Here is a 110,746-nt window from a genome sequence, read left to right as displayed (position 1 = left end):
AACGATGCCATGAAGTAAATATGTTAGAGCACTTTGACAATGCTGGACTTAATCTAAGGAGTTAGAAGGAGCCCTTCCTCCCAAAGTTCACAGCAATACTAAGCCTAAGCAAGAGTATTGATGTGCATGTAGTTCAGGCAATACAAGCTCTTTCCTGTGATGAGGCAATGATAAAAAAACTATACACAATTGAAAAGGAATAGCAAGTTCTAAAGATAGAGTATTCAATCTGGAACTATAAATGCAAACAAGATTGCTACTGTGTCCTACAAAAACTCATATACACACACAGTAATTGCAATAAGGCACCTCCCAATTAGACTCTCATAATCACTTTGCCCGTTCTGCATCTGTAGGGAAAAGACATTTCTGTTCATAGGCCTCTCTAACAAAACAACAGTCCAAAGTATTCCCCAACATCTTTCCTGCAAAATATTCAAATTCCGAAAAGAGTTTAAGAAGTATATAAGGATTTCTTTTACAAATAACAGAATTTTTACTAATTTTTTTGTATTGCTTGCAAGATGGAAAGATCATGGTTTCATAGTGCAAGTGATTAAATTAGGGCTTAATTTTTGCTTTTTTTTAAAAAAAAAAAAAAAGAAAAGGAAAAAAAAAAAAAGAAGGAAAACACCAATTTCAAGCTTAAGAAAAATGGAAATCTCTCTAAGTCCAGAATACAAAAAGAACAGAATGATACAAAATTACACATTTCTTTCTTTCTACCTGGGCCAGCAATCATGGGAGAAATCATAGTCTTCTTAGGGAAGCATAAAACTACAGTAATCCAAGAATCATGTTAATGGCCTCCTAAAGAAATTCAGGTCAGCCTTTACAGCAGATATTGCTGCAATGCAGAGAATAAGGAGCAGGAAGAGAACATGAGCTCTCACTGCGGAGTTCTAAAAGGCAGATGTGATAAATCCTCCAAAGAGACAACTGTTATGAGTCTACTGCTTTAATATTAAAACAAAGCAAGATGAAATGTTTTTACAATGCTGTGATGGTGCAGCTACTGACAAGGTGCCTTACTGGGACAGAAGATCTAAAATCACCTGGTTCAATAAAATGAGAACACGTTTAGTCTTGTGCCTGGCAAAAGAGACACTAACCTCCTTCAGGAAGCACTTCATTCTTCCTTCCTTTTAACAACAAAACCCTACTGAAAAGTGAATTAAGAATGTCAGATTTGAATCTGTCTAAAGTTCATTATCCACTACATTAACTTTTATCAAGTTATTAAAACAAACTTTTCATAAATATGTTGCATTTCTACTAACACTGTGAAGAGAGACAAAGTGAAATCCACAATCCACCTTTCAGTACAAAAACATTCATCATCAAATTAAGTATCAACAAAGCAATATTTTATTGGGCACAGGTATGCCTGTGCTTCTTGTAGCAGTCATCTCCCTCTTGTCCATAATCATCTTTGTCAAGGGAGGTGGTTGAGCCATCATCCCTGGAGCTATTCAAGAAATTTTCAGATGTTGTACTAAGGAACGTGGTTTAGTGGGAAATACTGACAGTAGGTGAACAGTTGGATTTGGTGATCTTGGAGGCCTTTTCCAACCTTGGTGACTCTATGATCTTCCTTAAACTAAAATAATAATGTTCCAGCTACAGAGAGTAAAAAGTTTCTCCTATTTTTAAGCTGCAATCTTTGCTGTCTGCTTTGCATTTCATTGTAGGTTATTATGGCATGGGAGTGAAACTTGTCAGTTGTCAACATCGCAGTGTTAGCAGCCTGGAAATGCTTGTGCTGCTAACTAGCAATTAGTCACACAACAGCATGAGATCTGAGCAAGCACAGGCAATTCTGCAAAGACTTCAGAACTGTTGCAGCTCCTGGTTTATGCCATTAGTGACAAACTACAAATCATGAAAAATGCATTTTCAAATGCATGCATTCAGCCCAGGAGATTACCATTCACCTTACTATAGTTCCAATCAAGGAACTTGAGGATGTGCTGATTTACATGGGACTTTACTGGCACTGCCGAGGCACCAGGTGGTAGGTGGCCAATCAATAAATCAAAACGTGATTTTCAGAGAAGAAATGTGGCACTGTACCAGTGCTCATATGTGATATCTGTATGCAAATGTATCAGAAATTTCTGCCACCAATGACTATGTGCCAGCTGTATCTCAAAACTCATATTTTCTCCCAAGGTGATAGTGGCATTCTTCACATGTGGGATGTTATTTCTGTGAGGAAATTTAGTTTGTTTCAAACTTACTAATAATGACATACTAGCTGAAGCTGATCTTCTGTTAATCACAAACTTGCAAAAGATTTGCTCTTGTGTATAATATTTTTACTTTTCTCACTCACCGATTATTTCATCTGTAACAAATCTTGTTATATTGTCTTGATTTTACATTTTTTTTCCTTTTTTTCATTTTGGCAATAGAAATGCTGAGTAACAATAATAACTTTAACACTGAAAATTTGACTGAAAGCACTGACATCAGCAAAATAGAAATTCACTTTCGTATGTTTTTAGTTTTCATTGTTTTGGTTTAGATTACAATAAATCATTTAAGTTCATACAATTTTAAAAGAATAATATCTGTTCTTAATCTAAACCATAGAACTCCTCTGAAAATTTGAGAAAGTTTTCCTCAAAAACCTTACTTGTTAGCTCTTACTCAGTTGTCATCTCTATAATGTTTTACATAGAACAGTTACCTATCATCCAGCAGAACCATTTTAAAAAAAATTTATAAAAAACCTCAGAGATCATGTAATTTGTAAAGATTTTCTTCTACTTCTTGTACCTTTCATTACTGATTATACATCCAAGCATGGTAAAACTTGTCCTCCATAAACAGACTACAGTAATTAAGAATATTAATTGCCTCCATGTACTCAAACATCTATTTTGAGTGGATGAACCATACAAAGTCCTTAGACTGCTTATTATAATCTGTGTTTTGTCATGAGCATCTAAGGATCACACAACAGAAAATAAGATTTGAGATTTTTCCTGACCTAAATTCTACAGGCATGTATTTTATTCTTTGGAAAAAAAAAATACCCAACATATATATATTTTTTTATTATTATTATTATTATTTTAAATGTATGTTTTCACATTCCTGGCTTCTCAAGTACAGGCTAGACTTGAAAGTAATGTGCAAAATTCACAATGATCTCAAAGCAAGATTCAAGTCTGAGGATGGCTAATGGCTATCCCGGGAAAAAGGCAGCCCAGTTCCAACCAGAAACTCACTCCATGATACCACACATGCACCATTACAAATTTTTAATTCCAAAGGGCGATCTCCTCCTGGCAATTCTGCCTCTTTTTAATGACACCCACATAAGACTTAGACAGTCATCTGCACATTCTTGGCCAAGAATCCCCTCCTCAACATTCACAATTTAGGAACATATGGGCTTCCTTGTCAGCTTATACTCAAGCCCATCTGTTCAGATGGCAAGGAGTCTGCCTACAAGTCAGTCAGATGGCTGCTGTAGGGTACACGTGGCATGCAATAACAGGCTTAGATGAGCAGCCTTCTTAATACTGAAAATGCCTTTCCTGCTGCAGGATGCCTCTCTCTGCACCAGCAGTCAAGCACTGGCATCTCATGTCTTTTTACACTTGATCAAAGCTATTTGAATGCATTTGTAGAAAAGAAAAAAAAGAGCTATCAGCTGACCACTCTCACTGATTGTGGGAAACAGGGCTGTATGAGTAATAGAAACAGAAAAAGCATATTCACTGAATAAGCACAGCAGTCTCGGCTAATCATGCAAACTCAGTACACAATGTATCTGAGAGGAATAGATAGGACCTCAACTGAGTAATTCATTGAAGATAATGGCAGACCTAACATATAGCTAGAAACATTATTTAATATTTGCTTTTGTCTTTCACCCTTGCTGGGAATATGTGGAGAACAGGCTTAACTGTCAGCAAAAAAAAAAAAAAAAAAAAAAAAAAAAATTTTAGAGGAACAATCAGTCCCTCAACAAAAGTATGTCAGCCTCACAGCATGGTAACACTTATGATGTAGGAACTTGTATTTCTTGCTACATGTTGTGATTTGTTTTCAAATTTTGCAGTAGTTCCTCCCTAGAAATACACTTCAGGGACTTTAATAATTGACAGGGTCATGCACTGAGTTCTACTTGGGCGGTGCATGGCATCAAAGGAAGAGTTTTACATCTTCTGGGCTATTGAGCACAAAGTTAGATTTCAAAAACTGTGCAGTTGCAACCCACTGAAGAAAATCTTATTACCTTCAATTAGAAGATCTTGAAATAGAGATGAAGAGACTACCTTCCTGTATGCCCAGCATCCCATCAGATTATACCAGAAAAGATGTATAAAAATGGGCTATTATATACATATATCAGGACTTCAATTTTGGAAAAGGAACCATATATTTTCATCTTAACAGAGACTCCTGACAGGAGTGCGAGAAATCTGCCAGCATTTGCTGTAGCTATTGCTCTATTGCTCTTTCATTTAATTCAAATAGATAGCTTTCTATGAACATTTTTTTTTTTAACCAGATTAAAAACAATAACAATATTAGCTAAAATTTTCAACTAGTATTTTCACAAATTAAAAATGCTTTTTCAGGTTTTTCTTTTCTGAATCACATTAAAATTCTTCTTCAATATCATGACAAACGTTTGCTAATCCCACTGACTGGCATGTTATAGAAAGGGCCAGCATGCAGACTGAACTGCAGATGACAAAGGTTTCCAAACTCAAAATTAAAAAACTACAACATGTTGAGCTTGCACAATTCAGTCACCAAGAATTGATTGAACTGGTAGTGAAATTGTTAGAAATGTCTAATCAGAAATCCTCTAAAATGCTTCTTTCAGTTATTTTTCTGTAAAGAATAAATTAGGAGACACCTGAACCACTTAATGAAAATAAAATACAAATAAGAGCAAATACAAAGAAAATATTACTTCAGTGAGCAGCGATGATCTATCCAAGCTTAATAGAGTTCGCGCTACTTGAATAGTATAAAGCATTTCAATTACATATTTGTTTAAATACTTTAGATATTTTTGAATGTCCAAAAGAGTAATTCACCTAATGGAATCTTTTTACAATCTGAAAGTACCTCCTTATGGCTATTTTTTTTTTCTCCAAAACTTGGTAATGCCGAAAAGTTCACTAAGAATTTACTAATGGTGAGCATTCTGCATGTAACACATCACCACAATTTCATCTGTTGTTGAAACAACACCTGTGCATCCCTGCTACATATTCCTGAGTAGGAATTTATCTACAAGTTTAATAGGAAGCAAATTGCAAAATTTGTTCTGTGATCATAAATATAAGCCAATTTAAAAATCTGTTCATAAATTAGTATAAATAAAGAATATATTCAGAAATTATAAAAATGTGGCAGAAGAGTACCCTTAACCAATCTACCTATGCTATTCTGAGCTAATATTTTGTGGTCAATGTTTTTCCTAGAAGATAATGCAAAAAGTTATTGCTCTAATACTTGTGATCAAAAATAGGGGCCAACACAAGGTTTTCTAAGTAGCAAGTTGGAAATAAATCCTACAGATTTATGTTGGTTTGCTCCTGAAGTGAAAAACTGTTCACTTGCACCTTGTTTCTACTACTTGAAGTACTCTTCTCCAAGAGCAAAGGAAATAAGAGAACTATGACCACTCGTAGTAAATTCTTAGGGAACTTTTCTGCATTGCTATGTTTTGGAGAAAAAAAAAAAAAGTAGCCATAAGAAGGTACTTTCAGATTCTAGCAAGATTCCATTAGGTGAATTATTCTTCTGTCTTGAAATCTGAAGAAAAGAAGCCAGAATTTCCAGAAAAAAAATATAAACTGCATATTCTCAACTTAAAAGAAGATGAGTAACTAATGAGAAACTCCTCAAAACAATGCAGAAACCACCAGCACTATCTGGCTGATTAAGGCTGTCCCACCCCTAATAGGAAAATGGAGCAAAGCAGCATGGCTAGGGATGTCCATCTAAATGGTGTTTGTGCAGGACACAGAAAAGCTAAAGCACTGTAATGAAGGGATAACCTGGAACTGCCATATTCTGAGTATTCATGGAACAAAAAAATCATTCAATTTCCATACAATTAAGATTCCTGCAGACTGGAATTGATTATGCAGACCTGATCACCAAAGTTACTCAGCCCGGAAACTGCACAACCCGCAGAAAAATGTCTTCTGAAAAAGGTCTTGTGGCAAGATTTCTGATTAGTATTCTGTTAGGGATTGATTTGATTATTCCAATTATAAGAATTAACTTACACGTGAACTTTCAAAAAAACGAAACCATGGGGGAAATCTCTTGCACTGCAACAGTAACACTGTCTTAACACATTTGATACATGACATTAATTTATTTAAAATTAAACTATTTATTTCATGTACTCCATAAAAAGAAAAATTTCTGCAAAATCAGATCTAATAGACAAGGAAAATTCTTTCTATTGCAAAGTTTAAAAGCATTTGTCCTTGAATGCAACAGGGGATGGTGATGCTCTAAGTTGAATGAGATGTGTGCAAATGCCCACATCAATAAAAAAGGTTTGTACACCATTAAGCACAGTCCTTGGAGGTAAGCTAATTAGTAAACTAGAGAGTTTTAAAACTCTCAAGTGCAATCTTTGAACTGAAAAAAAGCTATCTACTAATGAAGTCCCCTGTGGGTTAACAGACTAAATTTGGCAGCACACACGTTGCAATAGCTGAATTTCAACTATGGTGATAAACTGATAGAAATAAGAAAAGTTATATTTAAGGACAGAGAAAAGGAAGAGTACATTTATAATATACCCAGCAACCACTCTCTCTCTGCACAATTATTAGTATTTAAACTGTAAGGTGAGGAAGAGCAGTACAAAAGTCCTGCTGCTGAAAGAGAAGTGGCAAGCAAATACACATTTATGGATGATTGTTTTTAAGTAACACCTGAGAAGTCTCTCATTCACAGGAAATGTAATAAAATTTATCTTTGTGACAGTGGTGTAAGTATATACTTTCAGTGTGTTCCATAGAAACATACAGCCTATCCTTTTCAGACTTACTTTCTTTTAAAATATTATTTTTTGCTAGCTACTTCACATAAATATTCAAATTAAACCTGAATTAGAATTTGGATTGTCATTTTAAAAAAAAGTAATAAAGAAAAGAAAACCACAATCACCAAAGAAACTCCACCATAGTAATATTCAGTTTGGAGCTTTCTGTAAATGACAAAATTACCTTAATCCTTACAAGAATAGTAGGACTATACCTGAAACAGCGCTACTCATTTCTTATTAGGAATTTATCACATTGCAATCAAAAAGTTGGTTACATGAGCTGCATTATTTAATAAACATGATACCTTTATGTGGTGTTACGATTTCTTCTTTCTCTTCCTCTGCAAAGCCTGGAAAGTACACCAAAGTCACTTTGTGGAACAACTGAAACAAATCAAGCTTTGAAGTTATTAGCTTCTTAAAACTTGCCACAGGTTTGAAATACAGAGGAAAAAAAGAGAGAGAGAGAAAGTAACGGGGATCTGGAATGAAAGCAGAACTTGTTTTTCACTCTCTGGAAGTAACTCTCTGGAAGTAAAGGCCATTATAAAGATGCCATCAAAAAAGCCAGGGATGTCAGGAAAAAGCAATGCAGAGCACTACACTCCAAAAGTGTCTGTTTCATAATCAGCAGGATTAGGATCACTGGAAGTGTGCACAAAGAAAGAAATAGGAGGACTTCTCCAAAAGTAACACCTCCTATTTTGTTATGTTGGCCCACAACATCACAGGCCAATGTAGGTGGTATGGCAGCAGATGTTGAACCTTCCCATCTATATTCCATTACACGTTGTTGCCATGTGACCCATGGCAGCAGAGAGGCAGTCTGACAAAATGGCATCTGACATGGAAGTGCATGTGAAGCAAAGATGTGGAATTCTATTCTTTCATTCAGAAAAAAAAAATAAAAAATGTCATGCACTGACATTCATTGACACTTGCTGAACATTTTTGGAGACCAGAGGATGGAGAGGATGGGAACGCAGTGAGTGGCAACAGGGATGTGAAAAATATGACAGGTTCTATGTGGTCATGCACAGATGTTACACCACTAAATGAAGAGCATCTCTATCAGCTCATCTGTGTGAATAGGCTAATGGTGGTGAGTATTGAAAAATAGTGTTTCATAGCTGAGAATCCGCTTTATTGAGTAGTGTTATTTTGTTCTTTGTATCTCTTAAAGTTTCCACAGAAATAAATATGAAGCATTGCTTTTGGAGCAACCTACATATATTCCTCCAGTCTTTCCTACAAATAATGTTCAAAACACACATATGCCATGCTAGTCTTGTTTCCTGACTTTAAGTTTGACAACCTTTTGACCTGTAACTGTGTAGAAGAAGGAAGAAAGCTCACCTAGCATACGTTAGAGAACACTTTATAGCTATAGCATAAAAACTATAATGGAAAATCTGGCCTCCAATTTCTGTGGGCAATTTTATTTTTCATGTCATTATACCTCATCTAAATTGAGCTTGAAGTTTCTAGTACTGTAAGTTTTTGATTGCAACACGCTTTTTCTTTTTGAAGTAAGTTAAACTTGCCTTGCTGACACGTCTGTTCTTTTATTTGCCAGATGGGACTAGCTTCAAAGGAGCGTTTATGTTTATTCAATCTCAATCTTTCGGCAGTTTTACTGGTATTTAGTGAATACTTTAATCTAGGGATGCAGAAAACACATTTTGAGATGTGTTAAAGTCATCTGGGAAGAGAGGAAAGTGGCTGACACTAAATTTCTTGTAGAACTGAATGATTTCATAGCAAAATATTCAAAAATGTATATTGCTGTTAAAAAAAAAAAAAAAAGAAAGAAAGAAATGTTACAGGGTCACTATAAATGTTCTCATTCACAGAGAAAAGGCTGTGTTGCTGTTTAGTAGGCATGGGCTCAGAACAGGCTTTTTTTTCTAGGAGGCTTCTGAGTTATTTGCTGCCTGTAGAGGTTGCAAATATTTTTCCTCCCAGAACATTTGCAAAAAAAGAAAAAATTATTTCAGAGCTGCAAAATGCAGCTGCAAAAATGTTAACTTGGATGTAGAAAAAGCACATTTGCATTAAAGATTTACTTTAGGAACACCTGCGCACTAATGCAATCAAGACAAAACTGAAGAAAAAAATCAAGGCTTCCGTATACAAAAGAAGTTGCAAAATTTATCTGCTGTGTTAAAAAAAAAAATTGTCCCCAAGGTACATCAACTGAAAGGACCTCCTTATTAATACCCTCTTCTCATAGGCTTTAAGTTGCCTTAGCATTGTTTGAGATACAGAGAAGAGTAAAGAGACAACTGTCAGGTCACCAATGCCTAGAGGTCAGGAAAGGAGAGGCCAGGAAGATACTTTTCTATATTCTTCTTTTTCTACATTCAAAAAAGAGTAAGAATGACAGTATTGCTCAGGAGAAAGTCAACTTTATCCAGCAGCCTGGCTAACAGCAGATAGCAACTGATGTGTCGGAAACAAGAGGGCAGTAAACATGATACACTCAGCTACCAGAAATCTATGCCTTGAGGTTTTAGTAAGTGGCTGCTTACATCACTGAGTTTAACAACTTGTGATGGATGTTCTTATTCTTATTCTATGAATTCAATCAGTAATTTTAACCTGTTTCAGTAAGGGTGGTTTTTTGTTTGTTTGTTTGCTGTAGACAGTTGGCACTTGATCCCCTCTGGTTCTTCTACAGTGAAAAAAAAAGACTGAATTACCTCTCAATTATAAATGTGTCCTGGATTTATTTACTAACATATCAGTAATTTTAATGTGATCTCCATTCCTTTCACACAAACTCCCTGCTACTGCACAGCTGAGCACAAGTCAATGGCTAATGGACCCACATACGGTGATCCCAAGAACTATTTCCTGAGGAGCAGGTAGCTAATTTTGAAACAGTATTATTTTTTCTAATTGAGGCTGTTCTTCTTCCAAGCTTACTAACAGTGATCTGCATATGAACAGTATCCCAAGCAAAGAAATATTACAAATCCAATAAAGGTCTGCCATTCCATAGAAAAGGTTAAAAAGTTGCTGCTAATTGGCTGAAAAAATATGCACTTACTATATCTTCTTGCATGTAATCTGTGTTTCAAATCGCTGGCATTCATGCAGAAGAGGAGTTGTTTGAAATGCAATGTCATGCTAATGTAGACTGCATGAAATCTGAGAAGAGTGGGGGAATCAAAACTGGTAAAAATCCTGATTTAGGAGTGAGGGGAGAGGAATTGAACTAAGACAGGGAAAGTAGAACAAAGGCCACAAATATACAGGAAGATGACTGCAGGACAAATTCACAGGTCTCCCTCTTATATTATTAGCTCTTAGCACAAAATTTCATTGCTGCTCAGCATGAGGCCTGCAGGATTCTAGTTATTTGTTTCATCAGTGAAGATATTTTAGAATGAAGAGAGGTCGTTCTGGTAATTAAAAAGATACCTCATAAGTATTTAGGCCTATTTAGGTATAGTTGTTTCTCTATAGATGCTGCACAGATATAAACAACTCTGTGTTAGAGAGAAGGAAACACATAGCAATAGTGGGACAGTAATACAAAGTCTTCTCTGGATCACCTATGTATTCAAGGTCTGGGGACCAAACAAACTGAAGAAATTATCTAGAGAGCTCAGGCACAATGCATTTGTACTGATTAGAAAACAAGGAATACATTTGTTCCCATCTATTTCTTATAAACCTAATATCCCTCTCCAAAAGGATGCTTTTACATCCTTTACAAAATTGAATGTCTGTTTTAAAAAACGCAAGGTTTCTTATTGTTTTTTGGTCTTTTCTTTTTGTTGGTTGGTTGGTTTTTAAGAAGACATTTCCAAAAATAGAAATGTCATAGGTAGGTATCTACATAATTTCCAGGTCTTATTTTATTTTGCAAAAGCATAGCCCTCACAAGATTACATTCAGACTAAAAGGAATTTTGAACTTTGCTCACACGCCTTTCATCTTCTGTCAGAGACTTCCTCAAAATGCACAGCTCATTAGAACATTCTGACTACTTAATTAACAAATCTTCATATCACAACTATCGTCTAATTAAAATATATCTCATTTCAGAGCTTTATTGTGTATCATAAAGCTTCTGCCGCAAGGTTATATGAAAATCACTATTCAGCCTTCAGCTAATTGAACTGCTAAGTCACAGTTCTGCTATAAAGTAGCAGAAGCCAAAATGCATGTAATATCACAAATTCTTCATCCAAAAAAAACCAGAAAGATCTTACAAATTTTAAGTCCAACTTCACAGAAAACACACTGCATTGTATACTTCTACATCTACAACAAAACAATAATTCTGCTTTTAATAGTTCACAACACCTCTCAAGCAACTAGAGGTGATTTTTATAATGTGAGATTGAATTACCATTATTTCTTTCAGGAAGAATATGACGTGTCACAATTTGAAACCAAACCCAGTGTAAACTTCTCTTAATTGCATCACCTCAAAATCCATCAGCATAATGCAAGCAATGTCCCCTGTACACATATTTACCCACAATCCACCTACACACAGGAGACAGAAGAATAATTTTTGTGGTATGTCAAGCCTGCTTTTAAATTGCAGGGGTGTGCCAAAAAAGACAACATAGCTAAGATGAATTATACCTAGCTCTGTTCCTCAATGTCACACACTCAGCATATAGATGTTCGCCACTCTGACAGAGTCTCTCACAGGAGAAAGAGGGAAGGAAGCCAGCAGGTCATCAGCTGAAGTGTTAGATAGAAGATGATTATCTGTTAATTGCATGGCAAAAAAAAATGCCTTTACAGAAGAAGCAAGCTCTTCTTTGTCAAAGGGAAAGCCCAAACTAGCTTAGGAAATGTGGACTTGGACAGAGGTGTGACCAGGTAACCTACATTCACAGTGTATTAATCAGAAATTTTCATTGCTACTAAAGCTTGAACTGCTTCCAGGAATATCACAAGAACAGCAAAACTGTCTCATATACAGTGCAATGTCAGAACAGTCCTGTGCTGAACTGCAATCATTACAAGACAAAGAGAAGGGGCTAGAGCTACAAACAGATACAGTCATCATAGTTTTCAGCCATCAATGTGTACATTCCAGGTAACCCTGCTGTTAGGAAGACCCTCTCATGAAAATGGAACATGATCTTTTAATGTTAAAAAAAAGTGGCAGGATACCAACACATCTGAAGGTAAAGGCAAGACACTTTCTTCTTCAGTTAGTTTAACAACAACAACAAAAAAAGATCAAAATATAATTTTTAATTTAAATATAAATTAGCACAATTAACTTTAAAAAGAAAAAGAAATAAAAACAGCAATGGTTGGCAAAACAGATATGAGAGTAGTGTATACTTTGGCGAGATCTCACCTGGAGTACTGCATCCTGATGTGGAATCCTCAGTACAGGAGAGACATAGACATGTTGGAGCACATCCAGAGGAGAGCCACAAAAGTAATCCAAGGGTTGGAACACCTCTCCTATGAGGGCAGGCTGAGATTCCTGGGGCTGTTCAGCCTGGGGAAGGCAAGGCTTTGGGGAAACCTGACAGTGACCTTTCTGTACCTAAAAGGGAGCTGTAAGAAAGAAGACAGGTTTTTTAGCAAGGCTCTGTGAAGCCAGTGCAGCTAGCCCTATGTTACTATGAAAAAAAAGGAACTTTTATTTAGCTAATTGATACTTTTTGGAATGTCAGATATGAAAACCCAGAACTGCTAGACATTTCCTAACTCATGTCTCTGCTCAGACATCACCATCACATGGGATTCTCTTGAAGATAAGCATTGACTATAGCAGTAGGTTTTGCTATGTTGTTGTTTTTTTGTGGGTTTTTTGTGTGTTTTGTGTGTGTGTTTTTGTTTGTTCTTAAGTAAGAGAGGGAGAGACAGATCTATTTTTCCTTACAGGTAATTGCTGTGCTTTGGAATGAGCCTAAAAACTTTGGGATTTGCATAACCATGGAAGAATTTTAAAATCTTGCTTCCAGCAAAAGAGTAGGACAAGACGGAATCAAGTTTAATAAATATTTAATTAAAACACAAAAGAGGAGAGAAAGAAGCCAAACAAATAAGCAAAACAGTATGACTCGTTGATGACATCTGAGAAACTTAAGCTCAAGACCCCACACCAGGACAATAAGTGCACAGGAACACTAAGGGAATAAGAAGAGGGTGGTAGAGGAAACAAGGATACATTGGTCTTGGGAGAGCGCTCTTCTCTCTGCTGGAGAAATTAGAACTGCATTTAGTTATCTGTTTTATTTTCCTTGTAATGCGACATAGAAAGTTGCAGAAATCCATACATCAGAGAAGCAAAGACAACAATACCTGCACATAGCAGCATCTACAGTACAAAGATAACAAATAATTTATTCAAACACAGTGGAACTTGACCTCAAGAGTAATTCTCATTTTCATAGTAGGTCTAGATTTTTTTTTCTTCTGCATTTACATCCATCTTTGGTAAATTTGGCCTCTGAAATAAGGTCATTATTGTACTTAACTGTTCCCTTACTCTTTTCCCTTGGGCTTACATTACTTTCTTCCTAAATCTCTCTCTGGTTATACAGTAAAATCTGGTTATTCAGTAAAAAGGACCATTCTACATTCCTTCAATCCTTTGAGGAATTTAATTCGTAAATTGTAGCCTGGTCCATTTACTTTACAGGCCCAAAAGGCCATAATCACTTCTTATAAGAAAATGCATAGCAGCTGACAGTCTTGGGTTCTGACTGAGCAATCTGAAGATCAAGACTTAGCACCTGAAATACTGGAGTACTTGAGTAAAATCTCCTGAAAGTTCACAAGTAAGATTAATTTTATTCCCAGATCTCATATACCAGCACTCTTGGGAACCTGTTAAAAGTGTTATTTAGCATTATATCAGTTCCAAATTCTGAACTGATGTTTTTTGCCAGTTTTGCCTTGGGGAAGTCTTTCTTTTCAAGTATATGCTTCGACAATTTCTGATGTCAAATCGTAGACTGTTTTTCAATCCTTTATTCTTTGAGCCTTTTCCTGGCCATCATTTTAATATACTTACCATTTATTCTATTCATTCACTTCCTTTACTTTGGCTTAATTTCTGCAGCTTTTATCATTAGTATTTAGAAAAGCTTACTGCTGAAAAACATGCATGATTACTGGATTATGTAAAGAGAAAAGCAAGTAGTGAATACAATCTTTCGTTACTATGAAAAAACTAGATGAAGTTTTCAAGTGCTGCTCACCACTTCCGTACTTTGACAAATGCTGTGATAGCCTAATTTGAAGAGGGACAAATCAAAACGCAGGAAGTAATGGCAGCACTTCAAAAAGGCAAGTTTAACTGGCATTGTAATTCCCAGGGGTGGCAGTCGTGCGATACCACATCATCCCGCAACAGCAGTACCTTTCCTTGGCCTACAAGAAATTGCAGACTAAAGGTACTTTGGATGTCACACTATAGAGAACAGTAAATAATGGTAATTAAAGGAAATCTCATGCTCTCATTACCCAGCCTTTTAGGACTGGCAAGCCTTAGAATTGCCCCTCTCTAATGAGTCACAGGTTCTGAAACTCTTAAAACTTTTAAAACTGTGTATGGAGTTTTTGTCAAAATATGTTCTACTAAAACTGAACTATTACTTTTTAGCTCAGGAGAAAACATGATATTTAACTCATAGGAAGAAAGCAACTGAGAAATTTAGACTTCTCCTAGCAGTAAATAACATTAAAATAAGTGGCATAGAACACATTTCAACAGTTGGTCACAGGCTAAATGAATGGGAAACAAAGCTCAATGAAGACACATGGTAGATTGATTCATTACGTTTGCATACCATCAGAGCGTGGTTTACACCCTACCTTAAGTTAGAAGTAAAAGATAAAGGCAGACACTTCAACTTTAGCCTTCCTACAATATTGAAAATATCAGTTATGTTCTCATATAGAGGCTGTAGCAAAGATCACAGGCTACTATATTAAGACAACAGCAGGAAACTGAAGTAGTAAGGTTTTCCTGTGCCAGTTCAACAATGGAAAATTAAAGCAGAAATTTATAAAAAAACAAAGATGCACACAGTTGGAAAAAAGTGGAAAAGATAATCCCCACCCCTATGATATGGAGAATACACTTAAACAATTTTGTAGCACCTTCCCAACAAGGCATATTTTCCAGTAATTACTACTCTGAACAGTACTCACTCTTTGATTATTATTTTATCTTTTTTCCCCCAAGTCTTCTAACCATATCATAAGGTTTTTTTTATATGGCAATTCAATACTTGATTGCCCATAATAAATAATTCCCTGAATGACAAGCAAAATAATGAAGTAATTTCAACCTCCTGTCATATGCTGAACTTATTGAACAAGTTTGGGTGGAAAAAACCCACAATCCATTAACCCTATTAAATTCAGAGAGAAGTAGCTTCTATTCAGAATTATCTGTTCAGGTTGTTTTTTCTTGACAGAGAGAGAGTTAATTACAGCAGCAAAAAACCATCTTTCTATTACTAACACTAAGCATCCTCACCTTAAGATCAGTAAAAAAAAAGCAGATAAATTTGAGAACTTCAATCAGAACAAATTACAATCCTTTCACATGATGGGCTTGAATGACGAACATTTATCACTGAGTAGAAACCTAACAGACGTAGGAAAAAAAATAGATGGGGGAATCTACCTCCTTTTCACAGCTTCCTTCACATGGGGAAGGAAATGTTTGTAAGAGATAGTGTTGGAAACAGAAACAAACATCCTTAGTTGAAAAGACTTGCAGTGTTGGAGAATAATACCAGGTCCAAATCCCTGCTGCCTGCAGCAAGAATCAAGTAAAAAGCCTACTTGTTCCTCCAATTAAGATTTGTGGTTCTCTTTTGTAGTTGTAACAGAGTTGCTTCCATAGCTGTTTTATGATGTTTTCCTGCCCGTGGGTCTCTAAGGAAAATGAAGCTAAACACCTCATCTTCATTAGGTATGACATTTATCACAATTAGTCTGCATATTTAAAATATGTCTGAGTCCTTTAAGAGCATTTTAAAAGAGGAGAGAAAAACAAAAATGATAAGAGCGGACAAAATCCCATGACAACAATTCAAAAGATATAATAAATGAAGCAATTTCTTGGATGCACTGTATAAGAAGTAGGCATTAATTCCTGAACAATCCTCCAGGAGTTTCCCAAGACATTGTATGAGAAGGAATACGCATTCTGGTTTCTTTTCTCCCTAATTTCCTAGTGTTTCCCTACATGTGCAAAGACAAATAAGGCTCTCCAACTTTTTTTTCTGGGATTCTTTTGCTATTGTGTTTGTATGACTACACTCCCCAGCTAAAAACAAAAAGAAAACAGAAAAAGTTTACAATGAAAATAAGCTTAAGCAGTTTTAAAACATTTTCAAGCACCTCAAAAGTAGAACTCAAATAAATAAATAAATAAATAAATAAATAAATAAATAAAGAGAAACAATCACAACAAACAAAAAAACACTCTGCTGGAAGAAACAAAAAAACATTTAGATAAAACAGCAAAGCAAGAATAGATAGTTGAACCATAAATTCACAGTATTTTTTGTAAAATGAATTAGGAAACAGCAATATATTATTTCATGTCTGCTGTTAGCACATGTAATATTTCTGGTTAGTGCTGCAAATTACACTTACAACTACCAACCTCATATGTATTAGGAAACTGAATATTAAGAACAGTACACCACCTCCACTGAGCTCTAAATTGATATCAGCAGGACCCTGGGATATGCATAAGAATTAATGCATTATTTATGTTGATATATGTTTCTAGAAAGATTCTGAAATTATGCTGCACATGTCTAATTACATCACAAGCATAACTTTCAGTTTTATTGCATCTATCTTAGAATGCACTGGAACACTTCTTGTAGAAATATTTACAATGTAAAAGGACTGCTCTGGAAGTAATGCGTCCTGTTTATTATGTTGGCCCACGATGTCATTGGCAGATGGTGGTGGTAGAATAGAGGTTGAATCTTCCCACCAATATTTTGTTACATCTTGTTGCCATGTGACAGGTGGCAGCAGCAGCCCAATCAAATGGCATCTGACATGGCAGTGCATATGAAGCATATGGGTATTGTTGATTTCCTCCATGAGGAAAAAACTGTACCCACTGAGATTTATCAGTTCTCCTTGAATGTTTATGGAAAACAAATGGTGGATGTGAGCACAGTGATGTGGTGGGTGGTGAATTTCAGCAGTAGCAACAGTGATATGAAAGACCAGTTGTGTTCCAGATAGCCATGCACAGCTGTCACACCACAAAAAGAAGAGCGTCTCAGTCAGTTCATCTGTGCAAATCAACTTATGGTGGTGACCGTGTTGAAAAATAGTGTTTTGCAGTTCAGATTTTGCTCCATCAAATAGTGTTATTGTACTCATTGTAACGGCTGACGTTTCCATGGAAATAAATAGGAGACTTTACTTTCAGAGCAACCTACATACAATCCCAGAAAACATTTGCTCAGTTATAGCACACATTGCAGCCTGTCCAAGCCTCTTTCCCTCTCTTCTACATTTGCTGGAGCCTGTAGCTAGACTTGCAGAATGATAAGAAATGTGTTCATTTTTTCACTTATGGATGATTAAAAAATTTTGAAAGTCTAAAATGCAATATAACAATCAAAGGAATCATCAGGGAAATTCAACATTTTAACTCACAAGCTTTGCCATCCACACAATGCATGAAAAAGATTGTGTCTCCTTGAAATCAGTGCCCTCTGGATTTTTGCTAGAATGCAATCAAAATTCTCATCTAATTCTAACACTTTATTTTAAAATGAAGGTATGAATTCTATCATTTAATAATTCTCCTGATTACTCAAAAAATCTTTATATTATTCCCTATTAATCAGTTTCATAAGTTAGAACATTTTATCCACAATTGTCTTTATTACTTCAATAAAGAAGAATAAAAGTCGGTCAATTCACTTTCTCCTATTCCCTGCTCCAGATACTCAGCCCCATCATCTGCTTTTATTAAGCATCATTTTATTTTCTGAGATAGAATTCACAAGCCTAGGAATGATTAAGCTGTCTCTCATTTTCATTTCTTAATTTTTCTCCTTAATTAGCTGCTGAGGTGGTGGTGCAGGTGGTGCAGGTGCTGGTGTGAATAACTGTCTCTTTTTAAGCTGTTCATTCTTCTATTTCTTTGAATTAAACAGTAACAGTTTATTCAGTAGTCATGTTCTTTTCATGTAAATGTTTCAACATTTCCTTGATAACTGCTATCTTTAAATAGAAAAGTAGGGGCAGATTTCTGAACACAGTTTAGACACTTCTATGCCTTTGGCCCTAGAAGTTTTGCCAGGTAACTTTGATGCTATATCAAGTCATATAAATCTGGGGCTCTCTGCAGACAGAAAAAGGATTCTCCCTTCAAGTTTATATCACAGCAATTGAAGGTCACATTTTCTGGGGTGTGAACATCCAAAGACATTTTAATTCCAGATAATAATATGGCCTTTGTTCAGCTCCTACTGTTCAAAGGGACTACAGTTTAGTGTAATGCTACAACAACATGATATTGTGGCTTGGAGAATGTGTAGGACATATCACATATTAAAATACAAATCTAAGTCACAGATCTCATTCTCTGTCCTACAGACCAGCAGGAGTCTGGAGACTTCAGGGTATCACTGTCATGGCAGCCGGAATGCTTGTATGCCTAACAGCTTCTCATTTCTGATCATGTCTTCTGAGAGAGGAAGGCAGAAGATCACAAAAAAAATTATCAGCAGGCTCATTCACCCAAGCAGGAAAGTGCCTGAAAAGTTGGATTAGCAGACATTTGTGTCTATTGTCTGCCCAAGTTATGATCATGGTGGACAAAGAGTCTTTAAAAGTTTTCCAGAAACAAGCATATAGAATAGATGAGAATGGAAAGAGAAACAAAAGTGAGATTCACAAGTTTTTTTAGCCAAACTGTTTAACGAGAAAGAAAAAAAGTTGCCAGCTTTTATTTTTCAAAATCACACAAGCACTTATCAGCTTTATTTTTCAATTATCCTTGTGATTGCTTGCTACTGTTTTCTCTTTCCATCCCCTTCAGATCTAGGAAATTACTGGGCCAAATTTCTTTAGTCAAAAGCAGGTTGCAGTGTCCTTCTAAATCTGCCATTAATTTCCTTCATTTTTCTCTTTATTAGTTCAACTTCTCTCCCCTGAAGCAAGTCAAGAAATCTTGCTTTATACTTAATCTTTCATGGAGCTAAAATCACTCATTTTAAAGATCTTTCCCAATCCATACTCATTTTGGATGTAGAGATTTTCTCAATCTATGCTCATCATGCATGCAGAAGGCTTGCAAGGTTAGGCTTAAAGAAAAAAAGATACTTGGAAAAGTGTTCCAGAAGCAGCTGACTATCTGGTTTCCTAAGCTTATCAGATAAAGAGGCCATTCAAAATATATTGTTGGTCTAAAGCAGTGCAGGAAAACCAGCTTATTTCTTTTTTTTTTTTTTTTTTTTTAACTGTGGTACATAAAAAAAAAAAAAAAAAAAAAATTCTAAAGGAAAGGCAACAAGAAGATAGAAAGTTCCTTAGACAATAGTTCATATATACTCTTTGTTACAGAACAGGCAGACTTGTGACTCTGAATACAAGCAAAGTTTGCCTACGCACTGTTCACCACACATGCAATGTAATTAAAACCTTTGTGACGTTTTAAACATAGGCTGCTTTTTTTCACTTCTTCAAATTTCAAATTAATTCACGTTCTGCTTTTGAAGTGGTACAAAAAAAAAAATTGTGCCATCATTTTTCCTTACCCAAAATGGAATACTGGCTGTTCTGGCGTGTCAGGCTGAATTCTTCCATCTTACAAGCATGCAGGCTTCTCCTTTCTTCCAGCTCTTCCCACTAGAATCCCTCTTGACTGTCTCTTCAAATTCTCAGACAACTGCCACATCAGAAAAGAATTGATGATCCTTTAGCGTCCCCTCCAACTCAGGATATTCTATGATTCTGTGATTGTAGATTTCTAACTAATGGGTACAGTGACAGTGTAATTATCTCATGGCAGAAAACCTGATTCCTTTGTTATCAAATCAAATAAAGTGTTACAGACAAGTAAAATCCTACTAAGGGTAAAATCTGAGATGTTGCCTTGTGCAAAAAGATTTTGGAGAGCAGACAAAAGATCATTTATCCAATACTATTTAGATTCAGCTAGCTCAACAGAACTGGAAAACATTCTTGGTCTTTGATCATGAACATTTATAGTCATCCAGGAGAAATTTCTGATCTTTCCTAAACTACATTTGCCTGAAGACAGAAGGCCAGATAGCCAACTCTCTTGTATCTCCTGTTTTGGGGAGCATCCGTAATAAACCTAGGTCTGTATGCTAGTTAAATTTAGGCCTCAACCTGAAATAAGATTAGATCTGTTATTACTGTCCAGGATTTGGACAAAGAACCTGCTTTGGAAAGAGTATTTAGAGCATTCGTAAGACTTGTTGACTACTGGAGTTCATTCAGAGATAATGTCAAAAGAGAAGGCTTTTGTTTCTTTTGCATGATAGCTTAATGGTCAAAACACCAAACAAATGGGAGATCTACTCCCACAGCAATGCTTCTAGACTAGAAGCCTATGGATGAAGGAAGTTTTGAAACATGAGACTACAAGGTTCACAGATCTAGATAACTAACAAATGTAATGAGTATAAGCCCACCCTTAATAAAAAAGACAAACCAGGTCTCCTAGTTCTCTTCAAAAATATTTCTTGGTTTTATCCATTTTGTAAGTAATTTAAAAGACATAAATTTTTCTAAGAAAATGCACCCAAAAAAGAGCTAACCATAGAAATACTCTCATAGTATTAGATAATGAACAAAGAAATAAAGGTAACTGTCCTAAATATGCATCCACTGTGAATTCAAAATATTTCTTCTAAGAAGAAGCAAACAATAGTGTGCAAACAATATTTTGCTGAGAAAGATTTCTTGATGAAGTAAAACAAAATTTAAAAAAAAAACAGAAGATGGGTAATATTAAGACAAGTATTATTTCTCAGAAACTTTAACCAAATATAGCAAAAATATTTGAAAATGGCAGTAATAAAAATTTGCTTAAAATTTTTGAGAAATTCTATTCACAAATTCTATTCAGCTACTACAAATACTCACTGGAATACATCATTTCAAGTTGAAAGCTGAAGAATAAAGGAATGCAAATCTCTCTCAAACTCTCTGAATTTATTCCTGTATCTTTAACATGATAAATAAGTTAATAAACATTTTATGCATAAGTTATGCTTTATTGGGCAAAAAGAAAATATAACTGCCTGCAAATGTAAGACACATTACTAGCACAGCAGTGACAGAAGGCATTATCTCAAAGGGGTGCAAAGTGACCAACTTGAAACAGCTCTCTGGGGAGCAGAATAGGCTAGCACACATTCACAGATGAAAAGTAGGAAAACATCAGAGACAGGAAATTTCAACATCAAAACCATGCCTTCCAAGGTATACTGGAACTCTCTGCCTTGCTATATGCTCTTTACTGGGAGCCAAAGTTCCAGTCACATCACTGAAGTCTCTCACAAGTAAGACTAAAATAAATACATGTGGCATACAGATCTCATTAAAGAAAAGTTTTGAGAAACAAAAAAGTATATATGTACTACTTAAAAGATAGAAACAGTCCTTGTTATTTCTTCTTATTGAACTCTAAATGTGCGTTTTGAACTGCTAAGGAATATACTTCTAGATACTAATTATTGTGAACTGCTAATTAGAAGCCAGGATAATTAATTTGAAGGCTTAGAAGCATATTGCTAACTAATCAAGTAAACAAAAAATCATAAGACCTGAAGCAAAAATAGAAGTTAAATTTTCAAATTTAAGAATTGTACTAGAAAGGTATACATTTCTCATAATATTCATGTTATATTGTAGATAAATAAAATATAAAACAGGACATTTTTGGAAATAATTTACATAGTAGTCCCATGATAAGTGAAGATCAAGTAGAATACTTAATCATCCTCACTGAGCCAAAAGAGATAGGACCAGCCACAAAAACACATGGGAATAATAAAGAACTAACTGTAGCTGATTTTATCAAGAAATTCACAGACAACTTAGAGAAAATGTTGCCTTTAGTCAGAGAAATACATGAATAATAATGAGAACTAAAACACAATAAATAATCACTCTGATTGACATAAAAACTCAGTTATTATCAAGTGTTATAAGGGAAATTGCTCTGTATAGGTTTATTTAGTCTCATTTCTCCAGTGAGGTAGCTGGTATGGCTAAAGAAGACTGGGAAAGGACACAGCTCAGCAGTCTTCTGCAGCTTCCACCTCATATTAAGTATGTACAAGGTTTTCAAGGAACTTAGCAAAAAAAAGTTGTTCTGAAAGACGAGTTTTTCGTGATTTCTTAAACTGAACATCTGGGAGTACTTTAGAGGGCCTGAGGAGGTGTAGGAGTCATAAACCTGGAGACACTGAGCAGTGGGAGCTCTGCCTTTTCTGGTAATTGGCTGTAGTGGATCATTTTGGTTAAAATACTGATGAATCTCTGAACACACAATTCAGAGATTCTTTGCATGCCCAATTCTAATAGAGATCAATAACTCATATCTAAAATACTTGCTAGGATTTTAATGCCTATTCAACTCCCCCCAGACTGTATCTGGAACTAATAACCCTGCATGAGAAAGGGAAGAATTTCTCAAGAGCCAGCTGAGACACATCCTTTGTGTGCGAGAAACATCCTGAGGCCTATTGCCTGTATAAAACATAGGTTTTCTCAAAAGAAGAGATGCTAAGTAAATAGAAGATATATTCCAATAGAAAAGAAGTTACTTGCCACATGAGAACTGTTAGGTCATGTCCTGAACCAGTGATTGAGCACCTGTTGAAGCAATGTAGCCAGCCCTGGGAGCGCAGGTGAAAGCAATTCACCTTTGTGACTAGAAGGGGTGGACTTTGGCTCTAGCCCTTCCTAACTTCATTTGAGGACTGGCAGCCACAAAGGAAGCGTCTCTACTTGGAGGTTATCTTCTCTGAACAAGCTGTACTCCTCTGAAAGGGGTAGGCTGTTCCTTCTTTATTTCTGGATTGTGACATCTACCTTTCTTGGGTGATCTGAAACTAGTTTAAAGCAGCTGTATCTGCTATTCCCTGTTGTTACACTTTCAAACATACTTTTAAGAGGTCAATATTTAAGAAGTACCCATAGAATATCACAGACAAAAGCCAAACTATCCCCCAGTAAAGAAGATCTAAGCCAACTTTGCTGAAAATGCACAGAATGCAGATCAGAAGTATGGAAAAAGAGAAGATAATTATCTATAAAACCCAATACACAACAAATTCTCCCAGGTATAGCTAGAAAATCCAATTTTAAATGAATCAACATAGCATTCTTTACAAAAATAAGCATGGATCAACACTCTATACGTAGACATCAAAATAACAGCATCTGCCTTCAAAAAAAAATGTATTATTTTCCTCAACGACCCATATTGCTTATTCAGAAACCTTTGCTTAAAAGACTTTCCCCCACACCAAGGCACTTCTGACAGATCAATCTCTTAAAGAACGTTATTCTTATGATACTGGTGCTTACCTATCCCAGGTCTGAATTACTTTGCTTCTTAGACACACAAGGTAGGCTCTGATCAATGAAAATAAGGATGAAACATCTGTAAGGACTGTAAATCTCTCCAAAATCTTTCTGGTGCTCCTTTCTGTTAGAGTTTCAGTAGTACATAACTAATAACAGTGATTCATGATGAGTAGGGTAAAAAATGCTACTTTTTTGGCTTCCTCTTCCAGAAGAAGATTGTGATTGCAAGCTAGGTCTGGCTAGCTCTTGGGAATCTGTTCTTGACAGACAACCCAAAATCCCTGCCTGACCTACTGACTTAGCCCACACTTTTCAAAGTTCAGTCATCATCTTGGCCAAAGATCCAAGTGTTATCACGTTTGGACAGTGCTCCAGATCATCATTTGTGCTCTCCTGTTTTAGCAGTGAAAAGTAGATGTCCTAGTTTCAGCTGGGCCAGAGAGTTGATTTTATTCATAGGGTCTGTTATGATGCTATGTTTTGGCTTCAGAAGAAAAACAATGTTGATAACACACCCATGTTTTAGTTGTTGCTGAGCAGTGCTGTATGCCAAGGACATTTCCATTTCTCAGCTTCTCATACTGTCCTGCCAGTAAGGAAACTGGGGAGCACTAGTAGCTGGGAAGGAACAGAACCAGAATAGTTTACCCAAGCTGGCCAAAGTTATATTCCATACCATATAATAAATTATAACACTAATGGGAGTTGGCATGACAGGCAGCTGCCGCTTGGGGACTGGTATATAACTTGTTTTGTGTGTGTATATGTATACATATAATTATGTGTGTTTTATATATATATATATAATTTATATATATATACAGACTCTCTTCCTTTATATACATTTCTCTCTTCCTTTTCTAAATAAATAGTTTTTATCTCTATGAGTTCTACTTTCCCCCCCCCCCTCCCCCCCAGTTCTCTTCCCCATCACACTGGGAAGAAGGAAAGTGAAGAAAAGTCTATGTGGTGTTTAGGTGCTTGTTGAGATAAAACACAATGGTAGGTTATGATGAAAAGCCAAAAAAAAAAAAAGATTTTTTTGTTGTTGGTTTTTGTGTTTTGTGTTTGTGTTTTGTTTATTTGTTTGTTTTAAGAAATCATGCTTGGCAAATCTACTGGAGTTCTTCCTTTGCCTACATATGATGTTATATAAAAGATGGAAACATGTTCATATATAAACAGAAAGACTCCTATATACAGATTAACCTGCAAAAAGCAAAGCCTTTCACAATTTTTTTTATAAGCTATACCTTGTTATATATTCTCTTTAATTCTTTCTGACTTCTCTGTAAATGAAAGACCTGCTGTTTACTACTTATCAAAGTGCAGCCTTCTTTCAAATCTTCTGAAGCAAAAGATCCACCATGAAAACAAAAAACTGCACAACTGCCTTCTGTCCATTTTCTATGCAATGTGATAACAAAGATGTGAAGAGAGGGAATTACAAGATCCTGCTTCTGTTCTGTTCCAGCCCTGACTGAAGCACTCAGTCTTCAAATAATGGCACTTCTCTATATTTTGGATCCTGTTATCACATCTTTCTGTGAAAAAACCAACTGTCCTCTCATCTCCACTAAGAACTCCAGTTGTTTTGCAGAATCTGGAATCACTTGGGCAGTTTCATTACAGCCTTCATCCATTTAGCTTGAAACTTTCTCATACCCTATAGTGTCCCAGTATTTTGACATTTTTTCTTTTGTAGCTTTGACCACAGACATTGTACAAAAGAATATTCAGCTAAAAAATTGAACAAAGTGATGGTTGTCTAAAGAAAGACTTTTAAGTTCTATTTAGTCATGATTTTCAATCACTAGTTTTCTTTAATTTATTTCTACTCTGTGACGCTGATAGACTATCTTCTATGCTTGTCTCCAGTTGAAATTTGAAGGATAGGAAAAACACTTCAGATGATTTGTTGTAGTGAATTCTCACCAGCATAAATCTAGTGGAGAGGCAGAGGTTTTAACCCATGTAATCTCCTGAAATAGCGTATCTTCTCTAACCAATTTATGAGAGGCTATGTGGTAAATGATAGGGACAAAGAATCTCTATTCAAAATCCAAAATACATTAGTTTGTTAGATATCCATTGTGGTAGAGGAATGATATTTACGGTGGCTTTTTTGCAAGTAAATCTGTATAATAGCATAGATACTAAAAGAAAGAAAGAGAGTTAAATTGTAAAATAATCTAGGAAGGGGATAAGCAGAGGATAAGCATTAAAAAAGTTATATTTCTGGTACTTTAACTGATTTAACTTCGTTTCATTTATTGAACCATTTAATTAGCTTTAAGTGAAGGTGACAATTACATATACTCTTCAATGATAAATTTGGACACCCAGATATATTTCAAATGAATCTTCTCCTATATTATCAATTTCATTTCACATTTTTCAGTGCTCATTTAGGATAACAATACCTTTTATATTAGTTATACTATGTGTATCTGAGCTTATTTTAAACATAGCACAAGAACAAAACCATTTCTACAACTCTGAATTTTAATCACTGAGAATACAAGTTCCTGCCAACAGCAAGTATATTTGTAGAAACAAAAATTATTATTTGCCCACAAATTATTATTAATTTGATTATTTCATTCCTCAGTTAATACAGGAGAAAATCAAAGGTGATATAAAATAAAACCTGAACTTATGGAAAACTCTGTATAAAAGTACTGTAAAAGAGAATAATTGTCACTATCAACTCCACTTTGGTTTCTGAATGAGAATAATTCTAATATAGATCTTGAAATTTTTCTGCAAGAATGGACCCTAATTCAATATTTTTATCAGCATACATAATGGGATCAGGCCTTACTAAATCAAAGCCTTGGCGAGGCCTATAGCTACTAAGGCCAATTTATCATTAGCTCTTTATTATTAATAATGGAAAGTTATTGCCTCTCTTGAAACTGTTACAAAATATTTGAAATATATGCACGTATAGCAGCCAAAATCTGAAACTACAATCAGAAGAACAGATATTAAAAATATTCGCAATTGTAAGACCTGAAATCTTTAGACTTAGGCATAAGAATAGCCTGATTTTCTTGAAGATAGCAGAGAAATCATTAAACACTTCAATCAAAATTTTCTCAGCTTTATTTGCAGGCATCATTTGAAAGTGGTCCAGGAATCTTTAACTCTCATTACTTCACATACTACTTTTTGAACAAAATTAGCTCTCTTTCATTATCAAGAGTTGCCTAAGAAAGTGATACATTTTTCCATTGCTCTGTATGTATGCGGTCATTACCAAAATGACTTGTTAGAGACCAAGATCTTCCATAGGTAGAGGACATGTATTGAACTTTCATATGCATTTCATCTTTTCCAGATCTTCATTGTAAAAAAAAAAAAAAAAAAAGTCTATTTAGTCTCATCTAAATTATGAATTTTTAGTGTTATCTGGCTTCCTAGCAATGGATGTTCTTTTGTATGATTAAAATTATTCTAAAGCACAGTTTGTAAAAAGAAGCGGTGTAAGTTAAAGGTAAGGATACTAATGCTTCCCATCATATTTCTAGCACTCTCTGGTGTGGAACGCTGTTCTAAATCCACATATCACTCATATTTATTTGTGGTGAATTTGCAATAAACTGAAGAAAAGAAATTTTATTTATAGCCACTACATATGTCTTTAACTATCTTCCTTGGTAATGCTTTCAGTTAGATAAAGAACAGGAAAACCTGGAGATCTTTGGAACAGTTTAGAGTAATATAGCGAGCATGACCTGCAATAGAAGAATGCACTAAGTGAGAGGGAAAAAAAGGGCTTTACTGAGTTGATTTCACATGTGAAAAGAGAAGGAAAAATGGAAATATAAAACATTTTTATCTCTGAAACAAGTTACACTGTTGTAGATGAGGGCACTTTACACAAGTATGTTCCTTACAAAAGGAATAGTATTTATATAATACTCCAATTACAAAGTCTCCTTCAAAGAAATTGTACTCAGGAACCTAAGACAGAAAAAACTGCTTTCCTTTTGCTCCTTCTCTAAAACCCTGTAGCAGTGCAGGTATTTATCACAATTTTGACAACGCTGTTTTGCCAGACCTTACGGCTGCAGCACAAAGACCCTTTCAGTATCACATCAGTGCTGAACCTCTCATAGCTAAAAGAAACCCACAGAGTTGTTGAGACAACAGTCAGTCTCAAAAGGTGTAAGTGGGAGCTTGTATGGCTGCAAGCTGAAGCAACCAAGCTGCAAAGGAGAAGAAAAAAAAAAAAAAAATCGAACCTCTCTAGTTGAAGAATGCCAGAGGAAAATGTTACATCATATTTGCACTTTGCTACCTCACTGGTCTTCTGTTCTTCCCTGTAGCATTTTCTCCAAAGATTCAAGTTGTATCAGTTAAGTTCAGATCAAGACCAGGAATGTGCCAGAAGCCTGGAGCCCCTGCTGAGCCCTTTCTGCGTGGCACGGAGCTCACTGTTGAAGAAGGAGCTCCAGCAGCAGCGCTCTGGGCAGCTGACAGACATCAGCCCACACGGTGGGCGGGCGGCAAGAGAAACACTGACATCGGTGCCAGCCAAGTCATCAGGGTGCCTGAGCATAACAGAGGATGCATGTTGGAAACTGTCCTGGCTAGGCAAGCGTAAAAGACTTTCTTCAAGACACGACAGGAAACCAACCTCCTTTGGAGCTGGTGTAGAAAAAAAGAACATGCCTCTAAGCTTATTCTCTTCCTGTGAGAAAGAAGAAAAATACCATAATTACCCCCACATACTTCTCAACATATCTGTAAATAAAAGGCTACCATTAGTGCTTTTCACCAGACCTTATCTCTGTGTCAAAACTGTTTAGGGTGTGATCTAACATCCTCTCCTTTAGAGAGCATGCAAGCAAGAAAAACCTGCCTTTGATTTATTAAAGATGAACTATTAGTACTGTAAAAGGCAGAATGGGTATATACATGCATATCTTAAAAGCAGAGCAGGATGAATACCAGCTTCACTTTTATATATAAAGCTTGGTCCATAGCCTTTCCTGTTTATTAGGCCTGTCAACATTCATGCAGCCACCATACATCTGCACTGATATGTTTTGAGAAGTTTACCTGTGCATTATTCACCCATGATTGCACCAATTTAGTAAAAGAATGCTTCCCTGCACATTAAATATTGACTTGGAAATTAGGTTTTCAGGGGGAAATAAAACATGGGAGAGAGCACATGAAAATTAAAGGATTGTTTTTTGTTTTTTCTTTTCTTCTTTTTTTCTTTTTCTTTCTGTTGTTGTCACTCTTAAATGAAAGGGTGACATTAATTGACATTCAAGTACTGGAAGGAAGAGAAGAATAAAACCACTGACAAGTACAGAGGTACAAGCCCAGTGCCAGCCATTTCAGCATACATTTCCAGACAGAAAGCAGTTCAGCATTCAGCTCGAATCTCTGAGAGTACTCAGAGGCTGAGCAGCCAAAGCTTTGCCTGAGCTGCACTGGAACTGATGCCTTCAAATTGTTGAATTTAGTCCTCAGTTAACAGGACAATGCACTGTCACTTCCAACACACATAATGAAGTCATTCTTTCATTAAATCTATTAAGTAGAGTGCCTCTGATGTCAGGGGAGTGTTGCACACTGCAGCTATTGAGCAGATAAGGCCTACAAGCACCACTTCATCCCCTCATAGGTGAAAACGTCTTCATTACCCCTTGGCAGAGGGTGTAGGGTGGCTGCTATATGGTGATATTGTGATAATAGTGCCACAGGTATCTCAGAAAACAGAAGTCCTGAGTGGGCAGAGTGATATCAGAGCTTTGTGATGCCCTGTCAACTCCAGCTTCTCACCACAATCTAAACATCCAGAATTATTCTGCAGAACAGAGCAGTTAACAGAGCAGCAGGAGGTAACTATGAATCAAAACATATAAAGAGAATGAACAATGGAAGCAGTCATACAGCTCTTTGCATACTTAAAACTCTATTATTGCACTCTGTGCAAATGAAATGGGAAAAAAAGAAAAAAGTAAACTTGGTGTAAGGTGTTTCTTTATGCTGCTTACATCCCTAAAGCAAGGCTGCTCTTGTCTTTCACAACTATCAGTGGCCTCTAGTCACTAACTCAACCAACATGAAATAATCTTCAAAAGCCAAGTGAGGAATAGCTCAGCATGGAAAGTGATTGTTGGAGGGCTTTGTTGTCAGCGCTAGTTTGGTTTCGTTTCCATACAGCACAATACAAAGTGTATGATGTTAGTGCTCTGCATCCCCTGTGCCCCTTTCTGCACTGCTGCTGCTAAAGCCATGCACTCCCACTGGCAATAGCTGTGAAGAAGCAAGCATTTGCTCTGCCTCCAGGCATTTCCCCCTGGGGATAAGTGCTTGTCAGAGGTGGCAACACCTGCCAAGCTAAAAAGCAATTTACAGCAAGAAATGAGGGGAAAATTATTGAGCATAAGGCAGGCAGATAGGTTCTGGGAAATGTCCCTCAGCAGAGAAAGTCACAGCCACATCCTGCCCTCCTGTATCAATACTTAATGAAGGCCAGGCTTCAGCTTAATCCTCATGAACATCATGGCTCATTCTGGCAGAGCCGAACTCTGCTGCAATAGAACAGACCATGGCCCTGCCAAAAGCACAGCAGCCATAGCAAGCACTAGCCTTCACGTCCAGGGGTTTGTGTCTGCCATTCCCTCAGGCAGGCAGAAGGAAAATGTGTTCTGAAATCTGGCACTTAACTGTGTGGTTCCATATATTTTTAATATAGTTTTGAAGGTCTGGCAGTGCTTTTAGCATTGCCTGAGGTAGCTAGGTTCACCTCCCATGTTACTGACAAAATACTTAATTTTCCACCTATCTCTGTTGTTGAGCAGGTAGGAAAATAAGGAAGCAAAGCATACAACACAGCAGAAAAGGGCAATGGGAGAGTTTACACATGTTCCTACTCAGTGGGCCTGTGCAGAGTTTAATATGAGAAATGTCCTGGTGACAGGAAGGGCTCAGCTGTAAAAGCTGGTCTATGATATGTGGCAGAGTCATCCTTGGCTCAAACCAGACAGCTAGTTCTAGCAATACAAAGTCTGCTGAAACAGGAGGGCAGTTTACAAGCCAGCTTCAATCCATTTGCTTCATGGAGGTGTCAGGCTGGTATACAAAAGCCCTGGAGCAAGAGAAACCAAGACAAAAACATTTCCAAGTAATTTTGGCTAGGTGGTCTCCTGTGAAATCCTTGCTACCAGCCAGTTACAAATCAGCTCTCATTGCATGCACCAAAAGTATTCTGTCAGATGGTTCCAGTCCAATTAGCTGTGTCAGCACATCTGGGTATGTATTTTGGCAACAAAGCATAGATTCTGGAAGAAATTAGCAGTAACAATGCTCAGCTTTAGACCATCTGAATGGAACACCGACATTCAGCCTAAATTAACAGCATGATTCAAGCTCAGAATTGATAAAACAACCTTTTCCCAAACCATCCCTACTGTCTCATCTCTTCTATGCATAGTATAGTGTACCATGTCTACTATAAAAGCTTTCATCTCAAGACACCTTTCCAGTGTAGTATCATGATAGGTCTTCACCTCTGACAATGTTTGAATGTGTCTCTCTTCAGATTCCAGCTATGTGTAACTGTCATCATTTTATGCATAATGTGTCTAATTTGGGAGGGTTGATCCTTCCTGCTTTTCAGGTACACTGAGTATCATCATCCAATCACTTTATTTTCCAAAGCCTTGTTCTCTGCCACCACAGTTCATACATTATGTCTCAATCAGAACTGAAATACAGTCTCCTCTTTCACTCATAGTCTGAACAGGAATCATAAAATACCACTAGATCTGCCAGCTATGGACAGCTCTGTGACTTTTTTGTATGCTGACCCCCCGTTTGGAAGCCGCAACATTTGCTGAAGCTTCACACCATCAAGTGAGGACAGGCCAACCTGAGACAACACCTCAGTAAAAAGCTAGCTGTGCAGAGCCTGAGCAGCTGGAACTTAATTAAAAGAATCATGCAGCCCTGGCCATTTGCCTCCTCCTGAGCCCCCTGCAGTGCAACAACAGAACTGCTACCCACCCCAGAGCACAAAGCTGATCCTGCATCATGACCACATTAGTGTCCAACCTTCTCCAACATATATATTTTGGGATGGCTACTGCTTTGTTTTTTTTTCAGGCAGACTGTCTGCTACCAGTTCTACATGACATCTTGAGCATATAACAGTGGAAATAAAAGTTCTGCAACTATTATGAAGAAACAATGCTTACAGAAATAAAAATAGACAAGTACAACCTGGTATTGAACATCTAACCCAAATAATGACACAAAAGAAAAAAATACTATTAAAGAAAGTTAAATTTCTTAGAATAAAATCTAATTACTTCTCCCCTGCTTTATTTTCCTTTCCTTGCATATTTCCATGCATTAGGTTGTCTTGGGTTTCTTTAACACATCCAAGGAGGGTTTGGGCACAACCTGCAGAGCCTAAGATTTCTAGGAGGAAAAGCTTCATTCAGTTTTACCATGTCTGGTAGCATCTGTCCAGATGACATCAAAAGCAGAATGTGCACAGAAAGCATGAATTTTTAACACTCACCACTCTTGTTTTTTGTTGATACTCTATATTATCTTATTATAAGTTTTTCTGACAGGACAGATAGCATGATCATGCTGAACATTTCTATGAAATCACTGTTTGTCTTGTTGTTTCTCAGTACTTTTATTTAAGCCTTTTCATCATGACAGAAGGTAGCTAATGAGCGGTATTACAGCTTCTAGCTAACAGACACAATTGAGAGCCATTTTCCTTAGTCATTTCAAATAACTCACAATTCTTCAACACTGAAGCAAAGTTTTCTGAAGATTAGCAAGAACTGACCTGTTCATACCTACTTCTCAGATTGTGTTCATGTTTTCAGGAACCATCTCTCACTTTCTGTTTGCATTTCTCCACATGTAAGTAGCATGAACCTTGCAACATTGTGAGACACCTAAGAATATGAGTTTTGAATGATGAAAGACAAAGATGATGTACGAAGATGATACGAAATAGCAGATTACATTTAGGGACGCTTTGCTCTTCTGTTGGTCTGCAAGTACTAAAACATAACATAGCCATGCCAATGGCAAAAAAACAGCCTCCTATATTTTGTGATTTTTTTTTTTTTTTCTGAGTTTAAGAAAGGCTATGCTTTTTCATTTACTGGCTCAGACTTCCCAAAATTCACAACATTCATTATAATTATTGTGTAAAGTGGAAGATAACTACTTCTATTAAGCATCGGCAAATACTGGATATCATATTTATAATTAACACACCTCTCGATGCAGCATCACTCTGTGTTGAGAATCATAGATTTATAGCCATTTTGTAGCTTAGGAGATATTAACACCATGTAAGTATCCAGCAAAACTACTTTCTCTGTCTTTTGTTTTATGAAGCTAATCACTGATAAGTCCAAAAGTCTTCAAAGAAGAGAAGACAAATAGGTATTTTCAATAAATATTGAAAAACATATTGACATTTTGGTTTTGTTTATTCTATTGAATTTAGAATCAGAATCATAGAATGGCCAGGGTTGAAAAGGACCACAATAATCATTTAGTTTCAACCCCCCTGCTATGTGCAGGGTCACCAAGCACCAGACCAGGCTGCCCAGAGCCACATCCAGCCTGGCCTTGAATGCCTCCAGGGATGGGGCATCCACAACCTCCTTCAGCAACCTGTTCCAGTGCGTCACCACTGAGTGAAAAACTTCCTCCTAATATCTAACCTAAACTTCCCATCTCAGTTTAAAACCATCTTCCCTTGTCCTAGCATTTTCCATCTTTGTAAGCAGTCATTTCTCCTCCTGTTTATATGCTTCTTTCAAATATTGGAAGGCCACAATGAGGTCTCCCTGGAGCCTTCTCTTCTCCACACTAAACAAGCCCAGTTCCCTTAACCTTTCCTCATAGGAGAGGTGCTCCAGCCCTCTGATCATCTTAGTGGCCCTCCTCTGGCCCACTCCACGAGCTATACATCCTACAGGAACAATCAAAGGTATTCCTTAGGGTGGAGAGACATTGAAATAATTTACTCAGAAATACAATGGATGCCCCAACCCTTATAGGTGTTCAAGGCCAGGTTGGATAGGGCAACTCGATCTTGTTAAAAGATGCCTCTGCCTGCTGCAGGGGTGTTGGAACTCAAGGATCTTTAAAGCCTCTTCTAACCCAAGCCAATTTATGATTTTATGATTGACTCCAGAAGTACTGACTGAGGTCTCTATCAAGGCTAATTGGAAGTATTCCAGGAAACTGTTTTTCAACTGTAAATTAAGTTACATCTAAACATTAATTTGTTAAGGGTGTCCCTGTTCCTCAAAATTGTTAAGTAAACCTCACATTCAGAAATGAAAATGTAGCTTTCCTCAGTGTTTCTTTGATGCTCAGTTCAACATTAAAAAGACCCCAGTGAACAACTGTGGAGCTGTACATACCTGCAGATAGATCCACCTCCTAGCAGATACTCATCCATCAGTTAGTTCCAGCAACTATGCAAGCCCTCCAGTGTATGGTGAAAGCAGTAAAGACAAACAGACAGTATAGACATAGTCACTTGAGTAAACATGCCACAGAGAAGCAGAGAAAAGCTTGAAGCTATTGAAATACAACTTTCATAGCATCGAAGTTAACATAGGTCAATGATGATCTTGTCTTAACTGATAAGCTCTGAGACAGATCTGATGAATGAACTGTCCAAATGTAATCTGTTATATAGTTGAAATAATTAAATACAGTTTGTCAAAACAGAAATGGTTACAAAATAAAAGTTGTTTTCAACATCTTGTAATAAATTTTATGCTGTCATTAGTCATTACGTCTGTGCTAACCATAAATGAAGTATTACATTCAAGTCTTTCACTAGCTTACAGAACATATTACTGCTAGTGATGCAACCCCTCCAAGAGCAGATTTTATTACTGTTGTGTCTTTATTCCAGTTAGACCGGGCTATAAAATATCTTACTGGCCATATTTGACACAGCTTCCACAATGTGGGCTTTCCAGAACATCTAATTTTGAACTTTTAAAACCATACATGCTTATAGGACTTAGATTTTGCAGGAAACACCTTTACAATTAAATTTTCTTAAAAATAATTATCTACCAGTCCAGACATGTTCTGAAGACAGACACATGAGCTAGATCACACTGAGAACAAAGGAATAGCTGTCACTGCTTCAATTTGACTAGGCCGAGTCATGCATTTCTGAGATTATGGATACAATTGTAAGTCTTTCTACTGTACTTTTTTACTAAGATATAAAAAGATAAAATGACTTTCCTACAGATTCTGTGGCCAAAATAACACTAATAGATCATTTTTAATGTTTTTATATGAATCTGCGGTTGAAAATAAATTTGGTTAGAGTACATAGAGTCTTTTAGTAACAGGTGTTTAACTTTACAGGCAAGTCTTCAGATATGTCAGGAACAACAAAATGTTATCAAAAATTTATTCAAAGATCTTATTACAAAAACTACTACTCATTCACTGAATCCAAATTGAAAAAAAAAAATCTAAGTTACAGCTGCTGTGTAATTGCTGGATTGTGTTTCCTGCTGGCTTCAGTAGGCTTTCATCATTTAGAGTATTTGTTAATAGTTTAAGAAATGCAGTGGTTCTTTTCCATGGTACGACAAGTGAAAACTACATGAGATCTTTGGAGAGAAAAATGTATGTTGTAAGTGTTCAATGTGTTCAAAAGTGTTCAAAAACCAGAATAATTAGAAGCAGCAAATATGTTGCATTACTGTTCTTTCACTGGGAATGTGAAAAGAATAAAAAATTAAAACAATAGATGAATGAGAATGTACTAAGCTATAAATACCAGGCACCAACCCACATTTCAGCTGGGGAACTGAACAGTTCAATTTGTTTACAGTTCTGCCTTCTCATTTACCTGAAATAATGTTATTACCAAACCAACAATCCCAGTTGTTAACAGCTGACAGAAAGCTGTTTATGACCAACACCCTTTCTTCTCTTTTCTTCTCTCTTTTGACTTCGGTATTAAAGTACAAAAAAGCAGTTTAATGCTATGCTTTCTTCTGCTAAGATTTCTCTTCCTCAAGTAAGAGGCAAAAATTGTTTGTAGTTACTCTGCTGTAGCTTTATTTTTTAATGCATCATATAACACTGGATTATAGTGAATATCACTCAAATTAAATCTACTCCTAAGAGGTGCAGTAACTTTAAATCAAACTGCAGGCTACCAGACTTCTTCAGGAACAGGCCTATAATGCAGAATGAATGAATGTGGATGAACACAAGAAATGTAAGACCATAGAGTCAAATAACTGGGGAAGAAACATAGCTGAATACAGACTGTTACAGCGTTAGAGACAGTGTTTCAATTAGCTGAATAACTTGAAAATTATGTGTAACCTCACAAAAAACATTTCTGAGAACGCAGGTCCTCATAAGTTTTCCTGGAGTGAAACTGATGTACAAATTCCAGATCTAGATTCAAATGGCACACATTCAGAAATACATGAATTCTGGTTTAATTTTACTGCAGGAAGGATCAAGAATAATAAATAATTAGGAAAAAGTACATTGTTTTTCTATTAGGCAGTTTCCAACCTTCTTCTTTCTAGCTGCCTCTTACCTATTCCACGGTAAGTAGGAAAAGTGGAGAGGTGAAGAAGGCCAGAGCACTGAACCCATACTAGGAGAGCAAGTTCCCTCTGTACTTGAGCTAAAGCTCTTCCCACCAAATGCTGAAGTCACCTATGTCTTGGGTGCTTCCAGGAGCAGGATGCAGTTCTGAGCCATTCTGATCACTTACCCAAAGTGCGCATACGGAAAGAAATCCCTTGATAATAAAACTTCTGACACTCTCTTAGAGTCTACTCCATTAGAAAAGCCTACTTAACTCTTAAACCAAAGGGTCTCTTACTTTTTAACACCATTTTGGTGCTAACTATCCATTAGTTACTCTGCTGGTCAGTTATATATAAGACAAATTAAAGTAACTGAAAAGGTTACAGCTACAAGAGTTATGGAGAAACAGCATACTTTGAAGTTGATGTTTTCTAAAGTTGAGACAAGATAATTGCAAGGATTCTTTCTGCTTTGATAAAGTGAAGGTGTTTTAAGAAAACTTTTCATTCCAACCTAATGCTCAATTGCTCATAAAAAAAACACATGCTCAGTGATCCTGTATTAGACATAGTTATTACAGACTGTGGTTTTGATTTAACTGTTTGTGAAAACTGTCATTTTTATGGAGACTGGACCACTACAAGTCTTCCTACCTGTTCTACGAAAAGGAGAAAAGATCCTTACATCTTGCAGCTAAAATGTAATTGCTTAAGTAAACAATTATATCCTGAAATAATTCCAGAAAACAGAATTTTAAAGCAACACAAAAGGTTTCCACAATCTACTTACGTCCTTCAAGTGCTTTGTAACACAAGTGGATATTTTTCTTTAGGTGATCCCACTGTTGGATTTTTTTTTTTTTTTTTTTTTTTTTTTTTTTTTGATGAATCTCTTGTCTGGAGAAATACTCAAACATTTCACAGAATCATTAAGTTTGGAAAAGACTTTCAAGATCATCTAGTCTAACTGTCCATCAGTTAAGGGCAGCCTTAAGAATACCATTATAATATTTAATGAGGCCTGCCCATACTGGATTATATGGCAGGTGGAATCGCCATTCAATGTTATTTTCTTCTGCCCAGTACTGTATTGTTGCATCAGTAAAATGAGTCCCTTGGTCTCTCTCGACTTGAGGTGTCCCGTAGGCAGACATCAGTTTAGTGAGTGCCTTGATGGTATATGCCTGGTTTGCTTTCAGTACTGGATAGGCCTGCAGTAGCCCACTTGCAGTGTCGACACAGGTCAGGGCATATCTCGCCCCCTCAGACTGAGGAAGGGGCCTGATGTAATCGACCTGCCATCTCTGGAGAGGATTGTGTCCTCTAGCAAGATGGGCTGTTGTTTTGGGCAACGATCTCAGTCTTATCATAGAGCAAGCATTGCAATCCTGGCATGCCTGGACAGTGTCAGGTAGCTGTATGGGCAGTCCCCATGCTTTAGCAGCTGCCGATATTGTCTTCTGTCTCGCATACCGTAGCTTCTGATATAACCAATGGGTGATGTTCTCAGATGGTGAATTCTCAATCCATCTGATCATCCCTCTTGTCAAACCAGATTGTCTCGGTGGAAGTATGGTATGCTATTGCTCTCCACTCGCTCAGGTTGCCCTTGATGGACCCATCTGTGTACCAGGCATCTTCAGGGATAGGATATTTTCCCTCCTGAACAGGACTCTTTTCTGGTGGAGTGACCAATGTTTCTTTTGGTGCATCACTGTGATATGTCACTGGGCCTAGGATCTTCTGAAGTTCTTCTTTCAATGGTGATGAAGACAGACTACTCCTTTGGCTGAGGTAGGTGACCCATTGTGCCACTGTTTGTGCTTGCGCCACCCCTGTCTTAGGAAGGTGGGTCAGATATTTCACCCACCCCTGAATTGGCAGAGTGGTATTCACTATAAATTCATATATTTGAGTTATCGGCTCTACTGCCTGTAGATGCAGCATAGGCAGCCAATAACTGTTTTTCATTCATACTGTATTTTTCTTCTGCTCCATGCAAGACCTGACACCAGAAACTAATGGGAGTCCAAACAGAGCTCTGGCATTGTCAGAGGCCCCAGCCAAAGCCATCTTGAATAACATGAACATCCAACTTGGCTGGGAGGGTAGGATCAAATATACCCAATGCCTGGGTTGTTTAACTGCCAGTTTTGCTTGTTGGAAAGCATCCTGTTTGGTTTCCTCCAGTCCCATAGCTGCCCCTTTTTTTGAGTCTGTATATTGGCCTTAGCAGCTGCGCTAGGTGAGGTATAAAGGAACGCCAGTAACCCAGTATACCTAGAAACTCTTGCAGCTGCTTTGACGTTGTAGGGACTGGGAACCCCTGAACCTCATCTATGACAGCACTGGGTAGCACTTTGGTCTTTCTTGACCAAACCACCCCCAGGAATTTTACGGACAAACCTGGACCTTGCACCTTTTAGGGATTTATAACCCATCCCCTCTGTTGTAAATAGGCAGTTAATGAATCTGCTGCCTGTTCTATTGCCTTCAGTGAGTTGGATGTCAGCAGGAGATCATCAACATAATGATATAGGTTAACATCATCAGGTTTTTTCCAACTAGCCAGGTCACGCGCCACTAGATTGTGACAATACGTTGGTGAATGAACGTACACCTGTGGCAGGACCTGAAAGGTCCGCTGCCTGCCTCCCCAGGTAAACGCAAACTGATCTTGTGATTATTCAGCAATTGGGATACTGAAGAATGCATTTGCTAAATCTAGGACACAATGATAGGTTTTTATCTCCCTACTTAATGTGTCCATTAGGGAGGCAATTTTGGGTACAGCCGCACAAATAGGCGGCGTGACCTTATTTAATTCTCTGTAATCCACTGTCATTCTCCACGTGCTATCCAACTTTTGCACTGGCCATATGGGGGAGTTATATGGGCTGTGTGCAGTTCATATAATGCCCACTTTTTCTAATTCCTGCACCATTCTTGATATTTCATCTTGCCCACCCAGGAGTCTATACTGCCCTACATTAGTAATCCAGTGCGGTTTCGGCAGGCAAACAGGCCCATGTTTTGCATGGCCTCAATATTGCTTGCACCAACCAGATACTGATACAGCTCTGTCGAAGTCTGAACTCTCCCACAGTTGTCTGGAGAGCCAGGCCCCATAGAATATCTATGCCCAAGATGTATTCCTGGGCTGGGCCAATAGATGCCTTGTACACCCGGGGTGGGAGACACCCAACCCCCAATTTCAACAATGTTTGGGTGACAGGAATAGTCTGTCCCCTAAAACCACCAATCCTCACTCTGTCTCCATCAAATTTGGTCAGATCTCCGCAGATAATTGATGTTTCTGCTCTAGTATCCATTAATGCCATAACTTTCTGAATATTTTTTCGGGACCAATAAATCATTAATTCTACATAGGGCCTCCGGTCCCATCTGGAGGCCCCAGGGGGACTAAAATCCCTCATCACGCCATGAATTGTGCTATGACCAATTCTTTTGCTTCTGATGGCTCAGGCATCATGGCCCAAGACACTTGAGGCAGCTTTCTTTTTTCTGTTAGGAACAATGAAATCTTCTAGGTTCCATGTAATTGTTGGTATTCTCTCTATAACCCTTACCCTTGGTTTCTTAGGGTAGTTTTGAAATTTTTGATTGTCCTTTAGTTGTCTCCAAAACTGGAGAAGGAAATGGTTGGGCTGGTGGTCCAATCGGCAAATTGGACCCCAGCCCAAATTAAATCATTAAACATTTGTTCTCAGAAGACCCTTATGAGTCCCAGTTGAGGAGCTCGAGTAGCCAGCATTTTGGTTTTAGTTACTGGCAGGACCTCGGCTTCTTCTAATGTCCGAAAATTACACCTGGTCCACAGGCATTCTGTTTCTCCTAGATCAGCCACTAACTGGGCAACCTGCTGGACTACCACTTCTGAGGTCACCAGGGGATTTTATATAGAGACCAAAGTACCGTACAAATGAGAGGGAGTTTCTGTAGAGTTTCTGTAGAATTATGTCTCTCATTCTTGCTGAGAATTTGACCGTATCAGGGCCATCAAATGTGTCTTCATAATTTGCTTCCCTTTTACGCCTAGTTCATGGATATAGTTTTGAAGGTCCTCCATGGAGGACCACAACCCTGTATACAGAGGTATATCAGATTTATTCGGCCATATCATACGGCAGGCTGACATTAACCATTCTATTATAAAATGGTTTTCATTAAGATATTGATTACCCACATATAACCTCTGCCTGAGAGCAGGGTGGACAGTCATGGTGGCCAACAGCTATTTCTGGGCCACTCACCAAAATACTTTCTGCCCCAAAATCCCACAGTCTTTATAACCAAGCTGGCACACTTTCTCTAGGCTTCTGCCGAAATCGCTGTACTAAATCCATCAATTCCATTGCTGTGTATGGCCGGGCTGTTACATGCAAGTGAGTCTGGGCAGGGGGCCACTGATCAGACGGCACCCCTGCCAGTCTGTCCTGTACTTTTTTTGTTTTCTGAGTTATAACAGGATGAACTTCTAGTGGATTTATCAAAATCGGAGATTCGAGATCTAATTTAGATTTTTTATTTTCCTGATCAACAAAGTCACAAAGTCTGTTGATTCAGGAGTTTGGTCATTGTCTATTGAAATGTTACAAACTTGGCCTATTGGAAGATGCAGAATAGGTTTCTTCCCTGTGAATAAGCCACATTCTTGCTCTAACTTTTCGATACGGTCTTTCAAAAGTTGGTTTTCATTCTCTACAGTATTATTCCTCATTTCAGCATGATTTAAAACATTTAACAGTGGCCATGCCACTGTGGAGGCAGCTAATTGTCTTTCTTTCGTGATTAGTATATCTTTGCTAAGTCCCTGAAAGTAATCTGCCATGTGATATGGGGAGATATTTCCCATAACATGTAGGGGACCCCATTTTTCAATGATAACTGCTAGTTCATAATAGGGAGATCCCACAGATCTTGGGATCTGCTCTGGAATCATTTTATCTAGGCGGGTAGCATTCTTCCCCTGACCCATTTATAGAAATTCCATAGAAAGGACATAACATAAATTTTAATATATTTGTCCTGGCTGGCTCGCCAAGTGTATAGTCAATGAATATAAATATGTTATAATTATGAAATAAACAAGAGAGTTTGGAAAAGCAGATTATAATAACAAAAAGAGAATATATAGAAAGCTTAGCCACATCCTGGGCTCACCGCAAAACTCCAGAGGAGTTTTGCCTTCACCTGTGCTCCCGTGGCTGACTCATTGCTCCACTCAGGTTATCAATCAGAGGTTCAGGCTGTGATTCAGCAGTTCCCATACACCATCCAAGCCGCAATCTGCCAGTTTCCCCAGATGAATACTGTGGGAGACAGTATCTCCCACTTTGCTGAAGTCTGCTAGACTACATCAACATCCTTTCCCTCAACCACTAGGGGAGTTATTCTGCTACTGTCTGAGGCCCACTTATTCTAATGAGAAGAGAAACTGATACCCATACCAGACCTCCAGGGTCAGGAGGTAGAATATGCCAAAACTTGTTATTCTCAGCTTGAAAAATTGCTTCTTAAATCCTTTTTCTTTTTTTTTTTTTTTTTAAACATCTGTTGATACTCACTTTGTACCATCAGTGCTGGACAGGAAAAAACAGTTCTAATTGGTGTTCTGTGTCAATTATTTTTTTATTGGCTTGTAGTACATATTTGGGTACTGGTTTTCTAAGCTCTATTAGTTTTTTCTTAGATTTCTTCAGACCTCAAATCAATTTCTTTATTAAAAAAAAAAAAAAAAAAAAAAAAAAAAAAAAAAAAAAAAAAAAAGCCTGCACATCATGTAGCAACAAGTTTATAGGTCTAAACACAAAAAGACAAATCATGAAAAGAAGTAATTAAGAATTGTTATTTAATATTTAGATCTGATGCAGCATCAAAAAAAAAGTCTACTAAGAATTTATTTCCTTGCTCTTTAGAAGAGCTGTGATCCATATCCCTGGTGGTACAAACATGAGGAGCCTGGCAGGAAATTGCAGATATGAATAATTTTGTGTGCAAGAGTAGTGCTATAGAATTTGCTGAAAATACACATTCCTATGTAAAGTTAATAGAGCTATTCTGGAATGTAAATTTACTTTTACATGTCATTGGTTGCAGGCTAGGAAGGTAGTGTTACATATTCCAGTCTATATAGTAATAACTTGCTCATCTTGCACAAACTGTATAGCTCAGTTCTGTGTATTTGGGTTACTTTTCACAAGACAAAAAGATTTTAATCACAGTCAGCAAAAATTAGCAAATGTTACAAAAAAACACTAGTTTCTGAATTTGTTGCTTGATTGTATCATAAAACTATTGTTGCCTCAAGAGAGACTTAGATTTTTATCAAACGAGTTTCTCATAAACAAAACACACCTCACTTCCCCACAAAAAAATCCTGGAGAATTCAGCAGGATACACACACATTAAGCTTCTGAAAGACAGAAATGGTCTCTTATTGCACATCTGAGGATTTGCCAGTGCAAGAAACCTACCTGTTAATGTAGTCTCCTGTACAAATAAAAGGCAATAAACAGGGAAAAAGAAATGATAGCTACATAAGTTGCTCATGAAACACAACTGAATTTAAATGAAAATTATTTCTCATTGTATATATAGTCATATAATTTTTTCTCTGTATCTTTATATAGGTATATGTATAAGTACCTCCTCTGCAGTATCACCTTTATTAAATTCTCTGTGTAAAATCCAAGGCAAATCCCTTCCTATGAAGGTAACATCTTATACATCAATTCATAGTAGCCTTCTCCACATTTAATGATCCAAGTTCATGCAGCTAAAAATATCTCTCCTCATTGCTTATTAGTTCCATTTAGCTAAAAATTGAGCATCCTCAGTTTCCACTGAAGAGAAAGGGCATGGGTATTGACCACCTCCAGGATGGGGGCATGGGGCCTAATTCATTCTGTACATATCTATATAAATGTGTAGTATGTCCCAAGTATGTAAAATACACCTTCTATTCACTTAAAGAAAAGTTGCAGATACTCATTATGAAGAAATATGAATGTGATAAACACAATTCTGTGTAAGTGTCCAGATTTGTGCCTGCAAATCTATTAGCTCAAATAGGTTTTGTGCATGCCTCTACTGATTTAAGAATGAACCCTTCAGTGATCACTGGGTGTTTTTCTTTCCTAAACTATCTGGCCTGCAGTTGAATCCTATGTTATTTATGTCCCAGGAGAACACTGTACCAATTTAGCTGAGTATTATTTTAAAGTTAAAGTGATGAAGGAAATTCAATAGCTTTGGCCTTTATTGTAACCCTCACTTATTTCAGATGTCTGGGGTTAGGTGAAAGTAGAGATGTTACAGTAATATTATAGGGTATAAGAGTACATGAGTTTTATAATTAAAATGATATTACTGCACAGTAATACAACTTTATGATAAACTCCAAAATAGCATTAAAGCTTGAAAGGCCTGATTCATTTGTTGGGGTTTTTTGTTTTTGTTTTTTTTTTTGAAACACAGGCACAAAGTTTTCTGCTGTTTGCCAGGTTTAACAAGTGAGACAGGTTAACATTTACAATGCACTGGTTTTGTAGCAAACAGTTGTCTTTGGTAAGATGTGCAACATATGCCTGCTTAAAGACTCATTCCTCTATTTCAGGTTTCTGGAATTGTAGATTTTACTCACTAGCCCACAGACCAAATCCTGCTTTGTAAGCAATAGATACACACAGTCAAGCAGCATGAATCTGCCAGAGACTCAAAGAATGAGCCAGCTTTTTTGGAGCCAATCCATAACACTGCAGTCAATGACTTACTTAGATTGTGCTACACCGTGCCATATTTTCCATGATTTATACCACTGCCATAACATTTGCCCACATGCAATACGTTAATCACTCAGCCAATCACTCAAGATATTTTCCAGTGAACATCCCTGACAAACAGCCTCCTTCTCTCCTACTAATATTTCAGTATAAGCATATCAAGAGTCATATAGAAATTACTACTGCTTGCCCATTTCATTCCTCCTCACTTAAGAAGTGTCAGAAGCAAAGTTCAAGCCCATCTGACTACTAAATAGTTTTCACAAGAGACGCAAGGACTCTGAGAACCTCCAGTCAGTTGGAAAGAACATGATTTACTCTATGGGATGGCATTTCCAGCAGCATTGGGTGTGCTACAGACAACAACAACAGCTCCAACAATAAACATTTTATTTTAACTAAATGAAACAGATAAATGTAGTAAAAGGTCTTAAAGGCTAACCTTTTCCACTGTTCTGGCAGTGCACGCTGATGCAGGAATGACATCACTGAACAGAAGTCATTTTAGTTAGAGAGAACTCATTTTAAGAATGTAAAAACAGGAAATATGGATCAATGCTAATTTAAACATTGGTTGTTCGAAGGACTCGAGAGACTTGGACACCCTGTCTCTGGCACAGAGTTGTGACCATTGGAAACATCTACTGGCACCAGTGGAAAGAACCTCAGAAGACAATTAAAAAGCCACTTTCAAACACAGTATCCCTACTGCTGAGTTGCAAGCTAAAGACATATCAGAGCAGAGTGTGTTTCTTCCTATAATGCACTGCACTGAGCTGTACACATACAGTTGATGTGGTCCCAAGATACAAATGTATTATGAACTTTCATACAACCCATGTAGAGGACTTTCTTCCTCTTGCCACAGACCAGACAGAATGGGGATGCAGCTCTGCTCCTTACAGGCGACTGCTTCTGTTCTTTGCAGAAAACTGAGCAAGGAAAAGATGAAACTTGACAGTATCTTGCTGATGTAAGAAGTTTGAACAACGTAAAAACCACTCATTGTCCCCATGGAAGAAAACAGCCAAGACTTTTCCGGCTTTTCTACCAAGCTCTCCCTGACAGAGCATTCTGGACTACACGTGCCTGGAACGATACTGTTCACACCAGAAAGTCCTTATTCAGCCTCCATAAAATTCTCACAGCTTTCTTCTTCAGTACGCCCTGTATCATCTCCTGCTAAAGGCCTGCTTTACATAAGTGCACTGCTATGAGAAATCAAATTAAATAAATGACTACAGCCCCCCATCCCCTCAAAGACTTAACATTAGAGTACTGAAAATGTTAGAGGTGACCTCTAGCATAAAATGCAATGTAGCAGTAAAGGGGTTAGTATCTAAAGATACATTCAAATTCAAAGCATAGCAGTAATTCAGAAAATGGCAATAATTGTCCAAACCTCCTGTGTAGAATACACCTATCGTTTCTATGACTATTTCTTTAAGGAGGTGAGTTACAGAAGAAAGACATCTCTTGAGAGAAGTTATAATAGATCTTTACTGACTTGTCTTTTATGCAGGAAAAGAAATCCATTTATGAAAAGGTTTCAAGGCAAAATCTGACTTTAAAGATGAACTTTTTATTTATTGAAAGATATATAAAGTTGTCTCCAGGTGCTTGACGTTACCTGCTTTGAGCAGTGGAAATAGTGAGTTAGTCCAGGGAAAATATCTTCCGATTTGGCACTGTCGATCTTAAAATATAACATAGCTTAAAAACAAAGTCAAGTCAATCAAACAAGTACTGATCCAGGAGAATAATTTACATGCATACACAGTAGTGCTGTATAGACACTGCAAAGAAAATCTTATCAGCAGTATCTGATTTGTAATAGATAAGTTCAATTCATTATGACCCTGACCGGAGGACTGAGGTATCACCACCAAAGCCCTCAAAAGAAGAAGTTTTCCAACCCATACCATTCTGTGATTCTATGTCTGACGTTATCACTAGTTAAAAAGACAATTTGTGAAAGCAAAGTGGTAGCAGAAATTTCAGAATTTCACAGGTGGAAAAAAAATCACTCAAAAATTTTTAGTTAGTCCTATAGAAAGTACTAAAAGCATTGTGTCCAGAACAGGAGTTGAAATACACATGGAAAATCCTCCAGTACAAAGAAAAAGGGATAAAACTTATTTTCTAGCTGCACATGTAATCTACAGCCAAATAATAAAACTTTCCCACAGATCACACGGAAACTCAAACTTCTATTAATTCTTCTGTATCACTGTCAGTCCCAAGATGGAATTTTCCACTTTATAACAGTAGGTTGAACAAGAGCCGATAGTCATAGAAAATAAAAGGATACTGCAGCTTTCCAGTAAACAGAGAGAAAGGACAGATTCTAATCTTAGACAAGGAGACTGGCACACACAGTAGTAGTTTTCTGAAAATCATATTAACATCAGCTGTATAGGATGTGTTGTAACAAAATGACTGCTGGCACCCAAGGTCCCAGGTAAGTTGCAGGAATACTTCTCACTCAGAGTATTCCATTCTGTGATTATATGATTCCACAGCTTCATTTTGCTTGAAGAAGTTACCTCACTGCCATTTAGGAGCAAAAGAGGAAAGGGATAAAGAGAAGAAGCTTTGCTTCCTTAGAGGCAAAGGCTGATGAGTTTAGGCAAGGAATAGAATTCAGAGATGACTTTCAGTGGTATTAAGAAACTCATAGCACACAGAAAATCATGATTCATTCCACTTCTGATTAATGGCCAGGTGCTTCAATGTGCTGAATAAGATTTTACTCTGAATCTAGTAGAACACTTGCCCAAGACATTTTTTTTTTCAGTAACAAGTCATCCCAAGGAAATTATGACTCTGAATTGGTAATTTAATAGGCTCATCTCCTATTTAACTGAGAATCTTTCAAGTCTCTTGCTCATCCCATGCTTTTGAGTCCTCACGATTGGACAGAAAAATAATTGTCTCAGAGGAGCAGAGAACTGTAAATTATTTCAAATTTAAAGTCATTAACAGGAGCATACATATAAGCACATAAAGCATGCAATAAAAGCAAGTAGTAACTGTTATTTTCACATAGAAACAATCAAGTGTATAGTTATGAAACAGAGAAAAAGCAACTAATCAGAAACGCTGTTTAACAGAAAACAGCTTGCAGCCCACTTACCGATAAAGTTGAGCTTCTTCTGTCCAAGCTTTCCACACACCTCAAAAAAGCTACTAAAGATTAGTCAACACATTATTTCTTTTAGGCTGTCAATCTTCAATGAAGTAGTGAATCAGAAAGTCCAAACAGAAAAAAAAGGTTTATATATATATATGTATATGTATATGTATTAGAACACCTTCCCCTCCCTCCATCTCAAAAAAAAAAAAAAAAAGAAAAGAAAAGGAGAAAGGAGAGCTGAAGTTCAGTTTACCAAAAAGAAGATCTAAAAATACAGTGTAATGATTTTGAGATACATAAAAGGGAAAGGAAAGACTGTTTTGTGTTCACTGTGAAAAAAATGTAGAAAATTTAAGAAAAGAAGATGTAAGATAAATGGCTGAAGGAGGGATCTGTTTAATTGAAAGGATAATTGGGGAATAGAGGACCATGTTAGAAGTTGACGGACCCTCTTGGGTGGGATGCTATTAAGAGCAGCATGTACAAACACCTACAAAGTAGGCTCTCGGTATAACTGAATCTGTCTTAAGAGAAGGAGGATCTCACAAAGATTATTCTAGCCATATTTATCACAATTATATCATTTCACAGCTTGGATACAAAGTTTAGATATTTGTAATATGCTTTGAATACATGTAATTATTATACGTAGGGATGGATTTTATACCATAATCAGTTTTTGGAAGGATTACCCATTATTTGAGAGAAATATGAGAGGCAATTCAGCTTCTCTGAGAATGAGAGGAAAAGTTGCTAATGCAATCTACACATAATACCAGTCAGAAACTGAGTTACACGGAGAAAGAAATAAGCATATTCACTGTGGACATACTGCAATTTCAGAGATCTGACTGCTGTTTGCAGAAGCTCTCATACATCCAAAGCCTAAAATGCCAGATGTGTAAACACAGAGGGTGGCAAGAGGTCTGACAGGCAGAGGAGCACAGTGAGAAAGCTATGAGGATTTTTGAATTGAAATCAAGCTGCACGAGGAAGAGAGACAGACAGACAGACAAAAAGAAAAAGGAAGACTTGGATTAAGCAATGAAACTTTCCTGTTATCCAGTTCCACTGCATTAGGAGGAAAAAGGAGATGTAAATTCTATCAAGGACTGTCTGGCTCTTTCTTGCTCTTAAAAATAAAAACAATATTCAACAAGTCAAATACAGCAGAATAAGTCTAATCAATGTAAGTTCAGCAATAAACAAGAAAGTGGACACCTGGCTGTACAGCTGACTTTGGTTACAGAATCATAGAATGGCCTGGGTGGAAAAGGACCACAATGATCATCTAGTTTCAACCCCCTGCTATGTGCAGGGTCGCCAACCACCAGACCAGGCTGCCCAGAGCCACATCCAGCTTGTCCTTGAATGCCTCCAGGGATGAGGCATTCACGACCTCCTTCAGCAACCTGTTCCAGTGTGTCACCAACCTCTGAGTGAAAAATTTCCTCCTAATAACTAATCTAAGCATTCCCTGCCTCAGTTGAAAACCATTTCCCCTTGTCCTATCACTATCCACCCTCGTAAACAGCTGTTTCCCTTCCTGTTTATATGCTCTCTTTAAGTACTGGAAGGCCACAATGAGATCTCCCCAGAGCGTTCTCTTCACCACACTAAACAAGTCCAGTTCTCTCAATTCTTCTTCACAGGAGAGGTGCTCCAGCCCTCTGATCATCTTAGTGGCCCTCCTCTGGACTTGTTCTAAGAACTCTATGTCTTTCTTGTGCTGGGGACCCCAGGACTGGATACAGTATTCCAAATGGGGCCCCACAAGAGCCAAGAAGAGGGGAACAATCACCTCCCTCTCCCTGCTGGCCACCCCTATTTTAATGCAATTAATTAATTAATTGTTCAAGATTTCTGTGTGTCTTTAAAGTTAAACATATCATTTTAAGGAAAATGGCAACTCTGTATTTTAGCTCCAATTCATCCAGGTTATTAAAGTCATGATTAGTCAAATTGATTGTGAACATACATTTAAAACTAGACCAGTACTTACATTTTGTGAACATGCATTTAAAACTAGAACTATACTTACGTTTTTTACTGAGTCACCTCTGTAATGAGTGAAAATTGACTTAGAAACAAACCTTAGCCACATGAAGTTCTATTTATCTCTCAGCAATCTGGTTTTGAAAGTCTCAGACAATGCAGTACCCATATTTAAATTCACTGCAAAATCAGTACTTACACTGTCTTTTCTCTTGACGATCACATTCTGTTTTTGTGTTGGCAATTCGCTTCGGAAGGGTTAAGTCAGAATATAAAACTGTGAAGTCTTTGTTGTATTATTCTGAAATAAAAGAGAGACCAATGACAGAAAAAAAATACCAAGCTGCAGAAAGAGACCATTTGTAAAAAGTGTAATGTGCTTGCAGGATTTTTGAAATATAATTTTCTGATGTTTGAGACTGTGAATAATTTATTTCCTTTTCTATGATCCAGCTTCTTCTCTTGCTAATTCTCCTTTAAAAATATTATGCTTTCCTATGGCAGTTCAGGCCCCTGCCATACAAATAAACATAAATGTTACAAATTCATGATTAAGACCACACACTGAAAAAGCAACAACAGTAAAAATGAGCTATGGAGAAAAGAAAAATCCTCTTTAAAAATACTACTACCACTAATAAAAATAACATAGTTTGACAACTGGAAGTCCTGCTTATCTATCTCTTCTCTTCAGCAAATAAGGATTCAAATATAATTCTATTGTTCCAATCCATTGTAGAATCAATTTGTTTGAATCAGTAGGGCTATGCTCAGTTTGTTTTTCCATTCATTAGAAATGATTCCTGTTGTACATATTTAGGTATCTCATTCTAATGAATTAGGAATGTGGAGAGAAAGAAGAGTTTTGTAGAGGAGACTAGTTTCTTAAAAGTTTAATCTTCTGTGTTCAAAACCACAATTTGTTTCCTTTTGTATTTCCTAAAGATGCCTTTACTAATAGGTAGTACACTTATCTGCCTCAAAAGCAAAATGTTGGGAGCAAAGCTATGCTTCTCTCGACATTTCCCATGTTCCCTCTTCATACTTTCAGAAAGAGCTTTTTCAAACTACAAAACCCCTGCAGCACAATGGATAAAGTGTACTGCTACAGAATGCTTGAAGAAAAAATCCACCTGCATCACAGAAAACAGCCATGCTCCATACTTACTCCAACAGCCATACTTACAGTAACTGCTAGCAGGGTAGATCCAACACTGTGAAATAAAATAAGAAAAATAAACAGTAATAATATTAAAAATCCACAACTTTTAGGACTATGCCCAAAACATTAGAAATGTAACTACCACTGATTAGCTACTTAACATGCACATCGTTTTTTAGGATCGTATTCTTCATGGATTTTTGTAGAGCTTTATCCTACAGTTATTCTGTGGACAAGTAATCAAACAAGTCTTTGTATGTATCATGTCATTTCTGAAGACTTTGAACAGCTCTGCGCCAACCTTAGAAGGCCAATGTAGTGAGACAGAAGTTTCCTAAGAAAACATGTCTTATGTGAATATGTATGTGAAGGTTAGTTATGACAATAGACAGTTCCGTGTGTAGAAAGAGAGCCCAAAGATTGAAGCTGGGGTGCAAAACTGATTAGGAGCTGACTGAAATATTGGTAGCACCAAGAATAAGGAAAGAGGAAAAATCATAAGCAGCATAGGCAGTGCTACTCAGAGAAAGAGAAGGAGTAGGGTAAGGAGGAAAAAGTATCTTAAATGGAAGACTGGGGAGGAACAGGGACAACAATTTCCACCTCCCATTATCACCTAATATAGCGGTAAAAATTAGGAGAAAAGTGTACAAACAGTGAGGCAACCTTTCAAATGAGACAGTTCAGGTGTCATCCCATGAGGTAACAGACAGGAGAATTTTATCTATTTGTATTTAAAAGAGTGAGGAACTTTTTGGAGAAGGCAAGAGAAGGAAAGGAGAGGAATGCAAGACAAAGGAATGCAGAGCAAGAGAGCACCCATGGTAGCAGCTGTGACAGGAAAAGCTGCAGGCAAGAACAGAAGGAGCTATAGGGAAAAGGAGCATGGAGGTGCAAGTATCAGAGACTGAGTAGTGAGAGCAGATAAACAAAGTTGGAAACAAACCAAGTGAGTCAATTGTATTAAAAAAAAAACCACTTGTGTAGCTGTCTTGCAAGAAAATGGCGGGCATATTCCCCACTCAACATATACTCACCATCTGAAATAATATGGACTGTGTGTTTCTACAGGCAATATATTCTTCCACATATCTGCACACAAATTCTTGCGGAATCATAGAATGGCCTGGGTGGAAAAGGACCACAGTGATCATGTAGTTTCAACCCCTCTGCTATGTGCAAGGTCGCCAACCACCAGACCAGGCTGCCCAGAGCCACATCCAGCCTGGCCTTGAATACCTCCAGGGATGGGGCATCCACAATCTCTTTGGGCAACCTGTTCAAACAGATCCATCAATTCATACAGTTAGGCTGGACTTGATTTTGTTTAGCATTTCCATCACGCTCAGTGTATTCAAATCACAATGCAGTACCATTCACAGTGTAACACCAGGCATGAGGAGAGTAGAGTCTGCTGTGGGGAACACAGAACACTGGATAGCCTGTGGCGTGGCTCTGGAGTGGAAACACATTGTCTGGGCCCAGGTCAGCACTTTAGATGCAAGTCCAGCCATCACCTTTTTGATAGACAGAGAATCCTTAAATTTTTCGTAATTGACATGTCTATTTAATTTGGTTTAAGCACATCTAACACTGAAAGCACTTGTCATTTCCACCATAACATTTTGTACTCAGAAACGGCATCAAGCATTTCTGGCAGTGGTAGGAAGCCTCCACTTGCTCCCATGTGGTACTACTACCTAACTTTTCTTATTGGACAAAGTTGTCTTCATAAAGCTAATATCCCACCACATGTCACTCCCATCATTTCAGTGTCCTTTATCTTTTTTTTATTACCTACCGATTTTTCTGCCAAGACCTTTTGATGATTGATCTGTTACAACTTTATTAAAAACCGTTCACTTAGAGAAGGTTTGGGGTGGGGGGAGGGGAGTCACATTTATTCACAAAGTCATTAAACTGACAACAGAGGGGGAAAAAAAATCCCAGAAAAAAAATAACTCTGCACATTCAAAATAAATAATAAATTGCAAAATTACTCAGTTGTTTACATATCTTTTTCTTTTCCTCTGGAGAGTTAAGGTCTATATTGAGCCATGCATCTTGATCTTGTACACATCCTTTAGTATCAGGAGATATTAACAGTAATTACATTAGGATCTGTGATTTAGTTAATTGGATTTAAAATATTCTGATCATGAATCTGGATCAGATCTAATTTCAAATCACACATAGGTTGAATTATTGACATAGTAGCTGCGCAAGAAATAGTTGTTAGTTAAGTGCCCCATCTGCATTTCATTTAGCTATCGTTACAATGGCAACAAAAACCATAAGGTAGAATCCAAACTCACTTAAAATTACAGTCTTTCTTTTTCTGCTAGTCTTATCTCACATCTCACTCTTCTGTTTCTTTTGTACTATGTGAACTCTCAGCACTACCACTCACCTCAAATTCATCAGAGGTTAGATTATTGTACCATTTCAGAATTAAGTAATACCATTTCCTTTAACTAGTGCATTTTGTCCTTTATCTTTTTATCCTTTGTGGTCTGCTCTTCATAATTACTATTCTCATTTTCTTCCTGGAAAATAGCCATGAATCTGCCCAGATTTGAGCCTTCAAACTCATTTCCACCCAAAAGTTCAGTATGGCCAATTCTTTTTCATTGTATTACTTACTGCTAGGAACAGCTCCTGGGATTTTCATGACAGAAATGAAAAGAGTTGTGACCAAGTTTTTTGATAAAAGTGAGAGAGCAAATTTTAAGGGCAAAGGGAAATTTCATCCTTCAGAGGAGCAAGAAAACCCAGGCAGTTGTATGCACTTCCCGGTTGCTAATATTTCAAAAATAATTTACTCATTTGATATGCAGATATAGGAACAGAAGGGCACTTGGAAGTAGAATAGCTAAGTGTTAGGACATACATTTTATAGGGGCATAAGCTATTTATTAACTTGAGATTACCAAATATTACATAACAAAAATCAATGCCATATTGGATTATTGCCCTGCAGCACCCAATCCATTTCATAGTATGCTACAAAAATGCACTTTTCTGCAACCAGAAGATAGTCAGACTTTCACAGGTGTGCACCACGCAGCTGTGAGTAAGCAGAAGGGAGCTCTGCTCACTTCAAATAACTCCTCTTGTGGCCTTACTTCTCTATGTCTAAACAACTGATGTGCAGTTTTAATGGCTTCCAAAGGCATTGTAGGAACAATCTAAATAAGCTGTGACTTACTGAAAACCCAACTTAAAAATCTCAGCCATGAGTGTTCTGGTTTATGCCATTTTGTGTTCATAAGGTGTCATGGAAAGTAATTATTGTGGTTATGAAAAATGTAGTTCAAAGCATTTCCTCTAGAGTCTGGAGTCAGAAAAATGCAGAAGACAGAGCATACTGACTATTATTTGCTAAAAGAAAACCCAGGAAACATACTGGTGTAAAATTTGCCTTGTAGGGACTGCACCATGTGGTTAGTGGTAGCTGTGCCTGTGCAAGTACTTATCAAAGAGCAAAATCATCAAACTTCGTATAACTGTGCCGCTCAAATAGCAAGCCCAGTCCTTATATAAATAGTAGTGGTGAATCACTGCAAGCAGACTAAAGGTTGAACTACCTTGCATAAGATGCCTGACAAAAAATTTTGATGAACACCAGTATAGCAAAACATCTCTTTGGAAGTAATTTGCTGGGGGAGACAGGTAGGCAGTGGATGCAGTTTAAGGAATAAATAAGCCCTGTGATGTAAATACTATTTCTAGTTATTTCTTTGCATCGTGACTTACTTTTGTCACATAGGCTGAAAATGCTTTGTTTATAATATCTCCAGCCCCTAGGGAAAGATACAATATTTTCCATTTCCTTTCCTTTCTCTCAATTGTACATCCATATTTAAAGTTTTACTTCTACTTCATCTGTATCCTCTAACAAATTTGGTCACTGTTCCTTAAAACAGTGAGGTGTGAGGGTCAGAGAAGTTGTGCAGGGACTTATATTTTCTGAATGCAGGTTCTGTAAATTTCATTGTATATAACAGCAAAATTTCTACATCCTCATTGTACACTTCCAACAGCAAAAATGAATTCAGTCTTTTTGTCCTCTAGAAACCAACCGTGGACCACTGCAATCTACAGTCGTCTTTCACACTGCAGATCTTCTCCTCTCTGTTAGGATTAGGGAGACATATGACAAACCCATCTGCTTAAACGTGTTCTCGATTAATATGCTATCAGCCATCCTGAAAAATTAGCTGGCTAATGTGAAATTCGAGCTAGTTAATGAGCACATGCACACACTTGTGCAAGTGTGTCCCCACACACATCGGACCATAGGCATGTGCACATGCATGCCACTGAGGGATCATTACCCATAGCAAAACAGATGAGCCACCAGGGAACTCCTGACTGACTACCTTTGAGTCACCCATTATGTTTTATGCCTCCACTGGAACCAGCACAGCAGCAATTCTTCTCTGGGATAAGTTTTTAGATTTGTCACGTCTGTACTCACCGATGTAGAAGTTATGGAAGTGGCATCAGAAAAAACGATGGAAGCATAATTAAGAAATAATTAACAAGAATAATATGCAAGGGGCCAAGGGACGAAAGCTTTTATTTCATCAACTGGTCTAAGTAATTAAATAGGTACATAACACTGCTGTAAAAGTATCCCTTAAAAAAAAAAAAAGAAAGAAAGAAGGGAAGGAGGAATAATTACCAATTACTTTCTTCTTTGTTCTTTTGTCAGACTAACTCGCATGACCAAGTAGTTTACTCCAAGACAAGCACTTAACAAATCACCTACTCCCACTCAGCAGAGTAGCTCCAGTAGATGAAGATCTGAAAATCACAGCTGCACAGATAAAAGATAAGAGTAACAGAACAGACACTGCACTATCCCTGGGTGAGGAGTATGAGGCGAGGAAGTCCTACTGGTCTCTCATCGGCTATCTCACTGTTCCTCTCTCATATTTGAAAGCATTCATTGCTTCATGTAATAGGAGACAAAAAAGGAGAATGAGTTTTCTCATGATAGCTTGTGATTTATTTTGGGCTGGGGAACTAAGAAAGATTACGCTGTTTCTCTAAGATTTGCCTTCAGCTAGTCACATCTTCCTACCAAATAACTATCCACCACATGGTAAAGACAGCATGCCATGCTATCCAGTGCTTTTCTGCTGCTAGTTAAGGTTGTTGTCCTGTCCCCACTACTGGATGACTGTCTGGTCAATAGTAAATCCCAAACTTAGCAAGTAAATCCTGTTGATCTTGTGCACTTCCCTGAAAATGAGCCAGAATCTGTTATTTGGGTATTTCACCTATCGTACCTTCTTACTTACAAGTCTTGTGATTGCTGCTGTATTTCCTTGATGTGGATAGCAGCCTATTGTTGACTTTACCATGGCCAGAACTCACTTTTCCTGACTTAGATTAAGACAGAAGCTTTTTTCCAGGGTAGTTTCAATCCCTAAATCTACTGCTTTTCTTTCGAGATACATTGACCTTCAGTTCCCTGTAGCATCCTGTTCTTTTGCCATCAACTTTGTATTTGGTCCTTACTAGTAACGTGACTGAAAAGATATCAATAGCAAAATGGTTCAGAGGCATGAAATCTAGTCCAAAATATAAAATAAGCCCAAGAAAAAGCCTTCTATTATTAAAATACCTCACAAAGAAAGAATCAAAATCCCTGGTCAGCATCTGATCTGTAGATTTCAAGCTGAATTTCAGGCCAGTACAGCATAAGCACATTTCTGGGAAGTATCCAAGGCTTTGAATACTTTTCTAGACCTTTTGAGTTCACCAAAGCATTAATGACTGTATGAAAAATGCAAATTAAGTACCATATGTGAATTCAAAATTAAAGCTTTATAGAGAACAATGTGGAAATATACATTCCAGATGCATTCCTGCTTGAAGGCTAAAAGAAGAGCAGCTTTCAGGATTTTGCCAGGTTCCTCCATTGTAATTCCATCTCCTTTTTGAACAGCTCTCTATGTAAATTATGACAGGGCATTAAGCACAGTGATTGTTAAATGCTTCCTACTGTTCAGTGTGGTTTTTATCAGAATTTTTCAATGCAGCATCTTTATCTGTACAGCCTTTCACTCAATGCTAAGTGGCTGCTTCTCACCAGCTCTAACAAATATCTCTTCTGTAAGTTTGATCTTTCTGCTGTCATAAGTATTATACAGTATAAAAAGCGAGGCTTCTAACAGCTGAGAAGTGGATCCAGTCACGTGCCAAATGCATATTCATTTCTCATATTCAGTCCTTTCTTCTCATCTTAGGGAACAGGAGCAAGTCACCTGGCAGTACACCAAGGGCCAAGGTCTTGCCTGCACTAGGCTGGAGAGTCTTGTAATCACAGCAAGGTTTCCCAGGTGCCCCTACAATGCAGCACAGACCAACAAAACTAATTGTCAGCAAGTACTCTGGAGTGATCACATCACTCAAACAGACTGCACTTGACCCACACAAAGTTAATTGTCATGCTAGTCTCTATACACATAGGTCTCACAGTAACAAGCATTTCCAAAGGAAAACGTGAAGTTCCCTAAGTACTTATTTTCAAAATAGACTGTGTTATTTTCATGGCATTGAGCTGCATTTTCTTTTTTAATTTTTGAAAACACTACACAAAGGAATTTCTCATATTATTCACTGTCATCTGTAATAACACATAGCTAAATATGAGCTGGCATAAGAGCTGCAATGACAGATAACACCATTAAAATCAGCAGCCCAGAGCAAATCTCTTCCATGCCCAATTTGCAAATGTGAAACTCTTCACACTAGGAATTTGACAAAATAAACCAGACTGTGCAGACATTTGGAAGAAAAAAAAATTACATTATCAAACATCAACAAGCACTACAAAACCATTTAGTGAAACAAGGCCCCAAAGACATTCTTTTTTCTTACACACACATTAAATTCCCTGAAGTATATATATACACTGCCAGAGGATGGCACAGCTCTGTCTCCCATTGCACAAGACATTCCTGCCTTGCACAGGGACCTGCTGACTGGAGCAGGCTATGTACACTTGGCTGTTTCACCATCTTTCAACCCTTCAGCTGGAAAGTCTATGTCTGCGCCAGAAATTTACTAAGAACTACTCATACAAACTCAAGAAAATTTTATGTTCTCTGTAGTTCTCAGTCTAGGCAAATCTACCCAAACTTGTCTGAATTAACCTACAGAGCTACCCGGGCAGAAGGAATTTTTCAGCTGCTAAGGTAGCATTTGCAGATAGTAGAGTACCTACAAACATTTTGTGAAACATCACTCAATGATTTTTCAGACTCACTGGCACTACACAAAAAAGGATTTTATGGTTACGAAGACTTGTAGTTAAAATACTTTTGACTGAAACAGTTACAAAAGAAGCATTTCACTATGGGCCAAATTAAACCTTAATGGTTGAGGATGCAGAGGCAGAGTCATGTAAAAAGTAATAGAATTGTTTTTCCATAAATTTGATACAGTGTTTGAAAAACTGTGCTTATATCCATCCTTAATCCCAAGTAAAACAAGTCACTTCTGTCATCTACTAAATCTCAGAGCTATCACAGAGGGATAAGGGCAAACATGTTACATAAGATGCGAGCCAATTGCTAATAAAAAGCACGAGTTAGCCAGGAATGTGTTTACACCAGAAGACAGAGGAAAGTTTCTCATCTATTAAGGAGCTGAAGTTCAGGCTCAAGAACAGTTTTCCCACAGGAACAAAGGAGAAAATCTAACAACTTTAACATAGATTTTGCCACACATAGAAGATCTGATATTTCAGAGTAATAAACTTTTGTGTAACACAGGAATCCCCATTCTTTCTATATCTCCCATAACAATTACCATTTATGAAAATAATTTCAGGAGCTATGAAGTAAAAAAAAAAAAAAAAAAAAAAAAAAAAATTCATAAAGTGGTCTATGTACAGTTTATAACTAGATCTATGTGCATGCACACAGAAAAAAAACTGAAGGTAAAATTAGGTCCTGTGTTTGAGCAGAGTTGCTCTCTATAGAATAATAATCCTCATAGTGCTATTATAATTCCCTACAGGAAAAGATAGTAAAGCAGTTGTCCTGGTTTATAGAAGCATTCCTTATCGATTATATCATAAATGGCTTGAACTCTGTCATGACGGGGCTTTGTGAGAGAACAAGAATTGCTAGTCATTGTGTAAAAGTCTCTAATGTGGCTAAGAATTCTAGTAGATCTGCAGAAGAATAAGAACAATATGATTAAAATTTGGGTTAGAGGTTTTTGAAGACCTTAACCTTTACTAATAAGATTTTCAAGGCTCTTAGCCACACTACTGATAAAAAACCATTTGCATGAGAATGTACACTGTGGCAGCGATCCCAGAATACATGGCAAATTTTCTCAGAGCAAAAACTTTTTGTTATTTTTTAAGTGAAAAGAAGAAAAATAGTGCTGTCTCAGCTATGCCAAAATGAACCTTTTACTTAAGGTTGCAGAGGGTAATTCACTAGGGCCACTGAGACTTATCCCCTGCTAATACAGATGTAAAAATCACTCATAAACTCACCTCAGCCACCAGCAAGTTTTGACTCACATCATCAACTTGCCGCTTCTTCCCCACTAGAAGAGCCTCTGGTGATCATGGATAGATCTCACCGCACTGTGAGTTCTGCTAGCACCAACTGAGGAGATGAAGTGTTGAGTAATGGGGATATTTCCACTCCTCTCACAAGTGTAACACATCAAGCAAAGCTTCTGATTAATGTTTACAAATAGAAACAAGGAAATCTGACTTTTATCCAGCCAGGTTTTCCTCTGTTTTCCTATGGCTCAGACCCTCCAGCTTCAGCAAGCCAATGTTGTAGCATATTTTTCTCAAATCATCTAGAGTAATTCCTTTATTTCCATGCTAAGGGCCAGCAGAAATTTCCAAAGTAATAATATTTTTTCTCCTAGGAACACCACTATATTTCCCATCTGTTTTAAAAAAGGCAGGCAAATATTCATCAGATGACGACTTATCATGCCTATCCAGATGAAACATACTCAGCTGAATAACCTAAAGTGAAACCCTCTGTTTTTCATTGCTAACTCTCCAGCACATCTGTTCCTCTAAGAGAATTTCTTGTAGTGCTGAAGACTTGAGAAAACTGGAGAAGCTAGATATAAAAATGAGGTAGCCACCACTGGCAGGTACTTTTTTCTTTTTTTCCACACTACATGACTGACTGCTTCAGCAGCGTAGGAGTTGTACTTCAGTTCTCCTTAGTTCTTTCTTCATGAAAGCTGACAGTGATAATCTTAGCAAAACTACTCCTGTGTTCAGATCACACTGATACTTGTTTGTCCAAGCCTGTAAAATCTCCCTCATGGTGCTTTTTAGCATCTTTAACAGCATGCCTGCAAGAGAAAAAAAACATATGTATTAATTGAACAGCTGACACACACCAACCAACATAAACAACAGAGAAGACTAACAAAATACAGGACTTTATATATACTCTATAAAATAGCCTAGAGAATCATGGTTAAAAGACTGCACCAGGGAGATAGTCATTATAAACAGCGAACTTCCGTCAATAATGTATGACATCGTATACAATAGCAAAGAGAAAAACAGTTTAAAATTTTATCTAGAATTACATTATTCTTTGTACCGACACCCTTGAGAAAGTAGCCTATGATGATATAAAAAAGACCACATTTACCACTTCTTGCTTTTGGCATTTGGACTGGCAATAACTGTCCCTTTTTATTAACACTGTTTTTATCTAGAGCTGTAATGGCCACATACACAGGTGAAATGAAAGGCATTTATTTCATTCTCAACACCTCACTGGAAAAAAAAATCAATGTATTGCACTAATTTGCTGAATAACTTTTTGTTGTTGAGGAGATACAGGGAGCCTGCCACCCCACCTGGCATGCTCAGAAACTGATTACAAACCATTGTGCCAGAGAGGTGGAGCTTTTCTATCATGTGTGTTGTGATTTGCAACTCTGCTAACATGACTAGCATGACATCAGTTATAGGGAAGTTCCTTGGGGAAAACCTGATCCTTTCTTACAGCATTAATCAGCTTTTTCATAGAAAATTAAGAAGCTGTGCATTTGCAGGACCAAGCACACTGTCACACATTAGGCCTGCCTGGGTAAACTCACTCTGTTGAGATGCTGAGATGTTATCTCCATGCACCAGCAACCACCAGCAGTTGGAGGAGCTTAAGAAAACAAACAACAAAACACTCCTTACCATTCACTCCTTCATAGAGGAAGAGGGTTATTTACTGGACATGTTCAAACCAGGATTACTATCCAAGTCAAGTAGGCCTATAGTGCTGGTACCGTGCAATGTAACTAGTACATCCTACATCACTTCTTCAGACTATGAGCAACAGAGATAGAGCACTGCGTTTCACTCAGTAAGAATGCTACTACCACATTTGAATGTGTTATTAATTTCTTACAGCTCAGAGCAATGCTCATGAATAGGATGAGGTCTTGGGAGAGACAGACCTGAAGAGCAGCGCCCTGATTTCTTGCTTGGCCTGGACTCATTACACTCTGAACATTTGCACAAAGTACAGATTGTCATCACAGGAAACCATCTAACAGATAAATTTGCAGCCTGCTAGAAAACAGCAGAAAGATTTTGACACTCAACCAGCTCTGTTTCAGTAAAATTGTATTATTGCTTGTACTTTGGCTTCAGGTATCATTTGCACATAGATCTTTATTTCAGCTGTAGGAAGAAGAAAGCCATTTCCTTTTAGCACTTGTGACTTTCCATGCAGGAATGTAAATCTTCTTTCTTCACCATTTGGACTCTTACTGTCCACATATCTAACTCTGGATCACAGAAAGCTGTGCTTCTGGTAGTTTCTGCTCTCTCTATTACTACATCATTCCTATCTTCTCTAAAGTTTTAAAAATAATTTTGGATCATGGAGCCAAGAACATTATACTGCTATGAAAGGACTAAATACCATATTAGGATGAAACCATAAAAATGTAGGTTGGAAAATGTGTGAAGTAGTTGTGTTCTTCTGTTTAATTCTGATAAAGCCCCCACTTGAACACAGTATCCTGTTTCAGGGTTAATATCAAAGGAATGATGTAGAGTAACTGAAGAATAGAAAGAATAGTCACAAGAGTATCCAAAAGGCTGGAAAGCATGAACAATTGCCTAAGTTAAAGATAACGTAACATAGCTTGAGATACGCAAACAGTTGCTACAGTGAGGAAGTGAGCAATTTGTTCTCCGTGTTTATAATAGATGGAGTAAGCATAATGATATATAAATTGCAGCAAAAAAAGGTAAAGATTAGACATCTGAAAAACTTGCAAAATTTCTTAGCATGCAGGTGATCCTAAGTTAGGCAGAACAGCTATTAACCTCAAGCCTCCTCTGAAGCAAATAGTTCTACATTATGCAAGTAGACTGCTTCACAAACTTCAACATCATTTCCTTCAGAGAAATGAAGATCTTGAGCCTTAAGTTACTAACTGAAGTAGTGGGATGTAGATGGGAGTAGAGTGAGTGTCTCTTTCTAGAAATTCAGCTCCTTGGAGGAGCAGGTGCCATGGTCAGTATAGCACATCCACATTCTACCTTGCCACCACTGTGCATATACACACACTGCATGGCAAGGAAAATAAGAAATTAAATATCAGGTCTCATCTTACAGAGATCAGTTATTTAAAACAAACAAACTAGCATTTTTCAGAGCTATTTGTATTTTGCATAGAATGTCATTCATATCAGCTTACATCTGTAAATCGCTTACTCATCTCTGATTTTTATTGCAAGTTCTTCCAATTACTGTAGGCAGCTGCAGAAGTCTTGACTAGAAAATAGAAACTCTTTCAGTAAGTTATCTTTCATGTATGTTTCAGAATCTAGCGTACAAACAAGAAAACCTTTAGTAAAGCTCAAGATGATTACAAAGAAAAATAGACTTAAAAAGATTTTACTACTACTATCATGCCCTCATCTGTGTAGCAAATAGTCATAGAAAGCCAAACAAACACACGCAACAAAGTCACAATGTTGTGGAATTGTGAAAGCCCAAGCAAAATTCTTCGTGAAAATAACAGGTTCAACAATATTTGGCTTTGCACTCTCTCTTCTAAAACTTTTTTCAGTCCACATCTGCTCAGCTAAATCATAACTTAAGTCTTACTGACCTGTGTATTAGACTCTCAAGAGGATGAAATCAGATGATATGCAGCACATGTGAAACCTTTTTACTTTAGCCGTGTGTTACTAATGCTAAGTAGACAGTTTCACTATGGAAGTTGCTCTCTTTACTCTAAGTCTCAGAAATGCCATTATTTCTCCTTAATCCATGGCCAGTTCAACTCTGTTCCTCAATTAGAGCCAGTTACACAGTGTGCTTACTTAAAAGGAAAGATTTACTCAAAGAGCTCATAGCTCAGATCTTAAGAAAGAAGTAAACTAAAGTATTATCAAGCAAATTTTTATCAAGTTGTCAATCCACAGATGCTTGAAGATCAATATTTTACAATAGTTTAAAACTACCTTCTTGCCCTAGGGCATATTGCTGGAGCATCTTCACTATTGTAGGACTCAGAAAGATTTGATCTGTGTGAAATGAGTTAAAAAAAATAAGGTTTCTTCATAATTAGATCTTTGGTAGGGAAAAAAAAAAAAAAAAAAAAAAAAAAAGAGGCAAAACAACAGTTAATAAGTGTTTTGGAAACCCTAGCAAAAGCCATATATCAAGAAGCATAGGGGAAGTGATTATAGGGAGGCAGAAAAAGAAGGGCCAATGGAAGTCTGCCTTGTCAAGGTAGGAGTTAAGCACACATGCTGGTAAATAATAGTAACATAAGATACAAGTTTATATATCATGAGGAAAATTTATGAATAGATTACTCCACTGAAATGATAGAAAAAATAAAAATGATACTGTGAAATAGCAGCAAAAGATTTTAATTAATGCACAGGTGTTTGTACATTAATTGTTTCTTAGAACACCATAAAACACTGTACAAAATTCCATCTCTTTCTGAGTTATATCTGTACAAACAAATATATCGCTACAACAGCATCCAAAATTCACACCTACATGTTTCCCTTTGTTCTCTAAGAGGGTGTAAATTTTCTTTAATAGACTGTAAATTTCTGTTGTACAAATTGTTGGTGTGCATGAAAAGGCAGCTAGGTAGGTACAGATGAAACAAATCTCAGTCAGATACAGAAGGAAGCAGGACAGCTTAATAAAACTAAACTCCTGCTACTTGGCTTTTCTTTATGTTCAGAATGTTAACCCATGCTGACCAAGTCACCTCATAATAACATCAGCCACGTATTAATCCTGTGTTGCAAGTAGGATGACTAACACAGAAAAGGTAAAATGGGCTGTCTGTATCTGCAGAGTGTGCTAGAGAGTGAATTCTCAGACAGGATTTTTTTTGTTCCTTGCCCGGTCCTTAAAAATTTGGACTCCCTTGACATCAATACATGCATTTCTCTATTAAACTGTGCAAAGTAAACTCTCCCAGCTTTGCTACCTTAGCAAGTCCAGTCTCCTCAATCTCTCACTTGTGGCTTGAACCCTCTTAATTAATATTTGAGGAAACAAAAGCAACTAATGGTTGAAGTCACTGGGCAACCCCATTCCAAATCCTTGTACACTGGTTAGGCGATCTCTCTAGGGAGTTTGAAAGTGCCTTATAGGTACCAAGTGATAGATTTTCATAATCATTCTCCACACTGGGGCAAGAAAACTTGCAAGGCAAGACGCTGGTGTTTTCCTCTCACTTTGTGTGTGTGTTGTACCAGACTTGCATGCTCACACATTCACACCCTGCAGGGGACAATTTTTGTCCCTGCCAGTAACTTCAGTAAACATGCTTCATGTTCTTTCAACCAGTTATGACCTGTTATTCTTCAGACATACGCACAGGCAAAGCAGGATCTTCCTAATACCAGCTCTCTGCATGTTTACACAGCAGGGAGGAAATATACTGAATGCATATGCCAAAATAAATATGATTATTACCCTGCCATTGTGAAAGAAGTTATTCAAAAGTGAGATCAATAGAAATGTGCTGCAAATGCATGATCAGGTGATTTTGCAATTAGGATAACAATTTATACAGAGCTAAAGCAGTGAACAACAGATACAGGATCAGAAATATTAAATTATCTTTGTTATGTGGGTGGGAGGTTTGACATTCAGGATTTTATTTATCTAAATATTTGTGAGCTGCATAGTGACTAACATTAAAATATCAAAATGACAGCTAAACTCATATATTAGTACAAAGAGGCAGTGGTATAATTACTAGGATGTATGAGGATATTTAAAGGCTGGCTGAGGTAGAAACATAGCTTTAGTGAATGTACTCAGTAAGACATTCTGGCATTCAAAATGATACGTTTTAAGTAATAGCAAAATTTAAGTCCAGACCACTTCAAAATAGGGCTTGCCCCCTCCCCTTAAACACCACAGTTTGGAGCCAGCCTGATTATGAGATGATTGTGCTTTAGCTTCCAAATCACTTAGCTATTTCAGAAGTAATATTGTACCTATTTTGCTTATCAAAAAGTAACGCTCTCTTTGGTGACCTTACATGCTGAGATTTAAGACAAAGTGGATGCAGTCTCCTGTGGCAATAATAAAAATTATCTTCCCTTCTCCTTTCTCACATTCTACGTATAACCAGTAATCAGTCTTATGGCATATAACAATTTAGAACAGTATTTTACAGAAACTTGATTAAAATGACACGGTTTGAGAGGCGGGGGAAGAGCAAAGCAAGACAAATTTGCAACTGCTAGAGGAAAATGCATTAATCTTGGTGGTCTTCATATTAAGTTGTTTTTTCACATCCAGACACTTCCTTTGGTGTTCAGTGCATCCAGAAGCTGTTTCCCCAGTCACTATGACTGACAACCACCTTTAAACAGCAGGAACTCCCACTCAGAGTATGCACTCAGTTTTCTCTATGTGAAACAATGTGAGAGAAAGCAAGAAAGGAGAGAAAAAAAAGAGAGGAAGCTTGTTAGATACATTGACCTCATCTTAATATGGAGTTAAAACATGTCTGGGATTGCAGACAGTAAGGAACTTGAGAAATGCTCTTGTGGTTAGTAATATAAACCTTTTTTTGTTTAACTGAACAGTAGATCCTCATCTGAAGCTCTTCAGCAACATTCACTTTATTAACATCTAAACACTTCAAAAAAATGAAATGCATTTCAATATTCTTCCATGCCTCTTCACTGGTGAAAGACTAGGTTGAATAAAATGCCAATTTAAGTCAGTGAAGACAGCATGCGATGACAAAAGGGATGATTGAGGAGGGATGGGTTCAGGAAGAAGATCATGACCCAAACACTGTGATGGAGATGGAACCAGAAGTTCCCCTCCTAACATCTTGCCCTGTGCTTTGGGAAAAAAAAACATTTCCTGCCACTTTCAGAGCCATTTTTGGAGTCCTGATTCAGGGTTGATATGCCCAAGCCTACGGAGAGGGCAGAAGATCACTGCCCAAAATGGAGATAGCTACCTGTGTAGGGAGAAAGGGAAAGCAGGAGAAAAGGATAAAGGCCAAAAGGTGTCTGTGCAAAACCTGGACAAACTGTTATCACCAAGAGGAATTCCATCATTTTCCTTTTCCCAAAGAAAACAACTGTCTCTAGTCAACATAAAGCAACAGCGATGGGCAATTCTGAAGACCACTGCAGAAGTTATATGGGAACTCAGCTAAGTCAGAGCACTGATGTTCTATCTAGTACTTAGGCCACATAATAAATAACTTTCTAGAATGTATTTCTGGTCTCAATTAAAACAAAATAAAACAAAAGGCAGTCTAGCTAAATTCTTTACATATCATATTTAGATTCAAGAGTTTTAGGCTCGCACAAAACTTAAAACCTAGAAAGGAGTCTTTCTTTTTTCTTTTTTAATGCTCCAAACTTTAAGGCTTTTATTAGAGTTAAATAAAATATAATTCAAAAATTCAGAAATGATGGGACACTTTATTCAGAAGCCATGTTCAAAGTAGTTACAAAAGTCATGGAAAATCATCTACAGGCTGTTAAGAATAAAGATACAACCCTGGCTCAATAAAATCAGAAGAACATAAGTTCTTATCAGCAATGTTTGGTTTCGATTGTTGTATTAGTTACACAACAGCCATGTTGCCCAAATACATTCCAGTTATTGATACAACAAAAAAAAAGCTACATAAAACATTGTAAAGCAGGAGGGGATGCCTACCACAGCAGTGGTGAGACCAGTCACACGGCTCCTTTGCACACACCCAGAAGCTTCCACAAAATATAGGCTGCAAACCTCTATTTACTAAATTCAAAAGTAAAAACATAGACCATGCATTATTTTACAGATGGCCACCACACGACAGAGGAGCCACATGGACACACAGCCTTGTGGTTTCCAACAAACTGAGAGCTTAATTTGTCTACTATTCTGCCACCTTCTGTACATAAATGCTTCGCAACCTGCCTGACTTCAGCTTCCAATTTTCATGAAACAGCCATTTGTACCTGCCATGCCTGCACTTACCCCCCCCCTATGGAAATGAAGTCTTGGAGGGCTACACACTTCTGGCTGGCAGAGACTTAATCATATGATGTAAAGTCAGAAAATAATGAGCTTTCGCCTCCTGCTATGGTAGTAACCTTTTAATGCAAAAACCTATTTCACCTGCAAATGCAACTTAGTAGAAGAAAATAAATACAGAAAGAAAAACTTACCTCCTATTGTTCTTATTCTTCTTGATGTCTCTTTAGAAACACTTCAAAGAGGTTTAATGTTTTCACTGAATCACAGACTTGTAGGTGTTGAAATCGACCTCTAGAGATCATGAGTCCAAGCCCATGCTAAAGCAGGTTCCCTACAGCAGGTAACATTTTTTGGCCCTCTGAGTTAGTGGGGGGAACTAAAAACTGTAATAACAACAAAGCTAAACTAAAAAAACCCACAACTTTTCAACAGTTAAGCATGCTGAATTTATGTACTTTTTTTGCAGAAGTATGTCCTCAGTTTTTATAATGAAGCAACTCACATCTTGGACTCACATCTGCTGCTAGAAAGCGAGCCAAACTCTGCAATAATTGCAGTAAATATAAAAAAAAGTTCAGAGGAAGTGCAAAGAATAAAAGCACTGGAGAAAGATGCTTGTAATTTTTCATTAGGAAATTTTTTTAAAAAAAGAAAGAAAGAAAGAAATCTGATGATTTTTTTTTATAAAACAGAAGCAAGAGGTTTTCTAACACACTGTACAGTGATAGAACTTACCCTTTGCCTTTATTGGACCGTCAAAGAAGCCGACAGGACAGCACCAACATGAGATGGTACATAGTTTCTTGTATCTTTCAACAAAAACGTGAGCAAAAAGCATGTCCAAACTTACAGTTTTCCTTGCAATACTAAGGAGAAACCTTGTCATTATATTACAGTTTAGAGGAAAATAAGAAATGACTGGATTAACCTTTTACACCATGCCTCCATTTCTGTCAGTCACATTGTTATGCATCTGTTTCTTCATCTGAAAATGACCAGATATACTGGATCATGGTCTGCTTTGGTACAGCATACTAAAAGATCCATATCACACTATCCCATAGTGCTACAGTAAGACAAGTCTGAAATATTTTTTAAAATACATGCAGTAAACAAGTTAATTAACATAAGTAGAAGGGTTAATTTTATTAGAAGAGCTCTTATTTCAAATTATAATAACTTGTTGCTTTCCTTTTCAGTGCATGCTTCACTTTCCACACATAGCCATGTCCTGACAAAACAAGAAAAACTCCCATAAGCAATGGTGGCTTTTCAGTCCATATGTCTCATTGGCTTGCCCTGGATGCATCATGCAGGCCCCTGTATATAAATGTTTCTCTGCGACACCCCTGAAAAAATGATATACATGCATGCAGAGCCTCTATCACAGGCCATGCATGTGGAAGCACGCACAACATTAATTTTGTAGGCTTATTTTACAGGTATTCAAATACAATTATACCTGTAAAAACAAGTTGATGTTTTGATATTTCTGTGTGACTACCCTGATATTTTTAACATACCAGCAAAAGTCTCTCTGACATGGGACCCACGCACCTCTCTTCTGTCCTACTTCCATATCCTGTCGTCTAACTCTGTTGGATATTACTTTCAAAACTTTAGTCCTCGTGTATTCACACTAGACTCATGGCATAGAGAATAATGTGGATCACCTTATAAGATAAAACAGGCATGTTCAACATGCAGACAGGGACAGCTAATAACACATCTCCAGAAGACTGTAGATTTTTAACATTATTATGTGACTTTTAGCAATGTTTTTAATTAGTCTTTTGTGTGTAGCATGAGTGTAGACTGCATAGGAAACAATGCAATGCGGGGGAAAGGAGGGTGCAGTACCATGCTAACTCTGTCTCTCACACCAACAACACACACTCAGTCAAATAGAATAATCCCTTGTCTAACTCATGACAGCTGTTCCAGCTCAGCTGAGAGGCTTAATCTGGCCCCAGGAATGCACCCATCGTTCAGCCAAATCATTGATGTGCTATTAACACTGTCTCATCTGAAACCAGAACAGGAACAGGGCACAGTGCAGTTCTAACTACTTCTTGCGCCCACCATACACAATCAAATTGCAACCCATATATATTGGGTATATGTGGTTGTGGTTCTTGGTAAATAAAACATGGTGTTATTTCTACCTACCTGATGTGGTCTCAAAAGAAATGAAAACTCAAATCTGGGTAGTCTAGGCTGATTTTGTCTCAGCTATTTCATGTTATACTACACTAAATATACTATATATATATATATATATACTATATATACTAAAGCTTTGCAGACTACAGCCTTTCTCATGTTCCTGAAGAGCCAACAGATATTAGGGCAATTCATTTTTTTGTTTTAAAACATCACTTTATCGTGACTTTATTTTTCTTCAGTCATCCTGTAGCACTGATCTATTCTGAACATCTGGACAGTGAAGAGGAGCTGGTCCCCTTTCTTGGGTCATGTCTGCATTCAACATCCTGTTGACAAAATGGGCTCACCTCTTATACTCCTGTTGTGGTTTAACCCAGCTTTCTGTTTGGCATGGAGGAGAGAATCAGAAAAAATGGTTAGAACTCATAGTTTGAGATAAAGGTCATTTACCAAGACAGAGATGGAAGAAACAAATAATAGTAGAAATGATTATTTACATACACGTATGTGTGTGTATATATCTATTTACAAAACAAGTGATGCACAATAATTGCTCACCAACTGATGACCAGCCATTTCCCAAGCAGTGCTTGACCTCCCCATCCAACTTCCCCACTATTATAGTTCTTCATGATGTCGTATGACATGGAATATCCCTTTGGCCATTCTAGGCCAGCTGTCCTAGATCTGTTCCCTCACAGCCCTTGTGCATCTCCAGCCCTTCCTTGCTGACAGGACAATAGCAGAAGCTGAAATGCCCTTGGCTCTGTACAGCACTGCTCAGCAACAACTAAAACATCAGTGTGTTATCAAAATTGTTTTTCTCCTAAAGCCAAAACATAGCATCATACCAACTACTATGAGGAAAACCAATTTTGTGCCAGATGAAACCAGGACAATTTAACTTTCACCTTGTTAAGAGTCCCACCCTGAGTGGCCAAGTCTTCAGATCTACAACAGATCCTGAAGTTATGAATACAGTTTCCTGACTTCTTCCTGAAGTTATGAATACAGTTTCCTGACGTCTTCCCAAATGTTTTAATGTTTCTGAGACTGTTCATCATTAGAAAGGAGTGCTGTGCAGAAAGGCTGTGTTTCTTCAGAAAATGCTGACAGATGTCAGGAGAGCAGCACTGAACATTGGACTCTTTGAATGAGGGACTAACTATATTAGCAATCTAATGTCTTAGGAAGGAGATCTGACAGACCATTTAGGAATGTCGATAGAATGTCCAAGAAAACAAATATTATTTTGGTAGATTTTATTAATCTAGGACCAAATTTTTCTTCCTAGGAACTAGCACAACTCAGAATGGCATGTGCTTTATCCATATGACAACAAAATAAGAAAATTGCCACCCAGGTTTAGAAAATGAGCCTTTTCCATTTTTTAACATCCATTTATCCAGAAGAAATAATGCAGTATCTGAAATTACACAAGAGTTATCTGGAAAAAAAATTGCATTGGATCACAGAAGCTGTCAATACAGTCATAAGGTTCAAAATACTTTCTTTTCAAAAGGAATCACATTGCCTTTTGCAAAGATACTTCTTGTAGTGACCCATAAAAGTATTGCAGTACATTGCCACAGTATCCAATATTCTCTAAAATGATTTTGCCCCTTCTTATTGTAACTTGCTAGTTCAAAGAAAGGTATTTCACCTGCATGCTATTACAGCAAACAATTAGTAGTAAAATACACAAATTAGTATCTACTTTTAAGAAATCAAAATTTTAGGAATTATTCCTGTGTGTTTGCATAATAATAGATAACTTATTTGAACAGTTCTAATATGCAAATGCTTGGTTTTGCCTTCTTACTTTGTAAATACTTTCTAACATTTACCTTTTATTAATTTATGCAGAGAAGAAACCAATGCCAATACAGAAAAGCTTGTTCAAAAGAAGAAAAACATATGATGCTGGGTCCAGCAATATATGCTTAAGCAACCCTAAATAAAGATGAGAATGGTCTATCTTACCTGTTCTTCTCTTAATACAGTTTTCCTTCTCAGGAATGACTTTGCACAGTTTAACTGAATTCATATAGGCAGTGCTGTTGCTGCTACTTTTCTTGATGCTATTTAGCATCTTCACAAATTATGTTTAGAAATTACACACAGTTTCTCATCCTTGGTTTTCTTTTGCTCAGTTTTAGTCTATTATTCCTATTTAAGCTCCTCCCTTTACTCTTTTAAGTTGGTCTTGTAAATCATGAATGTAAATACAGCTACACAGACAGTATTCTTTCACAGTTTTAAGCAGGCAAAAAAATCATTCAAACCAGTGACAACTTCTTATACATCTATAATCAGTGTAAGATGCTTCACTGTACTAGAGTTGATTGATTTATTCAGAATGAATAAGGTACCTGATGAAAAAAGTCATGTTCCAGTTCACAAAACATCTGCAAACTGGTCATGATTTCTGTAGATTTGTTGCTGAATCCTTTCACAGATTCCAATATGGATTTCAACCTAATGGTTGAAGTAAACTATTCACTATTTCCTATACTTCATTTAAAGTTGTGATTGGTGGCCCACATTGCACGTCATTTCTTCAGTCAAGAGAAGCAAAAGCTTATGGGTACTATTCAACAGTCAACAGAAAATGTTCCTCAGGTACAAGTTTGAAATAAAAACTCACTTAGGTAAAAACACATAAAACTGGTAACTGAGTAAACTGGTGGTGACCAAAACACTCAGAATAAGTGGGTACACACAAACAGACCACACTTTGTCAGAGATTGTTCGCAAAACATTTTCAGGACTTCTTTTGGCTAACTTTGCAGAAATACTGAAGATGTCTAAACATTTCACATCCTTTAGCGTATTGGAAAATAATACAAAGCTATTCTTTATGACTATGAGGAAAACCATGGAAAGGACACATTTTAATACATCAAAAGATAAGAATCAATACCCAGTGTAGAATTTATGAGGAGGAAAACATTTGAATCAAATAGATAGAGTTCATTAGCAACAAAAAAAAAGCTATTCTCTGAAATGAGGTTGATCAGGACATCATCAATGTGAAGAGAGCAATTTTCAAGAGCAATTATGTGACTTAGATGTCTTCTTGATAAACTAGATGTTTTTCCCTACAATCAGGGCTATGATTACAGTATATAATCCACACTAGCTGTGTAAAACTGAGTGAGTATTGAGAGGGCAGCTAACTAACTTCTTGCAAGCTATAGATGTCACAAGGGACTTGCTGCACTTAATGAAGCAGCCAGTATATGCCCCTCTCTGTTAGTCCTCACATGGTGATATAAGGTTGTGCTTTCACTCCATTCCAACTGCATCATTTCATGAGCAGAAGTGTAACACTTCAGTCTCTGGAAAATCTAGGATTTGGTTTTTCTTGAGCAAGAGACAAAATACGGTATGACAGTTCACAAACTCATCTCAGGAAAGTCCATTTGAAGTGTAGATTTTTAACTAATGATAGCTAATGAACCACAAGGTGTTAATCAATCAGTCAATCAATCAGTCAATCAAGATCCAAATGCCTGAGTGCTTTAAACATTTTTGGAGTATAACTGAACAGAATTCTAAGGTCATGTTTACACAAATGTATGTTCAAAGCACTCAGACAGCAAGTCCCAGGAATTTGGGGGAACAAGGGGTTCATTTAATGTGAATTTCACTATGAGATTGGCTGATGTTCTGTTTGCTTGCTCTCTTCCCTTTCTATGTTGATTATTCCCTCAGTTTACGTTTATCATTATTTTCTCTAGAACTTGTCCCCTTACATTTTAAACCATCCACTGCTTTTTCTCTGACCTTCACTCCACACCACAAATCCATTTCTTCAGCACTCTGTTTGAATTCCTTTTTTTTTTTTCCTTGATGAAAGTAGGTCAGCCTTGCTGTCTATACCCACCAGTGTTTGGCATATATTTTACTCTTTCTGGCTACTGTGCACACATGCAGTCACCACAGCTGCTCTTGTATCCTGAAGGAGCTGAGCTGTTGCCAAGCCAGGGACAACTGACTTCTTACTATCAACATCTAAGGTACTTCAAGCTCCCCCCTCCAGCACCCCTTTGAGCTCAAAAGCATTTCAGCCAAGTTTGAGAAACATTGATCTCACCTCCAACTGTGGCCAATACCAGATGCTTCAGAGAAACAAGACATCCTGTATGGAAAAATATGCCAGAATTTGCTGTGATCAGATAGACAAAACCTACAACTAAAGAAAGATGAAATGTCTCTCATGCAAACAAGACCCAGAATCTGACCCTAGCCTGAAATATATTTCAACAACATCAGATTTGGAAGATGAACAGATTTGGAAGAAAGAACTTCTTCCTTATGGAATGAATAAAATGGAAGGAATAAAAGAAAAACCTTCGAGACATAACCTGGAAGAGAAGAATTTTGTTCATTTTGTTCACTGCTGATTTACAACAGTGAATCCTATCCAGATTTTCATTTTAGCTAAGATTTTATCCTTCCCATAGCGTTCAGTACTGGATATGTTTCTGCCATGCTATTTTTACCACACTGTTTGTTTTCTAAACTAAAGAAAGAGAAGAATATCTCTCATTTTTTGTGTGTCTTAGCTCTAAGAAGAGAATACAATCTTCTCATACAGTTTAGCACTTGATTCTAGATTTCCTTATCTACTCACATCCTATTTCTTTATAAAAACAAGACTACCATAGCATAAAATAATGTACTGCCTGCAATGAAGGACAATGTATCACCATCAATTGCATTATCCATACTGTTTTCTTCACATATTATGTCTTTTTTTTATTTTTTGGCCACATCTGTTTTGTACTCTAAGGCACACAGTGCAACAATTGATGACATTTTGTCATGCTGAAAATCAATCTTTTAATTCTCTTTTGTCTTTAACTTGCAATCTATGATGACACTTCAGGAGAGTTGCTTTTTAATAACTTTCTGACAGACTGCGTCAAAGGCCTTTGAAATTCCAGATAAATCTTTTATATTAACCTCTGGGGCTCAGCAGGAGTTAAAACTCCCCAGAAGTTTAAAAAGTGAAGGCACTTCTTTATAGCCTAATTCTCATGAGAAAATTGCAGATAGCACTTCAAATAATATCTTAAAAATACCAAAAACATTTTATTTTCAAGACCATTCCCGTACACTAAATGCCTAAAAGTGGCTTGTATCAGAACTGCTTCAGGTGAAGTGCTGCACTTGTACATTTCTCACTATTGATATTTCAAGCATACTGTTGTTTCTTCATACATCATCACTCTCAGAAAAATGTTCTTTGCTTCTTCATCTAAGATAACAGCAAATGACATACCTAAGATTTCCCAGATAAGCTATTATTTCTGTACAGAACATCAATTATCCACTCTGCCAGGAGCCACAGATCAGATGGAGGAAGAATTAGTAGTTTTGTCTTAGCAGAACTCTTGTATCACCAGTGACTGTCTGCATCTCTACTTCCAGCCTCAGTTTTTGGCAGTATTACACATTTAACAGCAAAGTTGTTATTCCTACCTCACTCCATTGCAACGTTATTAAATGTTAAAATGCATAGAGGAATGTCTTATCTTATAAGTTCTATGTGATAGCTGTACTTCTTTAGCTGGAACAGATAGAGATTCTGTGTCCTTGTATCTCAGCCTCTCCCCCACATTTCCAGAAGGCAATCCAGTGACTTCTATTTCAAAGAGCTGAGTTTTGCTTTCTCTCCTAATTTATGCTCCCTTCTCCAAGACAAATGAATAAATGAGTCACAAAAACAAATTTGTTAAATGAAATGAATAGACGAATGCAAAAGAAAAAACATCCATAAATAAGAAATCATTAATCAGCACCACGATCACTTAAACTTTGGCAGCCCCTCAGAGATGCATATGTAGCCAAAAGGAAAGATGGGACAAAATAAAAAATTAAGTACTTTCTGATTGTGGAGAAAAACAGTGAAATTAAATTGCAGTGTGCATTAGCTCTGAAAATAAAGTCAGTCTGACAAAACAAGCACTATCTTTGTCTTATAGCATGTATATAACGGTGACATACACTTTTGCAAAAAATTTTCCAAATTATGTATGCAAACATTTAGCCATTGCTTTGATCTGATATGGGCCCATGAGTTTGTTTTAATCACATGCACATCCTTCACCACTCTCCAATTTCTAGGTAACTCTCATTCTTATACTATTGACTAGTGTATCTGTATAGAGGATAAATAATGAAAAACTGTGTAAATTAAGAAAATGTAAGTTACTTTAAAAAAAAAAAAGACTATCAGTCTTTGTTTTCATTTAAGTAACTGTTGAAATAGCTCAATCATTTTACTGTGTGTCATTTGGAAGTACAAGACCATGGGTTTTGCCTTTGAGGTTAGCTGGGGATTAGCTATTACCAAGTCTTTAAAAGCTAATATTTATAAACCTTAATTAAGAACATCATCATTGTATCACAGAGGCTGTACCTGACATAAGCTTTGTTTTGCACAGCTAAGCTTTACACAAAAGCCAAACTGCTGACACAAGACTCTGTGAGCAGCATCCTCAAACAATGAAAACAAAAGCTCAGAGACACCTCCTCAATGAGAGCTGACATTAATGTTTTATAATATAATCCAGCTATAGATAAGCAAGTTTACTGAAGCACTGCAGCCAGAGAGGCATTTGTTATATTTAGCAGCTATTATCAGTTCGGACAAGAACGTTCCCACTGCTAAGTTGTAAATATCAGCTAACCACTTCTCCAAAATTAAAGTTAGAAAAAGACCCGTAATCAAGAGTAAGATTTCTTCTCCTGGCCAATTACCTAACTGTTATTGTTGTACAAAAGAGAAATTACTTGATTTCACTGTTTCAGCATACATACTTTACTGAAGCTCCCTTCTGCCTCAGGCATTCCACAAGTTTAATTCAATTATTCTCAGGAAAACTGTGAAAAGCAATATCCATATGATGAGGAAAAAAAAGTGGGTGTGCTAAACCTATTATCCATCTGCAGAGTTAGTCACCCACCTGCCATGAACTGGATCCCTAAAGCCAAACTTCACTGTTACTGTAATGCTGCTCTCATTCAGATGGCATTGATGGTCACTGCAGTCATTACAGAAAGATTGTTTTGTGTTCTTCACATTAAGTATCAGCCTTTTCACTTTCGCCAGAGCCTTTCTAATTTGAGATGAGATGAGATGATGCTGCTAAACAAGGTGACAGAAATTCTCAAAGGCCAGGTTGAATGGGGCCACAGCCAGCCTGATCTGGTGCGTGGCAGCCCTGCCCACAACAGGGGTTTCAAACGGGGTGGACTTTAAGGTCCTTTTACACCCAAGTTATTCTGTGATTCTATGAAATACATGAGTTACACCTGGGGGCTGACTACAGAAATAGATTATACTTATATTCTTCAGAAAAAAATAGATTTTGATATATTTTTAAAATAAATTTTGCCAGCTTGGAATGAGTAGTAACCATTACGACCAATTTTTATTATAAATGCTTATTTTCATTTCTTTTATAAATGGTTACTCGATGAGAAGCATCAGAACCTTTCCAGGAGAGGAAGAGGTTAATTGCTCACTGGGATGATGGAAGCTGGGCACGAAAAATAAAGACCCATGATGCATATAAAGGAATTACAAAAGGCCTGTTTTCAAAATGGCTTACATTACTCATGAGTGACAAAATGTCAAGAGAATTTTGCAAGTCATTTTAAGTGTCAATTAGACTACCACGCCCAGAGACACCAACACTTTTCCATCTCTCCTCCTGTACAGCATTTCTGTATTGCTGCATTTCCTCAGTGCTATTGGTCTAACAGAGACTCAGAATCTTCTAAAATACAGTCTAACACAAATGAAACACCATTACATTCTGGAAGAAACCCCTTTGGGAATTTCAACTACCTAATGATGTTCTGGCCCACATAAGTTTGGAGAACTAGGCAAAAGTGAGTTTATATCACTCTTATCTTCCCTTCCTGTGACATGCATTACTGTCCTTTTTAAGCAGCTTTCCTACAGTTCAATTCATTTTTTGAGTGCAGGATTGCCAGCTCACAGACAAATATCCCAACCCGAGCATTGTTAATGTTCTTGCCCTACCACAGGTGCTGAAAGCTGCTCAAGGAATGTGCCAATAAATCTAGAAGAAAAGCATTTGTGGTCTGGGAGGCACAAGTCAGATGCAGTATGAGAATTAAGGTTTAGCACATCAATATTACTATCCCATTTATATACTGCAGATAAAACCCAATGCCATTGAGACAATAAGGTCCTCCCCTCAGACCATTCTCTGCCTACAATTTGAGCAGTCCCAGAAGGAACTATAATCAACAATGAAAGCAAGAACATAAATTAGAATACTACAGAGAGGAAAAGAACAGCCTGTACCTACATCTGAAACAGATTTATGCACAAAAGGCAATCAGGGAAAGACAGAAAGTCTTTCTGAGAGATGTAGGTTTCATCCTCCTCCTCCTACAGACTGCTAAGGATTGCTGAGTGCTTTGCTAGAGGAGAAGTGAGACTATCTGTCAGGAAGCAACCCTGACCTGAGTGGTGGACAGTGGTAAGGAAACTGGCCTCTGCTCACTCTCATACAAACTCTACATGGAATGTTACTTCACCACTGTGTCCCACAGCCAGGCGCTTCATAAATACACGGCCTTTTTCCCTTAAACATAAGCTTGTGTTAAAAAAAACAAACAAAAAACAGAAAAGAAAAAACCTTACCTACTAGTCACAACTCTTACATATCCATAGTCAGACTGGAAAATGCTGATAACTGTCCTACTGAATATATCTATTGCCACAGCCAAACATGTTATTTCATAAGGTAAATAACTTGAATAAATTACTTGAATAAATGAAGAACAACATTACAAAGAATGGACCATTTTTGACCTCAAATGTGATCATTCCTAAGCATAGATACAGGAATTAAAACAAATGCAACATACTGTTCATAGTCATCTTATTTTTCATCTTGCCACTTTCCATGAACACAGTTTTCAATTTATTTTTTTCTCTTTCACTGATAAGTGTAGAAAAAGACGAGAGAGAAAACTGATTAAGGCTCTGTCAGGCCTTGCCACATTTAATAACGGTGAGTTCAGGCACTGCCCTCTAAATCAAACAGAACTCAGCAATCTGAGCGCTAAACTTTCTCTGCTGCAAATGGATCTTTGCACAGACAAACCCTCAGGCCTGCAAGGAGCTCACCAGAGATTTGGGATATAAATGACCATGATAACCGGCATGATGCAGAAGAATGAAATGTGAACTAAAGAATGAAACAAAGGGAAGTGGTGCCTTGAAACAGGGAACAGTTCCCCTCGTCACATCACAGCAGAACTCTGAAATACTATGTGTAACAGTATGAAGCATAAAACAAAACATGAAGCATATAAACAAAAGAAAGATTTTTAGATTAGTGGTTACTCTCTGCTACCAAAAGAGATATTTGCACAACATATAAAGTTTATTTTTCTAAAGGATGCTATTACACATGCTGTAAAAGCAAGATGTCCAGCCTAGATTTTGAGATGAAATGCTAATATCTGTGTTAGATTTTGCTGCCTGTGCTTCCCATGCATTTCCACTGAAGGCAGCTTGTATCGCAACATAAACATTTTAATGACTTTGACCTTCTTTTAGTCAATCCAAAACCATGGTTTAAAATTGCAGCCCCAAAGAAGAGTTAACCCTCGGCTGAAAAAAAATCTTGTAGTTAGCATACTCATTGAGTGCCATGGAAAGTACATAGACTAGGTAGATGATTTTTCTTCCATCTAGCTTTTGCTATCTAAAATGTAGGCTTAAAATGTAGTAGTGGACACTACTGGTCTCTTTACAATTTAGAAAAAGGCAGGACAGTCTAATTGCAGGGGTGATTGAATTCATGTAAAAAAAATTAAAAAATTGGGATAAACATCCCTCTGTAAGTGCTTAGTTTTCGCTACTGCCTACAAAGAAAACCTCAAGGCAACCTTAGGGAAGACACATCCAACATCTGTATAGCAAATACAGTAAGAATAATTCTCTCATTTAAATGAATAAAGGCAGACAAGGAAAAACATTAGTCTCATCATCTATGGGGTCCATACAATTACAGGTATAATTTTAATTTTGTAATACAATGCTACATGATTTAAAGATTTCCCAGCAGACAGTTTCCAGTATTCTTCCTATTCTGGCAAGCTTGTTCATAAATCAGAAGAACTAAGAGCTGAATTTGAGCCAAATGGTTACAGCACTGTGACAATTTAGAAAAAAAAAATAAATTCAAAATAAACCCAGCTGATTTAATTCATAATTTATACAACTCAAAAAGTGATTTAAATGAAACAACCACAGGGAGAAAAAAAAAAAAAAAAAAAAAAAAACACAAAGAAAATCTTATAAAAAAGCATGAACATCCACACAAAGACTTAAAAGATACTTGCATAAGCATTAGAGAAAAAAATAGTAATAAAAGAAGTCTGAAGAAAAGATGGGAGAAATTACTAAGCAGCTTAAAGGAGATAAATGACAGATTATTGTATTTGCATTCTTTTTCTAAGGTGACTTTAATTTCTTAAAGGCTAAAATCCCTAGCAGATTCTTCAAGAAGCTTCTTTGTTTTAGATAATCTGTCTCCTCAAAGGGAGCGGTCTTTTGTAGCACTTTGTCTAAAGGATATAACTGACACCCCCAGAATTTTATTGCTGGGTGAAAAAGCAGACCACATCTTCATCTTCTCAGTTGTGAGAGGTATGTGAATTAAATTTTGACATTCATATTTTATAAATGGAAAATGAGATCGATGTCCTGTTTAACTTAGTCTACAGGGCTTTACTTAGAAGTATCCTCATTACTTGCTTATCTCTTCTTTATTACTGAAGATAACAGCAATGCAACAGGAAAAAAATATTACCCACTATGTTAAAAACAGAATTAGATCATGGTTCAGTGTTACATTTTCTAGTCACTTACTACAGAGTTTTTGGGTTATTGTAGAGAATACCCTCTCTTTTTTTTTTTTTTTTCCTATGTTAATCTAAAAGAAACATAAATCCATAAAACTATTTATTAGAAAATCTGTTTCAAAAACAACATTTGCAAAGCCAAATGAGGGTTTTCAAATGTGGTGAAGAATACATGCTCCCTACACAAGGCCACAAAGATAGTCCTCGTGCATCAGCATTGTGATGAAAAGATTTTCTTCTAAAACACACCAGAATAAATTGATAATTTAACTAGGCTGTTGTTTCCAGCACTGGACATTGCTGCTCACAAGGAGAAAACAAACTGCCCAAAGGAGGACTAATTCTGAATCAATACATCGCTGAACAATATTTTTCCCCACAATAGATTAGTCCATACTCCACAGCACAAAAAATGAAAATAAAAAATTCCTGTGATTTTTTTTCCAACACAAGCTTTGTTGATTCTGTTTAACCACAGAAGCAATTTATGTTCTAGAATTACAAAAACTGTTTCAATATTCAATATTCAGTAACAATTAGATCCTCCAGACTGGGCCACATCTTGGATGTAAAATGTATTTTCTTTCTGAAAAGCTCTCAGGGAAGTGAACTGTCACTCAGCATGCTAGAATCCATAATTTTGGTCACAGAGGATCATTTATGAACAAAAGCAAGATAAGAAGCACTTTGTAGAACTACTCTTAGAAATGCTTTTCTTGAATAAGAACCTTTTTATTTTGTCAAGGACTCTAGGTAAGAATGAGACTAAAACATCTTGAAACGTAACTAATAGCATAAACTAAATCTCACACTTTTAACACTGTCATTTTATTTGCAGGCTAAAGGAGAAAAAACACAGGGGAGGAGAGATATGTTACTGAGAAACAGAGGACATGTATATTTAGGAAAGCAACATCAAGACCATTAATAGTGCATGTAAACAATACCACAGGACAATAGGATTTTCCCCAGTGTATCGCAGAAAACGTCACCTCCAAATATTTAATTAGATAAATTGCCTGCAATTGTACTCTTTCAGGTGATCTTTTACATCTAAATGTAATCCTTACTTGTCTATGTCACCACAGCCTTTGCTGCTATAAATCTTACTAATGACAACATCTCCACAGCTTTTTTATTTCTTACCTAAGCACAGCAAAATTGTCAGATCAGTTCATGAGGAAGCAACAAGCTATTGTTCTTCCTTGCATTCCTGAACACCTCATTAACACAAATTTAATGCCCGTAACATTTTAGAGGCTTCGATTAGGTATGGAAGTATCACTACCTGTGTAAGGGATAGAAGTGTGTCATCACAGGATGTAACTAAACGTGCACAAAACTCAGTTATTTTCCTAATTGGAAACTAGAAAAAAAGCTTGCAGCTTCATTAAAAGCAATCCCTTCCAGCCCTTCCTTAAAGATGAGTATTTCTGTCTTAAGGAAAAATCAGTAAATTATTTTATGTCAGTCAAAACAGACTGGCACACTGCTCCATGGTTCTGTAGCTTCTACTCAACTGACTATAAGCTATAAAAATACCCAAGGGAAGTTAGTTTCATTTGGATTAGCACGCATATTTAATGTATAATAACTCACAATACAGAAAAAGCTCATACTGGGATTGAAAGCCTTTATTAAAAGAGATCTGGATTGCAATGAAGCCATGAGAATTTCTAGTCAATGGCGTATGAAATATAATTTAAAAGTTGGTTATTTCACAAGCTTCAGTACCACTGTAAGAAATAGTCTTCACTTTTTCACAGTGCATTTCATCTGGGAGAAGTGAGAAGGCCATTGAAAAAACAAGCTGTCCTATAGGGCCAGCAGCAGGAATATATCAGTAGTTAAAATATGTTAAACCAGTGAGGTTTAAGCAGAAGTTTACAGTTAGGTTTTCAGCAAAGTATTTCCTGAGGAGCCTAGTAAGCCAGTAGCGCTAGTAGTTTTTCAGTCATCTCTTCAGCTTTAAGGTCCAGTACTCTCTTCTGTCCAGAAAGCTATTAAGAGAGAAGTACCACAAATACAAGTGCAGTGAAAATGATTCAGGGATTATAGGACTGCTAAGGTTCTGCAGGAATTGATAGAGTTACAGTGCTGTTGTATCAGCACAGAAAATGAATGAATAAAGAAAGAAAAGACAGGAAAGAATTTTCCTGATAAAGGCTCTTGCCTGAGATTTGGTTGGGGAACTCGTTCCCGTCTTCCAGTGTGACCCTCAACCTCTGCCAGTTTGATCTAACTCCTTCCCCATCTGCTCCCCTACCACAGTCAACTCAGAAAGCATGGATTTCAGAACAAGCACATCACTCCAGTGCTCTAAGTAAATGAAAATTAATAAAGCTACAGAAATTCAGTACAATCAGCTTGTAACCTACCAACCACATCCACCTTCAACCTGCTGCAATTGTTAAAGGCTTCAGTTTATAAAACCTGCGCATTTTTCTTGCAAGACTCCCCAGCTGAGAAGGTATTCATCACTGCTTCGCAGGCAGCTTCTGTGGCTGTAAGGCTGAGCATAATTTCTCAGTCCTGAAATGCTGTTCCTGTACATGTTAGTAGTACTCCATGCCCACGCAGATTTCCTGAGCTTTCAACAAGACTCCTACAAGTGGCAGTAGGAATACATCTTTACTCATTGAAACACTGAGGCATCTGCTTAGTATTTCCTTGCAAATCAAACCCAAGAGGAGAGCCTGCAGGGTCTCAAGACACAACTGAAGCCTCCTTTCTCTGGTGGAGACAGCGTTTACAGCATCTTGTTTGCATGAATAATGCAAACCATGAGGGTGATGTTTGTGCACACTAAAAAGTAACAGCATCATGCTACTGTGCAGTCAGTGTCCCAAGGGCTTTCAAATAGAATTTTCACAGTTTACAAGCACAAAATTTTTCTCCTAGCTGCTAACTCTGAAAACTTCAATGGAAAGTTGGTCTCAAATTTGGGCAAAGCTCCCTTTTATTACACATTGCAAAGATTTTGTGAGCTAAACTGCACTCTAAATTACAGGTGTGAAACTGCATTTGTCCTCAAGGTCTTCATTTCTGCCTTGGCAATTTGTCCCTGTAGCTGAAGCTCCATAAACAATTGTGGCTAATGTATGAGCCAGATGGAATCCATTTTGCCTTTCTATAACTGTGGGTTCTGTGATTCGAGCAGAAGTAAAGCTATAATAAAACCCTTTTATCTGCAAGAGTGATAACGATCATTGCTGAATCAGAAAATATCATTCCCACTCTTGTATCTTAATGGTTACAACTTCAAGAACTACCAGGTATTAATTGCATAATGAAGGTGGACTTTCTGAACATTTTCAAAAAAAAATTTGAAAATATAGGGAAACTGACAAGTTAGAAAAATACCACCTTTTATGTATGATCTGTAGCACTGGTTTCACACTACCAATAAACATAAAAATCCCAGTGTTACCTTTAATGCAGTCATTTAGTGGAGGTACGTATAGCTGAGAGATAACTCACACTTCAGTTGCACGTAGATCCTCACCACAGAACCACAGCCCTACTTGACTGAAGTCAGTGCTCCCGATAACGTGTTCCTGGTAGCTTCTCCAAATCTATATCTCTCATGAAAATCTGTTGTTACTTAGAGTAAATCCCCAGCACTCTTTAGCTTACGTAACCTTTCTGATACTGAGACATGTAAAGTGATAGCCAGATTATTTCGATTTCTTCTCCAACAGTGACTACAATATTCCTTTGGAGTTACGCTCTATTAGGCAACACAAGCAGAGATCAATACTTGGATCTTTATCTGTTTCAACTTTATTTGCTTATTCCCCACTGTGCTTTCTGGGAGAATGATATCTACTACTTTCCAGTTACAGTATTTTGAACCACAACGAGAACTGTTCATCTGAATACTGAACTCATGTGCGTAGAGCAGAAATTAAGATAAAACTTTGCTTTATAGGTGAAGAAAAAAAGGAAATTCTGAGCCTCTTCCTTAGTTTTAATGTGATTGCACCATATTATGCCTGCTTTACACAAGGTAAGAAACCTCACAACTGAAGAAAGAGGCTATAAAGCCTCTTTGGTAAAACGTGGGACAGGGCCCCTCACCCTGCCCTCCTCCCCAATCTCTCAGTGTCTGTCCCTCCATCAGAGGCTGCTGTCCCCAGCACTTCTCAGCAGAAGCGGAAATCACCTTGTCCCCTCTTGGGCTCGGTGCTGATCAGGAATGAGAAGCAGTACCTCCCACCAACTCTATCATTTAGGAACTGAGCACAGATAGGAGAGGGCCAACTGTTGGTGGTTAAATATTTCTTTGAACTTGCACATCTCCACTAACAGGTGTGGGGAACCCTAAGCTCCACCAGCTGTGTGAAACTAGGAGTCTCTGCTAGCATGCGTCTGAACTCATGGGCTGCAGAAAGATGCCAGAGCCCAGGTACTGAGCAGTGCTAACGCACCTCAGAGCACAGCCCTCTCAGCACACATCTGCGTGATTACAACCCAAACGCTTTCAAGTCTTATTTCATTTTTCACAAGAATGAAGAGACACATCTGGGGCAAAGGTATGAGAATGCAAATTGCTGAACTCTGTTCCCAGCATCTCCATGCCTTCCTGTGTGTCCTAGGAGTTTACAACAGGTCTCCTTGCCTTCTTGATCATGAGCAAGAAGCCCTCTCAAGATTGTTATAAGCTTTAGCTCATTTGAAGGGCAAATATTCAGAGGATCTCCATGGAAGAATCTGCATTAGCATTCGTTTTTTCAACATGCCTACCAGCTCATGTGTGATTTAGTAATGTGCTTACACACTTCAGAAGGATGTTCATGCTTTATAGATAAGCACACATGCAAATGCATTGTTGGATCAGCATCAGAGTATTCACCACCAGATGGCACCCACAGGTGGCCAGTTTTATTATAATAGATAATCACACTTTCAGTATTTTTTTCTGGTGCACCAGCGACTAACATGAGAGCATTAGACTCTCTTGGCAGCTGTGACTGTTCTTCTTTTGTCAGTTTAAGACAACCTAAGGCATTTTAAAACCATATTATTTAACATTTTTATCTGCATAGGCACATAAAAAGAGGCTTGTCTTCAGTGCTATACGTAAACTAGACACGTGCCACATCACTATATTTCCCCCTTTTGTTTATATTCATTGTTACAGCAAACATTGTTTGCAGATCTACCATAGCACAATAGATTTCATTTCATATGTACACACTCCCAAATCACACACTGGGGACTGAGATAGAAAGACCACACAGCATCAGAGGCGCCAACTTGAGACACTGTAAGTGCTTGCTGTGGATCATGTCATTGGGAGATACAGGTTAATAAGAAGGTCTGAGCACAATGTCTGTAGCATCTCCTTCTGAGAACTTACCAACAAATCATGTCAGTCTGTGCAGTATCAAGCTGTTATGTCAGTAACACAAACTTTGATTTATTGTACACGTTTCCAGGGCCAAATGCCACTCTGCTACAATAAGAGATGTTCTCAGGCATACTGAGAAACTGAACCACACAGCTTTTAACATCTTAAACTTAATTTAAACTTAGTTTACTTTAGCTTAATAGGAGCTATTGTCAAACAGAGTGGGAGGCCACTAATCTCCCAGGTGTGCATAGTTCTTTGTCAGGATTTGCTAGCTGAGCCTGAAAATGTGTTCAAATGCATTAACATGTTCTAGTCACAGAACCTCAGCATTACAAGGCAGCAGACCCCATCTACTGGCACCAACCCACCCTTATGTCTTGCTGAGTCACTCAGTGAAGGAGTATAAACAAGAGAGAAAAATCAACACAAAACCAGTGCTACATTTCTTTCTAGCAATGTAGAAAGCACCTAGATCTCCATGATAATGCACTGCCATATTCTCCATATTACTATGGTACATCTGTAGTAATAGCATCACACTTCTCCTAAACTGTCTCCTGTATGTTTATTCTGTTCTTCCACAGCTTCTCCTGCCTTGATCCCTCATATTATTAAGATATTAGAAATAATTTATTTACAGAAGTGGTAGAGGACTGGAACAGGATGTCCAGGGAAGTGGGATCACTTTGGGACATTGTCCAGTAGTAGATTTGGAAGTGTTGATAGTAGGACTCTGTCACCTTAGTGGTCTTTTGCATTTTGTCACTCTATGTAAGCCACTATTATTGTTAACAGATCACAACTGTTTGTGCTGTTTTAATACAACTGCTGGTAAACACTGACAGTAAAATTCAATATACATAAATACATAAGGTTGCAAGCAGGGGAAAAAAAAAAAAAAAACAGTTCCACATCTGCAGGAGTGGTCTCAGAAATTACCAACAAGACTGAGATCTTCAGCTTTCAATAAATCATTGGGGGGAAAAAACACCTCAGCATGACATTGAGCAGGAGCCAAATGAACAAATCAAGTATCAGAATCATGAGAAAAGTAATAGACAGCTAAAGCAAAACACCTCTACATCACCGCATATCTCTTCATGAAAACTGTCTGCTGTTCTTGCTTCTGTCTCCTTATCAAAAAGCTAGAAAAAAGGAAAAGACAGCAGAGAAGGAAAACAGCAATGAAGCCAATTACAGAAGTTGCCTGAAGGCAATTTCAGAATGGCTCCCATTATGAAGAACAAATAAAATTACTAGTCTCATTTCCAGTGTCCAGCTGAGGGAGGATTGCAACAGAGATATTTGAAACTGTGAAACAATGAACAAGGAACAAACACTGAGAGGTCACCAGCTGAAACTAGCCAGTGGCAGGTCAAAAGTAAGCATGACAGAAATCCTCCCTATGAAAGAGGAAGTCCTCAGAGTAGAACACAAAAAAAGGAAAATAGTCACATAGGAAGAATTAGTGAGCACAGTACTTTGCAGACAGACTAACTCTTTGTCCTGCAGATATTCAAAACAGGATGTAGACAAAGAATACAGACTAAACAAAGCAGAAAAAACTAGTGTTTGGCACTGCCTTTTGACTGTCCAAAAAACTTTTGTTGTATATCCCAAACTACAAGTGAGCTACTACTCCCAAGCTACAAATGAGCTCTTGTGGAAGATAACCAAATGATAATTATAACAGACAGGGTGTGAAAGCTTAAATAAAAAGTGCCTCCCAAGCAACCTAAGAAAGTTTACCTGGAAGCCTCTCAAGAAACTGAGTTGGCCCATCTAATTTGTTAGCCTATTAACCCCTACTAATCGCAGCCCTACCAACCAAAAGCTACTGAGAGCATTGCTTACATACTGCTTTTGCACCCAGGGTCTCCCATATACTTAAAGACATCCTTTTTACATCATTTTTTACATTTTTACATCAAATATACTAAAAACAGTAAATTACCTTCCTCTTGCCAAATCACAGATACAAAAAGCAAAGTGAAGAGCCCTTGGTTCTCTACCCTAGTGCACAATAACTCCTGGACACTCTGATGAGAGAAGGAAACTGTGATAGCTTGCTAAGCAGACATCCACCTAAATCACATTAATTAGTTCTATGTAGTGATTCACATAATGCTCCACAGTAGAAGAAATGCAGCACCACAGCGCACAAATGGAATATTGCAGCAAACTGCTAGTGGGGATTTTTTCATTCCTGTTTGTCATAGCTCTGAGTGGATGAAAAGTGTTAGTGTTCTCCTGACTTACAATGGAGCAGTAAAGGCTATCACCTCAAAAAAGCAGAAGCTATAGCACAGGAAGGAGCATGAACAGAGAAAACAAAAAAAAAAATAGAAATGAGGGAAGTACTAGATTGGTTTAAACCTGGAGAACTTAGACCATGTCGTTCACAAGTCTGGAAACTGACCACAGGGAAGTACAAGCTGGAAATTCAGATGGGTCTGCAGATTTTAAGATCTATGTATATATTTATTTATTGTAATGTTACTGATCCAAACAGTATTTCATTCAGAGCCTTCTGAATCATTAAGAACTGTATAAACACTTGAACAGGAAATTTATCTTTCCCAGTCATTTGTCTGATTAAGTCAAAGTAAAATAAGTTTTGTTTTGAATTACAGGCAGAATAGCTTTCTCTAGGCTACCTCTGGACTTTTCCTATGCTGCAAGTGAGACCTTACAAATGGTCTCTCAGCAAGGGATGAAGCACCCCTTTGGAGAGTTAATTGAAAGATGCAATTCCACAGTATCTATTCAAAGCCAGAGCTTGAGACAGTTCAGCCAAAACAACTGTTGACAAAGCAACCAGTATCCAAATCAGCTGCTTGATTCAGCTTTCACATACCTTAATTTCTGTTGTGCTTGGGCTCAAATGGAGAAATCCTAGCTCTCTCCGCAATGGAGAACTGCTGCATCCCCTTCATTCCCAGTGTACAAACTAGCCAGTTCTGGAAATGTAACACACTGAGTTTGGTTCTGGTGTATAGATAAGTCCTATACTGAATCTCAGACCCATAATTCTTACATATAGGCTGACATTTGCATGACCTAAGTGAGAATATCTGATTAGACCAAGCTGCATAGACTGAAATTGTTTGAAAAGAAGGAATAAGTGTTTATAGATTTAGATGCTCAGCCAGATGTATGCAAAACCTGCAAATTGTGTGTTTGCACACATTTAAGCCTCCTTTATCAGGTTAGAACCAGTGCTCTGTGAGTGAATGATCATCCTCTTCCTTTCAGCAGGGCCAGAACAATTAGCTAAGTCTAAGCAGAATGATCAGAGCATTTTGTCTGCAAAATCCATTCTTAAAGAGTGTTGATGGATAAGCAATAAATAATACAGTGGAGAAAGGAAAAATACCACTTCACATATGAATGTTCTCTTTCCAGGCTCAGAATTCAGATCCTTTCACATACAATGATGTGTAGTGCCATGCCCATCTCAAAATAAATAAGTCTACATCAGATTATGCGGTCTTTAAATTTTCTGTGTAAATTGGATCAGATTTGATCTGAAATTTACTGACACAAGCAGTGAACTCTAAAATGCTCTTTTCATCTAGATATTATTCAGAAAAGAACTACACTCAAATTACTTTCAGTTTGGACCAGCACAAATGTCAAATGAAGGACAATGCAAAAGAGCACATGAGGTCATGCAAACTTATTTTCATTCTCATAATATAAAGATACTCTGCAGTATCTTAGATACAGGTAGCAGCTATTTCAAGAGGGAATGCATGCATTTCCATCTATGTCTTTCTAAAATGACTTTCGTTACTGCACCTGACAGCCTTTGCACATATCTCCGCAAACTATAAACATAATTAATTGATTGTGGGCTGTATTAAACTATTCCAGCAGGGGACATCATATGTGCAGCTGTCAGCTGCTGCGCTCGGTTCTGTCCCTCAGAGCTTTGTCTTTCACATTTACATTATGCTGCACCTGGAAGATGTTTTTCACCATTACTAGGCACATATAAACAGTAGCTTGAAAGCATAAATAAACATACAGAGGGACTACTCATTAAGACCTAACGTCAATTAGAGAAAATCTTCAGCACCATACAGCTCTAGACATACAGCAAAGGATGACTTCATCCATTTTGTTAATCCTGTGAAAATTTACAAGTCTCCAGCCTGAAATCATCTAAGTTTCACATTTTCCCTTCTATAACTCATTCAATTATGCCAAATTTTACCTACTTGATGACTGCCTGTATTCTTCATAAGAAAGTGATGATCATTTCCTACCTTATGCACAAATACAACACAGTCTGCATTCTACCTGGTGAACTGATGCAATTTCCATATCTGACATAGCACTGCAGATTGTCAAAGTTTTCTCATTTGTTTAGCTGCTGAAAATGTATGGCAGAAACTCAGATTCTGCCTGCTGTCAGAAACAGATGTCAGTGAATGAACGGTTACAATGAGTGACGTTATTTTCCTTTCCCTGCATATTGATGATCATCAAAAATAAAATTACAACTTTCAGCTGATCTTACACTTCTAAAAATCTACTGAAACCTGCTTTAAATAAGAACTCAAGAGGCAAGAATTAACTAACTTGTGGACCCAGTTTTCTAATAATGAGATCAAAACTGGAAATAAATAAAAAGAGTGCTTTAAACAAGTAATAATAATTTTTAAAATCTAATAATGTAGTAAAACCATGGAGTAAATCCATATTCTACCTTGTCTGATTAATGCATGTTGGCACAAAAAAGCTCCAGTCTCCTCAGTCAGCACCATTATTTAAGCTAATAAAACTCACAAAGCTATATGTAAAAACTGAGGAATGCTAATTACCTCAGGAGACAGTCCAAATACTTTCCAGACAGATTTTTTTTTTCCCCTTGAATCTCAAATTTGGAAACTTTCTCATTCATTTCCTTTTTCCCTAAATCTTTTTCCTCTTTATCCATGATTGTAGCAACTCTTGCTCTGTAAATGTACATTCACAAAAAAATTATAATAATGAAAATAATTTCCTTGTAAAAAATAAAATAACTTTAATTTTAAAAACATATATTTAAAGTGGTAATATTTAAAAGCCTCCTGTTTTAATACAAGCTACTGATTTTAAAATTGTTGCGTTCATCACAACAGCTAGTTCATATTTTCCAAGGCACTTCAGGCAACCTGATAAACTTTAAGTGTATAATCCTTGCTCAAACAAGCACATTTATTTACATAATCCTTAACCTTTTTATATATTTTACACCGTCTAGCTGTCCAAAAGCCGTTCTTGAATTTAAAATTGTATATGCACTCCTGCATTCAACATAGTAAAAAAGCCCTTTTGCAAATTATCTCAACCCAATTTATCCAATGATTCAGCAGCGCTATTCCCTTTCCCAAAAAATGGTTGGAGGGTACAGTGCCACAAGTGGCTGAGCCAAAGTAAATTTGTGCTACCCAAGATTGGATGGGTCCTTTATTTTTTACTTCAGTTTGTGTATTCCTGAGGTCTTCCTCCTCTATGAGAGCTCACAGGGTCATAACAAGGCAGAACAGTGAATTAATCTGGCTGAAAACTACTCAAGGAAAGAATTGAGATTAAACAAAGATTGAGACAGGAAGCATCCTTTTACTCTACTCTGCTGCTTAACACAATGAAATCTATTATAGATTCCCCAAGGACTGAGAGCATACAAACTAGATCCCGTGATACACGCCACACACACATTGCTGTTGCATCTGGGCTTGTATATCAGCTGTACTGTGTAAACATTACCACAGCATAAATGTTTAATAATAGAGTGAGACAATGTGATTGATATAACTAGAAAGCAAAGCCAGTTGTGTATTGACCACTGTTCTACTTCCCCTGCAGCCTAACTCTGGGACTTAATGAAACAAATGAGTACATTAAATTTATGCTGACAACAACAACAAAAAAATAAAATGTAGCTGGGAACTTTTAGCTATTCCAAGGACCATCTGTAAATGTTAGTTGGCTTAGAGCAGCAGTAAGCCTAAATCTTTATGGGGAAAATGTGTGATGATGTAATGTGGTCATCCCAAACGCGTGGATATAAAAACTTTATAGCACATCATGCTTTGCAAGGCACTATAAACGTTTTATAGCTGTGCATTTGGGATGAGTGCTTTGCTCAGGAGTAGTGGAGCCACAAGTGAGTTATGCAAGTCTTTACCAGAGAAGTGGCATAGAACATAAACCTTTTTCTAGTGCTCTATACCATCTCATGAAATCTCCTGGGGATGGACTTTTTCAGTTTCCAATTATGTTTTTGTTGTTTTCCCACTGGAAGAATAGTGATTGGGAGCCAAATTTCAATGAATGTGCAAAGAATGACAGAACTCACTTCCATTAACAGTGCCCTTCAGCAGCCATTTACGTGATGAAGTTCTATCACTTCTATTTGTACTGTTGAAATTGGACTTACAGGTGCCTGGGCTATTGCTATTTAATAGCAATATATATTTAATAGCAATATATATTGCTATTGCATATTGCTACAGATATGAAAGACCTATTCAGAAGAAGTAAGGAAGAAAACAGTGGCAGACAAATTTGCAGAGCGAAGTCTGAACTATCCCCTCTACACTCCTTGTAACAAACTCTGTGCTTTGTAGGTATTTGTTGTTGTTGTTGTTGTTGTTGTGTTTTGTTTTGTTTTCGTTTTTGATCAGCCAATACAGAACACAGTCTAGGAAAATTGCTCCTTTACAAATTTTGACCCCATCAGTTTTCACTGTCTTTAATATAAGCCTATTAATTTCTATCGCTTTCCCCACCTTACACTGGACAATATTAACCAACAGGCATTTCCTCAGATAACTACTTGAATGGAGTGCTACTAAATACATTCAGAAATTAATCTCACATGCTCAAAGGGAACCTGGACCCATCTTCAAAAGAACTATTTGGGAAACCAGACAATCTGGAGGCCACCAAAGAGGGTCTGTATTGAATTAAGCAAAACTAAACCTCTATAATTCAAAGCAAGCATGGTTTGCTGAAATTGTCCCTTTTTTTTCTTTTCATGCTTGCATGTTGTATTAGTTTTGTATACAAGCACAGTGGTGGGTTTCTTCAGGGTTCGTTTGGCTCTTCTATGAAAGAGCAATGCCTTGAGTACAGGCAATTTGATAGAGAACTAGTCAGCTCATCTTAGCTGGCTGTCCTGGAAAAAAAAGCAGCAAGATAAGGATTACTGGAACCTTTTATTCAAAAAGTTGGAATTAATTGATTTTTTAAGAACTCCTACTTTTCTCTTTCATGCAAACCAGTCAAACCGTTGACCAATACATCAAAACCTGCTTTGAATTGCATGCACTTCCTTCCCTATCTCTCTCTATCTCTATCTCTCTTTAATACAATTACTGGGATCTGCTGGGTTTTTTGTGGTTTTTTTTTTTTTGTTGTTGTTTGTTTTGTTTTTTACTACTGCTGAATATTGGGACTTTGGTCTATGAAAACAACATCTTCAGAAAGATGTTACAACATACGCAACACATAAAATATGCTGATGTATGTAGATGTACAAAGCATGATTTTGATCTGTTCTGTGATTTCATGATTATTTGAAATAAAGCATAGCACAGTTTGAAAAGCAAACAATCTTCAACTGGCAGAGCGATGGGAGAATATAGTTATCAGATAAGATGTGTATTCTGTGACTAGTTTAGAGAGACCTACAAAAAAAAAAAACACAAAAAGAACAAGAATAAAAGGAAAAACAAGACTGAGTAGCTCATGCTGAGCAAGAATGACATACGCAAAGAAAGTAAAGCAAATTAATTAAGAATGTTATATGAAAAGTAGGCTTATTCCTCTTTAGAGTACAGTTTATCTGAAAAATACTTCTTTAAAAAATATTTTCTCCCCACAGACCTGTAAGCAGTGCAGTCTCCTTTAGAGACAAAAAAAAAAAATTTAAATGTGTGCTTTCCACCCATGTTCACATAGCAAAATCAGGACAAATGTACGGAAATAAATTATATTTCTTATTTACATGCATCAACAGAACAAAGTAATATGTTCCAGCCACCAGAGCAAAACTGCAGAAAAGACAGGGCTTCACAAACAGCAGTATAGGACAAGTTCAAACACCATAGACTTACTGTGGTGTAGCTGAAGGCTTAATTTGGCCTATGGTGCGCTCAGATGCTGACAGTTACATGGGAGAAGAAAAGAACCCAGTGTGAACTTCAAGTCCAGGCTGAGTTCACAGGGGCTTACAGGCAAGAAAAAAAAAATAAGCACCTTTTTCACTGCACACTGAAGGCATTTGATATGAAAATGATTTAGGGATGACAGGCACAGAACCCCACAGTGCCATTTTTAAGATCATTTTTTCAGTGTAGAGCTGCACTTTAAACTGCTGCCAGATAATCAAAGGCTTTTGGAACATCAAATGATACTACAGCTACCTGATGCTATTACCTTTTTGCAAGAGACTATCAATTTATGTCACTGAAGAGAAGAGTAGGAAAAGAAAACAAACAAAAGAAAAGATGAAAGGATGAGCCAATTGCTCTCTCTTTTCACACAGTGGCATGATCTAGGACAAACCATCAGCACGTGACTTCATAAAATAAGGTGAGGGGAGTCCAGAGACACCCTTCACAGGCAAAGTATGGCTCACAAAATGCTTTGGGAAGCTTTCTTGAAAACAGTATGTGCATCTTGCACTGAAGTCAGTGTTGCATGCCTCAGCTTGGACACTTTCCCAAACATCTAACCTTGATCTATAACCTACTAAGAGCTTCTGCACTGGGAGACAGCTCAATCAGAAGCAACGCTGGGGAAAGAGATGTATTAATCACTACCCATACAATTTGGAGCTGTCAGCCTCACACTGTTAGACACCTGGGTTGTGCAGGGATCTTATACAGGTAGCAGAACCTAGTGCAAAAAGGAGAAGTCTCTTTCATACAGCTTCTTATAGTGCAGGAATTACCTAAGCCAGTTTAGCACAGGGGTCAGCACATGGAGAAACTGAGTGAGGCAATATTTAAAAATAGTGGGAGGGCAAATACAGAAAGGACAAAGAGCCTTTCAGAGTCCTGAAAAGGTTGGTCAGGCAATGGCACCCCTGGCAGGCATCCTTTCTCAGGAGTTTTCAGTAGGTTCTGCTCCACTTCTTTTAGGAAAGTTAACACAGCTTCACTCACAAGAAGCATGAGATTAATTAGGGAAAACATTCACATAGCTGTTTCCAAGACCCTTTCCATACTGATTTTTCTCTACTGCTAAATGGTAAAGGATCTGCATTAAGTAGGACATTGGACAAAAATCACAGGGTTTTGGAACTGAGGAAAGTTCTTGAAAACTAGTTGAAAATATAGGGAGTGAGGAACTGAGGTACAACAGTAACATCACACACTCATTCTGGAGATGGAAGCAATGGGTCTGGTTTGGGTTAGCTTTTTACCTTGGCACAACTTGAGTGCAAAAGCCACTCTCCGATTTAAATAAATAAATAAATCTAGTAAACATTTTCAAGACACAGAAGAAAAACAGAAAGATAACTAACGCTGAAATCACAACCACATCTAAGTGGCAAATCAATCATTTCTAAGCATGTGAACTACATATGTGAATATACAAAAAAGAGAAAGAGATGAGCACACCACATATGCCAAAACTCAGAGACTTGGCATCCACTAGCACTTTTTCTTATTGTGAATTTAATATTTCATACAAGAATGCTTTATAACATCCATTAGATTTTAATATATGCACGCATACACACACACACACACACACACACACATCCTTAGCTCAGTGTCATATTTTTTTTTTATCAACACATGGTTCAACATGGAGCAACCCCATAAACTTGCACAGGGAGGCTGCAAGTACTATCAGATAGATTGAGCAAACTCAGTATAACCCTTAGATATCCTTACTATTTCTCATTATAATAGAATGGCTTGGATTGGAAGGAACTTCAAGGATCATGAAGCTTCAACCCCACTGCCACATGCAGGGCCACCAATCTCCATATCTAATACTAGACCAGGCTGCCCAGGGTCCCATGCAACCTGGCCTTGAACACCTGCAGGGACAGGACATCCACAAGCTCTCTGGGCAGCCTGTTCCAGTACCTCACCACTCTCTCTGTAAAGAACTTCCCCCATAATATTCAACCTAAACCTTCCCTCCTTCAACTTAAAACCATTTCCCCTTGCCCTGCCGTTATCCATCCTTGTAAAAAGCTCCCTCCTGTTACTAGGCTCCCTTTAGGTACTGAAAGGCTGCAATGAAGTCACCCCACAACCTTCTTTGCTCCAGGCTAAATAAGCCCAGCTCCCTCAGCCTGTCTCCATAGATGAGGTGCTCCAACCCCGATCATCTTCATGGCTTTCCTCTAGACCCACTCCAACAGCTCTCTTTCTTGTACTGGGGGCCCCAGACCTCGGATGCAGTGCTCCAGATAGGGCGTCACAAGGGCAGAGTAGAGAGGTACAATCACCTCCCTGTCCCTGCTAGCCACCCCTCTTCTGACAGAGCCCAGGATACCATTTGCTTTCTGAGCTGCAAAAGCACGTTGCAGACTCATGTTAAGTTTTTCATCCACCAGGACCCCCCAGGTCCTTCTCTGCAGGGCAACTCTCAAGGATTTCTCCTTCCAGTCTGTATATACACCTGGGATTCCTCTGGCCCAAGTGCAAAACTTTGTACTTAGCTATGTTGAACCTCTTTAGATTCACCCAGACCCACCTTTTAAGTCTGTTGAGATCCCTCTGAATAGCATCTCTTCCTTCCATTGTGTCAACTGCACCTTTCAGCTTGGTGTCATCACCAAACTTGCTGAGGGTGCACTCAATTCCATTACTGATGTCATTGATAAAGATGCTCAAGATCACCAGTTCCAAGACAGTCCCCTGGGGACGCTGCTCATTACCTGCCTCCACCTGGGCATAGAACCATGGAACCACCCTTTGTCTGCAGCCTTTCAATCAATTCCTTATTTATCAGGTGATCCACCCATCAAATCCACATCTCTCCAATTTGGAGATAGGGATGTGGCGGGGGATAATGTAAAAGGCCTTGCACAAGTCCAGGTAAATGACATCAGTCACCTTCCCTTTGTCCACCAATGCTATCACTCCATCATAGAAGGCCACCAGATTGGTTAAGCATGATCTTCCCCTGGTGAAGCTGGCTGTCTCAGATCACACGCTCATTCCTCATGTGATCAAGCACGTCATCCAGGAGGATCTGCTCCAGGATCTTCCCAGGCACATAGGTGAGACTCAGTGGCCTGTAGTTCCCCAGGTCCCCCTTTCTCCCTTTCTTATAAATGGGAGTGACATGACCCTTTTTCAAGTTACCCAGGTTCTCACCTGACAACTACAACTTCTCAAATACAATGAAGAGTATTATATAATATTATAATAAGTGTCAAGAGCTTTAATTGTTCCTGCCCCATTCTCAGTCACCAGATCACTGATCAAACTGAAGCTCTAAGCTCTGCAATGGGATTGGTGCTGCTCAATACAGTGCTGCCTTGATACCAATGCAGGCTGTCGGTTAAACTGTAGTGTATATCTCTGTATTTCCACTACAAACTCACATATTTGATTAAATTGATCATTTCTCTGATAATATCCTGTTTATCTTGCCAGTTGAAAAGGGATTAACCTATTATTATCTTTGCCATTCAGAAGCGGGTGCTTTGAAGAAGAAAGAAAATGTCAGTGTGTGCAATCCCAATTTGAAAACTGTAACTACTCCCATTAACTTCATGATTTAAACCGATGTGTTTAGTTCCCCCATAAATAAAGCTGAATTAAAATATCACTAGGCTTGTTTCAACTGGTCCAACACCCCACGTGATCTACCTTTTAACGGTACATAATAGGGAACTGGAAAAGATTACAAGATGATGAATAGCTACGTATGATATATCAAGCTATGTGATGAAACAAAATGTGAAATTCAGATCTTCTACTGAGTCCACATTTAAGATGTGACTGGTTTTAAGATGAGACTGATGCCTCTCCTTTGAAGGGTGTGGGATAAAAAGAGTTTTAAAAAATTAGGCTAATATTAAAAAAAGTCTAAATACATATCAAATGGAAGTTACCAAGAAAATTCTTCTGACAATGGAAAACACCCCAGATAGAAAGGGTAGAAGCCTTATTATTTGAGCCAGTCAGTCTGATCAAGACTGATGTTCAAGAGCTATAATCACACTGATAAAGCAATGGGCTATGTGACCCAAAGCTTTTCTGGTAATTACATGCCATTTTTCCCTTCCACTCACTAGTATATATGCCCTAAAGTTTCAGACTGAGTGTTGCAGATGAAGATAAAGACACCCTGTAATCTGATCATAAGAGATTCCTCTAGATAGGAACTGCACCTTGGATACACATCAGCTTGCCACAGCTTTCCTTCCACCATGGAATGAGCACCATGAGGCCAAAGCACCATCCCTGGAGTGTCCTTCACTATTTTCAAGCAGTAAGGACAAACTCCTCCAGTGCCTCTCAGGACATGGGCCTGTGCTTCCCTCACACCAGTGAGACGAATATAGCTCTACAAAGTATAAAAATAACCACAATTTTTAGTTAAAAAGGAAAGGTGAATTTAAATTTGATAATTTCAATTTAGCACTTCATATGGTATGATTTTCTGCTTGTCCCTGTGATACCTTAGAGGTGCAAATACAAATATCTCATCAGTATTTTCTTTTTTATGAGAAGAATAAATGACTTTCAACTCTAGCTTAACATCAGTAGGTATTGGGCATTAAGAAAGTTTTCTCAGGAGAGCAATCAGAAAAATTATCTTCATTTTGGAATTAAATTTTCAAAGAAGACAACAAATAATTAGCACAAAACTGACCAAAAGAGAATGAAGTAAATTTTGTTGGCATGTCGTGCTTGTAATATGGCAAATCACCCTTAAATGCAGAAAGCCAAACAGCAACATTACTGTGATTTGAGAAAAGTGGTTCACCTTTCAAATACTATCCAGACAAAGGATAATGTTAGATACACCAGCTCTTCCTGTTTTTATGTTGAAAATTCCGTGAGATCACTGGCTTCTACTTAGTTCCAAGTCATAAATGAATAGATAACTGATTTATCTTTTTGCCTCATATCTGAAGGAAAACATTTCCTAACAAGACCAAAGACAAAAACCTGAAGGCTATATCCATACTAGTAAAGGAAACACACCAGGACACATTTTCTATCCCTAAGAACAGCTGGTACAACACAGCCATGTCTCCACAATTAAGTTCGCTTAGCCTCCAAAACAAAGGTCATCCAAACTGCCACAACAAGCATAGTCCCTGGCTTGTTCTAAGCCCCTCACTGTACCTGGACAATGATTCAGAAAATGCTATCATGGGCAAAAAAACGGTGCCAGGGAACTTTCTGTCTGTGAATGTTTTACCATTGTTTAATTCAGCAGCACAAGTGTAGCCTAAATCTCAGTTATCAGAAATAGATTTTAAATCTAGAGAAGTAGCTGCAAGATAGGAAGTTACATCTGGAACTATCTTTAGAATGAGTGTCTGACTCATTATGAAAAAGAAAATCATTGTGAAAGTCACAGCAGGATTAAAAAAATCCTGACATTAGAGAGCTGTTCAGATCAAGGCTACCTGGGTCTGAGGCTGTGGTTAAAGTACTTACGTATCTGAAATGCTCCGTCGACATTAGTCTTGGCTAACAAGTATGAAGTACTCTCCCTCTGTAGCCACCACTGTGAATATTAACAAAACATTATTTTTACACTGTCAATTTGCTTCAGCAAACAGATACAGAATATGTTGTGCTTATAGAATTGCCTCTGAAAATCTTAAAAGCGGCATGAAACTGACCTTATATGTCCTCTCATTTATGAATGAAACCAACTCCAAGTCCTTAGATCCTGGTCTGCAAGATTACAGAGGAAAATTGAACCACATAGCAGTAATACAGAGTTATTATGAACTGCCTCTGATTAGGTAGTTCAGCCTACATCCAAACATTTAATCAAATACTGAGCAAAAAGATCAAAGGGAATTAAAGATGCACAGCTCTGAAAGAAAGACTGAATTTCTTTCCTCTTTTCCCCCTGTGATCCTCAAGTCCTTTCATATCTGTAGGAATTGCTGAAGATAGTTGCCAGCAATAAGAGTTCATTCTACACGCGCTTCTGAGCTTCAAAAAGAAGCTCAAAGTTCAAAATCCACGCAGTCCTTAGAAATCTGTATATTCACTATAGTCTTAAAGTTAAACCTACAAAACAGGTAAAGTGCAATCTTCAGATGCTCAAGAGAAAACCAATTCGCAGAAGGTAGGAATCCTAGAGTGAACAATGAAGCATAGCAACTGCTAAGTAGAGCCCGGAGAGGATACCAAACTGCATTTCATCTCTCCTAAATCCTATACCTCCTCTCACTTCCAGAGCTGCAACTACATCTCTTCTTGCTGTTGCAGAATGGGCAATCACAGGCATTAGCCCTGTGTCACCTGTTACTGCAAGAGGTTCTGCATGGGCAAAGGCCTGCAAGCCCACCTGCTTTCTCCCCTAGGGAGCGAGTAAGCATGCAGTGATTTTAGTGTAATCTCTCAGAAAAGGCTGTAAATGTGAGCAAGCACCCTGCCCAAGCCAGGTAAAAGTAAAACATGAGGTAAAAGTAGCATCAGTGTGACAAAAAGCCCACAGGCAGAATTCTGTCTTAAGGACATGCCATGTTCTCAATATAGCAGTAGTTAGAAAGTTTGGGAGAAGTCTCATGAAACCTCTCATTCACTATGATTTCCAAATTAGGGGCACGTTGCCTTACTTGTTTCTTCCTCTGCGTCTACTTGTGTTACAAATCCAAGGTCTGAAACTTAAACAGCTATTTGATGTGTCTGTATTAACTTTCTTCAACTTCAGCTGTTTACCAAAGCTCTGACCCTCAAACTTTATTTCCTTACTAATCTTATCTTTTATAGTACTCTAGGAGGCTGATGCATAGGTCAGTGTCACCAGAATGACTGCACAAGGTAAACCTAATAATCCAGCCTGTTTTTACATATTTACATAGAGGGTAAGAGCAAATTCAAGAGATTAATCCGCTTGATCTTAAAGGACATGCAAACACACTGTCCTGATTTTTCTAGATGGAGTCCTACTTTCTCTAGCTATGCCCTTACTGTAAGATCCTAGAAGTGATATAGTAAACATTATTTGAAAGATAAATAAACAATTCATTTGAAGGCAATAGCTATATGCTAGGGTAATAGAAATTCCATAACAAAAGGCCAAACAGTTACTTATTGAAAAGTTAGCGAGGCTAAAGTAAGTACCTTTAAGCCTCTTTTTTGTTGTCGTTCTGAAATATTTCTGTCCCTAAGTATGTCAGCTCTCAGCTCTCCTGCTCCACAGACATTGAAATAATCTTGTTCCTCCTCCTGACCATAGCTAACAAAAGCATCAGAAAAAAAAAAGAAAATGTTAGAACTGGTAGAATAGAATAAGGCAGTGGTGACTTCTTCCTGTTCTTGTTCCTATATAGACCTAATGTCTTTTCTCTTCCCTGAAAGCTAAAATGAGAAAAGTCAACACATCACAAAATAAATGAATGAATAAATAAATAAATCAAGAACACGGTGGAAGCTGTCTTTACCATTGTACAAAATTCAGCTGAAGTGAAGGTGGGAGGGTAAAGAGGTACTTCCCTCTAAGGCAAAACTATAATGTCAGTATAGATTATTAATTAAAGCTGTGTTATTCTGTGCTCATTTCTATGCAAAATAAATAAATAGATTCATAAAAATTTAAGTTTAATTCTAGAAACAAAAGCACAGATAGGAGGTAAGTTCCAACTGTTGTTTCCTTTGGGGAATTGGTACAAGCAACCTCTCTTTGTTGATAAAGCTGAATCTACATTAGAACATTTTGCCCTGTATAGTTACCACAACAAACCTTTCCCATCATTGTGTGAGGCCTAGATTAGAAATCAGACAGAGAAATTATTATTTGCCAGAGAAAGCACAGAAAAAACGCATCCATTTCCTGCATTTAAGAAATGTTCAGCCCTTACTCCATGTACATGAGGTATCTGAGAGGTATCTATATTATTTATAACTATATTAACATGCACCCTCTGCCTTTCTACACACAGCCACAGTCTCTAAAATTCAAGAATGGTACAGTGCTCAAACAACCAGAGGCAAACTGTGCTGCTCAGACTTTAACCTTCTACAATACATGCTCCTAGTGAACTAGAATCTGATGACTTTATGAGTATCCCTAATTGGTGATGGACAAACGTGTGGCTAAAACTTGTTAACTGGTCAGCAGTGCCAAGACAAATGAGCTGGCCACATTCATGTCCATCTGCTCTGGGCATGAGACTAAGTTTGAGAGACTGCTGTGAAACACTGTCTGTATTACAAAATTACATACTGGAATGTTCTTGTGCTTCATGCTCACCAAGACCTAAATTGACTGACAATTCCCAGACCAGGCAGCATGGAGGGACGTGACACCATATCTAAATCACAACCGAGCACTGTTTCTAAATTACATAATTCCCTATACTTTCATCAAAAAATATTATCAAAACAGAAATAAAGGACTTGCATAATCACTACCATTTATTTCCAAATAAGCATAGAATAACATGAATCATTATGTTGGTTTTTATCATTTCCTACTGAAATTCCTCATGTCTAATAATATCTCTTTTTAATTTCTACCAGAAGCAGCGCTTCCTTTTGTGATCCACTTCTTCAGATCTCCATTTTCATCACTGTGTAACAAAATGTGTCCCAGCCCCAGAACTCACAATTTCTTTAAAAATCTTCTGTAATTTTATAATTAGAATGATACAGCATAGGAAAGGGAATTGAAGACTGACAGCATGAAAAACACCAGATTTATGTCATTACCCAAAACTAAGAGATTTGGTTTGAAGTTCTATTCTATTCTTCTACCTTCAACTTTAAATTTCCATTTTATTTCTGTCATGTTCTGATGTTGGAAAAACACAAAAGATCAAAGAGCCAAGATAAAGCAAGAGTCCATCGTAATAGTATGCTCAGTGTTTTTGGAAACAAAGTCTTAAGAATTCATTTTTGCAGCCAGCTTAGGTGGTTGGAAAATGCTGTCTTAACTTCAGGCTTTTTTTCCAAGCTATACTTTCAATATTTTTGATATTCACGTACACCAAAATAGATCCCTCTGTGTTTAACTAGATCCCTAATCAACTCACATGAGGCTTTTCACATCAATGCATGGTACCACAGTATTTACAAAGCTTTTGCTTTTCCAGGCACACAGTTCTCCTATACTTCTGCAATGGAGATTAATGCATAAGTATAAAACTGAATGCTCTGTTCTACCAATTTAACACACAATAAACTGTTGGGCTTTAATCCCACAAAATTTTATAAATCTAAGAAAATTGTTTTCCTTGAGTTGTATGAAAAACCTCAGCAATCTCACCTGTGGTTTTTCAGAACCAAGTTGTTAATTGCACAGTAACATATGCTCTTCATTGTTGTTAGAGATAAGAAGATAGTTATTTAGCATTGCCTTTTGCAGCAATAGGATGTCACTCATACAATTTCATTTGCAATAATATCCACCTTCATGATCTGTCCTCAGAGAGGCTTGTTTTGAATATTGATATAGAAAAAAATTCATCAGCACATACCATCATTGTGCTAACCCAGCTCATTTCTGCTGGGTGGCTCTGAATCATATGCTCTGAGGAAGCCAACAGCACTGAAAAGCTTTGGGGCACTTCACTACACTGCCAGGGAGCTCCAAACCTACCTTACTGGCTGCAGCTGAGCTGCCCTGCCTGCACCAACTTGTCTTCACTTGTGCTCCTGGTTTGACAGAGTACCACTGTTCCAGAGAGTGAAATAAAAGCCACACAAACCAAGTAACTAAAGAGAAAGTTTTCTAATCTCAATGAATCCTGATGCAATATCTATCAAGGATTATTAGTGCCACAGTGAAGAATTATAAGCCTTTCCACTAAGACATCTCAATCAGTGTTGCCCTAGTTCCTTACCCATTGCGCTGTCCTAGTATTTTAGTTTTGCAATTATAAAGTCTAGCCTCATTAACCACATCTCACCTATCAAATCATCTTATGTTCCTAGTATAGTATTTGATCGTCCTAGTTCTAGTGTCCTGTGTCATATAGCTTACCTTTTTCCATTAAATTTACTGTTCTTACCCTAGTTCCTTGCCTTTATCTTCTATTGTGTCACTATTTAAGCACTGCATATGCGTTTGCATTGACCTCTGTAGAGTATCTTGCATACATAGAATATTTAAGTGAGAAAAAAATTGAAGGACACGTAGAGTTTACACAAAGTTATTCTACAAATTCAGTAATTTTTGCTGAGGCCACTAAGCAGTTATTCATACTTCACAGCAACAATCTACTTATCATACAAAACACAAAGGAAGGAATGTTCCTTGCCCTGGAAAGTTTTCTTTTAAAATATTAATATCAACAATGTAGCTAGGATATCCTAAGATTATATTATAATAACATACAGTAAAAAAAAAAAAATTACACTCAAATTAGACAGCTTATTCAGGGCCTCTTACCTGCTTGTACTACCCCTTATACCATTATTCAATTTTTCTTTATTAATATCTAGATGATTAGAATGATTGTTTTTCTAAAAACGCGTAAAATGTTTCCATACTACAAAAGAATTATCTGCATTAATATTGTTATCTAAACAAAGTTATTGATGTTGTGATACAAATTACCTGGAGAAAGTAGGAGGTTAAGACTTCTTCAGAAAACCAGACAAAGTCATAAGCCTTTGTCCTCATGGGGTACTAGAACAACCCCAGTATCAGCTGGAGGGACTTTACAGCACAAGCAATACAGAAGTTTTCTGGAGTGCTTCAATGACAACTTTCCAACACAGAAGAGTGGAGCTGGTGTTGTCCAGCCTGGAGAAGAGAAGGCACTGAGGAACTTATGAATTAGGTCTTGCTGTTTGTTATTGGTATTCCACATCATAACAATATGCAGTGAACCAGGAAATAAAGAGTTAATGCTGCAGCTACAGGCTCGAAAGAGAAGACTGCTTTTTCATTTCCGTCTTCTGGAGAGAAAGATAAAACTAACTGGAAGGCACTGGACTAGCTCTTTGCTCCCTGGCAGATCAGAGTAAGAACTTCAGTTTTCAGAAAATATCAGATTTATTTGATATATTAGTATCAATCCCAATTAATTTGCGTTTTCACTATTATAATTAGTGAACTGCATTTGTTTTCCTCCCTAGAGCATTGCTACAATTTTTTTGTGGGTTTTCTTTTCCTTCCCCTTTTGCTCCCTTTCCCCCCTTTTTGGGCTGATGAACTTGTGGGCTGGCTGTTTTCCTGCCACAGACACAGATCTAGAGATAAAACCACAACATAAGTGTATAAGTACCTGATGGCAGAGAGTAAAGAAAACACAGCCAGACTCTGTGTTGCCAAGGACAAGAGACAACGAGCACACACAAAAGTACAAGAAAGTACATTTGAACACAAGAAAAGTGAAAAATCAATGCTAAACACAATGGAGCAGGTTAAGCAGAAAAGTTTATTACCATTCTTAGAAAAATTCAAAATCTAACCTGCTTTAGGAAACCCTGCCTTGAGCAGTAATTTGAACTAAGTGATCCCCAGAGGAGCCTTCCAGACTTGGCCTTTTAAAAAAAAAAAAAAAAAAAACTTTTTTTTTTATTCATATGCTCAATGAGCAGGATCCAATCACCCAGCCTTAGGCACCTTATTTGCACTTCCTTTGGTTCTCCAGATTTAAAGGTCAAAGTTCCCTCTCTAATCAATAGAAAGAGGCTAATGTCTTCAGTGACAAATTTTTATCTGTCTAAGCAGTAGGGGCATCTAAGTTGAAGCACAAGGCTGTTAGCTGAATTAGACTGGAATGTATCCATTGATTTTTCTGCTGACCAAAGTCTACAAATCCAAATACACTTTTCAATGGAGGTAATCTGACCAAAGTTCAAGCGCTGCACTTACCAGAGAGTTATTATTCAAATAAATGGAGCTAGACAAAAGTCTTATCCATGTCTGTGTTTGTTGCATTTTACTGCCACTCAGCTGATGCACTTACCCTTAAGTAAGTTTTCTATACATCTGAATCAGTTCAAGTCGTGGAGGTTACATGATGCAGATGAGCCCATTTAATATTTGCTGTGATCAAAAAAGAAATTCATGTATGTATGCAAACATACATTCTGAATGTCATCTTTCTTACCTCCACAATTCTACCTCTACAACACAAGCAGTAACTAATGTCTAAACACAGAAGGAACTTTTTTTTCCCCTGTTCAACTAGATTGATTTTCTACTATTTGAGCAAGTTTGCATTGGCTTGGAGCAAGATCAGAGGAAGCTCAAAGCCAGCTCAACAGAGAGGTCAAGACTGCAAAACGAAGAGTGAAAGAGAGGAAAATGAGGCAGAATGGGAAAGTGGAACTGCCTTGGAGGTATAACCAAACCTGTAGACTGGCTCACATTTGTCACATAGCTTTAACACTTATCAATAAGCAATCATAATTCATAAAACTCTCAGGCATAAACAGATGAGAAATTAAGATTGTGTCATGGACAAGAGAGAATGTGTCAATGAGAGCTCTCTTCTTCAAGCACAGGGACAGCACAGCACAATATATACAGATACTCAGAGATATGTTCTTACTCAGGACTTACACTCCTTGTTAACCTTTGGACATAGTTCCACAGAATCAACACAACTGCTGAGAACAGCATGCTGCGCCAGGCAGTTCATAGTACTGTTCTGTACATCCCAGGCTCCATTGCAGTTTAAAAAAAATATTCTCAGTCATAACGCATCAAAAACAAACTTGTTGAAGCTAAAAAAAAATAAAAATAAAGTACTAAGTAATATATAACATGAAATATTAAATAAGACTGTTAAAAGTAGCACCTGTTCATTTAATTCTACACAAACTTTTTAAAAGCCAAATTCTCAGAGTTGAATCACTTATGTAAGAAATAGAAATGCAAAATCTAAAAGGTCATTTTTGTTTAATTGCCCTGCATAAATACCACAGCCTGTTCTCTTTTAGAGAACTATCCATTTTTGTTTAAAACAAAGCCAAGGAAAAAGTTGCTAGAATTCAGTTTTCTACTGGTATTCAACTGTTGCTCTAAACACACATTGTTCTTCAAATATTTTTATTTGTGTTGTGATGAAATGCACGGTGATACTGTTGAATATATATTTTTTAAAATAACTTATTAAATTTTTCAGTCTGGTGGAATAATCATCGTGTTCCAATTACGCATTGGGTAAAATGTTTGGAAAATCTGAACTTAAAAAATTTCAGTAGTAACAAGTAAAGCAGATTTCCTGAGAATGTCACTGCAGATCTAACAGCAACTTAATGGGAGGTTTTCTTGGAACTGCATTTGCAAAAAGAGTCCTGAGGAAGGAAGTAGTTTCCCAAGCCCACAAGTATTTGTTTTATTTAACTACTTCAATGCCCCAGCATCATTTTGCCCAATGCTAGCTAATACTCTTACAGGTAGCAGACAGGCATAGTATAGAGGATGGCACATGCATGAAAGTAGACCACGTACGTACACTAAACATAACTTAGTTTCAGAAGGAAACAAGGTTAGATATGAAGAGCCACACTATGAGGGACACAAAAGTATTCCTTGGCCTTTTATTAAGTAAACAGAAAAAATAAATGATGGTACGTTCAAAAAGCATTATCTGCATCATGAACGCTCAAGTAGTAACGGTGACAATACCCAAATAATTTGTCAGGACAGTATCTCTGACAAAGCAGATTTTATTTGCAATTGCAAAGGCGAACAAAAACAGCATTACATCTTTCATGCTCTGTTACTCAACTCTTATCTCTTTCTGCCCAGTTCCTTACTGGCTGAGTACTTCAGGTTCACAATCTTCCTGATACTCAACTAAACATACGGGTAGTGGATAAACATGAATTTTTGCAAGCTAAGCATATATCGCTAATTAGTTAACTTCTCGCATTTGCTCATTCAACACTCAGTCATCATTTCTGGACATTTGCTCATCCTTGCATAGAGATAAGCTTGGAAGGAGGGCAGAAGGGAGTATCTTCTTGCCTGCCTGTTGCATACCAACCTAACCAAAGAGCAAGGCATTCCAGCCCTGTGTGGAGGCCCTGCCTGTTCCGATGTTTGCAAAGTCTGTTTTCCTTTTGCTGAGGGTCTGTTATCCAAACAGAATAGCCATACAATATGCTTTTTAGTCCATAACACTATACCTAGACTACTTGCAATATTTAAAAACTATTGCAGTTTTGCAAGCAAGAATTAATCACGATTCACCAACTAAATTTGTAAAGTGTGTTACTAACATCATGGTATTTCTGCTTTTTTCATATCAGCTATTTTTAAGGACAAGTTACAAAAATACCAATACACTGTGCTCTATTTCTTCAGATCAATTCCCCCTTTTTCAATACCTAGTGCAGAAACATTCCATTCCTACAGTAACAAAATAAGACTAGCTATACAGTCTCATACCTGTTATACAAAATAAGACTAACATTATAAAAACACGGTCATGATTCTGATTATTTCTTAAAAAAATCTGTGTTTCAGTTTTCTATACTTGTAAACCTAGGTATTTTAGAAGGACACTGAATCACTGAATTGTGTTTCACAAATTCAAGGCAGTTCTCACAAGAGTAATCAGGTTTCTCATAGACTTGGTTGAGTTTCTTCATGAAAACTTCACCTTGCATTTAAGGGACACATTTTCTATCAGAATCTGTTGTAACAGGACAAGGGAACGTGGTTTCAAATTAAAAAAAAAAAAAAAAAAAGGGGCAATTTGAATTGGGTGTAAGAAAAAAATATTCGTTGTAGAAAAAAAAAAATAAAAGGGAAGCACTGGAAAAGGTTGCCCAGAGATGTGGTGGATATCTGTCCTTGGAGACACTCAAGGTCAGGCTGGACCAGGCTCTGAGCAACCTGATCTAGCTGTAGGTGTCCCTTTTCATTGCAGAGGAGTTGGACTAGATGACCTTTAAAGGTTCCTTCCAACTCAAATGATTCTTTTAAAAATGTTTTAATATTAATGTCTGTAAAGAGCATAGAAATACCAATGCACGCTCCTCTCAAAAGTAGGCAAAAAGAAAAGGCTTCATATCTGCAACAAAGAACAAATACCTCGTAAGGTTAATACTCCCTAAATAGATCCCTTCCTAATATATTTATTCATGATGAAGCTATGAGAAGTGAGTTTTGATGTCCAAAATCTAATAGAATAAATACAGTGAATAACCAGGAGAAGAACATCTTAAAATGATATAATCACTGCAAAAAACATGGTGAACTAATTCACTTGACCATGGATAAGTACAGCTTCTAGAAGAGAGATGCATAAGGAAAAAATAGCATTGGATATTACCTTGCTTCTGAAATTGAGGTTGGGTGGAAGCATATACAAAATGATAGATAAGCAGAACCGTCCAGCCAATTAAGGACAACAGACTTAAATGAAGCAAAGTTTAAGAAATTCAGAGAACTAATAGTTAAGACGTAGTAAGTCAAATGTTCTTTAAAGAGGAAACAATTCATCATGAGGGACAGAATAAACTCAGTGAAGGTAGGTGGCTAAAATGATTGATCCTCCTGTGATCTTTGCATCAAATTACGTAGAAACTGTGAGTCAGGTGGAATTGATTTAAGTGTGTTTGAAACAAGAGCCTTTACAGATAAAAAAAAACATGCAAAGATCAAGGTCCAAAATGAGATATCACTAGCAAGAGAAAACAAGCAGATTGAGATGGATAGGTGAATATTTCCTGCCCTGCTGAAAATAGCAACTTGTGATTCAGTGTTACCTAGAAAGAAAAAATGCCATCTTATATCAAGCAATTAATATAATTAGCACAAGTGAAAAAGGAGTAAGACATCAGATGCAGAAGACAGTTTGATAAATTAACTTTTTCACATCAGTTGTGCCTAATGAATCTCTGTTGTGTGAAATAGTATCTGAGCAATCTCAGAAGCATTTGTTGTCATTGTGATATCACAGAAAAATGGAGAGATAGTCCATAAAGTAAGGCAAATGTGGTGCTAAAAAAAAAAAAAAATCAAATTGAAAGGGCAAGAAGGAAGAAGAGAAAAAGCTTTTCTTCAGGAAAAAAAAAAAAAAAAAAGAAGGGAATAATCAGTGTGTAAACCCTAGAAAATAACAACGCGATAAATAGCAGTCAAGAACAAGATAAGGTGATCTGCTCCCTTCCTATGACGCAAATTATGGTTTTCATAGAGGAGAAGCAATAGTTTTGAAATAACTAGATTTCAGTGTGGTTTATGACATTGCCTCACTTGATTCTTTTAAGAAAGCATGAATTAGATGGTACAGCCAATGGATTCCCTAGGGGCCTGCCTTCAACAACTTAATGCTTGCACTGGTGGTTTGGATGAAAGAGCTCATACTAGATGCACAGCAGAGAACATGCACCAGAGGACAGGATTAGGATTCTAAAGCCTCTTACAAAATATGACAAATGGTCAAAAAAAAAAAAAAAAAAGCACAACAGTCAGGACCTTTTAAGGTCACCTCAGTCTTCCCACCTATGACACTTCTATGACAAATGAAACCTCTAGTATAGCATAACATTGCAGCACAGCTCTTCCCTCACCAGTGTTTTCCTGCTGTTATGAAGATAGCAGTGAGGGCTGAGCGGTGTCTTCCAATCAGCGCTCATAGAGGAGTGATCTTTTCTGACCTCTCTCTTTGGACACTGGTTCTAAAAAGAAAATCCATTCAAATACTGAATATGTGGTATGGTGCTTTGACACTTTAAAAATGAGAGAGAACTATATATCCTGATTTCTCTGAAAACATTGTTTTCCCATATTTTCCTCACAGGATTTAGGAAAGAAGAGGGAACACAGATCAGTATGACAACCACTCAGTGACATCAATGAAATTGATGTACAAAGTAGTTAATGCAAGAGTCAAATCAGACTTGTAAAGTCAAGTGGACAAACTTTACTTCCATTCCCCAAAGAAAATGACCAAATAAACTCAAAATTCAATTCAGCAAAAGTGGCAGAGTAAATAAGAGATTTTTTTGAACCCTGGACAAAATACGTCACAGTAGTTATTTCAGGGAACAGCAAATGAAGGCTTTTCTTTATTTGTGATTGCCCCATCCTCTAATTTGCTAAGATTTCTCCATGGGGCCTCTGTACCTCTGAGGGAGGTAACATCTCTGCAATCTTGCTTAGTATGCATTTAAGTCCTAAACCCAGATCACTGATAAAAATATTGAAGAGAACTGGCACTAAAACAGGGCTCTGTGGAATCCCACTACTGAAAAGCCACAAACCTGATGCAGTTCCAATTACTATAACTCTTTGAAGGCAACCTGTCAGCCAACTGTTTCCCAGCATGTTATGGTTTTCTCTAGCTGTGTACTGGACATTTTATCCTGAAAGGTA

The 110,746-nt window shown here is 37.4% G+C and overlaps 1 long non-coding RNA gene across 1 annotated transcript; it reads right to left on the bottom strand.

Moving 5' to 3' along the window:
- Positions 1-54,999: 54,999 nt before the first annotated feature.
- LOC128083711 (uncharacterized) lies at positions 55,000-99,302 on the bottom strand. The gene is made up of 4 exons (XR_008208163.1): positions 99,120-99,302; positions 98,932-99,001; positions 58,845-59,677; positions 55,000-56,676 (listed from the first exon to the last, which is right to left on the bottom strand). It is a non-coding gene; the product is annotated as an uncharacterized LOC128083711 (long non-coding RNA).
- Between the last annotated feature and the right edge of the window lie 11,444 nt (positions 99,303-110,746).

The sequence above is a fragment of the Tympanuchus pallidicinctus genome, unplaced genomic scaffold (genome assembly GCF_026119805.1).
Source record: "Tympanuchus pallidicinctus isolate F22 unplaced genomic scaffold, pur_lepc_1.0 scaffold1, whole genome shotgun sequence".
NCBI lineage: Eukaryota > Metazoa > Chordata > Aves > Galliformes > Phasianidae > Tympanuchus > Tympanuchus pallidicinctus.
This window is presented reverse-complemented; position numbering and strand designations above follow the sequence as displayed.